The sequence below is a fragment of the Actinia tenebrosa genome, unplaced genomic scaffold (assembly GCF_029948245.1).
Source record: "Actinia tenebrosa isolate PJP-AT-01 unplaced genomic scaffold, QUT_ActTen_1.0 PGA_scaffold12__29_contigs__length_12842862, whole genome shotgun sequence".
Taxonomy (NCBI): domain Eukaryota; kingdom Metazoa; phylum Cnidaria; class Anthozoa; order Actiniaria; family Actiniidae; genus Actinia; species Actinia tenebrosa.
Genome location: NW_028292572.1, coordinates 11,965,440 through 12,103,906, shown reverse-complemented (window position 1 = coordinate 12,103,906; position 138,467 = coordinate 11,965,440). Strand labels below are relative to the sequence as shown.

Below are 138,467 nucleotides of genomic sequence, written 5' to 3'. Positions count from 1 at the left end.
AACTAGACCATGATGCAATATGTTCAGTATCTTAGGAATCTCAAACAACGCCATATCAGGCAAAACTTACAAACGATGGTGTAACCAAGCTAGACCATGATGCACTATGTTCACTATCTCAGGAAAGGTTTTTGTTGATGATGAACACTGTGGATTGCAGGTTAAGCCATGGTATTGGACGGTCAGGTGATATCACAGCTATTCAACCCAAGGCAGCTGGGTCATCGCTACTTATGACTCTAACTAACTCTATGGTTCTTGATCTTATAAAGATGACAGGTGTGTAGCTAGTACAACTATAAATATGTATATAAATATAACACCAGTCAAAAAAATATCCATATGCCATATACCATCCCAGGGGGCGGGTACTCCCCTATATTGGCTATACGGGTACATGTCGCCAAACAGGGTATGGTTTTCAACGATTCTACTCTGGAACAGGGTATATAAAATCGTGCTCGCTCTGGGACAGGGTATATAAATCATGCTCTCTCCTCTCTGGAACAGGGTATCCATTATTGCAATACCGGAACAGGGTAGGATTTTCAGCGATCTTGCTCTGGAACAGGGTATGAATTTCAGGGATTTTACTCTGGAACAGGGTCAGGTTCAGTGGGCTCAGCGGCACATTCCTACCCTAAACGGGCAAGAGTACCCCCCTGGGTATACCATCACTTCCAAAGGGTGGGGAGTGGCTCAGGAGAGTATAGTGTGTATTTACAGAAAATACCCATACCTTTCCGATGGATCAGTCGAATTGGCGTTCCAAACTTTCCATAGGTTTTATATCATTTTCATGCCAAACGTATATTTGCCTTCAAAGGAGTAAAATCAGCAACATCTTGTGCAGTGTTACCCTTAGCAACAGGCATGGGTCTAGTGATGGTTTTACTTACACTTCGGCAACAAAGACCAGAGGCCAAGTATGTGATATGGCCGAGGATTGACCAGAAGTCTTGCTTTAAGAGTATGATAACAGCAGGTATATTATCATAGAACATGTGGGGTTAAATTACCGGCAGTAGATATATAGTTGATTGATCTGGCTAATTTAAGTTAACTTGAGCCAGGGATATCTTAAATTTGGTGCCATGTCCCATGGACTTGGGTCAGCATGACACTAAAATATTTCACCATGGATGTATTTTCCTCCGACCCCCATTATTTTAAACCTTTTCCCTGGCAGATTTAAGTTAATGTGAATCCACTGTATTTAATTCCCCGAAAAAAAAAAATTTTATTGATGGGTTCCAGGACAAAAATTGAAATATCCTAGCGCTAACCCTGGGTGGGTTTCTACGACCTCCCCGTCATGATACAAACATACATGAAATATTGAAATATCCTAGCACAATACCTGGATGGGTTCATACTACCTCTCCCTCATGATACAAACATACATGAAATATTGAAATATCCTAGCACAATACCTGGATGGGTTCATACTACCTCTCCCTCATGATACAAACATACATGAAATATTGAAATATCCTAGCACAATACCTGGATGGGTTCTTACTAACCTCTCCCTCATGATCCAAACATACATGAAATATTGAAATTTCCTAGCACAATACCTGGATGGGTTCTTACTAACCTCTCCCTCATGATACAAACATACATGAAATATTGAAATATCCTAGCACAATACCTGGATGGGTTCTTACTACCTCTCCCTCATGATACAAACATACATGAAATATTGAAATATCCTAGCACAATACCTGGATGGGTTCTTACTACCTCTCCCTCATGATACAAACATACATGAAATATTGAAATATCCTAGCACAATACCTGGATGGGTTCTTACTAACCTCTCCCTCATGATACAAACATACATGAAATATTGAAATATCCTAGCACAATACCTGGATGGGTTCTTACTACCTCTCCCTCATGATACAAACATACATGAAATATTGAAATATCCTAGCACAATACCTGGATGGGTTCTTACTAACCTCTCCCTCATGATACAAACATACATGAAATATTGAAATATCCTAGCACAATACCTGGATGGGTTCTTACTATCTCTCCCTCATGATACAAACATACATGAAATATTGAAATATCCTAGCACAATACCTGGATGGGTTCTTACTAACCTCTCCCTCATATACAAACATACATGCTGCTAACTACATTTCCTACTTCTATTTTCCTCTGTGGTCAGGTTTCATTCCGGTCATTATTGAAAATGTTTTGAATGAAGATGAATTGACAACAGACTTGGCTGCACTGGAAAGAAAAATAAAGGAGTTAGGATGTGAGGCCATAGCTTGTGTCATGACGACAACCAGCTGCTTTGCACCTAGAGTACCAGACAGGTAATGAATTATATATTTTTATTTTTAAAATGACTTACCATAACAGTACTGCATTTATTAACCAGAGATGGTGCATTAATTCTTCAATTCTGGACCCATATTGTACCAAAGAAGACTGTGTATTCCAAAGATTGTCAAATAAACACCTAAAGGATAATATTTTTCCATTTCAGAGCATGTGTTATTCTATTGAGAATAATGAAGAAATAGAAAACGTGCGCGCATACTGTGTGCAGTAATAAAGCACGCGGGGTTGGCAGATCAACACAAGAGAAGTGTTAGAAGAAGCACGATGAGTAGCGGAGTGCTTCTCGACACTTCTCGAGTGTTCTGACAATCCCCAAGTGCTTTATAATTACACACAGCACAGCAAGCAAGTTTTTTATTTCTTTTATAAAATACAAATTAGTGCACAGGCATGCTGTGTGCCCTCATAAAGCATGCAATTCCAACCAATCAGAACGCGAGATTCATAACCATTATTTTATAATAACTTTATAATCTTTATTTGAGCTACATATCCATATTTATTACCAATAATGACAGTGGTCAGAAATGGGGAAAAAGTAAATTGGGATCCAAAACATTGTTTTGGACACAAAATTTTTGAAGCCTTTTTTTAAGCAAGAGTGATTCTTGGCTATGAATTATCATTATATCATGAAAATTGATATTTTAAAGGCTAGAAGAGGTAGCCAAGCTGTGCAAAGAGCAAGATATTCCACATGTCGTCAACAATGCTTATGGTATACAATCCTCAAAATGTATGCATCTTATCCAACAGGTATGATTATGATAGTCAGTTGAGCCTATTGTTCTCTGTACCTGTGGATATATCATCATAATGCATATTATGGATAGCATGGGTGGTTTATGCTGTTAAGCTTTGGTATGCGAGTGGTTTGTTTGATGTGTTTGATGTGTTTTCAGTTCTTTCCTATGCAACAAGGGTTTTTGGCTGGGTCCGTCAAGGTTTCCTCCCTCCGTAAAAATCAACAATTCCAAATTCTAATTCAATCTCAGAATCAATTGAGGGCCATATGTTAGATAACCTTGTGGTTAACATATCTTATTATTATAATGCGCTTGGCATAAATATTTAATAAATATTTTTTGGCAATTTTTTTTATCTTGGTACTACTGGTAATGATGTTGGGACCTGGGAATGCTAATGGGAAGCACAGGTGGCGTAGTGGTGTGAGCGCTCGCCTCTCACCAATGCAACCCGGGTTCGAGTCCCGCTGAGCTCGGTGTCATATGTGAGTAGAGTTGTTTGCTGGTTCTCTCCTGTGCTTCAAGGGTTTTCTGGGTTCCCCGGCTTTCCTCCCTCTGCAAAAATCAACTCCTAAATTCCAATTGGAATGACAGTGGATGAATAGGTACTCTGTAGAAATGCCACTGCTAGATCCCATTTATTTATTTTATTTATTTTTATTATTTATTAATGACTCATTGATCTGTTTTCCTTATTTCATTTCCAGGCATCACGTATTGGTCGTGTAGATGCATTTGTGCAAAGTACAGATAAAAACTTCATGGTTCCTGTAGGAGGAGCTGTCATTGCTGGTTTTGATAAAAGTTTCATCGACAAAGTTTGTGAGAATTATCCAGGTGAGAGATGAGTTGTTGGGCTAGTGATGTGAAGCAATTAATATCCACATATATGCAGTACTTAAGTCACCAGTTATCATCAGCCAAATTAGTTTAAGCCTGGCCATACCTCATTTTTGGCTCAACATTGCTTGTCAAAATGCAAGTTCCAATTCATTCTGTCCAAACGTGGCCCGATACTGAGTGTTATTTTAAGTTTGTATAAAGTTCTATTTGCTAAGTGGCAAAGTGCATGGGAAAGAAAAGATAGAGGAAAGTTTAAAAACATGAAAACTACAAGAATTATTCTTGACATTGTGCTTTTATTTGTCATACTTGACTATAGTCAAAATAAACAAGCGTGTTGTGTCAGTTAATCTTGCTTTTAATCTGTTGCCCCCTCTAGGTCGTGCATCAGCCACACCCTCTATCGACATGTTCATAACACTATTATCTCTTGGAGCAGATGGATATGAAAAGTTATTAAAGGAAAGAAAGGTACTTACTAATCATTCCTAAAATAAAGATTTTTCTGTCCTAAAATCATATTCTCCTAATCTTAAAGATTTTTGGGGGGTTTCAGGCGAGGGATTAGTTATGAGAAGTAAAACTGTGATTCGTTTGTTCATTTGTTTATTTCCTTTTTTCCAGGAAGTATTTTCCTACCTATCTGAAGGATTATCAAAAGTGGCTGGTCAACATAGTGAAAGATTATTGAAAACTAAACATAATCCAATCTCGTTAGGTATGTCCACATTATTATCATCTTCATCAATGATCATCATTACCATCATCTTCATCATCATTACCATTATCCTCACACCACTGCCACCATTGTCATATCACCACTATCATCATCATCATCAGCATCTCTCTTATCCATCATTATCATCATCATCATCAGTATCATCATCAGCATCATCATCAGTATCTCTCTCATCCATCATTATCATCATCATCGTCAGTATCATCATCAGTATCATCATCAGCATCTCTCTCATCCATCATTATCATCATCATCAATGTCAGCATCAGCATCTCTCTCATTATCATCAGTCATCATTATCATAATTATCACCATCATCAATATCATCATGATCATCATAATTACCATCAGTTATCATCTTCACTTCAATCACCATACTAATCTTTATCACTTCATGCTATTACTTACAATTAATAGCCTATTAATAGTTATCCATGATATTTATAGCAATATCCCTGAGTCATACTAGTACATACAGCAGTATAGTTGAAGATTCACGTGGCACTACACAACTTGGTTCCATGCTATTCACAAGATGTGTTTCAGGAGCAAGGTACATATTGTGATATTTCATATATATTATTATTATTACATTCTTATTGACGTAGCAAAGCCTGGTGGACTTACTCATGAAATTGGGTGTTGTCCACAGGGTCGTTGCTCCTGGAACAACCAAAGTTATCAATGGTTATGAGTTTCCTAACTGGGGTTCACATTCCAATGAGTACCCCTGTGCTTACATGACGGCTGCTGGTGCTATTGGGATGACCAAGGATGATGTGGACACATTCCTTAAACGACTTGATAAGTGTTTGCAGAAATGCAATGCTAGGACTGGGAACCCTGTGGTAGATCCTGAGTTGCAGGAGAAAGAGGATCCTAACAAAACCAAACCTGTGCAAGAAACTGTTGTTAACAGATGATATTATATATCGACTTAGAATAATCCATAACAACTCAACTTAAATCGACAATTGTTTAAATAAAGAACTAGGATGATTAAAAAAACTCTGAGTGCAATCGCACCTTTGCTTTTGCAGCTCCTAAACTATGGAAGGTATTACCATCAGCACTTTGTAAAGTGTACAGTCTCAGATGAATAAACTGTTAAACCTAATAATTTAAAAGTAGTAATATGTGTAGACGTATACAAAAAAAAAAGATCTTAAATATTGAACTATTAAGTGTGTATAGTATAATGTAAAGACATGACCCTACCTAGGTAACAGAAGTGTGCACAGCTGGCTTCGTGTATCATGAGTCTTGATTTGTCTGTGAGCCCATGTGATTAAAATGTCATCATGAGTAGCTTTGCCTGTTGTTTGAGGCTTTCTTCACCACAATGGTATGTTCATTTGCTTCGCAAAAAACAACACCCATGTTTCAAAAATTGTCATAAAAACATCTGCTTAAACTTAAATAACTCGGGATATGCAATCTACGAGTTAAAATAGTTTAATTAAATTTATCAGAGACCTGTTATAACATGTTATATCGGGCGGGTTTTAATTAGAGACGATTGGAAAGTGTGAACAAATGTTTACTTTCTGAAACTGACTTGTCGTCATGCAACCGATGTATCAACTTTAAACATTTCTACATAATAATAAATTTAAAAAAGATAAGAAATAAGATAAAAATGAAAAGTGGCACCAAGTGATAACATTCTACAATCATGGATTTTTTCGAAGTTTTCACTGGTTCCTAGTGTTATGAGAGAGAAAATGATTATTTTTACAGACTTATTAAGCTAGACATCAGTTTTCTAATTACCATTGCAGTATCGTATGAAAATAAGATAACCATCGATTTATAGCTATATAAAAATATCGATATAAGTATAGTTAATGGAGTGGAATGGTTAGGAAACCTATTCTATGTTTTCGTTCGTCTTTATCCATTGTTATATGACGAACAGTGAAGGAAAAGTTTCTCCATTTGTCCACAGTATTAGGGAATAGAAAAGTTTTTTAAATAAATAAAATGAAAATAAGTTTTCTAATTACCATTGCAGTATCGTATGAAAATAAGATAACCATCAATTTATAGCTATATAAAAATATCGATATAAGTATAGTTAATGGAGCGGAATGGTTAGGAAACCTATTCTATGTTTTTGTTCGTCTTTATCCATTGTCATATGACGAACAGTGAAGGAAAAGTTTCTCCATTTGTCCACAGTATTAGGGAATAGAAAAGTTTTTTACCCTTAAAAGTCGTTCTAAAATATGTATTATTTGTTAATTAATCCTATATGATTAATATTATTATTTATTGAAAATGAAATTGCCCTTTTTAATGCTTTCTAAGGCCCCGTCCACACCATGCCGGATAAATTTGAATCCGAATTGTTATTTACTCGGTTAGGCCTACCGTCCACACTAGTCCGGGCGAATCCGGAACAATTCTTCACCGAAAACTATTTTTTTCGAATACGGTCTCCAGAGTGGAACAATTTGAAGTCGCCGGCTATTAGTGTGGACGAAGAACATTTCGTATCCGAAATTTTTCGACTACGATGACGTCATGATTGTCATGGGAACATGGCGGGAAGGCTAAGAATTCACCGCAGGCTCGATTCCAGGTTCGATGCACATGCTCAGATGTGCAATGAAGCGTTTTTGCCGCCTCTGATCGTCGGACTAGTGTGGACGCGAAACATTTTATCCGTTTTCATGTGTGGACGGAAAAATTTTTTTTAGTTTCGGTGTGAAAGTTGCGGATCCAAATTCATCCGGCATAGTGTGGACGGGGCCTTATTTATCATCTAGTAAGTTAACTGTATCTGCGCGGAAACATTTATTCGCATGGTTTTTGTATATGGAATAAAAGTTTTTACTTTCAAAGTATTCATACATGAAAATAATAAGGAAATGAGCATTTTCAGCCATACTTGCTTTGGTTCATTGTGCACTGTCAGTAACACGTGATGGTACGATTCAACATCAAAGGCAAAACAATAGCTTTGTTCTATGGAGTTTCCAAACCATTCCACTCCATTAACTATGATATTAGATTTCAGTAAGGCTACCATCACGCACAAGTTTAGATAATGGTATGCATTGAATTCACAAGTAAACACCTTAGCTCCTCCCATTACCTCTGGTTACGCCCTACACACTTTTTACCCCTTTGCTCAGTTATTTTAGCACTATTCTTTTAAATCTTATGATAGGAATATTCGTCATAGCCTTTTCTATACATTTACAATATATTCATATATTAACTTTAGTTTAAACTATGTTTAATTCCAAGATTTTCACTCGTATTACTCCGGTTATTAAGATATCACGCTCAAGAATTTACTTATTCCTCTAGCCAATCATGATTCAACGATATTATTATTTTGATTAGAGACTGACACATGTCATAAAACTATCATAAATAATGCTCATGTAATTAGTTCGACACACAGAGAAAATAGAGTAGAATAAAGATCCCGGAGCTCGTACCGAGAGCCCTCGTCCCATAACACTAGTTCTTTTCCTTGCATTGTTTGCGGGAAAACACGGTTTGTTTACTCGCAGGCCTTTCATTTGTCAGTTGTGTCACGCTTGTGTTCGTTCATGCTGGCGTCAGACCCCTCAAATAAAACTAACCAATCAGATTATCACGCTCCTACTGAATCGGTGCTCTAATACATGATGGGCTGGCTTAAAATATTGAACAAATATTATAAACTAGACAGCGAAGATTGAAGCCATGATTCTTTTCTTTCTTGTCTGTCTTTTCGTGCTTGCTTCAGGCGAACCAGAAAGAGATGCCTTTCTCTATGGAAAGTTCCCCAAAGATTTTTTATTTGGAGCTTCGACAGCTGCTTTCCAGATCGAAGGAGGATGGAACGCTGATGGGAAAGGACTGAGTATTTACGATGTGTTGACTCATCAAAGGCCTTTCCTCTTTAAAAACCAGAATGCTGATGTTGCTGCTGATAGCTACCACAAGTACAAGGAAGACGTGAAAATCCTCAAGGACTATGGAGCTAAAGCATACCGTTTTTCTATCTCGTGGAGCCGAGTGCTTCCTAATGGAACTGCTGACAAGATAAACCAACCAGGAATTGACTACTACAACAAGCTTCTCGATGAGCTAAAAGCGAACAACATCGAGCCTCTCGTTACTCTCTACCACTGGGATCTTCCTTTCGAGTTTTATGACATCGGTGGCTGGCTGAACGAGTCCATGGTGGGATATTTCAACGACTATGCCAAAGTGTGTTTCAAGTACTTTGGTTCAAAGGTAAAAAAGTGGATAACCATTAATGAGCCATTGGTGATAATGGAACGACATCCATTCTACATGAAAGGCGTTATAAACAATAAAACTGAGCAGTCCATCCTGCAGTACCGAACCATGCATAACCTGATCCTCGCGCACGCCACGGCATACAGGACGTATGCTAAAGAGTTCAAGCCGAGTCAAGATGGAGAGATTTCACTTGCACTAAGCAGTGCCTGGGGAGAGCCTAAAACAAGCAGTAAACCAGATACTGATGCAGCAGAAAGATACATGCAGTTTAACCTTGGTATATTTGCTCACCCGATTTATGTAGACGGCGATTATCCTACAGTTGTGAAGGAATATGTAGCCAAGAAAAGCGCCGCTGGTGGAATACCAAATCGCTTCCCAAGCTTCACTGCCGAGCAGAAAGAAATGGTTAAAGGAAGTGCAGATTTCTTTGGTGTAAATCACTACGACTCATTGCTAATCGAATACCTTGATTTCAATGCTAGAAATGCGACACCCCAAGAGTTCCGCAAGGATGGGAACTTCAACACCAGCACCAATAGCTCATGGGAAGTCACGGGGGTGTACGATTTCAAGGTAGTCCCCTGGGGAATGCGCCGGCTTCTTGCTTTTATCAAGAGGAACTACAAGAACCCAGCGGTCTATGTCACCGAAAATGGCTGCATGGTTCCTGGAGAGTACACCATGACACTAGAAGAACGCCTTAACGATGATTTCAGGATAAGCTTCTATCGACGGTACATCAACGAAGCTCTGAAGGCTCATCTCAAGGATGGGGTCAATTTGAAAGGATACATGGCTTGGACGCTGATGGATAACTTCGAGTGGGCGGAAGGTTACCATGCAACGTTTGGACTTCACTCTATTAATTACTCAGAACCGGAACGCACTCGTGTGCCCAAGAAGTCGGTGTCGTTCTTCAAGACTCTGATTGAGGATAATGGTTTTGTATCTGCGTCAGGTGGCATGGCAGTCAGGTCTACTGGGCTCGGCTTTGCTGCTGGATGTTTGCTCACAGTTCTCACATTGAAATATGTAGCTTAGAAGGGACACTTTCACATCAAACTTAGCCATGAACATTGAAAAGCTGAATAAGATTCTAGTAGAATTTTTATAGTGTTTGTTAAGTTTTATAATTTATAGTTTTTTTAAGTACATGAAATCTAGGCACTAGACAGCCTATAAAAGATGCAATTTTGGTCAAGATCCTAGTAGAGTTTTTGTAGTGTGTGTTCAGTTACATAATTTATAATTTTGTTTAAGTACATGCAATCTAGGCACTATGTCATAAAAATAAAGGTTTCAGAAACCAAATGATTGATTAGATGAATAAAGAAATCAATGTGAATAAATGTCTGTGCTCTTGAACATCCAGTTTTTTGTGTCGTGGAAAAATGAGAAATACTATCCTTTCTATACTATGGAACTTTGTTCTGAAGGTAACAATTAATAGCCTGCAATAGATAGTGTGTTCCTCGTTCGATGATCGAATTGGAATTTAGAAGAGTTGACTGGTATTTGCAGAGGGAGGAATACAGAAGACGTGACAAGGGTCTGTCATGCAACTTTTTCCTCCCAACGTTCGTGGGGAGGTAAACGTTGCGTGACAGATCCTAAGAAACTATCCGTGATTGTAGGCAATTTCCATTGCGTTTGAGATGTCTTTAGCAAACACTGCCATATGATTTATCATAAATCAAACGTTAAAATACAAATGAGCCCTTCCACAATACTTTCAGTACTGATTCTACATGAAGTAAATAGTTGAATGGTAAAATATTTATTGATTTGAGTGATGCGTTTCTAAGTTGTGAAGGTTTATACTTCCAATATGCTAATAAGTGTGACGTCTATTAAGGCTTAATTAAATATACAAAATCGAACTGGTTCATAGCAGTATCTAAAAAGCATCATTATTTTACTCATGGTTTACATGAAAGCTATTTTAGATTTGTATTTTCAAAATGGCCAGCATTTAGTATTACTAGTTACAACAAAAACACTCAAATACCTTATACCTGACGTCACACTTATTAGCATATTGGAAGTATAAACCTTCATAACTTAGAGACGCATCACTCAAATCAAGAAATATTTTACACCAATCAACTATTTACTTTATGCAAAACCAGTACTGAAAGTATTGTCGAAGGGTTCATTTGCACTTTAATAAATAAATAGTTATTATAAATGAACTGAAATTGCAAGCTCCGACTAAGATGTTGCTGACTTGATTACCACTACTTAAATAAGGCTTAAACCAGAAACACTAGTATTTGATCTTGTTTGTTTTATACTAATAAATCAATACAAGCCTGTCACGGCTTGTTCACAGTCTAAAAGCAAGTGGTACCCATTTAGGAACCAGTTTCTTCCCCCCGCCCTTTTCATGCGAGACGCCACCAAATCGTGGGTTGGCAGATAAGGAGGTTCGCCTCCTGTTCCACCTTGATGACAAAGATGAAAATCTTCCCGACATCACTTGTTGATGTATAGGAGCAATAGATCCTTTCTGGTAAACATATCCAGACTTGGTTCTTCTTTGTCCTGATTGGTTGGGCAAAAGCAACTTTAAAGGATTTAGACTGACGTCAGCTGCTTTGGGACGCGAGCGCGCTTTTTCTGTGCCTAGTGGATGTTTTGGCGGGAAAACATCCGGTAGTTGCTTTGTTTGTCCGTGGTAATGCAGTCCATGCAAAGGAGCATTCATTGGATTATCTTGTTTTGCTGCTTCAAGGCTGATATGTCGGGATATCATTTTATGCGCGGAACGACCTACCTCTTTAGTAGGACATTCTTCATCGATGAATCTCATGGATTTTTCGAAAGACTGTTTTTTCAATGCCTCTAGTTCTAGCACTCTCTTTGCAAGCTTCTGTTGATCTCTTTCTTTAAAGTGTAACCAGGTTTTGAGCTGCCTGTCAATATCTTGGACGTACTTCACATGTATGTGTCCCAGGTACAGATTAGATGCGTATAGATTACCAACCGTCCATCGTGATCGAAGAATATACGCCTCGTAGTGAGCATCAGCACATGGTGAACGTAGTTTACGTTTGTGTAGAGTAGCGTCGGCAAGTTCTCTTTCCTTGTTGGATTCCTCTCTTGGTTCTTTCGACATTTTGATTCAGTAAAATGATCAGTTTTATCATCTATATATTTTCAGTTTTTGGTTCGTGTTTCAGCTAGAAGTTGTCCTAACGATGGTCGCAACTCTTATTTCTCTTTGTCTTCAATACTAGATCTCACAGCTTTTTGGCTTTTTTGCGTGCCTTCCAACAAAGCATCAGCTCCAACTATTTTTGGCTCTCGTCTGATCTTGAAAGCAGGCTGAGATAAATACTAAAATTAATTCTTTACACTTCCCGAAGGCTTTGACAGCGAGAGAACAAAAGAAGCAACTGTAACTGATTCCTTCCTTCCTTCCTGCTCTTGATACTTTGCGACAGTGTTTTCTGCAGTAAAGTGAGACGGAAGTTCTTGGCTTTCACTCGGTGTGCAAGCAATATTGACTCAAGGGATTAATTTTAAATAGCAAAAATCCTCGTACAATTCACTATCTACTAGTAAGCTAATACTCCGTGAAAGTAGACCATATGGGCGAACTGCTATTGGCTTCTTACCCGCGTTCATTTGCTTGCTAAGCGATCGTAGTAAGGACGATTTGTCAAAAGTTCAATGTCATTTTAATCCGGCTCACGGCATCATGCTATTAACCTTAAAGTAAGCTTACAAGAGCTTTGTAACTGAATTCCAGCTATTTGGAGACAGAGAAAATATTGTATCTTATTGTTCCAACACAGTCATTATCTCCAGGAAGCCTTAATAATGTATTGATATAGTTTTAAAATCTACAGCCTAAGATAAGAAAGGTTTTGGTAATTACGAAAAGAGTTTTTTCCACCTGATAGTGTTCAGTTTTTTTGGCTGAAAGTTTATTCAAGTTGTTTATCTCGCACTCCTAAAAAGCGTGTTATTGGCATACCTAAAATTCATGGATTACTTAAGATTCTGGTTGCATCTTAAGTCCTTATTAGGGCGATACTTTATGTTAAACCCGTAGGTAAACAGAAAATCTGTTTTATTGAATAGCAAAGTTTGTTTTTCGGAACTTGGCATACAACAAAAGAGGCACTTAGCAGTCGATTCACTTTGGTTTCCTAGAAAAATACATGAACTCAAGGAGGTGGTTAACTCAGGGACGCGACTTACTGGAGAAAAACACTGTTCTATAAAAATAAGTTTATGAGGTAATATCCACCATAAACGAATTTTCTTTTTGCTTGGATAGTCTTTACAACATTTTTGTTCCATATTGATGATATTGAACCTGATAATAACAATACTTTTCACAAGTTAGACATTAAAAAAATATTTTAACCAATACTTATATATTTTTCAACGAAAAGCACCAAAAAAGAACTTTCTTCTCGCTGTACTGAGTTGGCCATTTGGGGAATCTTTTTGATTGGTTTAGAAGGACCAATAACATCGCAGTCGGCGTTCAATTTACGCTTCTGATTGGACCCGACTATGTTGAAAATTTTACATCAACTAATCCGATTGGTTTAGACGGACCAATGACATCACACTGTTGTTAACCCTTCTGATTAGTTTCGACTATGTGGAACATTTTACATCAACTAATCTGATTGGTTTAGACGAACCAATGACATCACAGTCGTTAACCCTTCTGATTAGTTTCGACTATGTGGAACATTTTACATCAACTAATCTGAATGGTTTATACCAATGACATCACAGTCGTTAAATTAACCCTTCTGATTAGTTTCGACTATGTGGAACACTTTACATCAATGAATCTGATTGGTTCAAATCGGCGGTAATGCTCTTCCTTGTGGCATGAAGGTCTTTGGAACCCATTTTGTTTGTGTTGGAGAACGTGGTTCGTTTTCACTTGTATCTCTTCTCCGCTCAAGATCTATCTGCCTGTCGAGTTCTTCAGCGCTCGGTAATGAGCCCCTCCGTCGTTCAGGGTTAAACCCAACGGGAGCTGACAGCAGATTCTGTTTTACCTTTTGTTCTCCTGGCATTTTTGTAATGAATGCTGAATCATCATCGTCGTCTGATAAGTTCTCATTCGAGCTCGAGTTAGACTTGGGTTTGATGGCTGGGAGGATAACTTTGTTCTTCTTGCCACATGTAGAATCTAACCTCGAGAGATCTTCACATGATTTGGATAACGATATTGAATCATTCTGATTCACACTTAAACGTGACAAGTCACTAAGGTTTTGTGATGATTTCGATAATTGAGAAGATCGACTCAAAGACTGATCGAGAGGATTGAGAAAGGCCGACTTCGGTCGTTGTGGAGTCGGCCGATTTCGCATTTGGTTCGGCATTGCCGACGTAGAGTGCGGTCGGATCCGACCACCACGCTTGACCTTGGCATCCATATACTGTTTCATTTTTTCGTCCAAAATCTGGTCCTGTTTTTCCTGTAGTTTTTGCATTCTTTTAGCCATTTCTTTTTGTTCTTTTGTCATTGAAGTCAAGGCAACCATCTTCTGTCTATTCAGGTCTTTCACTTCTTTGGCGTGTTTCTGACTCCAGTAGATGTTGGATGCGTAAAGATTCTCTATCGCTGATCGTGACTGGAGTAAAAAAGACTCGTAGAATGCGTGTTCAATGGGAGATCTCTCGCGCTCTGTGACGTCTTCTTTGGAGAGTTTTTCCCGAGGGATGTGGAGGCCAGAATCGTGTTCATTTTGAGACATCTTGTACTCAGTGCGGCGCTGAAAGAATAAATAGGACATGAGACAAAACAAACGTGTCGCCAAGGTGTCATGGATAGACAAAAGGACTAACGTGAACGCATTCCATTGTAACTAAACAGGGCACATCTCTTGGAACTCTCTATTAATTAGTTTTAAAAACTACCATAAATATCATAAAGTACAAATTTCTTTCCTTTAAATGAATGGATAAATGGTTAAAAGAAATTGAAAAGAGCTTATGTAAGAGTATGAGAATTAAAGGCTAGGATTGCTATAAACTTAAGTCTATGGATTCGAGCGGCGTGTTTAACTTGACTCACATTTGCCTACTGCCAGCAATTTAAAGATTACAGCTTAATGAGCTGTGATAACTTGTATACAAGCCGATCAGAGGGACTGTAATCTGCACTGTTAACAAGAGATCCCATTGTCGCCCCGATATGCCCGACACTAAGCGAACCTCGTGCGACTTGCCATCCATACAGAGTTAGTTTTCTACTACGTATACAAATCCATGGGCTTTCCGTACTCAGCTTTCTATCTACTTGATATTGCACAGTTTGCCTTCTTTAATCATTCCTTTTCGTTTTTACCAACATAAGAGACTTCAGTCAAAAATATGCTAAAAGTGACAGGACTTACCAGTTGCAGCACGATTCTGTTTTACAATATGATTTCTTCTTGAAAAAAAAAACTTGCTTTTTTGACTAGAGCAATCACTGACGGCTTTTCTTGGTCTACCAGTTTCCTATAGCCGCGTGGAGTTTGGGACATTCGTAAACGTGATGCAACAGGAGAATAAAGTATGATAAACTACTCCCCGAGCAGGTATTATATCTGTGCACTCACTTTGAACAGTGGACTTGACAGCACAAGAGATGTTTACTTTTGTCTTTTGTTTTTATAATTTGTTGTAAATTAACACTCAAAGTCTTGCTGTCGGTGGAAGTCACACATACCAGACAAGCCAATAAGAACAGTAGGTACGTAGGTAAATCGAGTAGACTGTGAGTGTCACGGAAATACGGGAAAGTAATATCAAACAGTGCAGTGCCTGTACGTACTAAAGTGTTTAAGAGCTGATTTTTGTTCAACTGTAACGACACACGGCACGGTTACGGTTCCCTAGATGACGGCATACAACCGTTGAACCAATCAAAGCACACAATGAATATAATTATTTTTAAAAATGAGTAACAGAGTTGCATTTGTTAATTGATGTGAACGACACACACACTAGGGACCACGGCCGCGGGCAACCGAGCGCAATCACAGCGCTCAATCAGAACACAACTCTACTGGAACTCTATACCGTCATGGTATCATCAGTCCATACCTCAGCATACTGTAGCTGATACATGGATTATGGAAAGATACGTATCATTTGTTTTCCAACCAGAATTTCGATCCGGTTTTACCGTCGCGTAAATGGTAAGATCCCTATGTGTCTTATGCATTTTTTTTTTTTTTTTTTTTTTCATAAAAACGCTTGTCCGACTACCAAAAGAAGACTGATATCATCCTCGCGATTGGACCTCATTCAGCTCCATAATCCTATGCAGCATCATGTCGGTATTACTCTTCTTTGAACGAACCAATCGCTATAAACGACGGTCAAAATTCTCGTCAAATCAATTCCTAATTTTAAAGCTTTCAAGTTATTTTCTTTTTCATTCGAATGGATTGAATCTATCAGTTTTTCTCTGTAATCACAGAGTGGTACAATCACGAACGGAACCCACAGTAGGTAGGTGAAAGCCCAAGATCGAATTGGAATTTAGAAGTTGGTTTTTGCGGAGGGAGGAAAACCGGAGAACCCGGAAAACCCTCGAAGCACAGGAGAGAACCAACAAACAAACTCAACTCACATACAACACCGAGCTCGTAGGGACTCGAACCCGGGTCGCATTGGTGAGAGGCGAGCACTCTCACCGCTACGCCACCCATGTTTAAATTTTGCCATGAAAAACGCGCCACATGTACCAAATTAATTTTCAATTTCATTCGTACCCATGTCACTGGCTGCGCGCGCTTAGTTCTAATTAGAAATCAATGACATCATAGTACAGCCTACTCCTTGGCCATATAAAATTCGATTCTAATTGGTCTGATTGGAACGAGCATTTCTCGCATATTATTTCACATCTGTCAGCTGGAAAACAGTTATTCCATTCTTCTCTCTGATTCACATTTATCCACAACGAACGAAAATGGATGAAAACTTAAGGTATGGTTAGTTTGCTTCGTAGATGGATTGACCTTAGTTCCCTGTGTTTGGACATCACAACAAATGAAGAAAAAAGAAACCAAAGCAGATCAATTCCTTTAACCTGATTTACTTCAAAAACCGATAAAATCCTACATTGGTTTCGTCCGATTTTTTTTTGTACTTTTTTGCGCCACACCCAACACTGTTGCATTCGCGTGGACATTTCCGATATCGTCCATTCTTGACCTGAAAAACGACTGCCCTTGAGTTAAAAAACTATCGCTTTTTTATTGATGGAAAACCGTTAGACAATCCTTAGTTGGACATGACTTGAAGTTACTTCATTGTCGTTTCAGGTTTCCAAGTAAACTGCTCCAAGAAGTGTGTAACATCAAGCCATTAACCTCAAACACACTTAGTATCTCAGACTTTCGACTGCTTCTGATCGGTGAGGTTGGATCAGGCAAATCAAGCTTTTTCAACACCATCAACTCGATCTTCCGTGGTTATGTTACTAGTCAGGCTGTGACTGGTCATAATGCTGATCATAGTGTTACTACCATGGTAAGTGTTACCCTTTTTTGTTGCTACGACGAACGACTAAAGTCCGAAACGTTTACTTGTGATATTAGACACATTCACCCACGCAGTACTAACTAGTTCAGTACCGTTACTCATTGTCAGTTCCTAAAACGTAGTATATGATACATTTGAGAGAGAAAACTAAGACCAGTGAGTTTCATATAACAAGTTCCTAAAAAAAATTATTTATTTCAATCCTATTTGTAGTTTCGCACGTATGACGTTATGTCGTCACCGCTTGGTAAACCATTCAAATGGAAGATCTGCGACACTGCTGGACTCCTGCCCAAGGATGGATTGACTGTAGCAGAGCTGCTCTATTTGGTGGACGGCAACATTCCTAACAGATTTAGGGTAAGTTAGCATTTAGCTCCTAAAAGACGGGCTCCTTGGGAGGTTCGAATTTAGCGGGCAAAATTGCGCAAACTGGCAATGGCAGTTCATCAGTTCACATTAGTCGATAGAGAGAACAACCTCATACAAGCTAATGATTTCAATGTTCGATTTCTGTCTCCAGTTTAATCCTTACGAGCGCATCACTCCTGATAGTCCAGGATTTATCGAGTCACCCAGTCATTCCCAGAGGGCTCACTGCGTTACTTTAGTCATCGATTCATCAACTGTGGATAAAATGCCAGAATCGATGTGGCAGAAATACCAGCTACTGCAAGACGCACTCAACGCTAGACGTAAGTATCACAAAAAGGTTGAAATCCCCCTATCAGCGACATATATAACACACAGAAGTTTTTGAGATAAGAATATTTTGAGAACTGGTGAGTTTACTTCGGTAGAAATTATATCACCTCAAATCCATGAATTGATTTTTGGTCAAATGTTCTGAGACTCCGATCATGAACAACGAAGAACTCTAAACTGAAATACACTATGAATGCTCTTTAATGTTCTTTTGAATAATCTTTTTGTTGTGTTTTAGGAATCCCGTTAGTCGTACTGTTGACCAAAATAGACCTGGCCTGCACTCAGACTCGTGAAAACTTACTCCATGTCTTCCACAGCCAGCGAATACAAAACACAGTGCGCATGATCAGCAAGAAGTTCCAGGGCTTGCCAACCAATAAGATCTTTCCAATCAAGAATTACGAATGGGAGACCGATCTTAATACGCATGTCAACAGTTTATCACTGCTGGCCTTGAGACAGATGCTTCGTTTTGCGCAGGACCACATTGAAGAGAAGGCCGATCAATTTGACCCTGGTGTTATAAGAAAATATCTGAACTTCCGTCAGCCCTTCTTTATTATATTTGTTGTTGTTTTGTTTGTTCTTATCCTGGTCTTATTCTTTTTCTCTGATAAAGTCATGGAAATGTTGGCTTTCTCAGGATCTGGTTCCCATGAAGGCGAGGAGAACGATGATTACGAATAAGATTATATCGACAGTTTAATTTTCCGTTAAAAAACCTCGAGTGAAAAATACCTTGAAAAAATATGAATCAGTTTGCAATTACAGTTTTAAAAAAAATGTGAAACTCATTACGAAACCTTCTAGAGAACTTTCCTTATTTTTAACGATATTAAATCAGTTTAAATCTTTTTTCAATACGAAACTGGAACGTATAGTAATGACAATAAAGATAGAATACTGAAGTCTTGGAATGAAAATACATTGGTTTGAAAATGACTAATTTTTTTTTTGTTTTTTTTTTTGTTTTTTTTGTTTGTTTCTTTGTTTGTTTTTGTTTTGTTTTGTTTTGATTTTTGATTTTTTTTTTTTTTGATTTTTTTTCCTCTTTTGTTTTGTTTTGTTTTGTTTTTTGTTTGTTTGTTTGTTTGTTTGTTTTTTGTTTGTTTTGTTTTTTGTTTTTTTGTTTTTTTGTTTTTTTGTTTTTTTGTTTTTTTTGTTAATGAGATATATATATCTCAATGCATGCTTTTCTATTGCCGGAGCAATAATAGAAAAGAAGTTGGTTATGCCATGCGCATCAAATAATATAATAAATACAATGATGATAAATTATTTTTCAAACGTTGCATATTTTATCTCAATATTCTATCATCAAATATATGAACAAGAAGCTTGTTATTCGATGATGAAAATGATAAGTAAAAGAAGTGACGCTTTTTAATGGGTTAATCAGTCAAGAACAGTCTTCTAGAGGAATGTAAATAATAATAAGGCACACGCACATGACATGCAGTCGCAGAAGATGGTCATAAATTGGCACGGCACGGTACAGTGTATGAAAACAAAGCGAAGTATTTGTATGACATGCGTGACGTGACGTGACGTGACCGGTGACCGTGACGTAACTTTTTCCGAGCATTCTCATTGGCCGAGCAGTCATATCATGCGCACCAGCTCTGAAAGTGCCGTGTGAAGTACTGTTTCAAAGTCATTGCATTTGCTAAGTTATGCGCTTTTTCAGACTCAGAAAAATTCGTGACCATTAAGATTAATTGATTTCATTATCCCGGGGATAATTAGCAATAAATGACGTCAAAATTTAATTAATCTTAATTAGAGTTACTCACTATTCTAACTGGTCTGATTAGAGCAAGCAAGGATTCATCTCTGGTGGTATATCGATCAATTCCCGGGAGAATTCCGGTTATCGAAAGTACCCTAGCTACTCTGATAACATCCACTGGATATCTGAAATGGATGATAATTTGAGGTAATGAAAAAGCTGCGCTGACAAAGCGACAATGCGACAATTACTTCTCGCGCCTCGATCCGGTCAATTTTGGATGATTCTCATTTTAGCTTCATCAATCAAATTCTTTTTCAGCGAAAAGGCGCAGTTCGTCTCAAGTAACCAATCAGCATATAGCATGTAGTTCGGATGATTTCATTGGCTGCGCAATAAAAGTTTCCTCCTTCAATAGAGAACGTCTTTGTTTTGTTAAACTTTTTGGGCATCTCAATCTGATAATCTAATTCAAATTAGAAAACAAATCATCTAGATTTCATGCAGAATAACCTTTGAGTTCATTCTTAGTCAGGGCGCGCCGGCATAACTCTCGCATTTTGAGTAGAAAAGTTAGCGTGTAAGGCTTTGCAGAGGGATGATAGCCAAAGAAATACCCTCGAATCGAGGGAGAGACCTAACAGGAATGTAGTAGAATGTTGCTGATTTTAATCAACTTTTTTATCTCATTTATCATTTTGGTTGGCACAGGTTATCGACTAAGCTCGTGGAGGAAGTGACCAACATCAAGCCATTAACCTCAAAAAGTCTTGATATCTCAGAGTTTCGACTGCTTCTGATCGGCCAGGTTGGATCAGGCAAATCAAGCTTCTTCAACACCATCAACTCGATCTTCCGTGGTTATGTTACCAGTCATGCTATTACTGGTCATAATGCTGCCCACAGTGTGACTACCATGGTGGGTAATTAGGAGTAAAACAAATGTCGAGACCTTTTTCATTCGACCCTATGATCGTAAGAACGATACTCTTAGTTTGAGTTACATACGTATTAAATTTAGGGTGAACATCATTAGTAAAGAACGAAATAAAGAAATAATAGTCAAGAGAATGAGATACGTCCCAAGCAAGAGTCTCTCTCACAAAACCTTCCTTCAAATCTTCATCGATACTTTGAAAGAACATCTGGGCTAATCGAGGCCACGGTCAACTCACTAATCGAATTGCAGTTTACCGCGTTAGGTTTTTCGGAGGGATGAAAACTGGAGAAAACCCTCTAACAAACTCTAGTCACATGTGTTATAGTCGTCGCATTTTCTTTCTTGATTTAACTCGGCACTTTTCTATGCAAATGATCAAAGAACCTTAGAACACTGTATAAAAACATTGTTTTTTTCTCAAACCAGTTCCGCACTTATGACATCACGTCAACACCATATGGAAAACCCTTCAAGTGGAAAATCTGCGATACTGCTGGATTACAGGAAAAGGATGGATTGACTGTAGCGGAGCTTCTCTATCTGGTAGACGGCAACATCCCTAACAGATTCAAGGTAAGTTATTGTAGGATGTGCAACAAGCTGGCTGCCCCGCCGGGGGATGGCTAGCTCCTGTAGTTCGTCTTTAACCCTATCTAAGGGCTCTACATGTGGGATATGGTCTCACTCGACGATCAGTTTAAATATGACTAATTTTATCAGGTATATTCATTATGGACCGTATAAATCAGTTCCTCATATCTGGAGTAGATATGACTCCTCAACTTGAGCGTAATTTTCTTAAACGTCTTGCCAGTATTGATTATTCGAGTTTATAATCTCTGGGCCGATTTTCGCATACTATATATTTATCAAAATTCATTCCGTCTCCAGTTCAATCCTTACGAGCGCATCACTCCTGATAGTCCAGGGTTTATTGAATCACCCAGTTATTCCCAGAGGGCTCACTGCGTTGCCATAGTGATGGATTCCTCTACTGTTGATAACTTGACTGAAGAAATGTGGCAAAAATACCAAATGCTACAGGACGCACTCAATGCTAGACGTAAGTATCACCAATCAGCTGCTGATTCTATGTTATTCTCCACCAATCAGCTATTGATTCAATGGTGTTCTCCACCAATCAGCAGCTGATTCAATGGTGTTCTCCACCAATCAGCAGCTGATTCAATGGTGTTCTCCACCAATCAGCAGCTGACTCAATGGTGTTCTCCACCAATCAGCAGCTGACTCAATGGTGTTCTCCACCAATCAGCAGCTGATTCAATGGTGTTCTCCACCAATCAGCAGCTGACTCAATGGTGTTCTCCACCAATCAGCAGCTGACTCAATGGTGTTCTCCACCAATCAGCAGCTGATTCAATGGTGTTCTCCCCTAATCAACTGCTGACTTGACAGCAGCAGCTGACTTAGAATCTAAACTACGTACGTACTTTATTCTAGGAATCCCGTTAGTAGTACTGTTTACCAAGATAGACCTGGCCTGTACTCAGACTCGTGAAAACCTACTCCATGTCTTCCACAGCCAGCGAATCCAAAACAAAGTGCGCATGATCAGCAAGAACCTTCGTAGCCTACCAACCAATAAGATCTTTCCAATCAAAAACTACGAATGGGAGACCGAGCTCAATCCACACGTGAACAGTCTATCACTGCTGGCCTTAAGACAGATGCTTCGCTTCGCTCAGAACTACGTCGAAGAAAAATCTGATCAAATTTATGAGATGGGTACCCTTTGGAGTCGACGTACCGCGCATGAATGGGTTCTCATCTTAATTGTGTTCCTAACTGCCTTCTTTTTGTTCGTGTATTTTACACTTGGTGAATTCATGTTTGTATCGATCGATTCAGGAGAAGCGTTCACTAATTCCGAAGAGGCAGAGTTTCTTATTTGAAGAAAGATACCACGGAAAGATGCTTGGCCTTGATGGTTTTCTTACTAGTGCAGTATCTACTAATAAGGCAGGATTTATGGCTGGAAAAAAAACACGATTAAATTCTTCAGCTCTCCTTGCAGTACCTTATCTTCAATCAATAACTCTTTAACTAATGTGTCGAAAAACGTTTAGCGTTCCACAAGTGGTAACACTAATCGGGAACATCTGAGTCATCCAGTGATTGGTTGGCTCCTAAGCCCTCTACTCAGATGGTAGATTTTCTGGTACCAAAATAAAACTGTTCATGAGGATTTGTTTCTGGTGAAAAACGCTTTGGAAGATTTCACTGAACTAAAGAAATTACTCACTAAGTCGTAAAATATTACCGTATTGAGTCGCTAGAAGGAAACGGCGCTTGAAATCATGAAATGGAGCGACCTCTTCTCATCACGGATTGATTATGAGGTAACGGGGGCAGAGGTAATAACATAGTATCCACAATACTATGAGATGAGGGCTGCTACAAGAACTATCTTGGAACTGATGCTGAATAAATCCAAAAAAATAGAAAAACATCAATAAAATATTCACCAAAAACGAATATAGATCTCTTTAATTTATTTTATTTCCAATGGCTGTAAATCACAGCGCAGAAAGACTTCCAATGTATACCGGATTTCCTGAAACCAGAGCGTAAATTTAAATGAAAATTACTCATGAACGCGGTTGCGCGTAAGTTGCACCGTCACCGGGCCTTCAGGAAAAGCGCAAATTCTATAGATTTAAAATTTCATCCAACATTTCGAAAAAATAATGCAAAAAAATATATTCTTTAAAGAAATGGAAAGAAACAAAATCTTCTTTGCTCGAGTTTAATCGTTTTAGTTTGAACAAGAAACTTCTCCTGACTGTCGTTACCGGGCCCCGCTCGTCTGCATCCCAGCCACAATCGATAGTGGAACGCCTGGTGGAAATTAGTCGTAATCACGGATTCGGAAGCCATGTCTTTTTGCTCTTGGTCAGCCAGCGAAAGATACAAAGATCACTTTGAAGCAGGTATGAAACACAGAAAAACAAAAACATAAATGAAATTTTTTTCCTACATAAAAAGTGTTGCATTGTGTGACGGGTTATTGTTGCGATAGTTTGATACGTTCGTTCTGATAGCTTGTGAAACTTACACTATTTAAAAAATATAACTCTAATAATTGATCTCAAAAAGTGTATATTAAATTTTTGACGAGAAAACACTCAGTCCCCCACAATTTCAATCGGCCTCAGATTTCTGATTTCAGATATCCAACCGACAACGTTTTTTGAAATAGGTGTATACACATGGCTATTATAGGAAATATCTTCAACATATATCCTTGCTTCATCCTCCAGATATGTACCTTGTGTCAATGAGGGAGGTGTATCAATCTTATCAGTGGCAGACTTAAGGGTGGATGCAGGGTGCCAGTGACCCTCCCTTTCCACCTCAGAATTAACTGGTTACAGTATGAACATATATCATATTTTTTAATTGCTAAAATGGTGCATCTTCTTGATTTTGTGACCCCCCTTCTCAAAATCATAGATCTGCTATTCCTATAGACTAGCTCAGCTTCTAATATTGATATACATACTACGTCTCTAAAAGAGCTGTATTGGCCCCATATTTACTACTGCAGTACTGATTACATATACTTGCTTCACACATTTCGATTATCACTCTGATGAAGGCAAGGGCAGATGCAGGGGGGCAAAGGGGGACTGAAGCCACCTTCCGCAGAAAAAAACAAAGCAAAACAAAACTGAAGAATTAGATGCATTTTTATTGTTTTCCATTGTGTTGACGGAAGAAACTCGATTAGCCCCCCCCCCCCTAAACTCAATTAGCCCCCCTAAAGTTATGGCTGGATCTGCTCTTGGAAGGCTATCACTTGTTATAGCTATCCGTAATCTTACATTTTTAAATATTGAAATATCATGTCTAAATGCAAAAGCCTCAAACATACAACTAAAGCAGTACTTCGTAAAGCTAATGTAATGACAAAGAGCATTTGTGATACAGCAACAATAACCAAGTTTATTGAGGTGCTAACTGCTAAAATTAACTAGAAGTCGTTTGATTATTATCAATGAAATTTCTTCCAATCCTACAGGAATCTATGTGTGTGCAAAGTGTGGCAACCAACTGTTTCATGCTAAAGCAAAATATGCTCACCACACTCCATGGCCTGCCTTTTCAGAAACAATAAATAGTAGCAGTGTTGCTAAAGAAGTAGAAACTGAGCCTCAAAGCTCGTCAGATGCAAAAGCACTAAAGGTACCAATAGTTAATCACTCAATATGTAAGAAAAAATTGTTTAAGAGGAAACATAACAAGCCACAAGCCCTGCATGTTTAGAATATTCCTGGGGGATTAAGAGAGAAGTGTGAAGCTTTTGTTTTATAGCCAGCAGGACTCCTAACTGGAAAGACCGCTTTATAATGAAACGTGTTGATCAAATCAACTCGCTTGTCATTCTGTGGTTATTACCATGGTAACATAGGGATCCTGGTGTTTGCAATAAAATTGGGCTAGCGGCTTGTTATGATATTCAATGTCTTCATTGTTTCAAAAAAATCTTTCTTGATGAACAATCTTGTACCTAGAACCATGCATGATAATGTGCATAGCTAACTCATGGGTTGAATAACTGGCAAAGAAACATAAAAAACCTTGAATCAAGGGAGACTTATTAGACTTATTAGGCTGTTTAAGGTAAAGCAGCATTTCATCATATTAATTTCTGTATCTCATAACTTTCTTTTATTTAAGGTCTTTTGTGGAAAGTGTCGAGCTGCACTAGGCCATGAATTTTTGAAGGATGGACCAAACGAAAGCTCAAGATTCTGAATATACTCAGACACACTGCAGTTTGTTGCAGCCAAACAAACTGCTGAACAAAGCAGCGTGTCTTACAAGCCAGTGACAGAAGAATCTTAATATTTGAATACATAATGTATCTTATGTCAATACGTAGATATCTGTTTAATGTTAGAATACAAGTTCTAGCTAGGTAGAAAAATAGTTGACTGAAGACTTTACCTGTTTCTTGGTCCATAGATTTTATGAAGTTTCCAGCCAGCAGCCATATTATGTGGAAGGTTGTTAACTGAAAGTGGTTCTATGGTAAAAAAGAATAAAATACCTATTTGTGAGACAGACTCCAGATGGCTTTGATGTGAATAGACCTGTGTACATTAGGAGTTAATGAACTCTTATTTCAGACTATGTGTCAATAAGATTATTTGTTTAAATAGACCATCTTGGCTTGGGTGTAATGTTGTCCCATTTCATTCCCTTGAGAATGAGATTCTTTGTTTGATTTGTATCCATATTCATGTGTCTTCTCTCGTGCAACTGAGGGCAACCATTAAACAAAGAAAGGATACTCTAGGGAATGACACATGGTCTGAAATTGGACAACATTACTTCCAAGCCTAGGAGGTCTATTGTATCCATATTCATGTTTCTTCTCGTGTGCAACTGTTAAACAAAGAAATGATACTCTAGAGAATCATACATGTTCTGTAATGGGAAAGCATTTATGCCCGAGCTAGAAAGGGTCTATTACTAGGGGAAAGGAAGGGAATGAGACTAATACAATAATTGGTATGACATTTGCAAGGTGCCTGCCACATTTTTTCCCCTAGAATGAAATCCAAAATAGGCTAACTAATTTTAGGGATAGCAAATAACTTACAAATCAAAAGCATTTAAAAATTAATAAGCTACAAGAATAATGGTCTTAATACTTTTAAAGATAAGGGAATTAGCTATACTCACTTCCACAACAGTGACTGGTCTGTTCCCCCCTCCATTATCCTGAAAGCAGAGGAATTTTTTAAAACCTTCTCCCATCTCCCAAAAAAATGATTTTAAACTACTTACCAACCATTCTTGAAGAACAGGAGTTTGAGGAACATGGAACAATATGCATATTCATACGAAACTGTCTTCCCGTACGTACACGTGGAACTACTTTATATGCTTTACGAATTTTCGCGCCAAAATTTAAAAGGGCGCATACAGCCGTCGAACGACACACACAAAGCGCCTGGCTAATGAGACAGACATAAGTAAAATTATGTCAATATCTAAGAGTGGTTCAAAAAACAGCTCATAAGTAATGAGGAATTTTGGCTCTTTTGCTTTAGCTATTTTTTGGCGACTGTTTTAAATATTAGTAAAAGATTTTTTTGCGCGGAAATAGATCACGTGACCGGATGAGGATATGATGTGGTCAGCGGATATATGAACAAAACTAATGGAGCCGGACTGCGGAAGGATGTAAAATAGTTGAAAAAAATCCATATTTGCTCATCATTTACTTGATTATATGATTAATACAGTGGATAAAAAGTATCATTCCACCACCTTTGTCGACTTGGGCAAACATCTGAAACAAGAGACAATGAAAGATGCTCAAAAAAGGGATTTTGTTATTCAGAGTTGGACTATTTACTGTACGTTCGTTGGCGTACAACAAAGCAAATTCCAGGGCGATTGTTCTGGATGCGGCCTTCAAGCCTGTGTTCTGGGTAGTGGATAAGCTTGTTAGCGTTTTAGGACCGGTAAGTATGGAGAACGGTTCAATTTTTTAAAAATGTATCATAAAAAAATATATGTTTATTTATGGGATCCCTGTGGTTGAATTTTGCTAATTGGGATGAGCAAAACAAAATAAATGAGAAATCTAAAATGAGAAATGAATGGATAAAAAGCATTAAAAAGATCTTTCCTCGACAAATATTTCATATTCTTTAGTTGCATATGTAATTTATCATGAAAATACTTATTCTTGTTTTTGTATTTTTTTCCAGGCTTTTGTTCTTCTTGTGGTTGGCCTTATTTCAACTGTTGTTATTATTTATTACACATCAATATTACCAACAATCCTTGAGGAACACATTCTGTGGATTGTCATTCATATTGTTGTGGCACACTGGCTCTTGTTGAATATTTCTTTTCATTATTTTAAATCTGTTTTTACCAGCCCAGGCCATCCACCAAAGGTAATGTATATTCATACACATTGGTTTAAACATTAGTATTTTCTGCACCAATCATGCACTTTGAATCTTTTGATTTTAAGTGCCATTAAAGTGCTTAATCCTTTGTAGTATCTACAAATTTGTGCCGCAGACGTCTGGCAAGGCAGGCTAACAAATATGATTTTTGATTTAGGAGGAAAAACTGCCTGGCAATGTTAGAGATTTCCTAATTTGTAGAATATGTGAGTATGTTAATGAAAATATATCCATCTGCCTCTGTCAGATAAATTAGGGATAAGTTACTAATGGACAGAGGAGATAAAGAATGCTCTATTGACCTCCTTAAAAACATCTTTGCAATCAGCATTAAATATTGATCTTAGTCTAAGCTTTTATCTCATGAACGTATATAAGACTAAATGTTTCAATCTTGACATGCTTTGTTCTCATTGTTACCATCCCAAGGTTTGCATCCCAAGCCACAAAGGACTCATCATTGTTCCATATGTAAAAAGTAAGAAGTGCATGTGTTTCTATGTAAATCCTGTTTTTTTTTTTTTACCCATTAAACCTGCATGATTGTCATTGTTCAACCTGACTTAGTCCTTACTCAATTGCAGGTGCATCTTAAAGATGGATCATCATTGCCGTATCCTTATCTTTATATAGTTTGTTATAAATGTTAAATTTATGAAATATCTCATTTTAATCATCCATGGTGTAAAATTCATAGCATCACTTTTTCCTCAACCTACATGACAGCTTGGATAAATAACTGTGTAGGCCATTTTAATCATCGTTACTTCATTCTTTTCTGTATCTACATGTGTCTTGGGTCATTCTATGTTGCTGTTTGTTCATGGGAATTATTCATGGAGCATTTCTTTGATGACAAGGCAAGTATACGTTAAGTAATATGTAGTTGGTTTTTGTGTCACAAATGTTTTGGGGGAGGGGAATGGAGGGGGTTATTTGATGAGGTTACTAGAAGGGACCTCCCTTGGAAAATCATGAAAACACCTTTGTACATACTACAGATCACAGAGGGAATATGACAGAGAACTAAAGAAATAGAATATACTAACATGAACTTAAACATTCCACAGAAAACTGAAAAAGATAAATCAACAGAAACTCAAATGCAAGAAAAGGTAATTATTATAATAAAATCTTACAAAACTGGACGTCACAGAAAAAAGAGAAAAGGGAGGCCCCTTGCTCCTCAGTTAGCAAGGGGATCTATCTTATTTAGGGGTTTAATGTTTTACCATTTTACATTCCTCGACTTTCCCCAGCCCTCAATGTTATTTTATTCTAGTATTGACAAGTCTTAAAACTCCAGTGTTTAGCCTCACTTCTGAAGTTGGTAAACAAAACCAGGAATTAGAATAACAAAACAAGTAACTCCTGGATTCAAGGCTAAGCCCGCCTCCACTGGAGGTTTAAGAGTTGTCAACCCTTTGAAATTTTCTTTGAAGCAAGGTTAACAGGAAAATACAATATTGAAAATAATTTGTGATATTTTTTCAGTATTTTCATGTTAACTTTGCACCAAAGATAATTTTGAGAAGGGTCTGAATTAAAACTTTTTTTTTTGTTCTTTTAGATTGCCGTCATGTTTGGAAGATACAGGAGTTATTCTGACTTTGAACACAACAGCATCATATTTGTATTCATGCTGTGTTCAGCTGTGTCGTTAGCGCTAGGTTTCCTTACAGCTTGGCATGTCTTGCTGATTGTCAAGGGTGAAACGTCAATAGAGTTGCACATCAATAAGTCCAATAGGATCGCATTTCGAAAGAAAGGATATGTGAGTATATTATAATATATATGTGTATATTGTAAGCATTGTTGACATATATGTTCACGACATAATTACTTTTTATCACACATAATTAACACTGTAATTTACTTACACAAACACCTGCATCAGGGCTAATTATAACGGTTACTCAATAGCTGGACATGATGTCTAGCAAAGACTAATCAACATGTGATCAGTCAATGTGACTGATCAAGAGGACTGGCCTAAGAGGCCTTTGGCCAAAGAAGTGCCAATTTTGGCTAGCATTGTCTTTTGACCAGCTGTAGCTTTTAACCCCAAGGAATGAGACATTAAAAAAACTACGCAATTTGGTTGGATGACTAGAATCACACAGAGTAATTTTCATCCAGGCCCTTTCTAGATTGAATTAGAATTTAGAAGTTGATTTTTGTGGGGGAGGAAAACTGGAGAACCCGGAGAAAACCCCTCCATGGCATGGGGGAGAACCAACAAACACTGTACTCACATACGATGAGTCTGAGGATTGAACCCCGGTTGCATTGGTGAGAGGTGAGCACTCTCACCATTATGCCACCCATGCTTCCCAACATAGATTTTGTAGCATGTTCTGAAGAGTTTCCCTCTGCTCAATTTTTTTTTCTTCTATAAATGATGGAGTTTTTATTTTAAATATTTCTCTAGGTGTATACAAATCCATATGATTATGGACGATGGGAGAACTGGAAGCTGCTGTTAGGAATTGTCAACGGCAGGTATGAAGCAAGGAATGACTGTCAATCAAACTACAATGGTTTACTAAAAAAATATAATTTTAACTCTAGGTCCTGGGCAAGTGTACTGTGGCCTTCATCACATCACCCATATGGTGATGGTCTAACATGGAAACCACCACAAAAATCGTTCAAGATTTCAGGAAGAAGAAATTTTTTACCCGTATGAGTGTACTAGCAGTTAGAGTAGAATAGGAAATGCTTTATTTGTATTATTGATATTTTTATCAAAAAATAGAATTATGAAATCAAGATGATTGAGTAGAACACTAGACAATAATTGTACATTGTAAGAATATTTAACATAGACCACTTTTTAAATTTTTCTGTATATTAAGAATAATAGGATATGAAAGAAAAAAATTATCGTTGGAATTTGGATTATTTCTTTCATGTTTTCCTTTCAGCAATGCATGCATTCAAACTACCCTGTAATTGTTCAAACTACCCTGTAATTGTGAGACAAAACTATAGCAGAAGCATATTATGCAATATGTACAAAAGGAATGCAGTAAACAAAAAGAAAAACTAAATTTCTATTGCTATTTATTTAGTCTATGTTTTCCCATTTTATTACGGTTTCCTTATCTAAGGCTTTTATATACTTATTTCAATAAAGTTAGTCACCTGAAAAGCTATAAAGCTGAGGCCGACAAGGATTATGGGAAGATACATTTTACATGTTTCAACCGCTTGATAACTGTTGATGGGCTTGCACATCTTTTACCAGTAACAGTCTCACCTCTCCTGAGCATCCTCAAGCTCAGTACAGTTTGTATCAAAAAAGCTTTACTTGTTTGAAATGAATTGTTTCCCATGATCCTCAGTGATCTCAGCTTTCTAGGTTTTTGTTGACTAACTTCATTGAAATAAATATATCAATATTTGATTGCAAAATATTATATAGCCACTATCGTTTGTCATTATCATCAGCTCCCAGTGGTTATTTTCTAAGGCCGAATGTCAGTCATATTTATTTATTCAGCTATCACTCGTTTTACCATTTCCAAAGCCATTTCTCCAGCATCAGCAGGAACCATATGACCAGCCTTAAGAATGTAATACAGCTCTAAATTAGCATATTTCTTTAGAAAAGCACCAGTGTTTTTTGTTTTGACACCAGAAGGAGGGTACAGTGGTACTCTAGGAGATTTTAGAAACTCTGGTAAAAATGACCAATCCAGTTTCTTGATCCACTCTTCAGCTCCGGGTGTGTCACAAATCATATCCAACTGTCCTTGGTAAATTACAACCTGTAACCCACCAGAAAGTAGCAAAGCAACATCTTGGATAACTGGCTTCATAAAGTCAATACTTTGATAAATGAAGACCTCACCAGATTGGCCCCCCCAGGTGACGTTAGGTGGTATTATACCAAGCTTCTTTCTGATTGGCCCATTCATTAGGTCTGATAGAGACTCTGTATAAAGTCTGCCGACGTGCGTAGCATATAATCTATCAAGGTTTCTATCACCAAGAGACTGGAGCATCATGGCAAATGGAGGAGCATTATGAAGGAGAATGTTATAGACATCTACATTATCAGTGGTTTTTGCTATCATGCCTTCGGTCTGACTCCACAAATTTGTTGCTTCTTGGTATTGCTTCATTGCCACTGCTTTTGCAGTGGCATTTGCCAATGCATTCACTTTTGCAAGACTATCCTCATCCAGTAAGGAAACAGAGTACAAATAAGGACCCCAAGTAAGAACTGAGTCAATGGGGGAAATCCAGGAATCTCCAAGAGCTACTCCTTTAAAATCACACTTAATTTCTCTTGCAATAATAGCTTTGTACAAAGTGACACCAAAAGCAGAAGTCATTTTTCCACCGTATGACTCACAGAAGATATAAAATGGTACATTTTGAAACACAGGCATTGTATCGAGGAAAGACTTGAACATGGTCAACAGATCATCTGCTATACCTGTGAAAATAGCATGAACAATAAGAAGGGAGTAGTCAGATAAATAGGTAAAAAAGAGGGGGTCGGGCTCTTCAAATTTTCTGGAGACAATGGGTGGTGGGTGCCTGCTAGATTGTACCCCAGTTATTCACTTGGCGAAAACTCTCAACAGTCTTACCACTAGTCAATATAAAATATTAATAATAATAATAATAAATAATAATAACCACAGCAATAATAATTAAAATTAATATAAGCCCAATTCATTTGGTTGCAATGTCTTCCCATTTCAGATGCTTGACTATCAAGAGTAAACAATGAGATCATACTCGAGAGAATGATGTGATTTGAAATGCGGAAAAAATGGATAAGCAGTATCCCTCCCTGCCATAACAAACATTACAGTAGAAACTAAATATATTCAGGTTTAAATCTTACATGGGTTTAAAAAAAGCGGAATTGAAAGTGCGTACAATACGCATATACTTTAAAATGTATTTCACCGAGAGTTCATATTTTAGTCAGGTGATTGTCCCATGACTTCACTTCATGACAATAATCCTTTTCGAAAAAAGAATTATATCCTGAATTACAAATTCGAATAAGTTTTTAATTTCTTTTCAGATAAGAAATAAATAATACTCGATTTTTTTCTCATAAGCTTTTCTACGCTCATACAATCTCATTATGATTGTTACAGTAATACTACTAGCAGACTGTACCTGAAACGTTTGTGGTGTAAGCACTTTTGTCGGTCACGTAACTGAAGCCACTACCCACAGGATTATCAACGAAGAGAACGTTAGCTACACTAGTCCAACTAGTGTTCCTTGGTTTTAAGTTTACATCTAGTGGGCCTAGTTCTTCAAAGTTTCCATAGCCTGTAGAAGACCCACCAGGACCTCCCTGAAGCCACATGATTAAGGGTTTAGTTGCTCGTTGTGATGGATCGCCTTCAGCACCGTAGAGCCACCAAAACATAAATGCATTGTCCCTGACTTTAACGTAGTTCCACTTTTCATCTGGTATGTCTGCCTTGAAGCGCTTAGCTTGAGTACTGGTAAGACAAATAGCACTAAGTACTACAAATATGAAGGATAAAGTTAAGACAGACGCCATGATGCATTTGTCTTCGTGACTGGAAAGTGCCTTATCCACAGGAAACCCAACAACACCACACCTATCACGTGATGGGGTGCAACCAAACTGATAGCTTGAAGATAGGGTGTGGCTTGCTAGTCATGTAATCAATCTCTTGGGCAAGTCTTTTTCAACTCCCCCTTATTTTAAACTGAACTGAAAACTCAGCTAATTTATTTAAACTGGCTTAGAATTCGTAACATATTTGTAATTTGCAATCTTTTTTTCTCTTACTTATTTTCTTATTTTCAGGTCTTAGAACAGAACTGTATAAGCACTTTACAAATATGTTATCATTCTCATTCTCATTTGCCACACCTTGCTGTTAGAGATGCTTGTAGAAAGCTTGTTCAATATCATTTCATGACTAATAAAAGATTTGTGCCTGGAACATTCACCCAACTCCATCAAGTTGATCTGAACCCTGAAACAACTGCTTAGCTAATCTAGGTCAGGGAACAGTTAACTCACAGATCGCAATGTAGGATACAAGTCATCAAGGGACGGAAACTGGAAAACCTTTATAAAAACCATTGAATGAAGATAGAGAATATAAACAAAACTGTTTACATGTGACATCATTGAAGTCCTAGCCTGCACAGTACCCCTTAATGAGCGTTGGGTTGGGTATCGGAGGGGGAATCTGAATCCTAACTCCACAATTACTGGGGGCCACTCTGCAGGCTATTAAAGTCCAGGAATCTAATTATTGCTAAAAGTATACTCGTAGCACAAGTAGTACCAATCAGAAATAATTCTTATGTTTTTTTACAAAGTTATCAGAAGAAAATTTTAAAACTAGGTAATCTAAATTTACAGTCAAACTTAGAAGAAAACCTTAAAAATTATTAATGGCTTTTGCAACATGTGGTACAAAACGGCAGAATGATTCCTATAATGTATCCATTAGTATTGAATTAAATCTTGCACATGATTGGTCAGAACAAAATAAACATTCCAGACATGTCAGTGTTCACAGTTTTCTTAGTTTGACTGTAATTAAAATCTGTAATGATGGTTTTAACAATTTTCTTGTACAATATCCTATTATTTTGTCAATATTCCAAAAGTTATTTTTATAGATAAATATAGGTATTTGATGGCAAAGTTTGTTTTTTTGAGTTTAGTTTGTTAAATAAGCAAGTGCTTCAACAACATCTCCTTTATGTTCTCTCAGGGTTCTCTCTGCTACAGATCGAGGAATTTCCATCTCATCAACCTTAAATCAAACAGAAATTAAAATAGAATAACATATTTGCAGAGTAAACTACCCTTGTTCCTACAGACAAACTGGTGTCTCAGAATAAGCATATTAACCCATATTGGTGTAGATGTTTTTAAAAAAATCAGAATTCACTTACAATTAGGTCTACATCGTCTTTCTTGATAACAACTCTAGCTAATTCCTTTTCTCTGAAACAACAAGAAGAAAAATCAATACTTAGGAGGGTAGTGAGTGCCCAACTAACAGTGACCCTCTCCATAAGAATCTTAAAATATAAATAATGGAAGGAACATTACTACAGCAAAGGCCAATTTCAATAAAATTATACCTATGATATATACTAGTTACACAATGGTCTTGTGTGGCATATCATGGAATTCCCACAACACTCTATTGTATTTTCTAGTATACACAGGAGCCGAGCAAGTTTGCTAAGAAAATACAAGTTACAAGTAGGATATTCCAAGGTGTGCCATGAGACTAGAAAGCATTGTATAGCTATTTTTTACACACCATTGAAAATACACACACACTGGGTGCAGTGGGCATTGCAGACCACTGTGGGACTGTTTTAAGGGACGATATAATATGTCCCCTTAAACAGTCCCATGATGCACTGCAATGCTAATTCATCAAGTTTTTTCCTCGACCTCTCTATGCCTAATACATTACAGATGCTATACAAACAGGTTTACACATATATACCTTAAGGCTTGGTCAGCTTTTTCCTTTTGATGCCTTCCTTCAACTAAATTTAATGCCTATAAAAGATAAGGTTATAAGTTATAATCATTACAAAACAAGCTTATCACTAACTACGCTATACGTATCCTGATGACCACGTTCTGGCCGTATCTGGGGTCTTAGAGATTTGAAGACTAACCTTGTTTTGCTGAGGTTAAAAAATAGGGATAATATTTTGAGACATATAAAGTAATACTTACGGTTCCTATATCTGCCTGTATTTCAGTTTCTTCAGCATAATCTGTCACTCTTTCGAGATCTGCCGAAGTTTGTAAATCGTGTCTTTTATGAGCAGGTTCCACCATCTTGAATTTGATTGACCGAGCGGTAAAAAAGGAGAATTGGAATCTAGATTGGTACTGAGGCCACTGGGCCGCGCCGGAGACATTGCGCAGTCCCACCCTCCCCTCCCCTAAAAAGTGAAGGTATGTTGGTCATTAATCAGTAATACCTCATCACCTTCTGCTTGTCTCTGATTGGTAAGACAACGTAGTGTGAACGGATAGACTATGACATCGCAGATTTTCAGTTCGTAATCTTTTGGGTATCATTTTTCAATTCCCTATATCGTATGTTGCGTTGTGTGGTGAGTGATTACTTTTGTTTGTCATTTCTTCTCGGCTTAATTCCATCTCTTCCCATCCTTCCCGAGCCCCATTCTCACACCCTGCACCCTTCAATCGGAATGGGACTTACCTATCCGACGTCGAAAACGCCTTTTATGCCTCTTACTAAACCCGTTATTGACCATAGATTATTATTGTGATCCAATTAATGTGCCCTAAAAACTGGACCAACACTAACAACGTAATGTTGACCGGATGCCGTCAGTGATGCAAGTCGTAGCCTGCGTGCAGCCCGACTTTAACTCTGGTTAAGGAACACGAGGGTTTGTGTTTAGCTGCACGCGTAACTCTTTGGTTCGAGTCCGTCACGCTCCGCAACCAATAATGTTTAACCTTTGATGAAAACATTAAAATTCCCCCGTAAGACGGAAATATTACGCGCCAATTTACCCCGTTTTTATCTCAAATGCTATCAATCTCGCAGACACTAATGGATGAAAATGCAAAGGTATCATTTTACTCATCCTCGGCTCCACACAACAAAATATTATGCATTTACGAGCAGAAGCTAAGATTCAGAATCATTCGATAATGATCAGGAGTACATTCATGACATTATTGCAATCGGAAGAAAAACTCATTTTGCTATTTTTTTCATTTTTTTCAATTAAAATTTCCATTGAATAATTGACTTGCTGGGCCGTGCCCGTGGGCTCGGGTCATGACGTCATATCCCTTCAAGATGGCCACCCCACGAACAGGAAATAAAATCAATCCAGTACAGAAAAAATACGCACCAAAACATGGCCTCTGTTTGAAAGGCAAACAAAACAAACGAGCTAAAATGGAGGGTAAAGAAACCATGAAGTGGGATGCTTCTGCTTTGAAGGTTAGTTCAATGATCAGCGACAGCAATGAAAGGAATATTTTGGCGGGAGGACAAACGTTATTGAGATAAATGTACAGTTCGCCATGTTGGCCAACGAATGGCTACGCTTGGCGGGTCTCCCAAGACTTCTCTCATTATTTTACACCCCTAAATTTATACGTTCTGTACCTTAATATACATAGAAGCAGTACAAATACATGCGTAAAGTATATTTTAACAAGCTGTCGAAAATATAATAGCGATAAGCTCAGTAAATACAATCTGGTTCTGTTCGCGTGAGTTGGATGGACATGACCGATCCAGTGAAAAATTTTTGTTTAAAAATATACCACTTGATTTTGTAAAAAATGTGTTTCAACATGTATCGAGGTTAATTCCTTTGTTTCTTTTATCTTTATTCTGATAAATAATTCGATAGATAACATAAACAGATCTCGTGGATTCGAGGCAACAAATGTTGTCTTCAATAAAAAAAGTGAAAGCCTTTTCTTTCGTTTTAAGATTCTTTGTTTCGTCGTATCGTAATCTTGTTTTTTATTAATAGGTCATCAGTGTCAAATTTTTCACTTTTCGTCCTAGTACTAAGCTTTCTTAATTAAAACCTCAAAATCAAACCCATATTTATACTTGATTATTGGATATCTTGCCGTGAATATCTCAGGAATGACTCACTTACATTGTTATCTTTCCATAAACAAAAAGCATAACTTATATTTTTATTCTATTATAAAGCCTAATTCCTGGGTGTCAAACCTTTAGATTTTTACGGAACGACAAGCTCATCTTTTATAATCCCGGATTTGAAAGGCAGAAAGAAAGAAAACCTACATTTTTGCCATTAAATAAACACAGTTTTATTTCCTACATTACGAGTTTACCGTCTTAATTTTCTCCTAGAAATAACTACAAGATCTTAGCCTCATAATTTCTGTAATTATTATTTATCTAAACTAAAATAAAGGTTAATTATCCTGTGAAGAAACGTTTTACATTCTAATCCACATTATTTCCAAGTACATAAATTGCCTTCATTAATATTTCATCTGCCATGTGTACAGTGATTGTACAAGCGTCATTTTATATTGATTTTTCCATTTTGTAAAACTACACTTCAAGGGCTTAAAATCTTTCGCTTTTGTCTTGATTGCCAAAGTTTTGACAGGATCTTAATCGTTTGGCAGAAATATCAAGGTGTAATGTAAGGGGATAAAAGATGTCATAGTGGAAGCCCTACAAACACTTTATGTATAGGGTGTACCACTCTTTTACATAAACATGTATTACAAGAGGTCGTTTCCGGTTTTATTTTTCGCCACTGACCTAATATGGATAAATTACCGCTACTTCCTGTTTAGGGATTCCACAGTTTGAAACCAATAAAAAGAAAAAAATAATAAAAAACATAAAATTGTAATGAAGAAATTCCTCCTAAAGTTTAAAAATCAATGCATTATAAATTACTTTATGCTATTTTACTTTATGCTAGTTTCTTCTGAATTCCTAGAGCAAGTAAGTAAAATGAAAAAAAATATGAACATCAAATTCCCACTTAATTTGTAAAATGGAATTTGGATGGTTAAATAATCCAAATAAGTCATATTTTAGTTTTAATTTGTCATGTTTATATTAACTCAGGATTGATTTTACATAAAGCCTAATTACCTTGAATATTCTCTTTTGTCAAAAAAAGAAATGAGCCAAAAAAAATCAGAGAAGTGCTTTCAAAACAATATGTTTTATGAATAATGGAAAAAAATCCAACTGTGAGTGTGTTATCAGTAATATCTTCAAATCCTTGTACTGTAATTTGGGAACAAACATATCTGATTTGTCTGAGCACATTGAAGTGAAAAGATTTTCCTCTCTGTTACATAGTTCATAGTTCATGTTAAACCTTTCCTTTATAATATAAAAATCATTTTGTATAGCTTTGTTCCCTATACCGTCCTACATATAGGAGGCATCACTATAACTAAACCTTCTAAAGAACTCCATTAGAGGTGACAACAAAGACTGAGCACCAGCTTGTGAACAAGCAGTGTGTATATTCAGTTTTTGTACAACTTTTTGCCAATGGATAGGTCTTAGAGTTGTTACATCATATCAAATTACGGCAGTCACTATGCTGGCTTGCTCTGTGATTGGATTACTCTCATCAAAGAGAAAAAAAGCAAAGAAAATTGAAGATGAGTATGTGGCTGTTGACAGTGAACCAACAAAAACAGTCTTCAAGGTACTTGAGTTTGAACAGTATTACACTTATTACTTAAAAGCATTGTGAATTTCTGTCAATGTACATATATATTTATCGATATACTAAGTCATCTAATGGTTACTTTCACTGTCAAGTTAATATAGATCAGTACACACACATCCTATTAATCCACTTCCACCAATTCCTAAAATGCAATATAAAAAGGTGTGATAATCTGTACTAAATATCCCAAACTCTTCCTCTTCATTATTTCATGATTTCCCCCCTGCTTTATCAAGAAGATAAGAAGAAGGCTGATTTTTCATCTTTAATCTATTGTAAATTACAGGCAAACCCTTCAATACTATATCAAGGTTAAATCTTTGTTAAATTATATCTGTTGTCAAGATTTCTCCTTCTGTTCTGTAGTGTTTTTCACAGTTTTTTGTTCATGATAACTAAATTTCTTTATTATGATAATTTCTCTCAAAAATGCTTCAAGAAGTTCTTAAGAGATTTATACTGTATTCATACTACTAAAACTTTTTAAGAAACAAGATACCCCTTCATGATCATAAGGTGTACAGTTAGTAGAAGATAAGAGTTTTGATTCAACAGGTTTTAGTTGGCCATCTGTTACATGAGGTGACTCTAGTACTTATTAGTTTTACATCCCAAATAAGGGTTTATTTTGATTTCAAGGTTCTATAAACACAAAGAAAGCCAATATACATTTTGTTGAACAATACCACAACGCAAGGTGTTAATTATTCATGTATTCTCTAGACGTTTAAACTTTAATTGAAACATGTTTTGATTATTTCTAGAGTTGTAGGTAATGAATTCTTTATACTATTATCATTATTGACAGAGGTGTGCAGTGCAATAGTAGAGGTATATCTCCGTAAATAGAATTAACCAGATTTTGATAGATTTTCCCACAGTGCCCTATTTTATGATAACATTAAAACTATGCACTCATTCATTAAAAGTACAGCTATCCAAAAGTGTTTAAGTTGACAGAAAGGCATATTTTTAGAACCCCAGTCTTTAGATATCTCATTCTGTAATATCATCATACTTACAGTAGTTCATAGCGAAGTTCTAATGTGATGAACTTGTCCTTTATTTGATTGTTGCACTTTTTACTCCCTCTACTTATTCTTTCATTAATTCCTCCCTCCCTTCCTTTCTTCCATCCTTTATTTTATCCCTCCCTTCCTTCCTTCCTTTTATTCTCAAAAATAGTTTGAACAGTTTCCCATAATGCAGTTGACATGCACCAAACATAAAAATCAACCAAAAACAATATAATATTTTACAGGAATTAGATGACTCTGAAATACAAAAGAAGATAGATTATGAAGTACGCATGCGGGATGGAACCATGCGATTGCTGTCAGCATCACATGAGGAGGCACAAGCCCTTGAAGCATCTAAAAACCTGCACACTATAAACTCAAGAATATTAGCTTTGATGAGCTTATTACAAAGGCACAGAGCAAAGTCAGTAAACAGGAGAGTTAGACTAAGAGAACCAAGGTATAATTATGATAATACTGGTATATTTGAATGAAAGATAGATGCCTCCTCAAATATCATTATCTTTTAATGTAACTATTATTTTAAAGATACTGATAGTTGAGGAGGCAGCTATCTTCCATTTAAAATAGATAATGGCAGCCAATTCAAGACGACCAGAACAATACAATCATTTTACATGAAAAATAATTCAATTGCCAACAAAAAAGGGATGGACCCATACTTAATAAAATGTATTAATTGCGTCAGTGCTTTCATGTACAGAAGTGTGTCTAGTAATTTTTTTGAAGTTCATTATTTTAGTAGCAGATAATGCAGTGACTTTATTATATATTTGTTGACAGTTTGGAAACGGACAGAGATGAAGCAGATGGTGTGAAAGAACCTTGTAAAGCTAAGGTTTCATTATCAGGTAATTATTATTACCTATCATTTGTAGTAATATTTAAGTTTATTCAATTATTGTTAGAGTGTAAATTGTTGTGATTTTGTAACTATTGCTTTTAATTCATTTTTAATCTTATTAGATATTAGAATTCCTTTAATGTGGACACAAGATGACCACCAGAAAGCCAAGACAGGTAAATGTTACCATATGAATGTTATTGATAATTCCATTCATCACATCACATCACATCCATCTATCCTTTCCCACTCATCCATCCATCCTTCATTTAAGGCCTCTATCATTCTCATTTCATCCCATCTCACTTATCAATCCATCTATTGCATTCATCTATTCCATTCTACCCATCCATTCACACTTGACCATGAAAAAATAGATTTTACATCATTTGATGTATGTTTATGTTTTCTCCAGAACAACACATATATTATGTGTTCTGTCTGCTGAAGATGGACGGGCAAGTACTAGACACATCAATGGTAGAAACAGATGAATCTGAAACAGATGTCACCTTTGATGACATAATAGTCTTGTAAGTAACAATTCTATAATTGGGAACCAACAGTAGTTCCACAGAGTGGCTTTTCTTACATTGGATTTCAAATAAAATTTAGAAGTTGGTTTTCTCAAAGCACAGAAGAGAACTAACAAGTAACAATACTCACATACAATGCAGAGTCTAGGGATTGAACCCAAGTAACCTATAAAGAGGCAAGCGCTCTCACTGCTATCAATTCTTGCGTCCTTTCCGACTCTACTCCATTTTATTCCATTGCCTATTGCATTACACTTCTACTAGTAGGGGTCAAAACATGTAATTGGAGTGAAAGGTTGGATAAGGCTTGGAGGGGTAATGGGATGGGAGGGGTATAAACAGGTTTTGAGAACTACCTATACTCAGTGTAGAATTCTTCATTTTTTCTGTGTTGCAGTGAAAATGTCAGCTCAGACTTCAAACTTGACCTGGAGATTTACTACACAGTGTCATCAGATAGTGCAGCTAATAGAAATTCCCATGCAAGGAGGCAAGTGAAATGGACATCATCATCAAGAGAAGCTATGAAATTCGTCCTGGCAGGACACACCCACCTCAATGTTGATCACCTTGACGACAAAATCAAAACATATGACCTTAAGACTGGTAAGTGTTAGAACCTTTAATCTAAACTTGAACATTTGAAAACATTTCTTTTGTTTGACTTGATGGATTCTGGTAAAATATAAATAAGATAAATTAACTTTGTTTATAGAGGATGACACTTGACAGTAATTCAGCTGATAAACTCATGATCGTTTTTTAACGTCTCTAGTTAATTAGGGAGGGGACCACCATTAACGTGGTCATCCGAGCCATGTGAAGGTCTTACCATTTGCAGAGGAGTTTCATGGCGTTTACTGTTATTATCAATTCCCAAGCATGTGAAAGTATCACTATCTATCTTCATGGCTCAATTGCTAATTTGCATCATTCATTTTCTGTTGCTAGGCCTTGTTGGTGCCAGTTTCTCAGCCTCAACTGTATCAACAGAAGAAGTTCACGCACCTGAGCTGGCTCTATGGGGGCAGGTGTGTTGCCGACTTGCCGCACGGCCTGATAGCATTGGAGAGGATAACATGAAGGGGTTCTTAGATGTACAGGTACATAATATAATATAATACATACATTCTAAAACTATCAGAATAGCATGGCTGTTGAAAGAAGGGAAAGAAAAATGAGAGGGAGAAATAAAGAAAGAGAAAACATTTATGTTGTCTGGACATTTTGGTTGCTAGTATATTGTCTTGTGTATAATTAATATTATAATATTGTACTTTTACCTTATACTGACTGCAATGTACTTTTTTCAGTGCTTAAATAATGGTCGCAACACCTGGTCAAGAATGTGGTGTGTCCTGCGACAATCTTCTATTGCCTGCTGGGAGAATGAAGCAGATGAACAAACTAGTCCACCCAAAGAAACGATTGAAATTAAAATGGTGGGTGCATCTTCTGATATTAATGGACGAAGCATCTCATGTGGGGCAGTTTGATGAGTCTTTCATTCAATGGTTTTTCTTCATGTTCTGTAGTTAATCTCCCACCGCAAAACCAACACTCTAGATTCAAGTTTAATGTATGAGTTAGCCATGCCCTGACTTAGATCAGCCCCAAGAGGTTGTTTTGGGGTTCAATCTGTGTGTTAGCCATGCCCTTACTTAGATCAGCCCCAGATGTTGTTTCAAGGTTCAATCTGTGAGTTAGCCATGCCCTGACTTAGATCAGCCCAGAGGTTGTTTCAGGGTTTGATAAGGTGAGTTAGCCATGCCCTGACTTAGATCAGCCCAGAGGTTGTTTCAGGGTTTAATCTGTGAGTTAGCCTTGCCCTGACTTAGATCAGCCCAGAAGTTGTTTCAGGGTTCCATCTGTGATTTAGCGTTCCAGAAACTAAACTGAATCTTCTTTTTTTGTTGCAGAATATGGAGTTGAAGGACTCCCTAACACCAACACTCAAAGACAAGCACATTATTATTCTTACCAGTGCTTCACATGAAAAAGAACCAGTTTTATCAGCAGCGACACAAGATGATTTCATCAAATGGAAGATGGCTTTAGAACAAGCAATACATAATGTTACAGCGTGGAAAAAGGCTTGTAAAACTGAAATGAAAATTGAAAACCCTTCATCTCGCAAGGTGTTCTTACCACCCAAGAAATTGTACGATGCTGTGGAAGTAACTCTCTCCCCATTGGGTAGGTGGTTTGTATTATTTTATTGTTGGAAATCAATTAATGGGATGGTAATAGGAATATTGAAATTGGAAATGAATAGTGAATAATGAATTAGGATAATTGGATGGATGGATTAATGAATAAATGGATGGCAAATATGAACAAGTGAATGGAAGAATTCATGAATAGATTAAAAAATGAATGAGACAGAGTGAATGGATAGATGAAAGAAGGAATGAATGAGAGAATTGGTAAAAAATTAATAAATGAATAAATGGATAAAATGAGAAAGAAAGTGAGAATAAATGAGTGAATGAACAGATGGATGAATGAGAGTGAGTAAAAGATGAGAAAATGGACAAATAATGAATGACCTGCTTTGATAACTGTCAATGAACGAATGAGTTAGGAGTAAAATATGAGAAAGTAAAAATCTCTCAAATCTATCATAATATTATCTTAAAAAACCTCTCACTTATCAAATTACCTCAATTCTGTCTGTCCACTATACGCATTATCTGTTCGCATTACCATTACAATTACTCTTACAAGCCTATTTTATAATATATTGAGTTTCTTAGCTGCTTGGTAAAATAGTAACAGCTGTCTTGTGGTTTTCTTAGATTGACGTAGAGTTGTCTGATGACTGGTCAGTTTGTAAGTCTGCTCTTTTTGTCACTTCATCCAGTCATCAGTCATCCTCGGGAACCCAGGGGTAAAGTTCTGTCGCTCATTTCTCGCTCCCAGAAAAAAAACACCTATGGGTACAAAATCTGTTAGGGCTTGTTCTGGAAGTCCAAATTCAAAATAACACTGTCACATGTTTTTTGGCATATACTTCATGCTTGTTGGTCAAACCAATCAGAAAAGAGATTAAGTCAGACTTCCAAAACAATTTCTAACAGACTTCGTGCCCAGGGGTATTCTTTCTGGAGGCAAAAAAAGGAGAGACAGAATTTTACCCCTTGGCTCCCGAGGATGGTCATAAGTTTACATTCATCAACTGTCATTGCAATACTGTTGCATCACACACACACATGCAAAAATAGACCATCACATATACCCATTCATAACTATCTTTAGATAAGCATTCTTTCCTCTATTCTTCCATTCTGCCCTCTTGGGACTTATTTGTATTATTTGTGGGCATTGTAGCATAGCAACAAGTACTCACAGAACTAGTAAATAGGAAAGTATGACCCCAGTGGTTACTCAGTTTTATATAACATACAAATTAGAATCTCTAGTGAGTGGAGGGGGTGGTGGTGGGGGGGGGGGGGGGGGGGGGGACGAGAATAAGGGCACTTCCCATCAGGTCTAAACTACCAGTCCAAGCAGCCAGTTCTCAAATGGTATGCATCAGTTGTTTAGAATTGGTTAGCCAAGGTCTTAAAACTAATAAGAACTAACATGAAAACTGACCACTTGGACTGGTCAGTTTGACTTCATGGAAAGTGCCCTAAGATTCACATTTGATATGCATCTAGGGTTAACTGATACATAACAAAGAAATGATACTCAAGGGAATGACTTGTGTTTCGACATGGGTAAATAATCAGATGGGTAAACTACCCCAACCCCTACCCCTTCCCACCAACACCCATCCTCTGTCCCATTATCACCCTCTAGGCTCCGAGTCCTCTCCACCCATTCATCCACCCATTCATCCACCCATTCACTTTCCCTTCTACTTTCTTAACCAGACTCTCGACTCCTTTGATATCATTGAGACAAGTTATTTAAATATTGTTATTGTTTCAACCAGCTGAAGTTGACCCTAACATCCCAGTCAGACCACAGCCTGAGCTTGCATCAGCAGACACTGACATGTCCGATGTTAAATGTACCTATGACATCTGGCAACGACGAAAACCTGAGAACAGCAGTTTTAGAAACGGTGAAAATGGTTCAAACGCACACAACTTCGAATCAACAATTTAATCTCTAAGTTACTCGTTATTTCAGTGATTCTGAATTGTAGTTAGGCGATGTAAATATCTATCAAAGTAAGCCAAGAGGGTAGCCTAAGTTGCTGAAGTTTCTTCTCGTTAGCAACGCTATTTCATCCGAATACAAAATAGATCTAGCGCTTTGTAGCTCTTCCCGTGAGCCAAGCAGAGGAATGTTTAAACATTGAATTTTCTGGAACCTTTCTATTGTTTGAAGTTTTAATGTATGACATTTGAGTTCCACAATGTTCGCTTTTAACACAGGACATGACATTGCGTTGCTAACAACAAAAGATACTTCAAAATAAAGCCCATTGATTTAAAATATAACTGATATAACTAGCTAAGAGTGGTTTTAGATTTTGCTGCTGAATTTCAAATCTGTTCTGGGAAAGTATTTTTTAAAGTTTAAAAATGAAATTAAGCATCTGATTTCGTGCAAGTGAATTCATAATGTTGTTGGAAGTTTGAAAATGTCGTACAAAAGCTGTGACGTTGTTTGCGTTCGGCGAGCGGTTTGATCGACGAATAACACCTTTCTGATCAACAATCTTAAACTTTACTTTAACCTTTTCTTGTTTACATCGATTTACATTGATCAACAATAAAAAAAGGGATCCCAAATTGGAATCAAAGGGATCATAAAGGATCATAAAGGGTCATAAAAGATCATAAAGGGTTCGACCATTTGCCCGCCAACCTCCCTTGTCTCCGCTCTCGACCATGTGCTCCTATCCCATAATTTCACTCCACAGGTAACCCATTAACATGGCTCCCCAAAAATAAACATATTTTTTACAACAATAACAACAATGTTAATTTTTTATCAGTTCTTCATGGCTCCTCGTCGGGGATTCCCGGTTCTTCCTGTTCAGCTTCTAGGAGGAGGACCAACTTAGCAATTGGTCGATCCAGCGTTGAACCCTTGGAAGTACGAACCGTTACTGATCTGACGAAACCTTGATCATCCGAATGTGTAGTTATCACTTTAGCTAAAGGCCACTGACTTCGGGATGTGTCGCTGTCCTTTACTAGTACTATGTCTCCACTAACAAAGTTACGTCTCTTCCGTTGCCACTTGGGTCTTGCTTGTATGTTCTGCAGGTATTCTGTTTTCCATCTGCTCCAGAATTGATCCGTCAGATGTTGCACTCGTCGCCACCTCTTTCTGCAATACATATCCTCTGTTTGGAACTTGCCGGGTGGTGGCAAGACAATCTTTGACTTTCCGGTTAACAGCATACTTGGAGACAGCGGTATTGGAGACAGTGGATCGTTGATCGTGTCTACGGTGAGGGGACGACTATTTATAACTGCTTCAGCTTCACGAATAGATGTAGTAAGTGATTCTTCATCGAGTCTTGATCCATGTTCCTTCATCAGGGCTGCTAAGATGTTCCGAACTGACCGAATTTGTCTTTCCCAAGCTCCACCGAAATGACTGGCAGTGGGAGGGTTCTTGATCCAATCAATATCATTCTTTAGGAGTTCAGATTTAATCTTGTCGTCATCCATTTCGTCGATCGCTTTTTTCAACTCGTTCTCTGCTCCAACAAGATTGGTTCCTTGATCACTGTACAACTGTCTGATAGGACCTCTTCTTGCGACAAATCGGCGCAGCGCTTGTATAAAAGAATCTGCATCCAACGAATGGGCTACTTCAATGTGTACTGCTCTACTGGATAGGCACGTAAATAATGCTCCATATCTCTTTACTTCTTTGCGTCCGATCTTGATATACCACGGCCCAAAATAATCCACGGCAGAATTAGTAAATGGTGGTGCGGCTTGCAGACGTGCATCAGGTAGGTCTGCCATCTTCTGCTCACCTACATTTCCGCGTAGGAAGCGACATCTCACACATTTGGCAAGCAAACTTCTAATCGCGTGGCCGCCACTGACAACCCAGTATCCGTTTGCACGTAGTTCGTTTAATGTGATGCCTCTTCCACTATGCTGTGTTCCTTCGTGATAATGGCGAATAATCAACGTTGTAACATGTCCCGACTTTGGGAGTATGATAGGATTTCTTATAGCATCATCTACTGCCGCTCTTCTGAGTCGCCCACCGACTCTGAGTATTCCGTTGGAATCCAAGTAGGGGTCTAACTTGTAGAGTGTACTAGACCTCATGACTGACTTCTTATCTTTGTCCAGTTTTCGACTTTCGCCTTTCGCTCGCGTTTCTATGTCCTTTAGCAATGATATGTCCTTTTCAAAGGCACTTGCTTGCGTAAGCTTGATAATTTCCGTTTCGGCTTGCTTCAAATCGCTCACTGTGACAGGACTACAACTCTGTTGGCGGTCTTCCTTTATGATGTTCTTTAACTGTTGTTTATACTTTAGGCACCAGGCCACTACTGCTCTTGCTCTTGTCCACTTTGAGAATCTTTCTAGACGCTGTAGCACATTGCTCCTTTCTTGAACACGGTTAGCATGCACTATGACTTTCTTGACTTCTGGATTGTCATCATCCAGCTGGAGTTTACATGATGGCTGTTGAGGCCATTGTTCTTGTGACTGCCAAAGGAACTCCGGTCCACGAATCCATTTTGACTGCTCGACAAATTTTCTTGGCATCAGTCCTCTCGAACCTTCATCTGCTGGGTTCGAGGCAGACTCAACAAATCTCCAGCTGCCTGGGGACGTGAGATCTCTGATAATCTGCACCCGATTTGCTACATATACATGAAAACGTCGCGCTTCGTTACTTATGAAGCTCAACACTACTTGACTATCAGACCAGTAGAACTCTTCGAGACTTTCGTATTCTAGTTCTTTCTTTAGTGCATCAGCTACCTTTACTGATGTTGTGGCTGCTGCCAGCTCTAGCCTTGGGATGCTTACAGCTTTCTTTGGTGACACTCGTGCCTTGCCTGCCACGAGTGCACAGTGTATCTTGTTGTGTTCATCCACTAATCTTATGTATGAACACTGTCCATAACCTTTCGTTGACGCATCCGACAGGCTGTGGAGCTGTGCCGAGACGACTTTACCGAAATCTGGAGCCTTAAAGCATCTTGGTATGTTGAGCTGATCAAGACATGCAAGCTGACCTCTCCATTTGTTCCAACGCGTTTGGATGTCTTCGGGTACTGGTTCATCCCAGCTACATTCTTGACAAATGTCTTGAAGGATCTGCTTTCCGATTAGCACAACGGGGGCTATAAACCCCAGTGGGTCGTAAATTGAACTCAGAGTAGATAAGATACCTCTTCTTGTACAAGGTTGATTCTTTAGTTCAATTCTAAACTTGAAGGTATCCGACTCTATGCACCAGTGTAGGCCTAACGCTCTTTCTATCGGGAGCCTTTCTCGACAGAGGTCTAGATCCTTGACGTTGTCCGCTCGGTGTTCTTTTGGCACTGATTCTAAGACTTTGCGACTATTGCTTACGAACTTAGTGAGATTAAATCCGCCTCTTGCGCACAGTGCCTTGACATCTTGCAACAACTTGATTGCCTTTTCCTCGTTTTCAACTGACTTCAAGGCATCGTCGACGTAAAAGTTCTTTCTTAGGGTGTCTACTGCCTCTTTTCCGAATTCTCTCGCATTATCTTCTGCTGTGCGTCTCAATGCGAAGTTGGAACAACCCGGTGATGAGACACCGCCAAAAAGGTGGACTGTCATATAGTATTCTTCTGGTCGATTGTTGAGATTCCCGTCAGGCCACCACATGAAACGCAGGAAATCTCGATCTTGATCGTTGACTCTGACTTGGTAGAACATTTTCTCTATATCACCCATAAACGCGATCTTCTCCATTCTGAACCTCGTCAGCACACCTATCATCTGATTCGTCAAGTTTGGACCTTGCAACAGATTGTCGTTTATGGATTCCCCTTGGTATTTGGCGGAACAATCAAATACCACACGAATCTTCTGTGGTTTCTGTGGGTGATATATCCCGTGATGGGGTATATACCAAACCTTGCCAACAGGAGTCTTTAATCTTTCAGGTGCAACCTTGACTGCATGTCCCTTGTCTATGAGGTTTGACATGAACGCTGTATAATCATCATGATACCTTTTATCTGTCAGTAGTCTCTTCTTTAGACTGTTCAAACGTTGCAACGCTTGCTCACGATTATTTGGAAGTTGAACGTTCTCACTCGTGAATGGGAGGGGCATTTCATAGTGATTGTCCTCACAGAGTCTAATTCCTTCTTCTGCCATCTTGATGAATCTGCGATCTTCCTGTGACATGCCTGTTCCACTTTCTCTTTCTGAGAAATCTACTTCGAACATTCGTGATACTGCTTGAAGGGTTATCAATTCCTTGGATGCTCTTTCTATGGTTATGTAGCCTCTCTCCGCAATAGAATCATCAGCTTCCTTTACTTGTATTCTATTACAATTGACTGAGGCCTTACCCCTGCTGCACACCGGACCGTTCACGTACCAACCTAGCAGAGACCGTACAGCGTAAGGACCGTCTTCATTTCCATGTATTACTTCTCTTGGCCGTACTGCGCTTGGGCAATTTAGTCCGATAAGGAGACCTACTTCTAGGTTTTCCATATAAGCAGGTATAAGTTCTGTCATGTTTAGCAGATGAGGCCATTCGTAGCCAATTTCCGGTCTTGGAATTTCTGCTCGATCTACAGGAATCTCCTTTCGAACGTAAGTTCTCGGTAAGCTTGCCTCTGCATCTCTTTGCGTGAAGTGAACTGCCACGAGGCCGTCTACAGCTTTCGTTTCAATCTCTTGACTACCATGTAGGGTGCCCAACAGTATGGTGGTTTCACTTCCAACCATGCCTAACTTCTGTAACGTCTCCGCCTTGACAAAGGTGCCGCCACTAGCATTATCGAGAAGAGCATAAACTTGAATTCTCTTATCAGGATTGTTCCTGTGATATAGCCACACTGGTACTATGCCCATACTCACTGGAATGTCACCTGCTTCCGTTACCTCACAGATTGCGGTACACGCGTTATTGACTTTGCCTTCAGTCTTGGGTTCGTTGCTCTGTGATGACACTTCGCTGCTCTTACTATCTTTATCGCCTTCACTGCCTTTGACACTCGTGTTCTTGGAAGATCCTTGAAGTGATGGTTTCCAATCGTAATCATGTAATGAAGTGGGATGCTTCCTGTTGCAGACCTTGCACGATCTCTTTCGTTTACAGTACTTCGAGGTGTGTCCATTGTTGTAGCAACCGTAACACAAGTTCTTTTCTTTGATAAAGTTCCTTCTGTCAACTAGACATTTTGCCTTGAATGCTGGACATTCATCTATGTCATGTAAGCTGGAACAAAACAAACAACTACTACCAGTGTTCATTACTTTAGCACTGTTGTCAACTAAAGATACGTTTGTAGCGAAACTTGAACCTTTACTTCTTTGAATCTTTCTTCCACCAATGGTTGGCCTTTCCCTTCGCGGTTCCTGCACTTTAACGGTATCCTCTGAGTAGATAGGATCTGTGGCTAGATCGGCTTGTTCGGCTACAAATTCCACGAAGTCTGCAAATTCGGCTATCCTTGACTGTGCATTGGCTATTCTGTTGGACTTTTCACACCACTTTACACGAAGATACCTTGGTAACTTCTCCCACAACTGACGCAGGACATGGGTTGTGTTTAGATCACTCATGTAGGCAATGCCTATCATTGCATTTCGTGCTTGTTCTAATGCAATAGAAAATTGCTGTAAACTAGCCCCGTCATTTGGTTTTACTGCAGGCCAATTGCAAAGCTTTGCAATGTATGCACTTGCTATCTTGAAAGGACTTCCAAAGTGTTTCTTTAGTAATTGCTTGGCTACCTTGTACGAGTCTTCTGACTTGATTTGCATGCATCCCTTTATTAGCTCTTTAGCCTTACCATCTGTATACTGTTCCAAAAAGTATAAGCATTCAATGGGGCTCTCTACCTTTGATTCTATTAGTGTTCCAAAGGCTCTAATAAATGCTGGATATTCCATTACATCCCCTGCGAATATGGGTGGCTTGTGTGAGGGTAACTGACTTCTGGTTTGATGCTTCACAATTAGTTCTGATAACTCATTCTGCTTTCTTTGTACTTCAATGAAGCTCTCTTGGGCGCTTTCATAAGCTTTGTGATCAAAATTGTCAGCTGTTTGTACTACTGCTGGGGTGCTCGTCCACCCTTTCATTGTGTGAGGGGGTCTGGGGACCCACCCTGAGGCTGGTGGATGCAAAGCTGAGCCTTCACTCAATTGATGTGCTACTATTGGGGTAACAATTGACGATGTGACATTAGCTACAAATGGTGCAGGGTTATTCTGCGATTCGCCAGATATTATTTGACTTGTATTGTTATTCCCGGCCAAAGAACTTGAGGAGGATGTGACAGTGCGTGGCATTTCTTTAGTTGCTATGGCAGCTGAGGAGATTTCAGCTGGATTGTCATTCTTGTAGCACTCATTCCTACCCTCACTTCTCACATGTTCATTCTCGTACTCTTCATAGATTCTTTCTTCTGTCTTAGCCTCTGCTAGCTCTTGCTTTAGCTGGAGCTCCTCAGTCGCTATTTGCAAAGCTTGTTTTTCCTTTAGGAAAGCTGCCTTAATTTCTAACGCTGCTGCTTTAGCTTTAGCTTCAATCAACTTTGCTCTGGTCGCTGAGGAAGCGCGAGAACCTTGAGAAATTTGAGACTGTGTTTCGACAAAATTTGCATATTTCTCTTTCACACTGTTTTGGAAATCTACAACGCTTTGCTTGAAATGAAATATTTCCTTATCATGAATACCATGCCATTCTTGGGCCAAATCAATGCCATGTTCGTCTTCTAATATCTCAATATAACGTTCGTGGACTTCTTGAAACTTAATAACTAGCTGGTCAAAATATCCCATCTCTATTTGTACGATTCTTTCGTTTTCAAGGTTAGATAACAATGGCTTGATTTTGTTCATCTGTCTGGTAATATTCGACAACGCGTACTTACGATTCTCCTTGCGTTTTTGTGTCTCAAATTCTTTACCTTTAGCTGTCGGAATCCTTTCTCTGGCACCAGTACAATTTTCTGCAGTCAAATCGCCTTCCTTTTTACCCATTGAACCGTTGAAATCCATTTCGTTGTTGTTCTCCGGGTGCTGTAGCGGCGAAATGACGACTGGCGAATTCGACATAAATTCGGTTGGAAGCGTTGGAATATTAACTGCTAAACTATTCATTAGACCAAGAAGACCAAATTCTTGAAATTCGTTCTCTATATTATCCATTTCTGCTGTCCATCGGTTGATCCTTCGCTTGGAGGCTGAACTCTCTGGTCGAACTGTGACGTTGTTTGCGTTCGGCGAGCGGTTTGATCGACGAATAACACCTTTCTGATCAACAATCTTAAACTTTACTTTAACCTTTTCTTGTTTACATCGATTTACATTGATCAACAATAAAAAAAGGGATCCCAAATTGGAATCAAAGGGATCATAAAGGATCATAAAGGGTCATAAAAGATCATAAAGGGTTCGACCATTTGCCCGCCAACCTCCCTTGTCTCCGCTCTCGACCATGTGCTCCTATCCCATAATTTCACTCCACAGGTAACCCATTAACAAAAGCTCAGCGGTGTTGGATGAGATCACTTAGGTTTGTTTGGTTTGGTTACAATGAAAGCTTTTTAAAACCATGCAAAAAAAGGGAGTATATTCAACAATAGCAGTAAGCAGGCCTAATAAAGTAAATGCAAACTAAGACCACTTAATTGGTCAACTAAAGTACTTCTTTCTTGAAGTTTCAAAGTTTAAGATTTATACATTTTTCATTCTACGTTTAAAATTTTAGGATAAAATGCGACGATTGAAAGAATTCTAGTTTTTCTTTCTGTTAAAGAAATTTTTTCATTTTGTGATTTTTTTGTTAACGTTGTCGTTCGCATTATATTTAACATTTTATCGAAATTTTAAGTCAAATATACAAATATTCATCTTCGAAATTGTTGGAAATTCATTTTTCTGTGTAAGTATTTGTCGTTAGTTCTTGCACATTCAAAAACTCCGATAACTTAGAAAAGAGAAACAAATCATTGGTCGTAAAACTCCGATTTTAGACCACTGCCACTTGTTACCTGATGTTTCGAAGAGGTTGTTCAAATGAGGCGGTGTTGAAGAAAGGCTTCGTGACCATACTCCTAGGGAGGACTGAAACTAAAAGACCCTATAAAACAAGGGTCGTTCTGCCGTCATGTGAACGGCTTCCAAGCCGAAAATAGCTGGCTATTCATGAGATGATTGAGTTAAGCTTACTCTTGACAAAAAGAGTAACCTTTCGTTTCTTTTACAGAGCTTGCTTTTAAAGATTAGTTTAGCCAAAGTAGACGTTAAATTCACCAATAGATAGATACATCGATATATAGGCGTATAATAGATAGATACATAGATGTATAGGCGTATAATAGCAGAGCAAACGTTAGAAAGTACAAGTCCTAATTTATTCAAATAAGTAAAATATTAAAATAAAAATGAGAATGGTAGAATGTTGTGAAGTGAATGGGATTGGGAACAATGAGATGATCTTGAGGGAAGGTTTGGCCTGGGGATAAACATGTCTTCGGCCGTGGTTGTTGGGGGAACAACGACATAATATTTAGGGATGGGTTGGAGGGGATGTGGTTGTTGTAAGGGGAACAACGACATAATATTTAGGGATGGGTTGGAGGGGATGTGGTTGTTGTTGGGGGAACGACATAATATTTAGGGATGGGTTGGAGGGGATGTGGTTGTCGTTAGGGGAAGAACGACATAATATTTAGGAATGGATGAGAGGGGATAAACGTGTCTAGGGATGTGGTTGTCGTTAGGGGAACAACGACATAATATTTAGGTAGGGGGAAAGGATGAATGTTTCTCGCAGCGTAATTGTTTAAAGTAATAAATAGCTTTCTTTACGATGTAATTGGCAACCATTAAACGTTACTATTACACTGCTTTATATCCTAATATTTTATCGCAAGGAAGGACGATCGTTATATGTCAGTACCTTTTTCTCCTTTCCTCGTTCAATTTTTTCTTTTTACCGAGAAAAATCATCGATGTTGAGTAACTATACTACATTAATCTAAACACTATTTTTGTTATGTAAATACAAGATCGGTAGTGACGTCAGTTATTTTTTCATAGTATTGATATCCAAACGTTAATTTTTTTATTCGCTATTTTGAATTTTTTAACTTTATCATGAAATAAATCAGTCAAAAAAAAAAAAATTGTGACGATTCTGTCGGGCCAAAAATTAATAAATGTATGGCAAGAATCGATGGCATTAAATTGGACCAAAGGTGTATAATATTAAGATATCGGCCAGGATTGGACAACTTTAGTATTCAGTTAACTTCATTTAAGTTTGCTTTCTTAAAGTTATTAAATATTAAAGAGAGGAGACTTGACAGCAACCTTGGTAGCTCGGTTGTTAAGAACACTTAGTTGAGCGGGAAGTACAGGTGTAAGAGAAGTGAGTGTTCCTTCATTCTCGAACATCACGATGAAAAACATCTTAATAGCTGTAATCCTGGCTCTACAAGGATTTCTATCGGTCAAGGTAGGTCACTCTTATATTTTTCTTTTACTTTAAAAAATCTTTCTGAATGGCGAATAATAAGGGTTACGCACAGATCTCGAAGTGACAGCGAGTTGAGTTTTCATAACTAAATTTCCTACTCTTTCTTATCAAAAAGATAAAAACTGCTTATCTTAACCACGAAAATAAGGAACTTGGTATTTTAAAGATGCAATTTTATCCGTTGTCCTTTGATATATTTTTTCTGAAAGTTAATTGGAAGGTATTTTCAAAAGTTTTCGAAAGGCTTATCAATTATGCGCGCCAAACAAGATGGGAGGAATTTTATGTTTCTATAGGAGGAAAACTCGAATAAAGAATCGAAAACCGCATCAAAAAATTAAAAGAAATAAAAGTAACAAAAATTTCAAACTCGGGAATGCGATTAGCGTTTATTATCTTATTTTTTTTCTTTGATTTTTTTCCGTTTTGTGTTAAAGATAATCAGTTAAGTCTTCCAAAAAAGCTATTGAATTTATGTCGACACTAATCAACGCATTTTTTTTTTTTTTTTTTTTTCAATCCATGAAAAGATCCAAAAAAAACTTTCTCATAAAGTCTTTGTGACATTCATATTTGATGAAAACTAAGTAACACCACGGCTTACTTCATTAGCAATTTCGAGATGGTTCGTTGTAAACTTTTTCAAGCTGACAAATATTTTTAAAAAACTCTTTTTTTCAGCGAGTTCGTTTCTTTTTGACGCATCCTTATTCCTTTGGTACTACTTTGAGTACACATTTCGTGTCATCACTTTGTAGCTTTATAGCTAAAATCTCTCTCCGTGTGGGGCCTCGCTTTGTTGGGCGCCTTAAAAACCCTCAGAGTTAAGTCAGTCAAATTTATTTAATCCAAATTTGGAATTTTTTTTTTCTTTTCTTTCTTTCTTTCTTTCTTTTTTTTTTTTTTTCTTCTTTTTTACTTGAACGTAAAGAAACTAATGGCATCTTCAGAGTAGTAATTTCTTTTAGATTTCATGATTCGTTTTTCGTGGATAGTTTTAGTATTGAGTTAAATTTTTTAATTCCTTTTTATTATTATTATTATTATTATTTTCGATTTTTCGGGGTTCGTAGCTGTTGGTCTATCGCTATGACGGTCAATATTTCAATATTCATTCTTTTATTTGTGTATATTAAGTTATTTTGCTTTAGAATCTATTAAAATAGAGAATTGTGATGTCCCTAGATGACTTCCCTTGTATATATTGTTCTTGGAGTGAACAATAAGAAAAACTATGGTTAAATAATAATAGAAAAAAGCAGAGAATAGAATAACTAGACAAGTTCAAAAATAACAACGTGAAAGGAGGATGTAAAAGTAGGATGGGAGGGAGAGGGAGACTTACCTCCTGAGGTGGCCAATACCTGGTTGAAGGAAATGAGACAGGTGCTGAAAAGACGAGATAGTGGCTTGGAGTTGTCAATTCGCTATCGAAGGATTTTTTCCAGCTGTTTGTTCAGATGTTATTTTCTTCATATTCTAATTGAATCCCAGGTCTACGGTTTCCAATTCAATTTGCTCAAGACCAGTGATTGGCAGTACCCTGGACGATGCCTGGACTTGTCGCTCCAGATGACACTAACATCGGATACTCCTATCAAAATCAGTGTCAAGTCGCCGTTCAATCAATCTGCTGCTTTCCTGAAGATCAAAGAAACAACCTTGAAATCATCGACTTGTGGTCAGTTTACTGGGAGTTCTAACGCTGTGTTGGGTTCAAGAGTCAATAACCCTGATATCAATGATGAAGCTACTATTGACCTTGGGAACGTTGCTGTACCAAGTACATGTGATATGGCTATTGGGGTCAAGGTAGGTCAGTTGCTCAGTCAGTCAGTCATTCTGTCTGTCTGTCTGTCTATGTCTGTCTGTGTCTGTCTGTCTGTGTCTGTCTGTTTGTGTCTGTCTGTCTGTGTCTGTCCATCCGCCTGTCCATTCAGTCAGGCCGTCTGTACATACTGCACTGCCTGTCAATCAATGTCCGTTACCATTGACAACGAGTGGGTGACCGGGCAGTAATTAGCCAAACGGGACAGGGTAAAGGGACGTAGACTAAGACACCACTCACCCGATCTCTTCCTGTATCATTATATAGTTTCAGTTACTAGATCATCCCAGTTTCACTCATGGTCAGTCAGTATGGGTTAGTATCGGTACAGAGTATGCTAACCAGTCCATCTTCGCAGCCCAGCAGGCCATACGTACCATGAACATCGCTGTACCACAGCCTGTCCTCCATGTCAGTGTGTCATCTCCAGGTGCTGATGTGATGGATGCCGGGTAAGCCAGTGTTAATGTTAGCAACTAGTTGAAGATAATCGCCTTACAGTCACACTATAAACAGCAGATTCACCAATTGGCAATGGGTTAATTCCAGTCCCGCTCTTTCAAACTTGACTCAACCTGATATTCTCATTCACCTTGAAAAGCTCTTGATCCAAAGGGTCAAATTTTCATCTTATTCCCCAAATCCATAGTTCTCTGTCATCATTATTCAATCTTTTCATTAAATGTGGTTCAAGGTCTCCAATGATCCTGCAAGTGAGAGCCTATCACGACTGCGCAAAGACATCCGCTCACGTGGAAAAATCAAGAATCATTATCGAACCTCCAAAGAACGTACAGTATTCGTCATTCCAGAAAAACACGGGATCCGTTGATGTCACCAAAACTGCTTCATCAGGCTCGGAGCTCATCTTTGAGGTCAGTAACGATGTTGAACAAATCTTTTACCCGGACAACCAGCTTTGAAAGACATGCTTGAAGTGGTCACGGTTCTGCAAGCTACATTAATATTGTCTAAGACACAAAGTGAACGTGTAGACAGTTTCATAGTCTTTCATTGTCTTTATCCCCGGGAGATCCACGCTTCAACCCCATTTATCTCGGTCTACCGGGTCGTGTTCTCCAGTTGATAGCTGACCCCTATATAGGAGTATAATAATCGACGACAACCACCCTATCAGACGTACAGAAAGATAACCCTTAAAGCAACAGTCTACAACACTGATAGCAAATCCTTCTTCATTGTTTTTTGTTTCAGACTGGCGCAATAAACTTTACACAGGAGATCAATTTTAACCTGACAGTCACGCTGGACACTTCTCAGCCAAAAACAGGACGAGAACTGCAGTACGTGACATTCTATGTTGATGTATCTGCAAATGGATCTTCTCCACTCTGTACCAGCCCCAACAAGGAATTCAGTGAAACCAGCTCCTTGACAACCACAAGCGTCATCTACAGACCTTGTACGTCAGTCATTGTTACTATGGTAACCTTTATGTCATTTGGTTTTGCTATGACGACCCGTAATTATGTCATGTGTTACGTAATGGTTATGTTACGCCATGTGCTACCCCTAATGGTAATACCCCCTAGGTCTTTTGTGGTTACTATTGCAAGCTATGTTTACGATATATTTATCATTATCATTTATCAATATATTTATTGCTTGTTACTATAGTAACTCATGCATACCATGTAGCATCATTTACTATTGCTATAGAAACCAATTGTAAATTATCCTTGAAGTTTGCATAGCTGTAAAACTTTTTGCGCAAAAGATGGTCCGTCATTTTGTATTTTCATGTTATATGGCTTACGTGGATAGATATATTTTCATATTTTTTATTCTGTTTGTTTGTAGTTTCTACCTGTGATAGTGCTATTGGCCTTACTGGTGGCGCATTTTCTGCTTCATCATATTCTGCTGGCAACGAACCACACCACGCCAAACTCAATGGCCCTGGAGCGTGGAAGCCAAGCAACGCTTTCAAGTAAGCAAGTACCACAGTGTCAACATATAGGGGTTTCACGACCACCATGTTGGAGGACAGGAACAATACGATATTTCTAAATGACAAGAGATTTCATTTCCCAAAGGAGAAAAATTCTATTGCATACTTTGTCCTAAAACATGGTTGCCGCGCGCAAGAAACCACACTATAATGTCATGGGCGAGTAAGCGTCCTGTCTAACGTACTACTTTACCTTGTTACTTGCTCACAGGAAAGATCGCAGACAGTACTTGCAGGCCAATTTTACTTCAAGGCTCCAAATTCGCCGACTCGTGACAAAGGGACTATGTGACGTGTTTGGTAATAGCACAGATGCTTTTGTCAAGGCCTTCAAACTGTACTACAGCGAGAACGGTGCTTTCTGGAATGCTGTCAAAGAAGGAAGCAAAGTGAAGGTCAGCTGAAAACATTTTAGTCAGACCATTGGTGTCTTAAAATTAAAATTGGTGGTCACACACACACAGACAGAGATAAGTGCTCCATTTTAAAGTCATTTTAAGATAAAGGCCACGTGTCTCGAGAAATCCAAAAAGCTTAGGAGAATGATACCCGGCTCTTTTATTATATCGGAGCACATCCACTTACCAACTTAGCTGTTTTCTCCATTGCGCATGTGTGAGTATAGTTGTCTGCTGGCTCCCTCTGATCAAAATCAGCGGCACAAATAAATCATTGAAAATTATAGCCAAACAAATTAAAGCAATATCTAGTGATAGCCAATGCGAGTGGTTTCATTTTATATTACAGGTATTCTCAGCCAACAAGGGGTGCGAGAAGTCAACCATTGTTCCCTTACCGTTCGATGTCGAGGCCAAGTACCTTCGTTTGGTTCCTGTGGACTTTGAGAACGAGATTGCACTGAAGCTGGAGGTCTATGGTTGTGTTGCTACCTCGTCTGCACCCGCTGGTAAGACACAAGTACTTTCCTAATAGCTAATATATATATCATGCATGGGTAGTGAAGAATCTGTCTGTCTTCTACAGTATTATAATCGCGCAACCACCAGTACAGCAGTGGCGCAGCTCAACGGGATCGAACTGAAAGCATGTGAAGGCGCCCCTGGCAGCCGCTATACAGTCCATATATATGACCATTCTAGACACATTGGTTTTTAACAGTGTCGCTGATTTCTTTTCTAGTGCCCACAGACATTCCAAATCGCTCTCTGATCCCGCGGCTTAACGACATCTTCGTCTGCAACACTGGGATGGACAGGTATAGTACGAAGCATAGGCACGAGTCATGTGATCGCCTACGTCATGTTGGAGTACTAGAGTATTACATTTGCCCTCCAATATGGCGCATGTTAATCAATCACGTTACACGTCTGGATTATCTCAATATGACGTCATTTGTTTTCAAAACAGGAAAACTGTCGAGTCGAGCTGCCACTACTCAAGCGATGGCCTGTCATGGAAAGGTAATGATACGTTACTTGGTCACATGACCTACATTGTCCAATAAAAAGCCTACTCTACATCGCATTTTTTTTCCCCACAGCTCTTCATTTCTCCATCAAGCACATCTCCCACTACGACCCCACGACTGACAGTCTGTACGGCGTCGGAGGAAGCGATGGAAAACTCAAATTTCGCAGCGGTACAGACATCAACAAGGCGTGGGATGTGATAAGCAGCGAAGAATTCACGTCTAAGAAAGCTGTGAGTGGGGCAGTAATGGCTGTATCTGCTGACCACCTTGTTGTGACAGACACCACGACCTCAACTCCCCTGACAGCAGACAGGCTGGCCGCCAACGCTGGAGGAATCACCTGGGGATGTAAGAATTATTCAAAATGATTTGATTTGTAAACGTTTGGGTAAATTTTGGCAGATAGATTGGACCGCAGGGAGCCATTCACTTTTATCTAAATTGGGCCCCCTGTGGATTGGACTGCGGGACTATTTGTCTATATGTTGGGATCAATAAACGTCATTTCCAGTCTCGTGTGGATTTTGTACCAGCTCATTGGCAAGTTTGCAATAGAAATGAAGTCGGTAGTTGAAATTGGGATACCAATCAATTAGACTAACCCCTTGTTCGCGTTAACTGTATCTTGAAACACGTGCTCTTCTTTGCTTTTTCTCCACTATCGACCAATCAGATCCAATCAAATCCCCGAGCCTTTGATTGGCTCGCTGAACAGAGCTAGATGTTGAACATCTTTTGCTAGTTTGGTACGCCGCTCTATTGGTGCATGGCCCTCAGATAATAGTTACGCAATCAATAGGCTATAACTATATGCAGCATTTGCGCTTTGGAAATTAGTTTTTAGGCCTCAAAACTGATTTTCCAAAGATCGGGTAAAAGAGAAATTGCTTGGTTTAAGTGCTTTCCTGTTCATTGACGGAATCACAAGTTCAATCTGGTTGTCAGCACATAATGGTCAGTCAGTGTTCGACCACCATTCCAGGCAGATAGTGGCATTTACCAACTGATTGAAACCCTGGAATAGATTCCTTGCAGAACGTCGGAATGCAGCTCAATTTGGAGAACATAACAATAGGTTTCCAATCCTCGTTTTTTCCAATCCATGTTGTCCTTCAAATTGATCTGCTTTGACGTCACATGCAATAGGTCTAGCGCGTCGAAAATCCATGATTTTCTGCTGACAGGGTTTTCCTCTTGATTTTAGGGACTGCACATGGAGTGCATTCTTCAAATGATGGCGGAACAAACTGGAACCAGAGAGTCTCTTGGTCTTGCAAAGGTAAGAGCATTCTTGTCCTCGGTAATTGTTGTACCAGTCAGATTTTTTGTTGCACTTCCAATGAGTAAGAGTCTAGATTTCTTTTAACTTTTATATCTTTTTTTTGTTTCAGATTTGGCTCCATAGTCCAATCCAAGCTCCAATCCAAGTCCTATCTACACCACGACTGAACATTAATATTATAAGATTCTGCGAGACAGCGGAATGCTGCATGAAAATACACTTTGCCGAAAACTCTTACTTATACTTTATTAGGTGGGGGAGGGGGAAGGGAATTAGGTAAGAAAAGTAAAATCTATCTTGGTCTGTAACCACTGAGTGAATATAACAACAAACAGTAGCCATGTTGGAGGATGCACCTTGTACGCCAACATGGCCACCCATGTGGCGACGTCATGTTAAACGTCATAACCAAGAATCGATAGCAATGCACCAAAGGAACCCCGGACGTTGAGAGAGTTATTAAATAGCACAATTTGCATCTTGGGAGTTGTAGTACTCTAGTAAGCGTAGCGTGGATGAAAGTTTTGAACTGTTTCTCTCGAAACTGAAAATATTTTTATTTGTTTCGTCATTTTAATTTTAAAACGTTTACCTTTAGATTTCATGAATTTATAAAAGATTTGATATACACTGTGTGGTTACCATTGGTTACCATTATTATTTCCTAGACCCAACTTGACGCGGCCTCGTTAACAGGCCTGGAACCCTAGCACTAGTAGCTGTAGGATAGATAAAAGGTCACGTAGAATAGTGTGTTTCATTGGGTCAAGGTTACAAATCTAGCACATGTTGAATAAGTGCACAAACTGAATTAATTCTCTAAGGATGGTCTATAAACCTCCTCTGCTTGGGCGCATTTTTTTTTCCATTTCAGACCAAGTGTCATTCCCTAGAGCATCATTTCTTTGTTCAATGGTTGCGTTCGGTTGCACGTGAGAAGACACATGAATATGGATACAACTCAACCAAAGAATCTTGCTTTCAAGGGAATAACACGTGGTCTGAAATGGGAAAACATTACGCCCTAGCCGAGGAGGTCTATTGAGCTGCACCATTTATTGTCCCCTCACCTCCCACTGCGGGGAAAGAAGGAGTAATTTGCATAAGCTAGTAGAGTCTATTCCTGATATTGTGTCACTAGCTGGTTTGAAGTTTATGAAATACTAGAGATCCTAGCTGATTAGAAGTACTAATAAAAGAAAGTCCCCAGCATGAGATGTTTTTACTCTGGATACTGGTCTATGAGGGAAAGAGATGGAGAGAGAAAGGATGGAAAATGAAAGGCAAGGGAAAGGAAAGGAAAAGAAACTAAAAATAAAGATTGGGGGGAAAGAAAGGAATGAAAGGGAAGTGGAAAATGGACGAAGGATAAATATGCTGAATCCCACAAAGGGGACCAACTAAATCAAGGGAATAACATAGTGAGCGCTCTAACTACTAACTACACAAACCATCAAATCCTAGATGAATTATTAAGATAACTATTAGAATACATCTTGAAATGCAACCCACCACGAGATGTTAATACGTGTGATGACTGATCACGTGACTGATCACGTGGTCTGTCGCGTGATCGACACGTGACCTTACGCGTGATTTTACTCAAGATGGTGCAGTGTGTGTGTGTGTTACCATGTGAGTTAGTGCGGGTAGGTTGGTGAAGTATATATATGTTGTGAGTTACATTAATTTTCTAGATTTACCTATTTAAGAAACTGCTTCAATTTATAGATTAATATAGATTTACCTATTTAAAAAACTGCAGCAATACAAACTAAGACAGCGGTGGTCAAAAGCAATAAATGAACATGTAGTCCTTGAGAATGATCTAAAAATGCAATAGATAATATCAGGAACAAATAAACTATTAATTTATAAACTTGTGAAAAAAATATTGCTTCACAGCGCCATCTTGAAAGGCAGCCGTGCCTTTACATCAAAATGAGACAAACGGCGTTGTCATGGCTACTGCTGCTGCTGTCGTCAAGTAGATACCTATTTTCGTCCCCCTTACGACACTCAACAGTTATAGGTCTTCACAACAGAATGAAATAAAAAAAGGCGCCGTGTTGGGTTGCAGCATTTGCTTAATATATCAACATGGCGGACGTTACGCGTTTGTTTTGTGTTTCAAGATGAGAATTCGTTGAATTTTAAAAGAGAATTCTACAAGAAAGGTTAAGAAATACTTACTGCATCGACTATCAGGCATGTAGGGTTTTAGTTTCTCTGGATTGTTCCTAACAGTCGTATCAAATGCAGTGTTTGCTTGATCATCACCTGACAATAAACCAAAATAATGCGTCCATCAGGAATGTAGATGTGAGGTAACGTATTACACCCGATATATCAAATATTTTCGGCTGTCTCTCAAAAACACTTTGTGATTGGATGGCTTGCTTTTTCTCGCTTATTGATTGGTTCAGACTGGAAGCCATTTCAGTGTTATATTACCATACCCCTCTTTAAAAAATGTTTGTGATTGGATGGTTTGGTTTGTCTCGTTTTTTGATTGGTTCAGAATGGAAGCCATTTCAGTGTTATATTACCATACCTTTCTCTCAAAAATGTTTGTAATTGGATAGTTTGGCTTTTCTCGCTTTTTGATTGGTTCAGAATGGAAGCCATTTTTAAAAGTGTTATAACAATAAATATTATTTAGGTGTTATAGTACCATACCCTTCGGATTGGATTGGATGTTTCATATTCTATGCTATGAAGTGCACATTGGTCTCACCACGCATACGAAATTCTCTCTATTTATTTAAACAAAAGACGTTTCCTTTCGCAAATGGTATAAGCCACGTCCCTGCCCTAAAAAAAGGATATACATTCCACTAGACAAGAAAAAAATCAAAAAGAAAAAATCACAAATATTTAATGGCTTTCTTACCAAAGATGCCAAACGAAATTCGCGAACACTTTGATGAGCTAGATACTTTGAGGTCAGCGGTATACTTGACGTAGAATATTCTCCACTTATCCGCCTTAAGGACTGACGCCATTTTGGTGATGAAGTCGGCTCTAGAAAAACAGCGTAGAGTATTAATATAGTCCTGAATATTATTAATTAAGCGTCAATTTTGATTTTTTGTCTTTAATTGACAAAAATAGCCTGTATGTAGGCTTATGTATAAGCTACGCACACACGATTAATGCAATCGATGTTGCGAGCTATATCACTCGACGCAAATCGTTGCACGCAATAATGCTGGAGTAGGAAACGATCCTACTTTAGCAGCATATAAGGTAGCTGTACCGTATTTTACCGTTATCGTGACTAGTTGTGATTGGATGAACCAAACAGCAACAAAACTCACATGCTGCAAGTCAGTACCGTACATTTCCCACTCTTACGATAACCAATTTTATCTCAATTTTACGGCATGTCGTACCGTGTACGTGCTGTAAATCAGTACCATATGTTCAACCATTCTTATGTTTTTAGCATACCGTACCGTGTAGGTGCTGAAAGTCAATACTGCACGTTTCCTTATACGAAAGCCATTCTATTGTTGTAAGTGTCGCGTCTCTCACTCACCGTGAAAAAGGGTCTGCGGGTTTGAGAATGTTCAAAGTCTTCTCCTTGAATAGGGTAGTATTTGGATTGATATCAGCACATCCCTGACGTGGCGCACCTTTGTGTGCTGAGTGAACCACGAAACCACGACCAGCAACTGAAAACAAACAAGTGGATTTCCAGTAAGGAAAGAAAAGTATGGTCAAATATTCAGTCTTATTTGCAGACGTTCGTGATTCTGAGTGACCGTACCGTGTAAGTGATTCTGAGTGACCGTACCGTGTAAGTGATTCTGAGTGACCGTACCGTGTAAGTGATTCTGAGTGACCGTACCGTGTAAGTGATTCTGAGTGACCGTACCGTGTAAGTGATTCTGAGTGACCGTACCGTGTAAGTGATTCTGAGTGACCGTACCGTGTAAGTGATTCTGGGTGACCGTACCGTGTAAGTGATTCTGAGTGACCGTACCGTGTAAGTGATTCTGAGTGACCGTACCGTGTAAGTGATTCTGAGTGACCGTACCGTGTAAGTGATTCTGGGTGACCGTACCGTGTAAGTGATTCTGAGTGACCGTACCGTGTAAGTGATTCTGGGTGACCGTACCGTGTAAGTGATTCTGGGTGACCGTACCGTGTAAGTGATTCTGAGTGACCGTACCGTGTAAGTGATTCTGAGTGACCGTACCGTGTAAGTGATTCTGAGTGACCGTACCGTACCGTGTAAGTGATTCTGAGTGACCGTACCGTGTAAGTGATTCTGAGTGACCGTACCGTGTAAGTGATTCTGAGTGACCGTACCGTGTAAGTGATTCTGAGTGACCGTACCGTGTAAGTGATTCTGAGTGACCGTACCGTGTAAGTGATTCTGAGTGACCGTACCGTGTAAGTGATTCTGAGTGACCGTACCGTGTAAGTGATTCTGAGTGACCGTACCGTGTAAGTGATTCTGAGTGACCGTACCGTGTAAGTGATTCTGAGTGACCGTACCGTGTAAGTGATTCTGAGTGACCGTACCGTGTAAGTGATTCTGAGTGACCGTACCGTGTAAGTGACTCTGAGTGACCGTACCGTGTAAGTGATTCTTAGTGACCGTAATCAAGACTAGTGACTCGCTTCAGTTACCTGAATGTTCACCAAACAAAGGCGTGTCCACATCTGTATAGAAACGCGGGCCAGAACCAAGATTGTAAGTCGCAGTCTTAGCCGACGTGTCTCCGAGTTCACAACGAAGAGGATTGTTCGACGTACAGGTTGTCTTGTAGTTCCCCTAAACACAAAAACAATGAATAAACTTGTGTTTCCACGTTAGACAGAAATGTATGGATGGGATCCCTGTGTTATTCATTCGACGTCACTTACCTCTACGAAAACACTAAATGGATTGTAATGAGGTCCAAGGCTTTCACATCTGCCGTCATTCATGGCTTTGTTCATGTCATCACCCACTGCATTATCATGCACGTGCCAATTATGGTCATAAGACTGAAATATCAAGATTGAAAGTTGAATACACCTCTTAGCCTTTGGCGTTAGGTTTTCCCATTTCAGACAATGTGTCATTCCCTAGAGTATAATTCCTTTATTTAACGGATGTTCAAGAGAAGACAAATGAATATGGAAGCACGGGTGGCTTCAGTAGCAATGAGAGCGCTCGCCTCTCACCAATGCGACCCGGGTTCGAGTCCCGCTGAGCTTGGTGTCGTATGTGAGTAGTCGTTTGTTGGTTCTCTCCTGTGCTTTTTCTCCATCTGCGTTCTCCGTTTTTCCTCCCTCTCAAAATCAAATCAACTGATAAATTATAATTGGAATCCAGTGGAAGAAGAGCCACTCTGCTGAATCCACTGTTAATCCCATTCTGATTTGTCGAATCTTTTCACTGACAGCCATGTTGGATGACAACATGATTGCTTGAAGTGAATTTTATCGTTCTTGTCATCCAATATGGCTGCCATCTATTTTGCTAGTTGTGAATGCGCTGCGTTTACGTATCAACCTTTGCCGTTCCACCAACGCCATCTTCTTTAGTCTTATTACTATTCAGTGTTTTACCTGTTTTCCATTGACATGTTTTAAGTCGAGGTAGAAAGTGGTATCGAACGGGGCAGCATTGTTATCGATACTCCTGTAGTGCGTCTGTAATCAAGGAGAAATAATGTTAGCCTTCAGAGGTAATGAAAACCGATAAAAAAATTGATGTATAAGGACAGGCATTCACCAAACAAAATTGAAAGGACAATAAGTTTTGAATTATAAAGAGGATTCATTTATAAATAAAAAGTACAGAATTATTAATACTGCATTAAATTAAGTTATGTTCATGACTATGACCGCCACCCGGTTAGCTCAGTTGGTAAGAGCGTCGGTCTGTTGTGCGGGAGGTCGTTGTTCAAGCCTCGGCCGGACCAACACTCAGGGTCTTAAAATAACTGAGGAGAAGGTGCTGCCTTTGTAATTACATCTGCAAATGGTTAGACTTTCGCGTGGCTTGGATGACCACGTTAATGGCGGTCCCGTCCCTAATTAACTAGAGACGTTAACAGAGGACCACAAGTTTATCAGTTGAATTACTGTCAAGTGTTATCCTCTATAAACAAAGTTAATTTATTATTTATTTATTTTTTTGATATAATACTATTACTCTAACCAATATGTACTTACCATAACTATATCTCCTAGAATGTCAGGCCCAGTAAAGTGGCTCCGTGTTTCCATCTTTACAACATCATCCAAGTCCAGATCGATATTCCTGCATACCCACCTCTTATTACCGTCTTTCTTAAGCTTGTGAATGACAATTGAGCGACCCACTATGCTGTTATTACCGAACAAGGGCAGATTATAATCAGTGTAGCTGCCATCATGATCATTTTTGTTCAAGAATGTGCCGTATTTTGCAGATAGATCACCGATTTCGTACTCATCAAACGTACCTTGAAAAAATAACAGATCTTGATATGTGAAAACTGACCTTTCATGTCGTATTCCACAACAAAACTAACAAAGCAAAATAAATGAAAAAGGCATACACTAACTTTATATACATAAAGCAAATGAACCAAAATAAACAACACAAACCAACGAAGCAAAAAATCAAAATCAAACGAAACGAAACACTTGAAATACGACAAAAAGAAACGAGATCAAAGAAAAATGAAACAGAAAAAAAACTTGTATATAAAACGAATGTATATGAACGTAAAAGAAAATATAAAAAGATGAACAGATGAACAGATAAAAACTAGTGGTTACAATTTCGACAGCATGGGTGTGTTGGATACAGTGTGAATTAGAAGGAAACCATCGTGTAAAAAAAAGTTTTTTAACAATATTGACGTTGGCCCTTCATCGGAGTAAAATGAAGACTGAGGAATTTTTAAAATCATAATGAATCGAAATTGACCTCTTCGTGGTGAAGTTCTGTAACCACTACACGCTCTATAGAGACTTTGCACCATCACGTGATGGCAGCCATGACACGAGGCACAACAATACAGTCTTTCCCCCCTGGGAAACTGAATTTTTTCGCGTTTTGTCAATTAGCACACGACAAACAATAACGAAGGTGTACGTTGATCCTTCTTGCACGAGTGGGGAGGGAATCAATAAAATTAGGAGAGAGTTGAATTCATTCTCATGTAAAGCAGTTTCAATTGTTCCTGCCTCCTGTCATGGCTGCCAACACGTGATGGTGCAAAGCCTCTTGAATCAGTGCGTTTTGAAGTTTCATTTTCGATTTTTATTTATACTATACCACTCTGAGGTATAGGGGAGCCTTTCAACTCTAGCTCCCAATTCAAGGCAAATAATAAGTGTACTCACCTGAAGCGGGGCTAGAACTTGCAACGACCCCATAAGGATTGAGATGATCTCCAGCATTTGCACTACTACACGCTTGTGCATTATCAGTAATGCCCTTGTAACTGGGGTTCGGATATTCATGGACGTGGTAGCCTTCTGCTTTGTTACCTAGCTTGTTGATATTAATCTTAACATTCGTGGGATCGAAAGGAGAAGTCTGCGAGAACTCAAACGTGCCAGTTACACCATCTGTATCTTCACGCGTAAAAACAGCTTTGGCTTTCTTTGGCAATAACTTTAAAATATTTGTACAGGCTATTGGTTTGCTTGGGTTGTCGACAGAATACAACAGTAGGGAGTGACCGATTACTGTATTAGCACCATTAACAGCTAGATTGGCGACATTCACGGCTATTTGGGTACTTGAGCGTCCAGATGTAGCTTCTTTAACGTTGAATACACCTAATTCAGTCTGTAAGTCCGGGTTTAAAACTGCTCCCGCGTTTGCACATTGGTCAGAAGTCATTCTCTTGCCTACACGATTAACGTGGAGTTTCAAGAAATATTTCTGCGAGATCGTGGCGTCACTAACATAAAATAAATTGACAGTGACCAAGGTATTGATCATTGAACCTTCCTCTTTGAAATGCACCGTTCCAGCGACAGGACCTTTGAAATAAGCTACAGCATAAAAAGCTTGCTCGGTGCTAGTGATAATCGCACACGCTTTAGGAACATGGGATGTGGTTGTAAAGAGCAGTGTTCGACCATAGATGCTGTTTTTACCACTTAGAGGAAGATTTTGGTATTTGAAGGACGATTTTGAGTTTGCTGCTTCAAATGCTATAGATTTTGCGGTCAAGTCTCCAACAGCGCAGTTTTGTTGGTTCATATTTGTACAGGCAGACGTTGTGTTCCAACTAGTAGGATCAAATATTTGTCCAACAGCATTTAAATTACAACTTGAGCTTGCACCTCCTTGATAGATCATCGGTATTTCATGGACACGTAAGTTAAGTAGTTCCGTCAAACCGTCCAGGTCTAGTTTCATTGTTGTTTCGGCTAAGGGGTCAGATGTCTGTGTAAAGGTAACAGTTCCTTTGATCTTAGACATGCTGACAGTTGCCTTGAGTTCTCTAGCTGAGCCTGGAAGCAGGCATACTAACACACCTGACAAAATACAATATTAGTGTAAAAATATGGCTTTTAAAGATATCTTTTTCTTACAATCCACCACCCCTCCCATCACCCCTGCCTTACTTGTCATCTCCAAACCTACCCTACATTTCCCCTCTCCCTTCCCTGTCATCTCAAAGAGTTTGTATGGAAGAAAATTGGAATTTTGGGGGGTGGAGGGGGAAGGTGGTCCTTACAAAAATTCCTCTGTGGGGGGGGGGGGGGGGGGGGAGGTTGTTGATAATTTCTAGAACTACACAATATTAACTTAAATATCACAAGACATGTTAGTGTGATTTGTGTTTATGTGATTTTTGATGTAAGATAAACATTTTTTGGTGAAATTACATAGAAATATTTAAGTATTGTTAACAATATGAGCAGTCGTGTCGTATCAGATTTATATCACATATGTCAACATTATAAACTACTTATTTAACCTAGTGTAGATGTATAAAGCATTTTCCCATGACATCACAGTGGCCATATTGGCATACCAAAACAATACATTTTGTATCCTCTGGGGATAGAACTCTATTTTTTATGCAAAAACTGTGCAGAAAGTTTCTATTGTTTGGTACACCAATATGCATGGCTGCCTTCTCATGTGAGTGAAAAGGCTTTATATTAAACATCATTTATCAAACTCATTAATAATTCATGAGGAAAACACAACAGAAATCACGACCGTGAAGAGTGTCGTAAATCTGATACAAAACTGTGTTCATTTGCATAAACTTGAAGTTGGATTTTCTTGGCCAAATTCACTTTAATTTTGAAAATTTTAGCGAAACACAAAGGAACTAACCTAGACTTTTGATAAGTAATATACAGTATTCGTGTCCATGTTGTATCAAATATACAAACTCTCGGCTATGCCTCGTGGTCATATATCCGATACAACACGGCCACTCATACTTTATATATTACAAAACATATATTATATGTGTTCAGAGTTAAAAGAGGGTTCTCCTCTATTAACTCTGATATGTTCTACTATAAACATTTTGAAGATTGACTTCAATTTAACCAAAGATTTGATGTTATTTCCATGCAATGAAAGTTATGGAGCTATTATTTCTATTGTGTTTTCATTTATTAATATTTATTTCAATGAAACTATAGTATATAACTATATAATATCTGGATAATATATCTGAGGTAGTGCAACTTGGATCCTAAAAAGATAACTAATCTCATGCCACAAGGAAGGAAGCTTTTTTTTTTGCTTCTTCATTAATCATTGATTTAACCAATACTCTAATATGTTATATAATAGGTATTAAACCCTTCTCAATAATGCATGGCTTACTTCATTATATAATTATCTATTGTTTTTGTATTGTATTTCGTACATAAACTTAATGAAATCTAAACTAAAACCAAACAGATAAATCTAAAATGAATATCTAAGCAAACACTGTCATAATTTTACAAGAAAACGTAAAGTTAGAGTACAAAAGATACGATTAAAATTCTGCATATTAAACGGTGTTGAGTGGTCGTGAAGTCAATCTTAGGATAAGCTCATTTATAGAGCTTCTTGATAAAAAAAAATACAGCGAACTAAGCTGAATATGATTTACCAGTGAGACTTAGGAGTCCAGCAGCGGCGAAATTCATAACTTTGCAGCAGTTTTAAAAGTAATTTAAGGACGAATTGTATTCTTATTTGGAGGAGAGTAACACAATAGCATTCAGCTGTAAATACTTATCACGTGATCCTGCCAAAACATGAAACCCGTGCTCATCCGTGCCTACATTGGTGAAACTTTTAAAAAATATTAATAATTTGTTTTCAATTTTAAAATGACTTAAATTAGAGGGTAACGATAAATCTAAAGAACAAGCTAAAAATTGTGCTAAATATTAATCGTTTTAAAAAATGAATTTCTAGTGGGGGAGGGGTGGGAGGGGGAATTGTTTACGTAATTAACTAACAGTCAAATCAAGCAAGCAGCAGGCAAAGTACGTTCGCAATGTTTATTTATTCAATAAATTTATACAAAAGCAAACTGAAAAAACTTGTACTTTTTTAAAGCGTACAGTTCTATAATCCTTCTATGCAAAAACTAAGTCAGCGCTGTATTTTTTGTGTCAGATCAGGGTTAGATATATAGACCTGGACTTCCCAGCCACACATCACTCTTAGCTGTGCTATGACTTGTTTATTGACAATGAAAGCCAACCTCTGTTGGTTCTTGTGCTTGTCAGCCTTTTTAAATAATACTTAATATGTTTTCTTTGTCCGTATTTGTTGGCACTTTTCTTTACAATAACATGTCAGATATTCAGTGTACACATAAATAACAACATGACATTAATACTACATACACACAACCTGAATTTCTTGTTAAAAAAAGATTGCCGTTAACCAAAAAAAAACACACACACACAACTTGCGCAAGAGCGTATGTTACAAGCACAGACAGCTCGTGGTATTACACCACAACCTCTACGTATTCTTGTATATAAAAAATATTAAACTTTTCACAAAAATTATATTTTTAAAAATGAAATTAGAATATTAATTTTTATCTTTTTACACACATGAAGTTCAGTCTTCCATTTCCAGGAAAGCAAGGTATTACGATTAGTTTATCGGTGAGCGTCCACATGTGTGCTTGTTATTCGTTTTTATCCTTTTCACCGTTATTTTCCACAGAGTCTTCTTGACCTGGATCTCCGATTTTTTCATTTTCGTTCTTCTTCTCTAGCGAATCTTCATGGTCTAGTTCTACAGTAGAGAATGATAGTTCTGGAATCACTTCGTAGCTGGGTTTATCCCATTCCTGTCGCTTATCTGTTATAAATATACAAAATAGACTCGTGCAACAAATGTAGATCATCAGTGTTATCCAAAACACTGTCTTCCATTCTTGCGCCGTCTGGAATCCAAGAGAAATATAACGGGATAAGATAATTTATAAAACGTTAGAAAAAGCTTAGTTTCACTTTCAGTAATTATCAGTAGTATTAGTTCAGAGAAGCTTATGATTTTAGGGATACTTATATGAAATGTAAAACTCTCGCATGGTTTCTTCGGTTTGACGAGCGAGCGCAGAATAAAAAGCATGGTTCCGACAACTCGCCGAACATGCGCAGTATTAAAAACATGGTTTTGTAAATTTACCGAGATTGCACAGTATGAATAACACGATTCCGAAGTTTAATGAGAGTGCGCAGTATGGTTCTTTCAGTTCACCGAGCGTGCGCAGTATTGACACAAGGTTCCGACGTTTTACCGAGAGTGCGCAGTATAATCAATATCAATCTCGTACCCAGAGCCTGCGTTTCTTCTGGCCTGCGGCGAAGAACGAGGGTTCTGGCATAATCTACTTTTTGAGACCAGGATTTCTTGGACTTCCGGTATAACAGCGCATGCGTTCAAATACTTGCCAAAAATTAAAAATATTTTTTCCCCCCAATTTTTAATTCGTGCTATAATTTTTAATTTGATTTTGAGTTCGATTTAATTTTTACTTCGCTTATTTTGATCGTTTATATCTCACTTTCCGAAAATTGCGCACTGCGCCAAAATATGGATTATGCCAGAGCCCTAGTTCTTCGCCGCAGGCCAGAAGAAACGAAGCCTCTGGGTACGAGATTAAATCAATATGGCTCCAACAGCTCAACGAGCGTGCGCAGTCTGTAAAACATAGTTCCGACTGTTCACCGAGCGTGCGCAGTATTGACAACACGTATTCGACATTTCACCGGGCGTGCGCAGTATTAACAACACGTATTCGACAGTTCACCGAGCGCGCGCAATATTGACAACACGTATTCGATAATTTAGCGAGGGTGCAATAATTATATATAAGGCGGACGAACCTTTCCTCTAGTAAGGAATCCCACCATCATTGGTGTGATGAATCCTGTAGTTCCACCAACAGTGTTACATAAACCCATGATAATTGAGGCATTACGTGGAGCGATGTCTAGCATGTTGACATGAAAACCTGCATACGTCAGGCCTGATGCGAAACCAGCCAGGGCGATGTAAAATACTATCAGAGTAGAGTCTTTAGTATAGCCGGCGAGTAGGAGGTAAATACAAGTAGTAGCACCTAAGTGGGATCAAAAATATTTAATCGGAGACTTTTAGAATGGGGGATTGAAATAGTACGACATTGAGCCATGCTGAATGGGTCTATTGCTGCTTATGCAATGCTCAAGGTAATGGTCATATGGTCTGAAATATAACAGCATTGAACGAAGCTGAATGGGTCTATTGCTTATACAATACTCAAGGGAATAGTCATGTGGTCTGAAATGGGACAACGTTAAGCCAAGCTGAGCCCATACAATGCTCATTGGAAATAATCATTGGTTTTATTCTTACCTAAAGTAAAGAACAATCTCCTTGCACCTAATATACTCAAAAATCCACGACGCAACAGAAAGTCCGATAAGAAGCCACCAAAAGGACATGAGAAGCTTTTGAACAGGAACGGTACGGCTGCCACGAAACCCATCTAAGAATCAATGGTTTGACAAATTAGTGACCTGGCCTCAAAGTGGATCACGTGATACAAGTATAACGTACCTGTTGTAAGTCAAAGTGTACGATGTCAAGTAAGTATAACGGCATGCAGATCAGAAGCACGTATAATCCCCAGTCAGCAGCGAAAGCAGCAGCAGTTATGGCCCATACTCGATGTGATGTCAGAAGCTTTCTCCATGGTATTTCGCCTTTTGACTGAAAAAATAACAACGAATGGAATATCAGACATGGGGTACTGCAGGATTAATACTGGTATGGCATAACTGTTCAGACTCTAGACTAACAAATCATTATTAGTATAACCTAATGCTGTTTATTGACATGGTGGTAAAGTGATGGCAGCCATGACAGGAGGCACAACAATCATATATAGCCTTTTCCCCTGATTTACTGAATTCTTTCTTATGTAAATCAGATTGAACCAGATTCAAGTGTTCCTGCCTCCTGTCCATGGCTGCCATCACGTGATGGTGCAAAGCCTCTATTTAAAAAGGCGCCCTTCGTACTGGTATCACGTGATCCGAACGTGCGGTTGTCAGCGGCAATTTACGATGGAATCAGCCATTTAGTGTGCACGTGATATACACCGACTGAACTCACTATATAAGGTCATATAACACAGGCTACCTACGCACACGCACCTCCTCTCCGCTGACTGCAGTCTGTTCGATGTATTCTTTTTCTTTTACCGAGATCGTTGGGTGTTCACTTGGCGTCTCGTATACCAAAAATAACCATAATGTATACCAGAGCATTCCTGACAGACCTAAAGGAGAGCCAATAATAAAATATGGTTATTTACCGCGACTGTGAAGTGGACTCAGTCTTGATCTCCCATCGTTTAGCCCTGCATGCTAAATTATAATTCAATCTGCTGCATGTGAGTTAGCCGTGCCCTGACATTCATCACATTGATGACACTTTTGCTTAAATATAGCAGTAAGAAAAGCTTCAATCAAGTTAGAAAAATGATATTTTGCTTGTATTTAGGAAGCTAATTAAACAAATCAACTAAATTATTTGTCCAAAAAACAGTCGATTTGTAACGGAATCCAAGAACAATGTCCGAACTATTCGATAACCGTAACACATGTACAATCCAATATAATTCATAACACGCGATGTCTAGTAATACCTGAAGATGAAGCCACAAACTTCTAAAACCAATGAAAGTAATTTTGAATAAACGCGCGTAAGTGATTGTCTAATTTAAAGTAGTCAGTAGAAATAATACTAGTAATTATACAGCTTCTCATTAATCCCATATAGGTAATTGTCCAATTATTTTCTTAATTGGACAGGTCTTGTTGATATGGGATTAATTAGGCAGCTATATAATTAATAGGTGATGGGATTTCATGCTCCCCAATCAAGAAATAATTAGACTCGAAAAATTCCTCTAACTGCCAAATTGGACTCAGCCTACGACCTCATCCAATTTTGTCAGTCCTCAGAATTTTCCTCGTCCAATTAAGAAGCATGGAGTCCTATTACATATACTAATAGTAATATTAACATAATACTGTAGGTAATATAATCTCTACCAAAACAATAAAAGACCAATGGCCATCCACCATCATAGCCCGTCATGGTTAATAATCCTGTGATCGGCATCGTAGCAACGCTACCAATTGTACATCCTGCAACACTAATGGTCAGCAGTGTTGCACGTTCTGATGATGGCGCCCATTTACTCCAAATGGCGTGGTTACATGGAAACATTACTCCCTGGAATAATTGGAATAAAATGATGAACAAATAAATGCAAGCAGGCAAGCAGGCAAGCAGGCAAGCAGGCAAGCAGGCAAGCAGGCAAGCAGGCAAGCAGGCAAGCAGGCAAGCAGGCAAGCAGGCAAGCAGGCAAGCAGGCAAGCAGGCAAGCAGGCAAGCAGATGGATGGATGGATGAATGGATGGATGGATGGATGGATGGATGGATGGATGGGTGGGTGGGTGGGTGGATGGATGGATGGATGGATGGATGGATGGGTGGGTGGGTGGGTGGGTGGGTGGATGGATGGATGGATGGATGGATGGTAGCAGTAATCTTCTTTATCAATCTTACCAAGACAAGTCCTTCTATTATTCGTATCACTACCAACAGATAAACACTACATCTCGTTACCATGGGCGTGAGCAAGGTGAGGAAAGATGCCGTGAATAACGACAGGCCGTAAAGACGAGTCGCTCCCAGCTTGATCGCCAGACCTCCTCCTACTATTTGGAGTGCGATGTAACCATAGTAGAAAGAGCCAAGCACGACACCTGTGAAGTGTTAAAAACAACTGTAGTTTTTATATAAAATCTTATGATTCTACTCATGTTCTAAAAATCTAATGGACACTTCTCAAAAGTATCGTGGATGCAAGGCTAAAATGAAGATACCAAAGAAATCAGACTTTTTACAAAAATTATAAAATAAAGAAATGAAATACCTTGTAATCTCGAACTCCATTTAAATTCAGCTTCCTTGAAAAAAAAAAGTATTTTAAAAATACAATCTTGCGAATGGAAAATCTTGTATATCTTACCGCAGTGGTCACCCATCCAGGTCTTCACCCCGAAGGCCGGGCATGACTCAATGTCACGAAAGTCCAGGTTTTTCCCACTGGACCACGGTTTTACAGAATTTGCACAACAATAGCCATGAAAACAATGCACCATATAGACTAGGTTTATTTTTCAACTTCAAAACAATGCACCTAGTGCGTGGCAGAGATGCAAGGGATTAGCCGATATGGTCTGGGGGCCGGCTGGTCTCTCCCCTGATACTTCGGCTAGAACATTTTCTTGCGTAATTCGTACACCCAAGGGCAGAAGGATTTAATCGCCGTCAGGTCCGAAGTCCATACGCCGCCTCAGCTCTGCGGATGTCTCGGGGGTATGGCACACAGTGGTAGGTGCAGGTTTATTTTGCATATTGACTCGGCGGATGTGGGTTCGAATCCCGTCGTATCCACATAAGTCTTTTTCTCCAGTTTTTTCCCCCACAATATTTAAAGTATTTAGTTTATTAGTCGAACATTCCATGGGCCTTCCACAACCAACCGAAGATAAAGAAGCCGTCGTATTTAGATCAAAACGAGAACGAATTGGCATTTTCATCTCTTTTTAGTGAATACAATTTTTGTCAATGCGTGGTAGAGTATATACCATACATCCATGAAAAAGTTAACTAACAAAATTCTACAAATTAGTGCAAAGTTTACGGTCTAAGGTCTACGGTCTACTGAGGTCTACTGAACTTACTAATTTGTGCAAATTTGTACATTTTTTCACAAAGTTTTTCAAGGATAATCATATGTTATTTTTTGTTCAGTTGACCTTAGTCTAACTGGGATTAGGGAAAATGATTCACTAGCATAATATTGCTCCAGAAAAAAAACTGTGGTAAATTGAACAGTCCGTATTAATGTCATAAATCAATTAAAACAGTTTTCTAAAACAAAAAAAGGAGCCAGTGACGAAAAAATCGAAAATAAACCGCACGGTATCTATTTGGATTTATTTTAGCAGGAAATCAAAACAAAAAAAAAACAACAAAAAGACTGATATTACTTTTACTGACTTCTTGCGATTGAATTACAATCTTACGCGTGTTTATTCAAAATTATTTCCATTGGTTCTAAAAAATTTAACGGTTTCATCTTGAGAGTATTAGTATATTACAGAGTGAAAGATATGCCTAAAATATGATGGCAAATATTTCACGGGTTTGATTTTTCGTTACGGGGGTTTAACTTAAACAAACCACCTGTCTAAACCTGCTTAATCTAAAGTGACCTTACGTACCTCTTCAACCTCATGTCCGTTGAGCAAAATCGTGTGATTCTTAGCCATCGCTCCGATCGCCACATTTAAGTTGACTCTCAATGCATACATGTTAAAGAAACCTAGAAAGATCAAACCTGAGAGGATGTATCGCTTTGGGATCCAAGATTCCTTTTCCATTTTTCACTCTGTACACGTGAAGATCTCAGTTCATGAAGATCGATTAGTACTTGCTCGTCTAGCTTCACGAGTGTTTATAATAGTAGTTACATACTATACAGGTGGTTAAGTGGGCCATTATCATTTTCATTGGTAACGAAAATTAAACATACAAGATAAAAAATACAAACAAAAAAATCAATACAAAATATAAGAAAGTATGGCATTTTGTGCTTGAATCAGTAACACTTATAAATAAACTGCATAGCGCGCGATCGACTATATATGGTACGACTGAGGTAACGTCTTATCGACAGAGGATACCTTCATTGTCATGACAAAGAAATTTTGAGCGTCGTTCACGAGAGCTTGAGTGAAAAGTTAAACTATAACAAGCCTCAAGAATTTTGAAAATTCAAGTACTGTCATACTTACAAACTACAGAACTTCCCATTTCGTGGATAAATTGCATGCAGTTCTAAGCTAATCATACATAGATACTGACTTTGGCAAAGAGCAGGTATTTGCAGCGGGCGTTCTGACACAGAACTTGATCACATGAACAGACGATTCAAATGAGTACGACTAAATAATCCTTCATAATGAAAAATATCCTTTTAAAAATCAATTAAAGCAATGACAATTTCATCTAAATTTAAAATATTTTATTTACCGATGCCATATTCTTGTTAAGTTTGATTTTATCGTACCAGGATTTAACTTTATTATTTTTTATCTTTTTAACTACGGATTTTAAGCTTTTTATTAGTATTTCTTCCTTGGTTTTTGTCAGTCTTGGCCCCTTCAACACATCTTTGTTTCATTTATCACCGTTATTTGCTTTTTTTTTTTTTTTTCCTGGTGCTAGAAAGGGTGGTCATTCCCGACGCAGAACGTTTGGTTAGTTACAGTATTGCAGTTTCCTTGGTTTTTATGTGACGTCACGGCCGCCATGTTGGTTGAGTAAAATTCAAAGATGGCGGCCGCTTTCTTGTGGCGGAACTTTTCACGCAAATGATTGCAAACCATCTAAAAAGTCATTGTTTTTACTGCGGAACGTTTTCACAGGTGACCATATTGAAGAATTCTCTCCTGAATGAAGGGTTTAGAATGCCATAAATCAAAGGGTTGATTGCACTAGATGTGTACGCTAGATACATGTAAACAAGATATACACGACGGTCAAACCAATTCTCTTGCATTACGTCTAGCATATCAATCAAGAAACATGGAATCCAACAGATGAAAAATCCGAGTACAGTACCGAAGAGTGTACGAGTGATGGCGATTTTTGAACGACTAAGTGCCGACTCTTGCCGAAGAGCAGCATCGGGTTGTCCTGTTGAACTCTTGATTCTCATGCGAATCTGTTTTGTGTGTTGGCGAAGCTTACGAAAGACTTTGTAGTAACAAACTATTATTAAGATAGCTGGAAGGACGACGAAGAAAACGCTGGCAAGCATGGTGTAGATAAGCTGATAAAGATCAGAATCTCCGAGCTGGACACATATTATTTTGCCACGATGAAAACCAAACTCCCATGTGGGACTTGTAAAATGCATTGAGGCCACTAATGCGATAGATATTACACATGCGCAGACGATCATACATATGGTTGACCAGCGCTTGAAGATCTTTTCACATCTTAAGGGCTTTATGATCTTGTAATAACGGTTTACCGCTGTTAAAGCCATGATCTGTAGTGACACGAATGCTAGGAAGAAGACCATTACTCCCTGTATCGCACACATAATATCACCGTATACCCACTCTCCATGTGTTAGTGCGCCCACTGATAACGGCATAGGAAAGATCGCCATCACAATGTCTGATAATGAAAGTGCGATGATAAGGGTATTGGTGACGTTGCGCAGAGCGGGATTCTTGACGAACGCCAAGACTACTAGTATATTACCAACCAGGGCTACGATGTTGATAAGAATGAGTATTGATGACTCCAAGGCTACCTCCACGACTGACCGTGAGATAAACTGTCTTTCCATCAATATCTGAGTTGGATGTTTGACGGTGATATTCATTATCGAGGTGTGTCCGCTAGGAGATCTGTCTATGTTCAACGGAAAGTACGATGCTTTTAAAGTTTAAACTCTTTTAATGCAAACTTGATTTAACAATGGCTTCGGGGTATTGGTGTACTTAAATTAAGGTTTTTTTTCCTGTTTTCTTCAACTGTATTTCACTCTCTTTTCTTTACCTGTTAAGATACAGAAGAAAATCTATTGTGAGAATATGTATCTTTACAGCGCAACACATAAATAAAACGTCCAAAGCTTATTTATGAAAGCTTTTAGCCGAGCGAAGAGTTATATTAAATACCAAACAAATGAAATTCATATTCAACATAAATAAAAAAATATCAGTAGTGGTTTCTTTCAGTACCAAGAATTAACTCAGATTAAAAGATTTGATTGCTAAGAGAGGCGGTGAAAAGCTGAATTCAGAAAGAATCAGAGAAAGACGAAGAATGAATTAAATTCAAGGAAATGGAATATAAGACCGTACAGCTGACTTCACTTATAGCCTATTCCGAAACGCATTTACGAACGGCTGGTCTTGATTAATCGAAGCTTTGCTGGTTGGAGCCTATTTTCGCTAAAATAATTAAAAAAGGGTTAAATTGAAAGAAAATAAAACCTTCCTCACAGGTAAAATAAATAAAATAGCGGAAGTGATTGAGATGAAAACGCGCTTACATTTTTTATATACCTATACAAGAACTAGTTTCTGTAGTACTAATAGTCCAGCTGCTAACGTCAAAAAAAAAGGTCGAATTGTTCACTTTGATGATAAAAGCATGAAACTTGGCATGATTGCTAACCTCCCTGGGACAAACATTTTTTGATATGGGGCCAAGCGAAATTCACTTGGGGACAGCAGGAATGGGCATGCCCGGAATTTCCGACATGGAAACGAGGCTACAACATAAAAACACCCTAAAATACGACAGTTTTGAGATACTTCCACCACTAAACATCGAATTTGTATCAAGTGAGCAATTTCACTTGCTTTGAGTTGAATAATCACGATCACGTGATCGTTTAAAAAAAAATCGACTTTAGCTTGGGATCCCTGTGTCGAAAAATCAAAAAGTTCCTATTTTTGTGGCTTCTTGAGTAAGATATATAACTATAATATTTTCTGCTAATCATATAAATCGGTTTGATAAAGTATCAATTTGAAAAAGGCCTTTGTATCTTCATATTACGTATAATATGCAAATTGTTGCCCAGTCTCAACTCGGTTTTCAAGATGGCAGCCTCCAGGGATACTTACAGCTACTGCAGGTAAGAATATTATTTTGTTTGTCTTGGTTATATCCAATCAATTTTTTCTTTTTCTTTTTTCTATATTTACCTTAGGAATTCATAACCTCTTCAACTCGTTCGTCATTTCTAAATAAAGTATGAGATCGCGCTTAATTATTTGATTGAATCATTAGAACTCGACTGAAATCTATTCGAGATAAAAGCCTGAACTTAGTCGAATGAATTACAATCAAAATAATCAAGATTATCTGCATGTCACCATAACTCTCAACTTGTATTAAGTAAAAGTTAAATAATGGTGTCAAATTAATCATTTTAGTTGAAATCCCCATGGATTGGAGCAAGTGTGTTATTTGCCAGCGGAAAACAAAAGAAGGATTGCAATGTCCGGCAAATACAAAGCGCAAAGATGGGAGTGTTGGCTATACCTCATTTGCGAGTAACATTCTAGAGTTTAAAAGCATTAGTGGTGTTCCTAAATGGTTGAATCTAAGTTTACTTGACGAAGGACTAGGGATAGAAGAAACTCTTAGACAGAGAAATGCATCATGGCATAAGACGTGCCGAGACATTTTTAATAATACGAAACTTGAGCGAGCAAAGAAAAGAAAACTTTCTGGTCAGCCTGATGCTAATGAAGACGATACCCAGATTGAAAGTGACGGGAGCGTTTGCAGTCCACTCACAACAAGAAGATCCAGTGCCACATTGTCTTCCAAAGCCCTCTACTACTACTGTTTTTTCTGTGACAAGGAAGACAATCCCATAAATCTACATTCATTTTCAACATTTGATGTGAACAAAAAGGTTGAGAGTTGTATAGATGCGGTGAATGACAACAAGTTAAAAGCAAAGTTAAATACGTGTGGAGATTTAATGGCAGCTGAGGCCAAATACCACACTAAGTGCTTGGTGAGATTATATAATCGAGCCCGGCAGACAGCAAAAGTACAACTGCAGAATGACGCAGAAAGGCCACCAATAGAATTAGAAGAGCTTGCATATGCAGAACTTTTCGCCTATATCGACGAAAGCCTTGAATCAGAAGACTTGCCTGTATTAAAATTATCTAATTTGGTGAAATACTTCTCGTTAAAGCTGCATGAGCTTGGAGTAAAGTGTGATAATAAAATTAACTCAACTCGACTTAAGGACAGGATCTCGGAAACATTTTCTGACTTGACAGCTCACTACGAGGGAAGAGAAGTACTACTGGTACTGAGGCAACACATTGGAGGAGCTTTGAAGGAGGCAAAAAAGGGAAGTTCAGATGCATGGTACTTGGCCAAAGCAGCACAAATAGTACGAAGAGAAGTTCTTTAAACAGAAAACTCTTTCAATGGCTCATTTTCATCAGGGTGCCAGAATGAAGCTACTCCTGCATCTCTAAAAACCCTAGTCGGTATGATTATGAAAGGCTCTACAGCAAATGTAGATATGGCCGACAGTCAGGCCTGCTTGACAGTGTCTCAGCTCGTCGTATTTAATACCAAATCATGTCCCTGTAATCGAGAAACTACTCATCATGTTCGATGGAGAGAGTGTCCACTGTCTATCTATACAGCTCTGAAAATTCACGGAATGACAAGGGATAAGAGTCTTATAGACACGTTTTATAATCTAGGAATTTGCATTTCGTACGACAGGCTGCTATCTATATCTGCTGACATTTCTAACAGTGTGCTAGAATTGTATGAAAATGAAGGCATTGTTTGCCCACCCAAACTAAGAGAAGGTCTGTTCACAACGGCTGCGACAGATAATATTGACCACAATCCTAGTGCAACGACATCCCGCGATTCCTCTCATGGCACTGCCATTTCATTGACTCAGCATCGTTCTTCAGATAATCTTGGCAATGAAAGACCTACCCCTACCTTTGATCCAAAAAAGAGAAATGATTCTAAAAAGCTTGCTGAGTTACCGAAACTCTACAAAGATGTTTTGCCTGTGTGCCTAAACACCACTGAATATGATGTACCGGAAGTTCATCAGCTATCTCAACTATCTCAATCTGTCGACGCAAATCTTGGCGAAAGAAACATTGAAGAAGAAGATTGGCTTGCCAACGCGAAGGAAATCCTATCGAAGGGCGAGTTGGGGGAAGAGGATTTCATATCCTGGGCAGCATACCGTGCCTCAAAGTCTTCACTTTCAAATCACGAGCCAGCAATCATCTCACTATTACCAATGTTTATGGAAAATGCACATTCCTTTGCGATGATTGTCCATTCTATGAGAGTCATCAAAGGTGCTACACAATTTCTCAACCCTAACCAGATTCCAGTGCTTACTCTTGACCAGCCTCTGTTTGCTTTGGCCAAGCAAATCCAGTGGACCCTTGGTGGTACATATAGCGAGGACAATTTTGTCATCATGTTTGGTGCACTACACATCGAAATGGGAGTATTCAAGATGATTGGAAAATGGCTCGGTGGAAGTGGCTGGACTGAAGCTCTATGCAATGCAAATGTAGCAACCCAGGGAGTGGCGGAGTCCTTCCTAAAGGCTAGCCATTTAACGCGGACCCGGAGAGCGCACCAAGTAACAGCAGTAAGCCTTTATGTGCTCATGCATAATGCATACATCGACCACGCCAAAGATGTTGAAGAACCCAAGCCGTTTTTAGAATGGAAAGAGAGCATGCTAGAATGCCCGCAGTTTTTATACTGGTCCACATTTCTAGATCTAGAACTCCTCTCTTTGAAATTGGTCAGGTCAATAAGAGAAGGTAACTTTTCAATGTTCATCAAGTCTATGAAGGAGATAATACCATGGATGTTTGCTCTTGATCACCCGCATGACTATGCCAGATGGCTATCTGTGCATTATCGTGACATGTGCACCCTACAAGCCAAACACCCAGATGTCTACGCTAACTTTTGCAATGGTTCTTTTGTGGTACATAAGAGCAAAAGGCTGTTTTCGTCCATAGCACTAGACCATGCTCACGAGCAAGAGAATGCCAAAGTCAAAGGAGAAGGAGGTGCCGTGGGTCTGACAGAAAACCCTGCAGCATTGAGAAGATGGATGGTGTCAGGTCCTGAAGTAGCAAGAATGATCGAGGAGTTTGAAGATTTGGCAAATCAAGCTCATGATATCCAACACCATGAACAGCAACCCGGTGTGCAGAGTGCCTTCGCAAAAGATGTCAAAAGTCTCATTGCGTCCCTTGAAGAAATGGGAAATTCCTTTCTTGAAGAAGGGAAAGACCTCATTGCATTACACACAAGGGATATCATGGATTCAGCTGTTGTTGACGCAGTCAAGAGTGTTAAAAAGGTTGGAAAAGAGCAATTCAATTTGTTCTTCCAAGAGCGGCTCGTCGAGAGAAAGAAGCCTATTACTGACCCTATACCAAGAAACAACTTCCATATTTTCTCACCCATTGGCAAGAAAACCACATCAAAAGAAGGCGCTAAATTACAAGTGCTAAAAGAAGACTGCGCACTTTTTTCCAGGTTATACATCTCTTGTCAAAGCCGAGATGGAAATCTTGAAGAGTTCTTCAAGTTCGAAAATCAGCCTTGGCCGCCATCTCTCTCGCAAGTAGGGCAGCTAAGAACAGGACAAAAAGCAGAATTGATAAAGTGTTTGCCGAAACCGACGCCTGAGGTTGCAGGACACCCAAGTGTAGATGCAATTATTCTTGATGGTGCAGTTATTGTCCAAATGCTGCCACCCAAAACCGCAAGCACATTTGACGATTACTTCAATGCGGTATTTGCACCCTATATTCTCAGACAGCTAGAGTCAGTGAAGCGACTTGGCATAGTATGGGATGTGTACCGAGATGACTCTCTGAAAAGATCTACTCGAGAGAAGAGAGGTTATGGTCAACGTAGAAAGGTATGTGCTGCAAAACCATAATCAGTGTACATCGCATATATTTAAGATAGAACATTCGATTAATTTGAGAACATTTCCCCCCTGTAAAACAGGTGCTTCCATCGACAAGAATTCCTCGGGACTGGAAAGGGTTTCTTAGAGTCAATGAAAATAAAGACGAGTTTTTCAAACTCCTTGCTAACAAGGTACAGTGATAATGAATACAAATGCGATAGCAGTGTGCATGGTTGCAAACATTGAATTTTATTTGAAATAATTAATTTTTTGGTCACAACACAACTTAATTTCGAATGTCAACCTACGTTTAACACTAACATCCATTCCATTCATTTCGTTATCAGGTTGTTTCTCTTGACATTCCAGATGGCAAAGAGATCTATTCAACACATGCTGACAGGGTCTTATCTTCAGTTAACAGAATGGATATGAGTCTTCTTCAACCTTGTACCCACGAAGAAGCGGACGCCCGTTTGATGATTCATACACTTGATGCTAATTGTTGTGGCCATCGAAAGATAAAGATTAGAAGTAACGACACAGATGTAGTTGTGCTCGCAATATCAGTTGTAAATTCTCTTCAGGTAGATGGATTATGGATCACCTTTGGTTCAGGAAAGCATCTTTGCAACATTCCTGTGCATTCCATCGCATCTATATTAGGCCCAGGAAAAGCATCAGTATTGCCTATGTTTCACGCCATTACCGGGTGTGATACTGTCTCTTTTTTTGGTGGCCGCGGAAAGAAGACAGCATGGGACGTGTGGAACGTGTTTACAGACCTGACACCAGCTCTGCAAACTCTCAAAGAATCTCCTGAAGATGAAGGATCTATTGCCAAAGTTGAACGTTTTGTCGTTCTTTTGTACGACTGCACCAGTAACATCAAGACAGTTAATCAAGCAAGGCAAGAGTTATTTTCAAAGAAGGCAAGGAACCTCGACAATATCCCTCCCACACAAGCTGCACTGTTACAGCATATCAATAGAGCTATATTTCAAGGAATTCATATTTGGGGCCAGACACTTCTGAAGCAACCAGTTTTACCCAGTCCTTCAGAATGGGGATGGCAGAAAGATGGCAGTTCATGGGCTCCATATTGGACGACTCTTCCTCAAGCAAAGGAAAGTTGCTACGAGCTTATTCGATGCGGATGCAAGACTGCTTGCAAAGGACGGTGTAAGTGTAAAAATGCTAATTTGGTTTGTACAGGCTTATGTGGTTGCGGAGGAAGCTGTACACAGAGAGATGAGTAACCAAGTGGACAGAAATTTCATGAGCAAAGAATTAATGATATTTAATCCTGAAACATTTTAATTATTCATGCAGTATAAATTGTTTTATATATGACTTAAAGTTTTTAGTATTTCCGTTTAATCAAAACAAAGATGATCTCAATTGGTCTAAAAAAGCCACAAAAATAGGAACTTTTTGATTTTTCGACACAGGGATCCCAAGCTAAAGTCGATTTTTTTAAAACGATCACGTGATCGTGATTATTCAACTCAAAGCAAGTGAAATTGCTCACTTGACACAAATTCGATGTTTAGTGGTGGAAGTTTCTCAAAACTGTCGTATTTTAGGGTGTTTTTATGTTGTAGCCTCGTTTCCATGTCGGAAATTCCGGGCATGCCCATTCCTGCTGTCCCCAAGCGAATTTCGCTTGGCCCCATATCAAAAAATGTTTGTCCCAGGGAGGTTAGCAATCATGCCAAGTTTCATGCTTTTATCATTAAAGTGAACAATTTTTGACGTTAACAGCCGGACTATAAACCTGATGCGGGGTTTTGTTCAACGTTTCTTACCGTCCAAACTAGTCGATCGTTCCTATCCCAGCTCAGCTTCATGTGCCATTTAGCCAAATCGATAAATGGGATATAAAATAATGCTAAGTCTTCCTCTTTATATGAATACGTAGGTATTGTTCAACAGTAAATGTGATGTTTGTCAAATTCTCTTCTCCATATTGACATTCATTTTCGAACTATTCTAGAAAGAGATGGTAGGTGAACATCAGTTGTCATTAAAACTCGGTTTGTCTGTGATGACGTCAATCGAGGCCGGTGACGTCATCGTTGATACTAAAAATACACCCTTAGTACTAGTCCAATATCTTTCATGTTTGTTTAGAGAAATGGTGTGCAATACCTAATTCCGCTCTTGTTCAGTGAATAGTGACAAAGTCGCTAACTGATTCAAAGGTTTCTGGTCGATATTCTGCGCAACTGACAGGCAATTTTCGTTTGAGTGATTTTGAGATTACGTCCGTTCAGAATTGATTAAAACTGATGTATTATTTATCGTAAAACTGTGATGGACAACGCCTCCGGTTTTGCTCAAGTGAATTATTAATTATTTAAATAACGTTAAGCCCAAAATAAATAGTCTTCTATGAGTAAGACACAACACAATTCGCAATAATCTCCTCTTCCTAGAACAATATTCTTATGTCATGTGAGTGGAAAAACGTAAAGCATGGTGGCTCTCAACTGGCTTTCGCTCTAAACCAATCAGAAATCATGGATATTCACATTAGCCAATCACAGTAGGAAAGATTTTGAATTGGCTTCCGGTGTAAACCAATCGAACCAAGAAATGCGCGCGCGCACTATACAACACGACGCTAGTTTTGAAATTGAAATTTGCGTTTCGTTTGTATGCCATTTATACGAGACCTGCTTTATTTTAGTGCTTATTATACACGTACCAACGCTGTTTTCAATTTTTGACTTATTTTTCTTTGTCCTTATCTAGTTGTTCATCCATTTTCATTATTAAGTGAATAAGTGATTTTATCCTCAATAAACTAAGATGTTTTACCGCTTTGGGCTCACTAGCTCCACTGCGTGTGTTTCCCGCTTCGCAGTAAGAAAATCAAAATTATGACGTTAAAGGCGAGCGAGCGGCGTTTAATGTCTTCCAATTTATCCCAATCGATGTCCTATCCCCGTAGGATATGAACCAAACAAATCAGCAAGACTTTCATAACGTTCAAATAGTGCACGAATTCTCGTGTTAGGACCTGAATCGTACAACAAGATGTGATGGGTATTCTTGTGTTGATGATTCACAGCGGAAGCTGTATGTGGAATGAACGTGTGGGATGAAAACTCAATCCCGATGTTGGGTAGTTCACAGCCGACGCTTACAATATGTCCAAGCTTATCTTCACTCAATAGAAGATTGTTTGAGTGTATTATATAAACTTGAAATCTGAAGAACTACAAATAAATGAAGAGATAACTAGCTGAAAACTAGTGTGAGCTGCGTCGGTGTTTCTAATGAAACAGTAATGATAAAAAGGTAAATTTTACCTCGTGAAAAGATGAAAAAATGAAAAGACTTACTGACGTTTCGGACGCTAGTCCTTTGCTAGTCTTTCTTTTACTCCGACGAAGGATTAGCGTCCTAAACGTCGTAAGTTTTTTCATTTTTTCATCTTTTCACGGTGTAAAATTTACCCTTTTATCATTACTATTACATATAAATGAGTTACTTTTTGCACTGCGCTCTTCAATAACCAGTAAAAGAAATCTCGAAAAATTGCCGACTCTCGATGTGGAGAAATTACCAAAATATCGGTGTCTGAATGATGACCATGCAGTAACGGCCACATTAGCTACAAGCTGTTTGGGTCGAAAATGATTGTCAATCGAATGAAATGGGTAAACAAGTTCGTTTTAGCACTGTTCTATTTCAAATTAAGATCATTCATTCCGTTTTGAAACCAGCAGCTGTTAATAAGTGAAGACAAACGGTACTAACTCTACTAAGCTTAATATAACGGCGGCTGGATCGATCGTCAAAAGCAAAATACCCCAAGCAACCAGCATAATTAAAGCAGGTTTAGGACGCTGATAATCATTTAGTATTGTCATTTTTTTCCAAATTTCCGGAGTTTCGTTTCATAAAAAACCTATATCAACTGAATTATCTTTATCCCAGTTTCGAAATTCATAAACTTCTAACTTTATTACTTTAATATTTGTCTTGTGCTCTGCTGAACGGTCTCCTGCGGTGTGTGGCCATGAAGGTTATCGATATTTACATGAATGACAATCACACAAGATTTCACAGTACGTACAGTCTAGAAGTACGTGCGCATTTTAAAATCTAGTTCTAACATAATGAATTTTACTTCTTGAAGCTTCAAACGGAATCTACGCGATGGTCAAAAAACGAATTTGCTGTCATTTCTTAAGTCCAGTCAGTCCTATATTGTTTCTTTGTCTTCAGAAAAAACACTCGAGATGATACTGATATAAACTGACATGGATGCGGCAAAAGCAAAGTCTTACTGAAGAAATCATTACGTCCAAAGTAGTTGCTTGAGAAGTTGAAAATTATCTCTTGAAATCACTAGAACTCTAACATCAAAATTGGACTTGAGTTTTACGAGGCAATTCGCCGGATACTTCAGGTATAATAACCAATGATTCCAGAGCTTATTGAGTTGGTTTTTTCAAAATGTCAATGAATGAAGAGCCAAGGTTATGAATTAATAGACTGATAGACTTGCCTTCTCCACCGAACGACGTTGAAGGACTTTACGATTTTCAAATTGAAGCAGGATCAATGTGGTTCTGAAGTCTTAGGAAAAAATATAAAAGCAATTATTAAGCTAACGAAACCCTTACCTCTGATGGATAATATTGAAGTTTCTAGGAAACAGAAAGAAAGATAGATTAAGAAAAATAAAAGCGCACTAGTGTATATATCGTAAATTAAACATCCAACCGGTTTTCGATTTTGATTGGCTGAGACTACGCATGCGCAGTTGGTATTTTCAATTCCAGACATTAGTATGTTTGAACATCTTTGGCTACAAAATGGTCTAGAGTTTAATTAGTTGTGTAGCTATTTTAAAGTTTCCTATTGAACCTTTTAATGGAAAGTATAGCTCTTTGTAAACCCTGGAACAGGTGAAAACACAGCTCACTATATCAAACCTTGACATTACTTTTGATAGATTACTGTTTTTTGTTCGTTTTCTTTCTTTTGTCTTTTTGGATTTCATCTGCCGAACCTTTTCACGCTTGTTAGCAGGGCAGAAACTGCATTACTTGATGAAGTGACGACAAAAAATAAATAAGAATATTAGAATGAAAATAAAGTAAAATAAAATAAATTAGAAAAGAGCGATACGTGTGTCCTTCATTAGTGAAGAGCGTCAAACCCAGACAAACACCAAGACTACTAGGAAGCAAAAAATATCTATCACTCGCCTTAGGGATGAATAATAAATATATGGATATAAGTCAGCTCAGTACAGAATTTTTAAACACTTAAGATTAAATATAGAATATGTAAAAAAGAGAGAAAGAGGACTTGAAATTTTCTTGGAAACATCTGCTCTTCTCTCATAAAAAGATAAGACATCGATGAAATGTAAAAGAGAAACGACGATAAAGAAGATAAAGAACTAAGAAGAGGAAGAAGAAGAATAACAATAACAACGACAAGGACTCGACGACAACCACAAAAACAGCAACTTAATTTCTCAGTACAAAAAAAGCAACACTGAAATAATGAAACACTTTCATTTTGAAATATTATTAAATATATTCGATGAGTTAACTAGTGAGAGAAGGTTTTTCATTTGATGTCACTTCGGAGCAAAGGTGCTAAAAACATATATTTGTTATATAGTTTTCATAAATTAACCGAAACTGATATCAAGCATTTTTCTGCTCACCACACTTGTGTATATCAAATAGCCAATTATTTCAAAACTGTTTTTTACTGAATTAATGCCATCAAACTCCTAGTGTATACACAAAGCGATATAAATCTATATTTATAAAAACCACTAACGCACAGCCAAACTATGTACTAGAGTGCAAATTTTTTAGACTAAAGTTTACGAGCGAAACTGTGATCGAGGTATAATCGTAGGAAAAACACGATAACCAGAAAAATTGTGCTTATATTTGGTAGTTCTTTCGATCAAAAGTGACTCTCACGACCTCTCACAACCTTTGCTGGTAAAATAAGTCAGCTTTTTACACTGAATATATTCGTTATTTATCATTTCCCAATTAGAAATGATGACACAAAACTATTTTGAATTTCTTTTCTTAAAAAGAAATTGTAATATTAGAATGAAAGCTAGTTTTAAATTATTTCTGTTGCCAATATATATATATATATATATATATATATATATATATATTCTATATATATATATTCCGTCCTCCTTGGCCATAAGCCATAAAGTGATTTCGTTAATTAGTGCATTTCGATTATAACGTGAAAAGATAGCGTATAAAGCATAAATAGTATTTTAAATTTTAAGAGAGAATTGTTTTCGTATTCAAGCAGTGAGCGCCAAAAACTATTTTCTTGAAAAAAGGTTGTTGTACAAGGCTAAAATCTTGTTATTCAGATAGTTTAACTTGTTTGGAAGTGTAGATGACCGACGAAAGTGGAATTAAAGTGTTAACCCAAAGCAAAAATTTGAATCGAAAATGAGCCCTTCATTTGCTTATTTCCCATATATTTTCTATAAAAAAAAACCTGACAAAGCAAAATTCCAACACAAATGCAACAAAACGTCTTTGTACGATTGAAAATACCGCTTCAGTCAAACAGGTATTTTATCGTAGTACATCAGTTTCCAACTGTAAAAAAGGTTTTGCGTGTTAACACAAAACGAAAATTGGGATCAAAACTCATACGAGAGTCTAGTTTTTAGCGCTTTTTGCCATTATTGCTCATTATTGAAGAACATTTCCTCTTAATATTAGTTTTTTCATAGCCTTGAAGGGAAGGTTAACTTATGCTACTCATTAGTTTCTTACCTAGTCGTATGGCCACCAAAGGAAAATAACGAACATACCGAGAAACCGAACAAGGAATGCCGGATCAATAAGAACGTATGAGATATTTACTCTTGAAGGTCATAAGATCTAAACTTGACGGTGATTGTTTTTAAAAAGACTTAGTTTATCTTTTGTCGTGGCTGTGTTCTATTCCACTCATAATTGTTTTGTAAATGTGTTTTTTAATTTAAACTCCAGATAAACTAGATTAACCCGTTAATATGAATCTCACCGCTTAAAATAAAGTCAACATTTACTGATGAAATATAGTTTGTTAGTGTGTGGTAAGAATAAATGTCACTACTATAAAAAAAAGGCTTTAAAAAATACGATAGCGATCTTATGAAAAGTAATTTTAACATCGGGGGACTGAAACAAAAAAGGATAAGCTTATCTTTTAATAAATCTTTTTCTCCCTTTTTTGGTGCTGTTTTGACTCATGCTATACTACTGCACATCACAAGCACATTATGCATTGCCACAGGCGGTAATGTAGTATTAATATATATAACATCTGTGTGACGTCTGCATCGTAGTATGCAATAAAAGGCGTTGCCTGTCACGCGTGGGGCATTAATGCCGCCACTAGCCTTGTCGCCTGCGGGCGATGAGATAATGACAAATGTATTAACGTTAACGTTCGTTACGCGTATTTACATTCAATTTTATCGATATTTTGAAACAACCTCTGGGCTGATCTAAGTCAGGGCATGGCTAACTCACAGATAGAACCCTGAAACAACCTATGGGCTGATCTAAGTCAGGACACAGTAACTCACAGATCGAGCCCTGAAACAACCTCTGGGCTGATCTAAGTCAGGACACAGTAACTCACAGATCGAGCCCTGAAACAACCTCTGGGCTGATCTAAGTCAGGACACACTATCTCACAGATCAAACCCTGAAACGACCTCTGGGCTGATTTAAGTCAGGGCATGACTCACTTACAGATCTTAAACCCTGAAACGACCTCTGGGCTGATTTAAGTCAGGGCATGGCTCACTTACAGATCTTAAACCCTGAAACGACCTTTGGGCTAACTCACAGATCGAATTGGAATTTATCAAATAACAGCAAACTCTACTCACATGTGTTACTGAGTCAGGAATTGAACTCGAGACAGATCCAAGAGCGTGGAGGCTAGTGTACTACGACTACTACTACCGCTACACCACCTGGCATGATTATGGCTTACGGAGAAACAAAATCTAGCTGATTATGACTTGATTCGTTCACTCACACCACCGCCAAGTAGTACATACATGTGTACCCTTGACTTGACCGAAAGCCTCTTTGCGTTTTGAATAAACATTAACAAGTCTTTAGATCCAAGATCATTTAAATCTTTACTCAATTTAGGCTGCGTTCATAATTCATGGCAGAGGGGAGCAGGTGAAATCTTTAAATGACAAAAAAATTCTTAAGACACCCCCCCCCTCCCCCCTCGGGCAATCTCTCGTGGCTTCTTATAAAAAATTTTCTTTCCCCCAATTCTCTGAAAAAAATTTTCAAACCCTCCTCATTTTACCGGTAAAAATGTTCCCGATTCCCCCTAAATTTCACCTCTCTTCCCCTCCCCCCCTCCCCCTGCCATACATTATGAACGCAGCCTTATGAGTCAAATTAAAAGCAGTTCTTGTCAAGTTCAAATGCGCATGAACATCTGGTGATCTTTGATGTATTACTAGTTTTAGCGCCAATTAGGCGCGTCATCAAACACTACCCGGCGTTAATAGTAACCTAAGAGTAGAATGTTATTCGAAATTCAGGCTCATAATTATAGAAAAGTTTTGAACGCCCTCTTAACTAAACACACACCTGAAAAAATTGATTCGCTTTGGCTATCGCTACGAGGAGGAGGAGTTTTCTGTGTCGTGCCCTTATCATGGAACTGAATCTTTCTTTACTTAGTGCACTCAGTGAAGTGGCCTAATCAACAGCTTTTAACTAGAGGAAAATAAACTTTGTTCTATAGATTTTATACTAAAAAAAACTCTTAGACATTAAAGCTCGTAGCCCTAGTTGAGGAAAGAGACTCGTAGGGACCATACAACTAACAGAACTGCACAGGAAACTAAAAGATTATGTCTTCGCATTCCGCATTTTTCGTTATCATATTTTTATCCACATTCTTGTTTCGTTAGTAGTAGTTAATATTCATAACCAGTTCAATTTGGTTAAAATCAACAAGAGGTGCTTAGTCCATAAAACCTTTTAAAGTCGTATCGGGTTTCCTCTTTAAGGCTCTTTTAACCGTAAAAGAAAATTGTATATTTGACAATCTATTCGCTTACCGACATGTTCAGTAGGTACTTGAAGGAATATCTTTTCTTCAAGGGACAAATAACTAATTGTTTACCACGCGATATTAAAATGTTACGTTAAAATGTTATCCTAACTAGCTGTACGTGTAATAGGGCCAATGATTAAGCTGCAAGCAGACCGTCTTAACCAAAGTGTTAAAGTCGAGGCACCGGCGAAGGCTTTGATGTGATACGTTATGAAAAGTAGTATAAAAAAGTAACTTGACCGCTATCTGGTCTGCCCGGCAGGAGATGAATCCTACTCAAGTAGACTGAGGCTTTAAGAGGAAATATTAGCTGAATTCTGAACTTGGAAAATCCATGCGTATATATATGAACAGTTAAAATGGATGACGTTAATGAGCTGTAAAAGGCGCCGCCAATAAAAGCTTCTACATTGTAAAAACTGCAGTGGTGAATCTAGGATGTTTTCAAATGGATTGCTATTATCTAGAAAGCCAGTATACAGCTTCCTCTTTAGGATCTTATATTACTTTTTATTTTACTTTTTGAATACTCCTAAGAAGAATGGCACTCTATTCACTGATGATCGCTCACTTCGCTACTTACAAAAATAATATAAATGAACAAACGGGCGAAAAAGATCGAAAGAAAAAATAAGTAAATCAACTAGAAAAACAAACAAACAAACAAATGAGATGGTAAAGTCGAGAAATGAAACCTTGCTTTTCTAGGAGAACTAAACCCTGCTTTTTGAGGAGAACTTGATATTAAATAATAAAATAACTGATCATCAGGTCTATTGCAAAATAAAATAGTAGTTAAGAAATAATAATAAATAATAATAATAATGATAATAATAATAATAATAATAATAATAAAAATAATTGATATTTGTATACAGCTATTTCAAAAAAGGTTGAATACTGAATACTGCATACTGAATAGTGCATTCCAAGACCAAAGTGTATTGTGGGACTCGTTAATTTGAAATAAAAAAGTAAATATACAGCAATTAACTCTCTGGATGTAGTTAGTATATTGTTTCAGATGCAATACACTAAAAATAGAAGAAAAAAATTATTCCTTTTTAAGACAATGTCACTTTGACCCACAATGCACTTCGGTCTTGGAATGCACTATTCAGTATGCAGTATTATAAAACTAAATTATATGTTTATTTTTGTTTTAACGGCATAGAATTGGTTGTTGTTTTTTTTTTTTTCACGGTAGCAAATGTTAAAGCCAGAAAAAGGCAATGAAAACGAAATAAAGCAAAAAGCCAGAAAACTGACGGCAAAAATAAGTCAGTCTAAAACGCTATATCGCGAGCAGGCTATATAAGGTTTAGTGAATAATTGAAATACGACCAGAAAGACTAGTTGAATTTTACCTATGAAAGAAGCAAGCTCTTTTTTTCATCGCTCCAGTAAAGGCCCGTTTACACGGGCGATATTTGCAGTGCGATTGCAGCACGCCAATAGCGGTTATTTGGTTGCCACCTCAAAAAATTCGTGGTCCTTATATAAGAATCGCTACAGACAGCTGGCAAATGGCTCTTTCCATTAATTATATAAGAATCACTACTTTCAATACGGTTTGCAATGACTATTATGTTGACTGAGAGAGTGCAAATAAAATACGACAGCTCTCTTTTTAAATGCTCACATGTATGAAGCTTTTTATTAAAAAACCATACTGGGAAGAGTCAAATATTTGTTCGCCTCCATAACGGCTATGATTGATGGATTTTAGATCAAATGCGGTTGCGGAAACGATTTCGTAAATATCCCGGGATTTTAAACACAGGAAAAATAACTTTGAATTCTTAGTTTTAAGTAAAGGAACGAGAATTTATCGTTATTAAATACAATATTTCTCAAATACAATATTTGATGAATATTTCGTTTCCTATAACTCTTAAATAAATAGATTTTATGATGCAATATCTTTCTAGAATATAGAATACTTCTTCCTAAACGTAGCTCATGTGACATGAAATCTTCTTAATAGTAACTGAACTGAAAGAGTGTGAGTATGGTTAAGAGTATTCACCTAACGAAGTGGAAAACACTAGAAATTTGAGTACCAAAAACCATCACATACTAGACGAGAAAATGAAATAATGTTGACTATTTCAAATAAATCCTATTCAGACCAAAGTGCACTTAGCAAATGAATTATCAAATCAGAAATGAAGCTCCTAATGTTCATGCCTCAGTGTCAAAATTAAAAGCAACCTTTTGGAATAATAAGATTATAGTAATGGAGAGGCATGTTTTTCAATAGTGAATAAGACTTTCTTGTACTAGGTGAATAGTGAAGAAAGAGACGGACCATGCCATGAAGATGAAGTTGATAGTGGGATTTTTAAGTATCGTTAAACCAGTCTTTGCTTCAATGCCGTTCACACAAAGAAAATTTTGTTAGTTTTTTAAAAGGAGATGTTGTTGACAGGAGCCTATCTTTATCGATGTACGAGTGCAGTTATGTTGTAAAGATAACTCACCTTCCTTTGCGGCAGTATTTGGTTCCAACTGCTCTGATGGCAACGAAAAATGGAGAATCCCAGTGTATATAATACAATATAAACTGTTGTCCAGAATGCCAGATTTAACTTCCTTATCACATAAAGTCATCGCATCGGTTGTCCAGAATGTCTGCCGGCTTGTCACGATAAATTACCTAATGACAGAAACTATATATTTATATGACTCTGGCTAAATTCAACGACAGCTATTTAGTTAAATAATAATTAAGCTAGGAGCCTGAATGTCGAAGCTAATTCCTTGGTTTGAGAGGTATGATTAAGAGTGGTCAAACTCGGAGGTTTTGTATACTTACATGGTCAGAAAAGATTGAAAACTTCTAGGAGGAGTTATCTGTCAAAACCCTCGAAATCAGTCACGCTATTCATCGAAGGCAAATCCGTTTTCATGAAGTTCTGCGAGATTTAAATATTTTTTACCTTTTTTAATTTCCTAAACCAACAAAAATCTTTTCAAAACCGTGGCTAAAAAATTTGACTTACTAAAAGTAAAAAATCAAAACCTTGCAATCACGTGTCTTATGGCTTTTCGGTCAGCGGGCTTGCACTGACGACAAAGCATGCGCAGGAAGGCGTAAGCGCTGGAGGACTCTGGGTACATTTTCTTGGAATAAGAAACGAGATCATTGCACAAGGGTCCAGCCCTTTCGCTGTCGATTGTACTGGCCAGGCTCCTGATATTGTCCGAATCCCGTGTGAGGAGACTTTCAGAAACTAGTGGAAATACGAAAATATATATATTAGTAAAATCTCGGTCGATTTTGAAAATGTTGTGTTAGAACCTTGTGCAATAAATTAATCCTTTATAAAACTGGATTATTTTCTACTGACTGTAAACAGATTTACATATACATATACTTCTACAAATCCGGCGTATCTGGAATTAATTCACTGAGAAAAGGGAAAATGGCAAAAAATATAAATTTTTCAACGAGGGGGCGGGAATAATCGAAATTTAAAAATCGTTAAGCTCCAGATTAACTCATCATATACTAACCTATGGTTATCCGCACAGTTTATGTTTTCAGACGGCCAAAGTACAACACTCACCGCATACTAGCGTACCCGACCACTGGCATCACATTTTTTAGCTCACGCGCCGGCGCTAGGAGATATACACAAAAGAGTTCCCAAGTGGGAACTTTGTTAGACCGTCTGGAATGCTGTTACCGACGAAGTCACGCTTTCGTCGCACTTTAATTTATGCTGTATATGGCTACACGTCACTACTGACCATTTCTGCGCCCCCTACTGCAAAAATCTGCTCTCAAATTAGCAACAGTTGATAGAAGTAAACAGGTGAGTCGTATTCCTAAATCAGTCTGAAGAGATTAGAATTTTGGTCGGAATAGTAGTGTTATGCCCTGTTATGTTGACGATTCTTGATTGTATTTATGGATGAAAAAAATCACTGGATAGTCATAGTGATTTTTATAAATGGAGATGATGGATGGAATATTACAATCAGATTCGGCACAGACGGAGCTTAAAATAGTAACCGAAAAGTCGAAATTCTCTTTAGAGAAAGAAATGATGAATAAATTTCTCTTTCATGACTGATCTAAGTCTGATGCCATGTGAAGGATGATGACTCCGTCATAAACGAATTTACTAGTAGAAGTCCTCGAGTTGCAGAGCGCTACACAGCAATGAATTTTATACTTTTCAATGAAACTTGAAATTATATACATGGTACTTTGATCAAGATTGAGGTAGATAGTAAGGAAATATGTTTTTTACCGAACACTAACGTAACATGTTTATAAATTCATGTTCATGAATTGAATATTCATTGATACTATGGAGACATCTAGAACAACATGTTTCATTAATAATGTCGTTGTCCCTGACAACCAATCGAGCGAACATAATTTGCCGATAGTTGCGAAATATGAAATTTTATATGAATTTTAGTTCTATATGAAATGCTTTTTGTTTATAGCCAATCTCGTCCCGCAGCCTGCGTTTCTCCCAGATTCTAGAATTTTGCTCCGCGCATGAGCAGTTAGCGAAAAAGTGAGCCTTAAAATCAGTATCAGTATCAGTGTCATTCCGCTATTTCCAACTATAAGTTGATCAGCAGGGACTATATAGTCTACACAGAGCCAAAGTTCTGATGTAGTAGTCCTTTTAGAACTTTTCTGTCTTGTGTAGATTTCTTAGCTTGGTGTTTATCAACATTAAGTAGTTGACTAATTTTGATCCATGGCCTACATATAATTGCATGCCCAACTAGAATAATGTATTGTCCATAGTTGTCTTTGTAAATATAAAAAATAGATAATGTATATTCTTTTTAAAAATGTCAGACGCAAAAAAAAACGAGGACTACAAAACAACTGCTAATTTTGCTAATTTTTATAGGAAAAATAAGAATTCTTCGGCAATAGCTACGAATCTACAAGGTCTAATGTTTCCCATATTTTCTTTTTCTTTATATATATATTTTTTCCTTGGAAGGAGGGTAAAGCAGGAAGTAAGGTAACAGGTACCGGCTCCATTTTCATGACGATCTTAAGATCAGCGGACTAACAAAATAAGGAGTTAGGCATGCGCAGTAGTGTTGGAACTATGAACTCATGATCGATTCAATCACTTGTAAAAATAGTCAAAGTTTCTGGGATTTGAGCGAATGAAATGACGTGAAAAACTGAACCAAACTTCCCAAACTAGATCTGAGACAAATTGTTTAGATGTCTACGACAGATTCAGGGCGTCAACTGTTGGATTTCGTGTCTGACAGTCGTGTTAATGGCACTGATTCTGTACCTTACCACGTTGATCCTTCCAGTTACAGCACTGCTATAATCAGTGGATCTGGAAAAAAATACGATACGAGGACGTCAGAACAGAGACCTCTACTAGGACGTGGTAGATCTAGGAATATGGAGAGCTGTAGTGACTCTGAATATGGATCAAACACTATCGATGATCCTGAGTTTGCCTCCATTATTCGATCAGTGGAACAAGCCATCGATGCAGGGATTCTCCCTCAACGAATCTACCAAGGATCAAGTGGAAGTTACTTCGTGAAAAATAAAGAAGGAGTGAGTATTATTTCAAATTGAAAAAAATTCCTTATTAAGATGGTTTGATACTCTGGCGCGGTAGGATTTCTCATCTCGATAATGATATACCAATATTCATTAATGATTATTCGTAAAAATCCACGATTTCCTTTATTTACGTAAACTTGTTTTAACTCATCATACTAAGTAATGTTTTCTATTTCGTGATTTCATTATTTTTCTGTATTTTATTTGCGTATTTGTTCTTTATCCCTGAATATTTTGGCCAGAGTCAAGTGTTATTTTGGGAGATTTGTGTTGCATTTATTATTGATTGCCCAGCAGGGTTTGCCAACAAGTGCCAAACAAATGTCGTTGTGCAACAAGCAATATACGAAAGGTCTATAAGCTTATCTTTAAATTACATTATAATTGGTCTTACAAAAAATTTAAAAAAACGATTTAAATTATCCATTTTCAACCATTTGAAATTAGAGGGTTTTATTTGTCACAAATAAAACGTGTGTTAAGTTGTTTTTTATTGTAAATGTTGGAATATTTAAGCTTAACTTTATATGTTTTGATGTACTATGTCTAATTGATTATTTTGTTCATATATGGTTTAATCACTTAAGCAAAAAGAGATTGACTTCACATATTTTTTACAAGTTTCACTTTCACTTTCTTTTTCTCTTCCTCTCTTTTCATTAATATATTCCCCTCTCTCTCGTGGCCCAAAAAAAATAGTAAGAATAATATGTACCAGCTGAGTTGAGTTTCAGAACAAACTCAAGGTTGACCATCCAGAATTGAGTATTCAACATCATATTTTGATTAGCAGTTCCCATGATTCTGCCAAGAGAACCCATGAAATAGGATTTTTTAAATCTTTTGAATTTATCGTAAATGCTACTAGTTGAACTCATGGTGGTATTCTAGAATCTACATTGTACTCAGTTGCCAGGCCCTGCTAGTTCATTGACAACGAAAAAATAGTTCACCAATGATCTCTTTTGGAGATTGCAGTTAACTCAGCTGGTAGAAGTAGACAATTTATATTATTAGAAGGAAAAATTATAATTAAAGTTAAAATTTCAATGATTTTTTGATTATTTAGAAAACTATAGGTGTATTTAAACCAAAAGATGAGGAGCCGTATGGACACCTCAATCCAAAATGGACAAAATGGTGTCACAAAGTGTGCTGTCCTTGCTGTTTTGGTCGTACATGTTTGGTACCAAATCAAGGTTATTTATCGGAAGCAGGAGCCAGCCTTGTAGATACAAAAATAGGACTAAATGTTGTTCCCAGAACCAAGGTAGTGTACTTGTCAGTAGAAGTCTTAACTGTTTTAAAATATTAGTCTCCTAATTGAGCATGGTTTGGTTTTCAGGTTGTTCGACTTGCAAGTAGTACCTTTAACTATACTGCGTTTGATCTCGCCAAAGCCAGATCAAAAAAGTTTGCAACAGAAAGATTTCCTGATACAATTGGAAAGCATGTTAAAGCTGGTCTACCACTAAAGGTTTGTTTGCAGATTTGTAGGGCATAAATTGACTTGTGTGTGGTATACTTCTAATTATTCTGTAGGCATAATGTTTATCTATTTCTTCACATTTCTCATTCTAGAATTAGCAAGATTTCCCATTTTTCATTTCATTCTTCCCATTTATTTATTTTTGTTTAAGGTTTTCCTGCACCAAACATGAATAGAATAGAAATTGTATGATCTTTTCATTACTACTGGGAAGAAAAAAATAATACATATGGGGATTGGCCCACTAAAGGGGAAAATCTTGATAAAATACATGTAAGGTTCATGTTCTGTAATACTATAAGCTCTAGAGCCTTTTCCTCACTAGCACATAAGCATAAGTATAAGCATAAGAGTGTACTTCCTGACTGGGAAATTCAGTACATAAGCACAAGCATAAGAAAAATGGAATGTTTTGATCCTAATGCTTTTGCTTATGTTATGCTTGTGTCACTAGTGAGAGCCAGAGCCATATCTTGTATTTTTTTATCTTGAATAGGTTGGATCTTTTCAACTTTTTGTGGAGGGATATAAAGATGCAGAGTTCCACCTGAGAAGGTTTGAAACCGAACCTCTTCCCACCTCAACAAGATATGACTTTATTGTTCAGTTCCAAAAGATGGTCTGCTTGGATTATATCATTAGAAATACAGGTATTGGCTTGATTAACCCTCTTATGACAGTCATTTTCATGGTTATCTCTCATGGATGCTATGAAATCTTTGAAACAGTAATTTTTGGTGATATTGTTTGTGTTCTCCTATAGATCGTGGGAATGATAACTGGCTTATTAGTTATGAAAACACGCCAGAAGTTGACGAATCTGTTAAGACTGAAGATGGAGTAAGTATTTCCTGTAATTAATCAATGTAATTATAGGAGTCACTTAGGGTTTAACCATCAATTCTTTTTGAACCTAAGTTAAGGCATGGCTAAGATACAGATCAAACTGGAATATAGTTGGTTTGGTATAGTGAACGGAGGAAAAACAGAAAGCCTGAAGAACCCTTGAATCAAGGGAGAGACCCAATAAAATTAATGTTGCTTAGATGCCTGTAAATATACAAACCATTCAATTATACATATTTTTTCTGTATTTCAGTGTTGTTTCTACGTATTGCGGTTTTCTCTTTTTTTCATGTATTTAATAATGCTTTATTACTATTCAACATTATATCACATTATATATATAACTATATAATTCTGCAAACTTGGTAGTTTCGAGCTGCACACTGAAATTTGTTTTTTCTGCTGTCAATCAAAAAATAATAATCAGTCTGCACATTTTATGTCCTTGACTAGCAGCAGTAAAAATCCAACTTCACAACAAGCCATTGAAATGTTTGAGTTTGCAGAATATAGAAAACCACAGTAATTGTGTTTATTCTCTGTATTTCTCATGTCTTTAGGAAGCTGCTTGGGATGTCGTGAATTCACCTAAAATTTTTGTTGCTGCTATTGATAATGGCCTGGCCTTTCCATATAAACACCCTGACTCATGGAGGGCTTGTGAGTGAGACTTCTAGACAACCTCTAGAGTAGCTAAAACTTTCTCTTTCTCCTTCTTTCTTCTTCCCTTTTTCCTTTCCTTTTTCCTTTCCTTTCCTGTCTCTTTTTTTTTTCTTTTTTTCTTTACTGTTTTCTTTTTCTTACTTTTGTTTTTGCTCAGTTTTTTGTTTAAATGTTTTTCTAAAGTGATCAATTGATGGTTTTCAACTATTCCCAAGAGAATTAAATAACAAAAGACACGGCAGCCATGTTGGAGGATATAACAAAAGAATTCATTGACAATTCTTTTGTTAAGTTCCTCCAACATGGCCACCGTGAAAAACCATCAATATACCAGCCATCACAGACAGAATGTTAGTTGTCTCTTTCTGCTACACCTCATGACTGACACACACAAGTCTATTCTTTTAATGTAGTCCATTACTAATACTGAAGAGTGTTTGTATTTTCAGATCCTTTTTACTGGGCATGGCTACCATACGCTAAAGAACCATTCCTTGATGAAGTGTGTGAATTAGTGTTACCCAAATTATCTGATATGAACTTTGTACAAGACTTAACTGATGATTTGTACCACTTGTTTAAGGTATGGGAATAAATGAATTGAAAAAGTAATGTTTGAAGAGAGGTAGGACGGAGAATAAAAGTTGAGTAATCAAACAAATTAATTAATATTCATGAACATCTGAATACTTTAGATTAACGAATGAGAACAATCAAATGAACAACATCTAAGTAGTAGCATTCCTTCAGAATGCATAAAATGAGCAGTTCAATATTTTTAGTGATATTATTGGTTTGTGCGATTGTAGGAAGATAAAGGGTTTGACAGAGGAACTTATGAAAAGCAGCTTGCTGTCTTAAGGGGTCAGGTATGTGCATTTTTCATCCTGGTAAAGCCTTACCTTTTCCATGTTGTAAAAAGACATATTATTCAAGGGATTGAGATGTGGTAAGAAAAAGGGAAGAAGGATGAAGAAAAAGGAATCAAAATATGTAATGAAAAATGTTGTTCATCTTCCTTCCTTCATTCATTCCGTCCGTCTGTCATTCCGTCCGTCCTTCTCTCTTTCTTTTTTTTTTTGTTTTCTTTTTCCCTTTTCTTTTTCCCTTTTCTTTTTCCCTTTTTTTCTCTCTTTCTTTCTCTCTTTCTTTCTCTCTTTCTTACCTTCTTTACTTATATATTTTGTATTCCCTTTTCTAGATTCTAAACCTAAGTCAAGCATTACGGGATAAAAAGTCACCACTCCAGCTGGTACAAATGCCAGTAGTAACAGTAGAAAAAAAGAGGTTTGAAGGAGAAGATCTTCACCGTCATCATAGTGAATCTGCATTCACACAAAGCTTCCAACACAGACCTCCCTTTTTCTCTTGGTGTTGAGTGCCTCGAGAAACTAGACTCACTAATTATAAATCAATTGAAATTATAATGTTGATAAATTTTATAGAATTTTTTTTCCATCTGTTTAAAAAAAAAAATTAAGGTGGCATAATTTCAAAGATTTTTTTCTAGAGGAAATATTGTTATGTTGTGCTAACATAACGCTACCACATTTAGAATGATCAGTTTTTTTGTTTTGGTGTTATAGTCTATTTGAACAATTAGAATATTTCTAAAAGCAGTTAATTGTTATTTGATTTTTTTCTGAAATGAACATTTCAAGTCAAGTGCTACTATACATAGGGGCTGTGGCCCAAAATATCCCATGATGCACTTCGATTCATTGCAGTGAGTAGCTTCGCAAATACAAATTTTTTATCGCAAGGAAAAATTGTGAAATTAAATTAACGTAACTAAAGTCAAAAGTCAATGCACTCGCCTTTATAAAACTATTGTCATAGATTGTACAGCAATAGAGTAGAATAGCTATAACCTATTGGAGAATGTAGGGTTGTGTGTAGTTTCAATGTCAGTGCGACGTGCGAAAACCACAGGAAGCCCAATTCATGTTATCTCCTTCCTCGTTAACGTTAGAGAGAACTGGCCTGGCACTCTAGTTCATAGGATAAACTGTTGCTTAGAAATAGATGATCTTATTCTGAAAAGGATTAAAATATTTTTTTGAAATTAAGAGTATTTATTTAATTTGATATGCTGAATCAATGATCAATACCTTGTCTTGATAAAGTGCATGCATACTCTGGGATTACACCACGTTATGCAATAAAAATGTGAAGATGTTGACAAAGAATACATTTATAGCACAAATACACGCAATAATGCTCGATTCTTGACTTTCACATCCCCATAATCCTTAGCGTCTTTTGGGGGTAACCAGAGGGTAAAAAACCACTTATTTTGCTGAAGGTTGAACAGACAATGTTGAAAATACCTCGTTTGGTATCCAAAGATAAAACGAAGAAGTAAAAAACAGAAAAAGATAGAAGCTCGAAGACGTTTAAGGTAAATTTTAAACGTTTTTTCGTAAATCAATACACTTTCTGTAAGACGAAAACTCTTCATGATCTGTACACGCAAAAATAACTTGGAATAAACTGATAATCAGTATTGTACAGATAAAAGCAGGTATAGTATAAATTCAATTAAGAAACCTTTCAATTTGGGACAGTTTTTTGATTGGTTACCCCCAAAAATGCAAGGCATTATGGGGATGTGAAAGTAGAGAATACAATATTTTTAGCAGAAAACTACCCTTCATTGTTAATTTCTAAATCACCAGTCACTCTACAAAACCTTAAAACCAGTTGGTCTTACTTTGGACTGAAGCATTCACTTATATTCACAGATATTCCATGCTCTTGAGTAGCTCTGCATGGTTAGTGTAAAGCTCACACTTGCATCCCGCGCGAATCTTCTTGGTTGAGGTGGCCCATTCCTCAACATAGATTTCTCTTCCATGTTCAGCACTAAGACCATCATCTTTAACGTAACCCTTACGTTTCAAGGCAGGAAATAGAAGAACCCTCTGTGCACACAAACCAGATGATGCGTAGCATCGGTTATCATGTGCCACTTGTCCTGAAAGGTCTGATATTTCGTGTCCACAAGCCACTTCGTTGATAAACTGGGGCATTTCATCGCCAGCAAGCTGAGTCACCAACCGGCATTCACCGCACAGGTTGATGCGGCGATTCCTCGATCCAGTGATATAGTCTCCTTTTGACCAACAATTATCGACTTTACTTTCACGTTTGACTAGTCTCCTGACAAGGCTCACGTCGTCGTCTTCCAAATCGTTTAGTTTTCTCATCAACTTTTCAAATGGGGCCACTTTCATGCCTTCATCTTGCTTCGCATAATATGGCGTGGAACGCTTTTTGGTGGTCGTGGGAGGCTCAGTGAATCTCGCCGTCGTCGGACTGGCTTTTGTGGTCGGGAGGGTCGTTGGTGGTTGCGTTGGATTGTTTTTGCAATCCGATGGTGCTCGGGTAGCTTTTGGCCCTTCATTAGGTCGCTCTCTTTCAAATGTTCTTGGATCTTTGAATTTATTAGCCCCGGTTTTGTTAATGGCCACATAAAGGGGGTTATACCCGCCAATTTCCTTCACCTTTTCTAGCAATTGATAATCCGTCAGCTGTGCGCAAATTCGTTGCGAGGCTCCAACTGATGAACGAAGTCGTTCTTTTCTAACTTCCTTATTTAAGCAATCTATTCTCACGACCGTGCTACACTGATCTTCGTGCAAGAGTCGGAGGGGACTCGGACGCGGTGCCAAAGATGATGAAATCATTAGAAAAAAGCAAACCCAGCCAATCTGTAAAATCGGAAAATGGTTAAAAAAATAATTGTTTTATGTAATTATGTTGGTATGCCTGTGTTTTTTCTAAATAAGGGGTTGACGCTTTAATTTGAAGCACGTTGTGCAAAGGATTATGGGTAACCAAGATGGCGGGACACTTCACTCCCATAATCCATTGCGCCACCGAGGCATTACCAGTCCACCTCTGGTTAAAATAATATTTAAACAAAACAATATTGTAAACTTTGAAATTGTATTGAAACTCTTCTGACATACAGCCATGATGTTTAAATCAAATTTCTGTTAATCCGATGTTAAAATGCTTTAAAGAAAACTGCTAATTTATTTGATTATGTCAGGATTGATGACTGCCGCTCAGTTGTCATCTATATTGGCTATCGGTAGTCGATGCGCGCACTTTTTGACCAACCCGCAACGGTTCGTTTATTAAGGATCTTGCCAAATAGTTCATTAAAGTCTAAGGAACTTGTTTGAGATAGATGGCTCAGTTTTATTCGTGAAACGACAACTATTCTACTACACTCACTGGTCACTGCATAAAAATGATTAAATGTAAATGCTAAAATTTTATTCCAATTCATGGTTTTAGTTATTGAGATTTTGTACCCTCCCCGGCATCCGGCATTTGTTGATTAAGTTATTCGCAAAATTTGTTATAGAAAAGTATATATGGTAGAACTGTGACTGCAAACTGATTTAAAAACATGATTTGTTCGTAAATTTATCGTACGATGTCTTTCAAATAAATCGTTACACGCGAAAAATGTATGGCAGTCGTAACAACCGGCTTTTTGTGAACTAATCAATATAAAGCCCACGTCACTGAAATTTTAAATACGTTTCGTTAATAAAGCAGTGATATTAAATTAATTGTGAATATTTCGGTGTTTATTAAATTGAAAAACTTACCATTTTGTTTGCGATTTAGCACTCGCAAATGTTACAAGATTTCTTTGAAGAACGACTGAGTTAAAAGTTCAACTGTGCAAGTTTCACTCGTGACTCACTTATTAAAGGCCACCGTGTTGTGCATGAGTATATATGAGCACCGACCTGAATTTTCCGCTTCAGGCTTCAAATAAGAATAGCGGACTTATTTTTAAAACGCTTCATTAAATGAATGATTCATGAGGGTGTTTTTGCCATTATATTCGGTCCAGTTAAGCGAAACTTGGCGACTCTAAGGAGCACTAAAACAAATGACTGGGAAAATACTAAGAATTTAGAAAAAAACATTGAAATTCAGGGTCTTTTTTCTCTATTTTTCACAAGGAGACTAGCGATATACTCATATCAGCTGTGGTCATGAGCCAAAACGATGCACACATCTTCAACTAAGCTCTTACTGGATTAATACAGTATTATATATTTGTGTGTGCGTGTGTGTGTGTTTTAAATAAAATTAAGAATTATGTATAATGCTTTATCACCGTTTAGCGATCGTTGGAGAGTTTATTAAGCGCAAATTTATGTATACACCTAATTAAAAAAACATTGTCATCGTCATATCGCCTTTGGCAATGCACGACGTTTTTGAATTAGGTGTATATTGTTATATATATATGAGAGTAAGTTGATCATATTCAATCGGCGGATATGGTTTAACCTTCACAGTGGCACAGTGATATTGGACGGCTAGACTTAAATAGCGCAGAAAATGTCAAGGATATAGCCATCATAGTTTCACTGTTGACTACCCAATCATTGCTAATGGGCATACTTTTAAAATCCGCTACTGTCTCGCTAATGACGTACTAAATCAAGGATGGTCTCAAGACACTCGAAACTCAAGTGCTACTCTAAATCGAATAATTTAGGGTTTCTTGGCTTAGTTAGGGTTTCTTTGTGTTTTCAAGTTTACACGTGAAAAAAAAAAAAGACTTGAATTCTAGATCATACAGCCATAATCAAAAACTTTATTTGACCCTTACATATATATATATATATATATATTCTATATACAAGCATATCAACAGTTTAAGGTATATCAAAGTATATTAGCCTGCGTTCCATCCGGCCTTTTCTTTCGTGTTTACGAAGAAAATTCCGGATATGACGCAGGCTAAAGTATACTAGAAATTATATATGGAATTAGAGTGAAGGCATATAACCCGTGAAATAAAAAAAATACTAGTTAACGTGTAATAGTCAAATAGACACAAAAGAAGACAATAGAATTAGGGTCTACTAAAGTGTATTAGTCTAATATCTATTTCACGGGTTTAATGACTTCACTCTATCTTTGATATTTTTTTCGAGTTGCCTATCACTAGGACTGATAAAAATATCGAGTCTAGACGGGTTGAGAGGCGAGTACCGCATTCCACATTGCTTAAAACATGGGTTATTTTTGTCGAGTTGCTCTCTTATGTATATCAAATATTTTATAAGAATCAGTAAACAGGAGAAGAAGAAGACTGGAATAAAAGGAGGAGGACGAGGAAGAGAAAGAGACTTTAATGTATTGTTGAGCTAGGCCTGACGTCTTTACGACGGCTCAGCTCTCTCAATGTTTTGGATGGCATGACAATTCTTGCCATCATAGAGCAGTTTTCGCATGACCGTGAAAAGCTAGTTAAGTTCACGGCACGAAAATCAAATACCCGGAACACGGCATAAACACGGTGCGGACACGGTCACGCCAAGATCACGGCACTTTTAGACCAATCATATTGCGCGTGAAAAAATCAGGCAATTAAAATTCTAGAAAGTACGGTCACGGCACGTCACGCTTATGGCACTGAGCTTTTCACAGTCATACGAAAACTGCTCTATAGGTCCTGGCTTATAACGAGGAAACATGTTTCAAGAATCATCAGGAGCGGATCCAGGGGTGGTGAAAGGGGGTATCTAGCCATCACCTTTTTGCTTAAATTTCTCGGTATTATTCTCAGTATGCCTCCCCCTTTTCCTGGCATTCCTGGTACAACCTTTGTAACAGTCACCTCCCTGCTAAAATTCCAGGATCTGCCACTGAACATGTTTTGTCAATCGTTTCTAAACGTGCTAAACTGTCAGAAAACATTGGGAAACAAGTGTAACGTACTGCAGAAATATAGTTGCTTTCAATTCGGAAGCAAAATCACGGTGTCGCGTGTAAGGCGATGTTTCAGAAGTTGCTAAACTGCGAAACATCGAGGACAAATCTAGCCAGGGCTTTAGCCACAGCGAATATATTATACTTTAAAAACCTTCAAATTTTATCTTTACCTTGAAACAACCTCTGGGCTGAATGAAGTTAGGACACGGCTAACTCCCTACATTTTAGCGCAGGTAATTTTGCGAAGCTATATGAAGGCAAACAGTAGAACCCTTCGTATCAAGGGAGAGTTTAATTCAAGCAAGAACATTTGCATTTTATTGCTGTGACTGAAGATTTATAATTGAAGAAGGCAGTGAACGTCGTCACGCCGAATTTCTACCGAGTTACATATTTCAGTATTATAATCATATATGGGAAACTCTAAGGGTTATAGTAAGAATCAATTTTACACTCAAGGTAAAAAATAAAATAAAGATTTGCTTATCTTACCCTGTTATTTTAGTAGCGACGAACATCGTCATGTTCTTGGTTTTCTTCGCTCTCGCCAGTAGACGTCCTCCAAAACACATTTTAAGCCTAAATATTTACTCATATATCAAGTTTATACATTGAAGAACACATAACATCCGACAGCTTTTATACGCAGGCTTTTTAAATTGCAAAAATAAGAGAAGAATCTTTCAAGATCCCCCAAACCTACCTGTTTCCCGCCACGACGTAAGGTTCCGACGCGTGCGCCCGACGGCAACATCGTATGCTAATTACTAAACTTACTTCCGGTAGACCTCATGTCCGAGACGCCTTCCAGTTGTTTATTAACGGTCTCTTTTGATAAGGGACGAAATAAATGACGATGTTTAGTTCCATTATTTCTTAGGCTGAAAAATCCCCAAAATATCTTGGGGGAAATATATGGAAGTCGATTAATAATGGCATAGGCAAAACAAGACTAAACACTTCGTAGATCTTCACATCGTAGCGCAAAAACATACCATATTTTTTTATCTTCTTAGCGAGTTAATAGCAAAAAACGGAGTGCAATTTGTTTATCACAAGTTTGATTTCAGACCAAATCAGATCACTTTTCTTTTCTGATATCTGATTGGTCAAATTCTATTTTTCTGCAATTTCATTGGCTCTTCAAAAGAGTGCGATTTAAAACTCAAAATGGTGCGATTCGTGATTAAATCGCACTGCTGGGAGCCAATCAAATTGTAGAAATCACCAGCGATTTCAAAATGGATGTAATTATATCTAGGACTGTTATGAATTTGTCCTTTTCTGTGAATTTGTGAAATTCATAATATCCATGCATTTTAGCTGCAGAGGTTTTTGCTTTTCTTTTGAGAATGGGACTGACTGGATCTGTTAGGTATAATCTGAGTTTATTCTACGTAATTAACATATCAATAACATCAGTAAAAGCAATTACTAACTTCATAAGTAAATTCTGATTATTATTATCGAAGGAAATTGGATCCATATTCAAATCAATTGTTAAGACTTTAGACGAATACTTTTAAAAGTGAGACCTAACAAATAGTTATGACTGCCTCAGCGGCATGAAGAACCTTCTGTTGACATTTTAGGACATTTTTCTTTGTGTTCTATCGAAGGTGTTGACTTTTCTTAAGGTAACATGATCAAAGAAGAAAAGAAACGTCATGCGAGAATGACTTTGTATTTCTACAGCGATGTTGGTTGAATGCTCATTGCACCTGACAGGTTAAGTAAACAGAGAAGTCACCGCTAACCGTTTTTCCCCAATTTTCACCCAAAGCATACATTCTTCTTTAAGAAAAACGTTTTTTAACGTGTTGTCATCAATTGTTTTCAAACGGTATTTTTACCTGGTTTTATTATTATAATAACAACAGATTTTTGTTCATCAATCAGAACTAGCCTCACTTCAATGGAAAATTGATTACGGAATAGTATCGAAGATGTTTTTGTTCCCCTGATATTTCTTATTTTCATTATCTTCTTTGACAGTATGATTGATGCTTATCAAGGTCAATAATTCGTAATCGGACAAACATGCTGACGGTTCACCAATATTGAAGGCCATTCTTTTGATATTAAACACGGATAGTCCACGGATATTGTGAACACTTCCTTTCGTAATTGGCCAAAACAAAGGTGCTTTAAACTCTTCTAGTTCCGAAAAGCAGAGAAGAGATTTCCGCTCTTTTTAAAAAACAGTAACTTGAATCGAAAGAGAGTAATTTGACACACATCTAGACTGTCTTCTAGCTTACGGATTAGTGTTTCAGTAGCGAAAAACTGCCGATTGGACTGCACATCTTTTAACTCACTGGGTGTCTCAATTTTTGTCGCATAATTCAGTAGTTCTGGCGATAAAGAAGGATTGAAGTTAATACGAGAGGACCAAAATTAAGAAACACCTGCGTCATATAATTTTGCAGTGAGGTTGGTTCGGTTAAGTATTCAGTGAAACTGCGCGCCGAGTTCCTCGCGAACGGAAGAACCGTCATCGAACTTTGAAATATTTCTGAATTTCTTGAATCCTTTGCGCTTGAGTCCTTCACAGATTCAGTTTAGCTACAAGATACGAATCAAGATTTTTAGCACCATGAATGGTACATTCAATTCCACATTGACAAATTTGACAAATGATTGGATACCAACTACTGAGGAAGGATCAGAGACAAGTCAAAAAGCTGCAGGGAGTTCGGCTATGAATTCTTTAAGGACTGCATCATACTGTGTCCTCATCCTGCTGTCTTTGGCTGGAAACTCTTTCGTCATCGCGACGGTTGTCAGAAATACTAACAAACGAATGAGAACAGTTAGCAACATCTTCATCGTCAACCTCAGTATTGCAGATATCTTGGTGACCCTAATCAATATGCCAGGCAAGATTTCTCAGATCTATATCGGGAGGATGTGGTTGTTAGGAAAGTCAACAGGCTTTGAAATATTGTGTAAAATGATGAACTTTCTACCTTTCCTCGCTGTTTTTGTTTCAACGCAGAGTTTTGCAGTTCTAGCGTTGGATCGCTTTGTAGCGGTGTACTTGCCTGTTCGAAAACCTATCACAGCAAAAGTAGCGTACATATTGGTAGCCTTTAACTGGATCTTTGCAATGGCCTTCTTTTATGTTTATTTTCATTCTGCATCCATATGGACTCATGGAGATACATCCTATTGCTACGTCAACGCCAACGTAGTCTTTGGCAGTATGGAAAACTTTAACAAGTTTGTTTGGGTCGAGTTTACAGTGGTTACTATTCTACCTTTAACCATATCTTTCGTCCTCTACACTGCTACGATGATCAAACTGTGGAAACGAAAAATCCCTGGTTCAAATGCCACAGCCAACGCATCGTATTCTGACAGAGTAAATCGTAGAGTGTTGAAAATGTTGATAACAGTTTTCCTGGCATTTTTCTTCTGCTGGCTGCCTACATGGATTTGGATCATTGCTTGTAAAAGAACCGGGAAATCTTCAAATTTACCAGCCCTTTGCTCTGCAAAAAGTCAGTTCTCCATGACCAGGTTTCTTATCGCATATTCCAACAGTGCTATCACACCTTACATCTACCTTATTTTCAGTGAGAACTACCGACAAGGATTCAAGGATATTTTGATTGCTATGGCTTGTTGTTCATCTGTACGTAAAGTCCTTCGACGCAGGAACAGAGTTGAGGTTTTTACACTCAGTCAGTTTACTCAAGGGGATAGGCTTAGAACAAATACTGTTAGTCGACGAATGGAACGTTTGGATTTTACGACAGTAATCTAAACGAGAACACTTGCCTTATATGCAAACCAAAAATGCAAAGACTATTGAAAGTATATGTAGCCTAAAGACACGATTTTTGTTGAGGAATACATAGAAAGTACTTGAGTTTCGTATGATGTAATAAATATCTCATTTCGCCATAGTTGAAACACCCATTTTCTGCGTCCAAAACAGAAGAAGTGTCTAACACAGGCAAATAGGAGCAGTTTCAGTGTTGTATATATATTCTTTTAATAGGTAGTGGCGCGCTACTCTACTGGCTAGGCGCTAATTCTCTTGCGCGTTCATGCTGGACTCGGCAACACACCTGAGTAGAGTATGTTGAGGTCTCTACCTTGATTGAGAAGTTTTCTTTTTACTCTTCTTTCTCTTATTATACAAATAACCTTACACACTAAATCTCAATTTGATGCCGTACCCTGAATTTGATCAGCCCAGAGATTCAATATTTCAATGTTTGCTAAAATTGAATGGGTTTTGAATTAAAAGTTACTGTCAAAATTACGTCCAGAAAATAGACTTTGAAAGGGCTTTAGCATCTCTCTTTTCTGGAGCCGAAATAGCAAAAAACAAAAAAAACAAACAAACAAACAAAAAACAAAAACAAAACAAAACAAAAGAAAAGAAAAGAAAAGAAAAAACAAAACAAAACAAAACAAAAAACAAAAAAAACAAAAACAAAAAAACACATCTATTTAATTTTCCAGTAATTTTTCTTCGCGCAGATGTTTGTATCGGACGTAATTTAGCATCAGAAAACTATAAATTGAATTCAATTTGATAGCCTTTTTTAGACCAAATGTATAGCTCTTGTTTGACTAGTTTGAATTTGAATTCTGTAAATAAAGTGTCCATTTATTCATGATCAGTACTACTTATTCCTCTCTTTTGTGTGAGGCCTATGAGTTTTCTCATGTTCTCTTGTCATCGAAGAGTAAATTATAAGTGAAGCGTCAGTACCGGTTGAATTTAAGAGGGTTTTGACGAGACCGAGTGGAGCCAAGAGGAGATGAGGAAGATCGTTTCGTGTTGGTAAATAATATGGTCATTGTTTTATTGAACATGATGTTCAAACAAAAACGAAAAGAGAAGAGTGCTAATTTTTTATGGTAAGTTTTTTAGTCAATTAGTCAGATGATTAGTATAATTTGAAACTAAGGAAGCGCATTATCAAATAAGATTGAGGAATCTTGGGGTTGGGAGAAAGGATTTGATTGATCAGCTAATTGAGAAGGAGAAGAAGAAAGAAAGAAAGAAGAAAGAAAGAAAGAAAGAAGAAAGAAAGAAAGAAAAAAGAAAGAAAGAAAAAAGAAAGAAAGAAAGAAAGAAAGAAAGAAAGAAAGAAAGAAAGAAAGAAAGAAAGAAAGAAAGAAAGAAAGAAAGAAAGAAAGAAAGAAAGGAAGGAAGCAAGGAAGGAAGGAAGGAAGGAAGAAAGAAAGAAAGAAAAAAAGAAAGAAAAGGAAAATCTTAAAGCTGGTTAACTCGTATACAATATTCCAAACTAACTGACGAATCAGTTTTTACTCTTATGCATAATATCAAGTAACATACATATATAATATCCATACGAAAGTTAATACCAACTTAAGATGTTTTAAGTGTACCTCAAATAGCTCCTAACCCTATTCATTGCTCAGGTGTTAAGCATTTTACTTTTCCTCTCGATAAGAGGCAGTTCACTCAGCGGTGTTTGTATAGTCGTCAGTAAGTGCGTCATCTTGGCTACTACAGCTTCTTTCTGTATTGACAGAATCATTTAGCTTTCCTATCTTGAATGCTGTTTGTACAGACTGTCCCACGCTTGTTCCGTGTTCTGTGAGTGGTCTGATATTTCGGATAAATAATTATTAGAGTTTATTCACATTATGTGCATCAGTTTAAGAAAATTTGCGTGAATTAAACATGGCATTAATTGATAAAGAAACGTTTTATAAAATATTGTAATGATGATTTGTCGGTCTCCACTGATTTCAATTTTTGCTGATATACCCAATTACTCTTACTTTAACAAGAATAAACTTGTTCATGTAAGCGGATATTTACATCTCCTCTCATGTAGCTACAGCGACCGGTCATTTTTGCAGGATGTAGTTTCCATCGATTGTTGCCTTTTTTTTTTTTTTTTTTTTTTGCCAGCTTTTAATACGAATTGGCTCCGTCAACCAAACCAGATGGTTTATAACTGACATCTGACACACTTGAGCACACACAACCCAGCACAAGTTATTTCGATTCTCTCGATTGCGACAAGAAGTTTCAAAATTTTGTTCAATTGTCTCGTAGATTTGCATTACTTTAGGAATACATGTTACTTAGATGACAGTTAAATAATATTATCCCAACTGAGCAAACACATCGGTGACATGCAGTCCTTTCTTTCTATCAGGGTAATTCACCTATTCTTTCATCCAATAGACTTGAGCACACCCATGTGCATGATTTAGAATCGATTGGATCAAAAAATATCAACTGAGTGTTGATTGCACTAAGCTCAGTAAGAACCATAATTTCTGGCCACCGTACTTCAAATACCTACCTTTAATTTTTAAGTTTGTGTCCTAGTAAATACTCGGGAAATGTCATTCTTGAATTCTACAGAAATACAGAACAACAGCTCCACACCAATAAAAACATACTCAAGCTATGAAGGCGATGAAAGTTTAACTTGGAAATTGCTTAAGAGCGTAGCGTTGGGTGTTTTGATTTTGATGTCGCTGGTAGGGAATTCTTTGGTCGTTGGGTCAGTCGTCAGGAACTGTAATAAAAGAATGAGGACAGTAAGCAACCTGCTTATAGTCAACACTAGTCTTTCATATCTTCTCATTACCGTAGTCAACATGCCAGAATTGATCTACCGCATCAATGCGACCAAACCCTTGCTCATCGCTGGAGAGGTTGGCTCCCACCTTTGTAGATTAAAGAACTTTGCTCCATTCTTATCAGTGTCTTTGGCGACCCAGAGTTTTGCAATCCTAGCTGTGGATAGGTTCATAGCAGTATTTTATCCGTTGAGACGAATTAACCATAAAACGGCCTACGTTCTTATTGCATTAACATGGGTTACATCGTTCGCATTTGGTTGGGTTTATATTTATGGAAGTGCCTTGATCACCTTTCCAAAAATTGGCATCGTCTGCGCTATTAACATCAGGAAATCTTTCAACAGTCTCAGAGGTCTTGTCACATATGTTTGGGTCGAGTTTTCCTTCTTCTACATGGTTCCTCTAGTTTTGGCCAGTGGTTTATACACTTCCACAATTATCCGTCTTTGGAGGCCAAAGATCAATCGTAAAACCAGAGGACCTTTTGCAGTTCGTTTTTCAGGACAACACCAACAAGAACGCCATCAAAATGTTGATAACTGTTCTAATCTTGTTTTCGATTGCTTGGCTTCCTCTGTGGGTCTATACCGTGACTTGCCGTGGTAATTTCACGAACTTTCTTGGCCATCCAATCTGTAAATCAGGACTTTTCATTTTCCTGATATATTTTATTGGTTATTCTCAAGGAGCTCTTGCTCCTTTCATCTATCCTATATTTAGTCAGAACTTTAGAATGGGTTTTAAGGATTGTCTCTCATTTCTGAAGCGATGTACGAATCGTCATGTAAATAATGGAGCATCAGTATTGGAAATGAGAACCCTGCCCACAAAAACTGGCCATGGGAAGTGTGACAGCCGTGGGGTGACTAATTTATCAATGGATTTGATGTAACAAAATGAACGTATAATAGATTATATAAAATAAGATATAAACAACAACAGCAACAACAACAAACAAACAAAAACATAAAAAAACAAAAAAGAAAAGAAAAGAAAAAACGAAGAAAATTAAAGAAAGAAAAACGAAAAAATAAGAAGGAAGGAAGGAGGTGGGTTTAGGAAAAAGTGTGCAAAATACCTGATTGTCATTTATTTGAGCATAAGAAAACCTTATCGACTAGAAATGTTTAAATAAAAAAACAAGTACAAAAATAATTAGTCGACGTATTGATTGAATTTCTAACTTACCTCTTAAAACAAACCTAAAACAATAAATCACAAAATGATAATAAGTATAGGTAATAGGACTACATGCTCAGTCCAATTTGGAAATAATTGGATGAAAAAAATTTCGAGGACTGACAAAATTGGAAGAGGCCGATAAGCCGAGTCCAATTTCAATCAATCAATACTGAACTTTATTTATCCTACAAAGATGGATCAGCTGGAGGACTGGAGAGACAACCAGCTGGTATAAACCCATATGTAACAATGTTCAAAACAAAATTCTCTATGTAAAAATACAATATAAATTGCCCTATTTCACTATGACGTCACATCAAAACCATCTATTGTTTAAACGCAAAGGATCATGGTCGTCGGAGGGGGTCAAATCAACGCAAATTCACCGAAAATTGTTCTAAAACCCGTATCAATCCACGAAGAGAAGTAGAATAGACAGCAAACGCTCAGAATATTTTTTAGTACATATTAGCACATATTATATCTGAAAACCAGGCCATTTTAGATTAAACTGTTTCGCTAGGAGCAAATTTTGTTGAATTTTCTATTGGATTTGGCGATTCTATCCCCACATAAACAAGCAGTGACGTCATAGTGAAATAGGATAATTGAGCTTACACTATATATAGAAAGTTTTAAAATATCTAACTTAGCATTAAAACTAATGCTTACAAGCATTGGTATTATTGATACATCTCTTGATAACGATATATATCAAGCAGCAGTAAGGGGGACTTGCGAAATCCAAATCACTAAGCATCGAATTTCACGGGTATTACCTGCGTTTCAGGCCCCTCTAAATGTATGCGTCGGCAGCGGGTATTACCCACGCGACGATTCCCTTACTGCTGCTGTGTTTGCGAAATCTATGATATATATATGCATGAATGTAAAGAGTTCGTTTATGACTTCTGTATAAAGTGCTTGAAACCCAAGTTTGTACCTACTAAGCCAAATAAGTATATTTGTTGTGGTAAGAAAATGCAAATAGAAGACGACACGTCAGCACAGTGTTACGAGTGTGGTAAGAATATTCGTAATGCCGTACCAAATGCTACCAAAGAGCAATATTACGCCAATGGAGGTCGTAAGAAAACACCTTATAAGAGAATAAAATACTTTAGGGACTGGATGAGTCATATCCAGGGTTTACGACCGGTATATTTAGACAACGAAGTAAAGGAGAAAATCATAGACCACTTAGAAGAGCCAACCCCGCAAAGTCTGCGGAAAACGCTAAAAAAATTAAGACTAGGGAAATATTACAAAGCTATTCCCTATCTTTTGTCTGAAATTACCGGTAAGTCTATTCCTGAGGTTTCTGATATGACAAAAGCCGAGTGGATGTTTTGTCGGCTGGATAAGGATATTCCTTATTACCCTGACGTAATCTATGAAATATTTTACAAAATAGACCCCAACCACCCACTGTTAGAAGAGTATATTTTTACCCATTGTTTCGGCAACCATTTTCGGCTACCTTTTCTACTCCCGCACGGGTATTCCTGGTAGGCACATTTTGCGTAGGAAAAGTATTTTTTTGTGTCCACTGCGCTGGCAGCAAGCACCAGAAATGTCCGTAGGGAAGTAGGTGGAGGCGAAATGCCTCTCCATGGTAGCAAGGACCCCAAAACGAGTCCTCGTAGCAAGGGCGCGGCAAGACACCGCTACCTTTTGGAAAATCCATAGTAGTAGCCCAAAACCTTCGACACCCTCTATCTATTTCGTGGTAGTTGCGCCAAAGTGGCTATGTAGCCTGGTATGCAAATTCCTTGCAAAGTCTTTTGCGCTCGGTAGAGACCTTCCAAGATCTCCAAAAGTATTTGTGTAGTTCTTTGTTTTCCTAGCACGTATGCGACCATACCCGCAGCTATGTAGAGATACATGTCTATATCCTATGGACCCACGGAATACCCCTATGGATCCATAGCTATCTAGCTACGAGATACTTTATGTCCGTAGATATATATGGCAACACCCAAAATACTATCCGAGGAAGAAATCGCAGGATTGTTGGAAGATCGAAAGAATGGTATGGGCCTGCAGAAGGTAGCCAAAAAGTACGGCATAGGCATACCAAAGATACGCAGGATAGAGCGAGAGAATGGTCTGGAGGTAGCAATCCCCGAAAAACCACCTACTACAGAAGTAGTATAGGGGATGGGGGTTCCAGCGCAACGACCACCGGAGGATTACCCGTCTAAAGTGAATTCCTCGATTCGTACCGCGATTACCCGCATCCCGTGTCTATGTAGTTAAATATGTTAGTCTATATATGGAGTGCGAAGATTGTAAGAGAACTTTTAAGAAAGAAGTGGACTTGAAGAAGCATTTGAAGATGAAGACGAAATGTATGAGCAGCTATGATTGTGGATGTGGTAAGAAGTTTGAGACTAAGGTTAAATTGTTTTGGCATTGTCAGGATTGTGAGTATGACTACGACGATCTGAAAAGGGTCTGGAATTAGGTATAAGATATTTCCTATTATATAGATGGAATCCCAAAGCAATTTCGAAACGGTGTCAATACCCGGTAACGGTGAGATTGACGTTAGACAGTTTTGGCGTCAGTCGGAAAGGAAGGTCAAGAGAACGCTTCAAAAAGGCATAGAAGAATTAGGAGCCCTGAAAGCGAGTATAATGGTAGAAGTAAGTTTGTCAAAAGATGAGGTAACGACGACAGCAATGCTGCGATCAAAGTCACTGGTTATATTAGAGTCCACGAATCTGGATAGGTCACTCAGCGAAGCCTTAGAAGCAATAATGGAGTCGCTGTCTAACTACACGAAAGAAGGATCAGGTTGGACAGTGGAGGAGGTAGAAGGTATGGAGGTTAGCATGGCAAGGTACGTGCCAATACGAGGAGGAAGTTACGTGCCCCTGCCGGTGTGGGTAGAAATGAAGAAGGCAATCGTTAACGTAAAGAATGACGACAACCGCTGCTTTATGTGGGCAATACGATCCGCACTGTATCCAGTAGATAAGGATCCATGTAGACCAAGCAAGTACCCAACAGATGATTTGGAGTGGGATGGCGTAGAGTTCCCAATGCAGTTGATAGACATACCGATATTCGAGCAGGAAAATGACCTAGCCATTAACGTTTACGGAGTCAGAGACCAAACGATAGTGCCACTAGTGCTGTCAAAGAGTAAAGGAGAACGAATACACCTCTTCTACCACGGCGGGCATTATTCGTGGGTGAAACATGTTAGCACACTATTCTACCTCCTCATTTGCATATTCGAGATCCCGTGAGATAGCGCATGCGTAGTGAAGTTCATCTTGCGTTTGCGTTCAGTGAAGAAAAGTCCACGTTTTGTTTCGGAAAAGATTTTAAGAAGAACCACGATTTTCTTAGAGAAATAGGTGTCTACCGACTTCCATCGTCCCGAGGGAACTCTCAGTTCGTGTTTTGGCAAGAACTTCTGAAGAATGGAGCAAGGCCATGAGGCCAATAAGCGTCAAGGCGAAAGTCTTGCAAAAAGATCAGAAACCACCAGTGGTTTAACCACCATGAAAGAATCCCGAAAGGGAAAGAATACTGTCGAAGAAACTTCCCGAAAGGGAAAAGGGCTCGAAAAAAGTCATAAGACGGGAGAAAATCCCACGAGTCCCAAAGACAAACAGCCAGAAGATGGCCACTCGAAAAGTTTGGCGCCAAAATCAAGCAAAGACCAAACCGAAAATACCTTGCTGGCCGAAGATGTAGATGACATCAAACAACAACTAGCAAACATTACTGGATCTTTAGCTAGCCTTACACCAGTAATTACTGAGATAAAAACAGCCTACGATAATTATAACCAGGCTGTTGATGAGTTGTCAGAAAGTGACAGTGAATCGCCCGCCAACGAAAACAATGGCGGGGAGGAGGAAGGTGAACCTCCCAGGAAAAAACCCAAGAAAGAACTGAATGTGGTTCTCGCCGGCATGGCGAAAGTGGTAAATAAACCACTACACAATGGAGAAGATCTCGACTCGGATTTGGCCGAATTATTGACAGAACTTCTAAGCAAAGGCGCCAGCAAAGACTCGCGCGAAGAGCTGGTGGAGAAATTACCCACGCCAGGAAACTGTCAGCGACTAGAGGTCGTTCGAGTAAACCCTGAGATCTTCAATAGTGTGAGAAAGGAAGTAAAAACAGAGGATGTTATGCTACAAAAAGCACAGAAACCTCTTCTTAAAGGAATAACGGCAGTAGCTAAAGTGCTAAGTGACTTTATGAAAGCTGAAAAAGATAAGAACATTCCAGCCGAAATGGCGGACATGACAACAAACACAATGCAGACTCTTTCAGACAGTCTGTCACTGTTAAGCGATGCTTCGCATGAAATTGACTTGCGAAGAAGAGCTTTGTTCAAATCAGATATGAAATCTGAATATCGTTTGCTGTGTAGCGATCAAAACCCTGTTAAAGATCTGCTATTTGGAACTGAGCTAGGCAAATCAGTAAAGGATTTGACGGAGGCCAGCAAGGTCACATCTAAAATTACCTCGAAACACAATAACTACAAGAGACAGAACTCAAATGGCAGCCAATATGCGAGGTCAGATCAGAGAAGGTTTCCTTTTTTAAGCCGGGGCAGAGGCTCTACTGGAAGGCAAAGAAGCGGATACACAGGGTACCGAAATCAGAAAAACCAATCCCAGTATCAGCCTCGCAAGTGAATTCAAGTTTACATATCTCTATTCCTCTTGTTAAGGTAAGCAACCTTGAGGAAAATGATCATATTGCATTTAAAACAGAGAAATCTGTTCTGCAAAGTGAGAATACACTGACCAAAAACCAAGTTTTGCCAGCTGGCCGTCTTAAATTTCATGAAAATGAATGGAAAAAGCTAACTTCTGACAAAACAATCCTAAATATTGTAACAGGGTACGAAGTTGATTTCATTTCACCACCAGTACAAACAACTCCTTTGAGACAACCAAAACTTCAATCAGTTGAAGAGAAAGCTCTTCATACACTAGTAGATGAGCTATTAGACAAACAAGTCATAGAAAAATGTGAACACGAAAGAGAAGAGTTTATTTCACCAGTGTTTTTACGAACAAAAAAGAATGGAAAATTCAGATTGATATTAAATCTCAAAAAACTGAATAAAAATATTTTACCAGTTCATTTTAAAATGGACACAATACAGTCCTGTATAAATGTAATGGAACGGAATTGTTTCATGGCATCTCTGGACTTAACTGATGCTTATTATTCAGTTTCTATCCACCAAAAATCCCAGAAATACCTAAAATTTCAGGTGGGAAACCAATTATACAAATATATCACACTACCAAATGGTCTTAGCTCTGCACCGAGAATATTTACAAAACTCATGAAGCCAGTGTATTCCACTTTGCGGAGCAGAGGACATATCTCAAGTGGTTACCTAGACGATAGTTTTTTATTGGGAACGTCATATGATCAGTGCATGAATAATATAAATGAAACTTATGATCTGTTTAGAGACCTGGGGTTTCAGGTCTCAGAGGAAAAATCGGTAACCCGACCAACCCAAATTTTAGAGCATTTGGGGTTCATATTAAACTCTATTGACATGACAGTCAGTCTCACACAGGAAAAAATTAAAAATATTAGAGTCCTTGGTAAAACCATTTTGGATAATAAAACATGTACAATAAGAGAAGCAGCTAAACTTATTGGAACTTTAGTTTCTTGTTCTGTTGGAGTGGAATTTGGACCACTTTTCTACAAACAACTTGAAATTGAAAAAATTGAGGAACTCAAAAATAGCAGAGGTGATTTTGAGGCCTTAATACAATTCTCTAACTCAGCTAGAGAAGACATTAAATGGTGGTTAGGAAACCATTACAAATTTACTAAGAAAATTTCCCACAACAACCCAGACTTCACCCTTACCACTGATGCCTCCCTGGAAGGGTGGGGTGCACACCGCCAAGGAAAGGACTGTGCAGGAGGTAGATGGCTTGCACATGAACAAACCAAACATATAAATTGTCTTGAACTTGCAGCTGCTAAATTAGGACTACAGTCTCTGTGTAGCAATGAGAAAAATGTACACATACATTTACAACTAGATAATGTCACAGCAGTAACATTTATTAATAATATGGGTGGAACTCACTCTTTGGCTTGCAACAAAGTAGCTCGTGAAATCTGGTTGTGGTGTATTTCAAAAAATATATGGCTCAGTGCGACACACATTCCCGGAATACAAAATGAAATAGCTGATCGGTTGAGCAGAAAATTTACAGATAGAACAGAATGGCAACTTCATCCCACTGTTTTCAAACAGCTAATAGAACTCTGGGGGAGGCCAGAAATAGACTTATTTGCCTCCCGAAACAATTATCAATTCAAGCCTTTTGTATCATGGCGTGCTGATCCTGAAGCCATGGCAATAGATGCATTTTGTTTAAGTTGGAAAAATAAGTATGTTTATTTATTTCCACCATTCAGCATGTTGACCAAAGTTCTTCAAAAGCTCCAGGAAGACCGAGCTCAAGCCTTGCTGATAGCACCATTGTGGCGGACCCAAGTCTGGTTTCCAAAGATGTTACACATGTTAATCCAGCGACCAGTGTTGCTTCCAAGAGACAAATTTGTGCTACAATTACCACACAACAGAAAACTGATTCACCCATTGTGGCCAAAATTGAAACTGATGGCATGCCTTTTATCAGGGGACGACTCCAACAACAGAACATTTCAGAAAGAGCTTGTGAAATTATCCTCTCGTCATGGCGAACAGGAACAACAAAACAGTACAGAGTTTATTTGGATAAATGGAGGAGATACACAGCAGAAAGAAATCAAGATCCCATTTATCCAACTGTAGCTAATATAATTGAGTTCTTAACACACCTATATGACTCTGGAAGCAGTTACTCAGCAATTAACACTGCCAAATCAGCATTGTCGGCAACTGTTGAGCTTGCCGATAGTACTTCGAGTGTTGGAGAACATCCTCTAATTAGAAGATTTGTCAAAGGAACTTTTCAGACCAGACCACCTCGTCCAAGATATCACTCAACTTGGGATGTCTGCAAGGTGCTAGATTTATTAAAAACATGGAGTCCTGCCTCAAAGTTGGATTTAAAGTTACTCACTCTCAAGCTAGTTATGTTATGTATGTTAGTTACTGGTCAAAGATGCCAATCAGTGCACATGATGGACCTTCAACATGTTTCAAAAGGGAAGTCTTCCTACAAGTTTTTTCTAGATGGACTTATAAAACAATCCAAACCTGGAAAGCAACCACCAATACTGGTGCTTCCTGCTTTCCCTGCAGACAGGAGACTTTGTGTAGTGACTTACCTAAAAGCTTACATAGCTAAAACAGAAACTATCCGAAGGCCACAGAACACAAGGCTCTTTCTCAGTTATAACAAGCCTTTTCAGCCTGTTACCAGAAACACTATTTCTAGATGGGTCAAAACAGTAATGGCACAATCAGGCATAGATGTTAAAACATTCCTACCACATAGCACCAGGTCAGCATCAACCTCGGCTGCTTATCGCAGTGGAGTGCCATTAGAAACAATTATGGAAGCTGCAGGATGGTCATCACAATGTACATTTGCTATTTTTTACAAGAAAGACATTAAACCAGACAATTGTTATGGAAGCTCAGTTTTAAGCTGTGCTTTATAAAGATGACAAAAATGTTCAATTAATTTCATATTAAAATGTTTCCATTTGAGGTTATTGTGTGTTTCCCTACTGAAGGGTACATTGACACGGGCCCACGTAGCTTTGAAGTCTCACGGGATCTCGAATATGCAAATGAGGAGGTAGAATTAAAAAATTAAACGAGGCTTACCTGTAAGGTGAAGTTTGATTGGGATTCTACCTCCTCATTCTTGCATAGAGAGATCACGTGCCCACCCCATTGTCTGGTGTATACCCACCCATTTCTTGGGATAACATGGGCCCGCTTTAAAGGATGAACTTCACTACGCATGCGCTATCTCACGTGATCTCTCTATGCAAGAATGAGGAGGTAGAATCCCAATCAAACTTCACCTTACAGGTAAGCCTCGTTTAATTTTTTAATTTTACAGACACACCAAACACAAAGGCAAGAAATACTTCTGCGACTGTTGTTTGTTATCCTTTACCAGCGTTAAAGCTCTAAAGGATCACGACGAAATATGTCGCGGAGTCGAAGAAGTGGCGCAACGGATCCAGATGTCCACAGATAAGAACCTATCCTACTCAGACCATCAAAAGCAGATGCAGGTGCCTTACGTGATATATGCAGACTTTGAAGCGTTGATAACTAAGGAAGAGCAGAAAAGTGGTGCCACGAATAAGGTGGGATTACACGAGATCTGCTCCTTTGGTTACATAGTAGTCAGATCAGATGGTAAGGCCGACCCTCCTGTGATTTACCGAGGTAAGAACGCAGCTAATGAGTTTCTAGAAGCATTGCGAGAAGAGGAGGAAGAGATAAGAGAACAATTAAGACGCCCAAAGAAGATGGTATTTACCAAAGAGAACCAGGAGGCTTTTACCAAGGCAAAGAAATGCCACATTTGCCAACATACGCTTCTCCAGTTTGGAAGACGAGTCAAGAAAGCGTGGGACGAAGATGGAAAGTATCTAGGAGAAGCTCATTTCAAATGTGGCAGGTATGCAAGGAAGGGGGAAAAGCCCAACAAGCCTTCCACCCACTGCATTCATTGTCATAAAGCATTCGTTGAGGATTTTTATGTGGATAAGGTTAGAGATCACTGCCACATCACGGGTAAATACAGAGGTGCAGCTCATTGGAAATGTAATATAAACTTCAAAGTAGATCCAGAAATGGAAATACCCGTATTCTTTCACAATTTAAGGGGTTACGACAGTCACTTACTCTTACAAGGAACAGACGGCTCCGAAGTAAAGTGCATACCCAACAACAAAGAAAGGTACATGTCCGTAACTGTGGGCAAGCTGAAGTTCTTAGATTCGCAGCAGTTTATGGCGGACTCCTTAGCAAACTTGGTTAAATACAACACGGAGTTCCCCATTTCCAGTCAATACGGCGCGGAAAGGAAAGGAGTCTACCCATACGAATACATGGACTCCTGGGATCGATTCAAAGAACCCCTACCACCCAAAGAGAGATTCTACAGCACCCTAAACGAGTCTGGTATAAAGGATGAGGAGTACCAGCATGCGTTAGATGTGTGGGAAAAGTACTCCTGTGAGAATATGGGAGAATACCACGACATCTACCTACGTTCAGACGTAGTACTGCTCGCAGATGTTTTCCAAAGCTTTCGAAAGATGGCAATGGAATACTACGGGTTGGATCCAGCGAACTTCTACACGGCTCCTGGGCTTAGTTGGAGTGCGCTGCTAAAGAAGACAAACGCGCAACTGGATCTCCTAACGGAATACGACATGTACCGCTTTATGGAAGACGGTATCCGCGGCGGTGTTTGCGGACCCAGCAGACGTTACGCCCGCGCAAACAATCCCCTGGTAGAGCACGACCCGGAGAAGCCAACCACATACATCTTCTACTTAGACGCAAACAACCTCTACGGTTGGGCAATGTCGCAGTACTTACCTGTACGCGACTTCGAATGGGACAACATAAAGCCCATAGAGTTTTACCTAAACGTAGGTAAAGAAGACGACAAAGGTTACGTGCTGGAGGTGGACCTGGAATACCCAGAGCACTTGCACGACGCGCACGATGAGTTCCCATTAGCACCAGAAGCAATAGAAATACCATTTAAGCAGCTGAGTCCGCTGCAGAGGGAAATGTGCCCTGGCTACAAGCCATACAGGAAGCTAACGATGAACCTGATGGACAAGAAGAAGTACGTGGTGCATTACCGCAACCTGCAGTTCTATGTGCGCCACGGCTTACGCGTGAAGAAGATCCACCGCGTTTTGAAGTTCACGCAGGAACCATGGATGCGCTCCTACATTGACTTTAACACACAAAAGCGTACGCAGGCAAAGAATGACTTCGAAAAGAACCTGTTTAAACTAATGAACAATAGCGTATTTGGTAAGACAATGGAGAACATTCGCAAGCGCGTAAGCATAAAGATAGCCAGCACCAGAGAGGAAGCAGAAGCATACGTGTCACAGCCTGGATTCGTTAGATACGTAGAAATGTTAAACTTCTACGTGATTCACATGAAGAAAGCGAATCTATTCCTGAATAAACCCGTATACACGGGGTTTACAGTGTTAGACCTATCAAAGCTGCTCATGTATGAGTTTTACTACGACAAGCTAAAACCGAAATACGGTGATAAGTGCCGCCTTTTATACACCGACACCGATTCCTTGATACTAGAGGTGCAGACGGAAGACATTTACGAAGACTGTGTTCCCGACATCGATGAATACGACACCAGCGATTACCCACGCGACCACTTTCTTTACTCCCCTAAAAACAAGAAAGTAATCGGGAAAATGAAGGATGAGATGAAAGGAAAACCCATCGTGGAATACGTGGGCCTGAAACCCAAGATGTACAGCGTGCTGAAGCTGGACGGTGTAGAAAAGAAAGCCAAAGGCGTAAAAAAGTACGTGGTTAAGAAGGACATTACCCACGATTCCTACTTAAAGGTCCTGCGTACGCGTAAGGAACAGCGACATAAAATGAACAGCCTGCGCAGCTACGGACATCAAATACACAACGTTACACAGGAGAAGGTGTCACTGTCTGCATTTGACGGTAAGAGGTGGATGTGTGATGATGGTATCCATACGATAGCATTCGGACATCACACGATAAGCAGTTCTTCTTTGACGAACCCACGCGTGGGACCATCATGAAGATAATACAAGATGGGCTGACCCTTCTTAGCTATCGCACTTCGGATCTGGTAAGTTTCCAAAGACCAATTAGGATCCGTAGCTCTTTTGGATCCTCCTTCTAATTCACCCGGCTCATAGAGATATCGGACCGTGACATCGCCTAATCTTTTTTCCTGGGGGAAGACCGCCCTCGAACTTCTGACGAAGGACTTGTGTTCCACGTGTTTCTTTTTTATGGCATCCCTGGGTTTTATTCCCGTAGCCCTGGCCGCCTCGTTGTTCAAAGCCGCGACAACCTGGGGGAGCCTCTGAGTCCATTCCCTGTTGCGTTTAGAGGGATCTTCCAGCTCTTTCCAATACTGGTACCCAAAGAGACGCTCAGCCAGGGTCTTATTGAATCTTTCGACGATGCTCTGACCCCTGGGGTACTCTGCTTTGGCTCTCCTAATCTTAGTGTCGTGGTCTTTCAGGGTCTTAGTAACCACGCCCATGAACTCTGTCCCCGCATCCACTTGCAGCAGCTTAGGCCATTTCAAGACGCGCTTATAAATCCTACCTAGGGCTTCTGCAACTTCTCCAGAATCCTTGCTGGTTATGGGTTCGGCGTCCTTGTATCTGCTTGCGATATCAACTACGGTCAAAGCGTACCTATAGGTCTTTCTTCTCACCTTGTCGTGCGGTAAGAAAAGCAAATCCACCTGATGAACTTCATTGGGGGTATTTACGGTGAAGCTGGGCCTGGGAATGTACTTAGGCACGGGAAGATAAACCTGCCAGAGGGTTTGTTTTCTTAACCAGTTCTTAGCCGTTTCTTCTGATACCCTGGCCGCGGTCGCGAGTTTCTTGATGGCCGACGCTCCTCTCCAATAGCCCTCAGGCCCGTAGTAAATCCTTTTGAGTTTGTCCTCTACGCGGCTCATTATATGAATTCCAAAACAAGATTGATCTTTCGCCCGTTAAAATCCACCGTCTTTCCGTCCACTTTAATGGTGATGTTTATGCTTTCTACCAAATTAGACAAGTCATAGCTTAAAGAAATGGGAGTGTATTCTCCTGAGTCAAATGGATTACCTTTGGGCAGAAACTTGGACATAAGAGAAGACTTTTCTCCATTGTTGTAACTATGAACCAAGTCGCAATAGACTTCGTAAGAGGATGCGACTTTCCATTTCACATCATATGTACTGCCGCTATTTATCGTGGTACTAGTAAGGCCCAGGAGTTCTACCAATGAACTGTCCTTTAGATTAGCGCTTCCACTATTTTTCTTGAATTTCATTTCATGGGGTAATCCTGTGGTAAGAGTATATCCATGCTTTGCTAGCTCCTTAGCCAGTGTTATAGGGGTGTAATGGGAATCTGGTATTTTTGGTTTGGTGCCGGAAGTTCCGATGACAAAGCCATTAATTAAATTATACCAAGAATTGTATAAAGAGCAACTAACCAACCGAACCTTACAGGCTTTGATGGGAGGATTCAAATAAGTAGTAAAGTTATTCTTGTCGCTTTCCAAAAAGACGATCATATATTTCAGGAAACACAGTTTCCTTCGTTAGAGCAGATACGCCAAAGCTACGCCTCCTGCCAGCCCTGCGACTCCTACAAAGACCAATTCATTGTCTTTTTGTTTCTTAGAAGGCTGGTAGTAATTCTTAAACTGAGGCTTTCTCAACCCCGCCGATGCCGCGGGGTGTGCTTGCGCATAAAGTTTAAAGGCATAGTCTGTATTTTCGAAGTTCTTGTCTGCCTGCATTTTGTCTTGGTAGTTCTTATCCAACCAATCCCTGTAAGCTTGTCTTTTTTCATTCCAAGCCGCCACATCTCGCTGATATTTCTCCAGCGCTAAGTCGTGTCTCTTCCTCTCAGCAGTTAAATCTCCGCTTTTGTCGCCTCTAACTAATCTATCCAAATACTGACCACCATAATTAGCTCCAGTGAATGCTAAAGCTGCAATAACTCCACCTGCGATTAAACTAGCCATATATATTACACCGTAGGGAGGTACTTTTCCTTCCGTAGGTAATCCTTTACCATGATAGCCCCGCCTACGGCAGCAGTCATCTTAGCAAAATTAGCGAAGCTCTTGCTTGGGTCTTCAGTAAAGTCTTCTTTGAGCACTTTCTTACCTACCCAACCAATACCCGCAACGATGGAAGTAATAATAGCTGCTTCTTCAACAGTTTTCAGCAACGCGGTCGACATTATATTACAAAGCGAGAAGGAAAATCTAGGTCGCCACGGCACGTGGTGATAAATCTACTCCATTTCAGGGATCTTACTTTTTCTAACAGCCGGTTCCACAGGTGCGTGATATGTTGGTGGTTCTACCTTTTTCGTAGCCCGCCATTGTAAGTAGAGGCTGCCTGCTGCTATAGCAACTCCTAACGCGCCAATGACGTACCCAGGATTAATAAAGGATTCTTCTTCTTTCTCTTCCACCTTTTCTCCTTTTTTGGCTTTGTTCTTCCTGTTCATCTCCGCGAGCTTCTTTCCGGCAGCGACTCTGCCTGGAGATTTAGCCTTGGTAATCTTGGTATCTTCTACGGGTGGTTGTTCTTCGGTGCCACTCATCTTATATTAAGGGACTTGAAGGACTTGACAAGTAACTTGGTTACGACTTGAGAACGACTTAATAATGACTTGACTAAGTACTTACGAATGACCTGACTAAGTACTTACGAATGACTTGACTAAGTACTTACGGTGACCTGACTAAGTACTTACGAATGACTTAACTAGGTACTTGAGGCGACTTGATCAGGTACCTCAGCAAGTGTCGCCTGGAAGACCTTTTCAACGTCCCTGTCCTTCTTGAAGTCCTTCCAAGACACCAGTACCTCCTTCAAGTCGACATGCTGAGCTACGTGCAAAGCCACAGAGGCGACTGCCATTAACTTACCGCACTTCAAAGACAACCACCCACAGGTTATCTTAAGTTCTTGCGCGATGACATAGTCCTCGCTTATGTCCTTCCGCAGTTGCTCCACGTCGTCTATGGGCAGCGCAAGTCCAAGCAATTTAGTCGCAAGTCGGATAGCGGAGTCTGCTACGGCGTCCGTGGTCTTACTTGCAAGGGCAGCCTCGTACCTCTTATGGAACTTCTTAACTTCCTCTTCTGACAACTTATTTACCTGCTCATGGGTAAGTTCCTTGCCTATCATTTCTTTGCACTTCCCAGATGACACAAGGATGTTGAGTTGTTCCTTAAGGTTACTTTCGTCTAACTGCGCGGGGACTTCATCTAAGAGTTGCTCAATGTCCATATATGTTAATGGAATACGGAAACCTCAAAGAGAAGATCATCTTGGAATGTTGGTGCGTTTTTAAATGCCGCATGTATTCGTGTAACTGTTCCTTGGATATCTCACCGCCGTAGTCGCTTAAAATGGTTTCCAAATCAGACTTGCTCGGCGTATAAAATACGACAAGTGAACCTATGTTTTCCCTAAAAGGCTTAGAGACACTGGTAAGCTGCTGCGAGAGCAACCAAACGCTGATATTGTCGTGTCTACCGCTGAAGGCGAGCTTAACGAGCTCGGAGGTGCGCTTTTTTACGTCGTCCCCACAGGCAATGTCATCCAGTATGAGTAAAGTCTGTGTATCTTTAGGGAATTGCTTGTGCCAGAACTTCAAATGGCTGGATAACTCGTTAGGGTCTAAGATATCTACGAAGAAGTCGTCGTCTTTCACTCCTATGCCTTCCCAGGTGCGGTTGTTCACGTAGGTGGGGCAGAGCAGCACTATGTAGTCGAAACGGTATCTAAAGGGTCCTAATAGCTGCTCTACCACGAATTGGGTCTTTCCGCAGCCGGTGGGTCCTACTATGAGAGCATTGCAGGGAATATGATTCGGATCCATGATATATACGATGGACCCAGTGGACGCAGTAAGAAGAATTGCCGGCGACGCAAAAGATAAAAGAGACACCATAGAAATGCAAAGGGAGGAGATAGACCGGTTAAAAGAGCGCGTGCAGGAGTTGTACGATGAAATGTGCGGCCTGAAGCGCGCAGAAAGGTTTGGTGCGCTCTTGACGATGGCGGGCTGGGCAAAAGAGTCCATTAAGGACTTTATGCGGTATCCCATATAAGGCTTATTAAATCCTTATTATATATGGAGTGCGTGCACTGCAACAAGGAGTTCAGCTCGAAGCAAATGTTAAAATACCACGTTGAAAAGAAGGTGTGCGCTAAGAAGGCACGCGAAAGACGTTGTAAGGAGTGTAATCGCCTCTTTAGCAGCGCGCAAATGTTGAAATACCACGTAGAAAACCGCGTTTGTCTAAAGAATGTATGTGAGCGATGCGAGGAGGATAAAAACGATGAATGGCACCGACATCGGTGCCGCGGCAATTACGACCTGCTGAGCGTGGCTTGCGAGGAACACGGCGACGTTGCTGCACGATGTTGTCCGCAGGAAACCCAAAGGAAGTTGACGCGCCGGAAGAAGGAAATCGACCAGCGCTTTGCGGAGTTTGACCTCGTAGAAGGCGTAAGGTGGGAAGATAGGGAATATTGGGAGGCAACTTGTGAGCGCTGCGGCTGTCAAAGAAGTGACCAACATATTTGGCAGTGCCTCTACGACGGCCAAGGCGGCTTTAAAGAGTACTTAGATCGCTTTGAGGCCTGGCATGCCAGTAATGAGGCTGCAAGGAAAGCCCGTAGAAGTTAGAAAGGACCTAAGATAGTAAGATAGGTTTGTGCAAAGAGTCTCAAATCCCATTCTTATTTTTATTTATTATTATTAAGAATATTCGATAATAATGAATTAAGGATATTTAATAATAATAAATAAAAATAAGGACCCCTTTTAAAGGTATATGCTAGCCTACTTCGTGGCATTTCTGGGAGGATTCCTGATCGCCCTTTCAATATATGGACTGTATTACGTGCGAACCACCTGCAGATTGCATTGCGACACCCAAACCTAAACCGCGTAAAAAATACACCTGCCTTCATTGCGACAGGGTATTCCCCGAAGGATCCTTTGTGAGGCATTGGTGCTCCGCGGATCCTAAAGCGCAGCGGACTTTAGCAGACGCGCTTAACTACAAAGAGGAGATGGAGTGACTCTTCTTTCAATGTCAAACTTCCATCGGCCATTTACCTTACCATAGCTGCGTAAGTGGGTGAATTCCTCGCCCTGAATTACGTACCGCACGCAATCCGGCGCCCAAAGGGAATATTCCTTGCCTTCTAAGTCTTTGAGGACTAACCGTAAACGGTCGATGTCTTCGAAGACGACGTAATTTTTTATTTCGTATGCTTTACCGCAAATCAGGTCACGCCAGTGTATTTGGTTGACGATCATTATATCTATGAAATATTCTTAAATGCGTTGCCCTTGTCTCCGTAGTCTTGAAGCGTTTGCAGCACCACCGACAGGGAATACGGATACCTTCCGCGTAGTTGCTAAGGGCACGACAGATGACGTCATAATCGTTGCTAACCATGGTCAGGTAACCATTCGCGTCATACTGCGAAATTATCTTGCGTTGGTCTGCGGAGAGTATGCCATTTCCTTTCGGCGTCTTTAATTCGATGCAAAGCCCTTCATACCTTAAATGCGCGTTCAGTATTAAGAGGTCGGGTTGACCCCTTTGATAACCCTTCTGCCAGCATTTTATACGTTTGCTGTCAGAATCCTGCAATTCCCCTAAGCCGGGCGCTATGAGCATCTGTGGGTAGAAGCGGCGTATGTAGTTCACGACTTTCTTATGCAGGTCAAACTCATTTTCCATTTTGAAGACTAACTTGTTAGGACTATCGAACCGCCTTTCTATTTCATACTTACCTGTCTTTCTCAATGCGGGAAGAACGTCCTCGAGGACCCAATCCTGGAATGTCTCTGCCGTTGGCATCTTAGAGCTAAATATTAGTTGATACAACCCAGATTCGGTTACGTACAGGGAATTAGGCTGTGAATACGAGGGGAGGCGATTCACCTCCACTCTAAGTTCGCTAAGCTTTACCTTATACTTTTCGCGAACATGCACCTTAATTGCATCTTTTGGGCGTTCGTAACCCAACGCAGCCGCCACTTCCTTTGCTTTGAAGTATAGTTTATCGCCTTGCACTATGCATTGCAGTTTGGTTTCGTTGTTTTCGAATACGCGAAGCATTATATACCAACGATATTTTTTTATCAAAAGGATGAGCGAGTGGATCAATAGGCAACGCTCTTTAGTTGATTCATTTCCACGCTTAGCTGCGCGTCTGAGACGACGAAGATGTAGCAGTTTATCTTGTCGCTGTCGCCGGCACTGGTGTTTTTGGTGCGCTTGATCTCCAATGTTATGCCATCCTGCGTGTTTACTAAACGTAAACCCTGACCATGTAGGTCTTCATCGTTAATGGTGCGCATATCAATCCACAGCGCATACTTATCCTTAAAGAATTCCTCAGGGTTAATTTGGTCGCCAAACTTGCGCATTGCCTCCCTGTACACGTCTGCGGGCTTTATCCCCTGGGAGTAAACCTTGTTTGGGACTCCGTTGATATTCACGCCGACGTTAGTAATGTTGGGGTTATGAAAGGCTTCGGAGTCGCGCTTACCGGCCTCATAGGGCTTAGCAAACACCAACATTAACCCCGTGAGACTTCTTCGGGGGAGGTTAATGCTTTGGTTGATAACCTCGTCCGTCTTATCCAAGAAGCTAAATGTCTTATACATCACTACGTGGTCGTAAAGGAATGCCTTTCCGGAGCTGTATTCCATGCCAGCGCTACGGGCCAGCTCTTCGTTGTACACGGTTTCGTACTGTAGCTCTAAGTTGGTGATAGAATAAGGATCCACGGCTCCACTGATTGCGCTGTCCATGCCTCCTATGACATTCGTAGTGTCCGCCAAGGTTACTTCAAACTGTAACTCACTTAGCTGCCTGGGGTAGTACACGCCATGACTCGTAATCACTTCGAAATCCAAAGGGATAACGTACTTGCTACCATAGGCGGTCTTTACCCTCGTTGCGTCTGCTACTGCGGTTGCTCCACTGGAGTCCGTAGGCGCGGGGTTAGTATCGCTGCGAAGCTTACGAAGAATAACGCTTCCAATTCCCTGCTCTATCTTTTGTGTACGGTCAAAGGCTGTTAGCCATAAATCTTTGTACGTGGTGTACAGATCGTACCTATTTAAGTCTAAGAGGGATTCCCCGGCAAACTTGATTCTCATCTTAGAGACGAGGTTCCTACCCACGTTATTGACGGTATAGCGCTTGTCCTTGGTGCTTGGTTGTATTGCTAGGTCAAACCTTAAAGCCAAGGTACCGGGAACCAATACTAGGTTATCCGTTAGGCGGGGCACGCATACGTACAGCGTTTCCCCTGGCTTTGCGCTACTGGGGGTAAAGGTGACCCGGTGAAAGGTGCGTTCCGCTTTCAGCCCGCCAACCTGCTTAGGTAATACGTTGGGATTTAACTTTGAGCTTATCATATATAATGGAAGTAGAAGGAACGGATCCAGACTTTGACGTTCTTACCGAAGAAGGTCAAGTTGACATTAACGACGACGAATACGAGTTCCTAATCAAAGACGGTCAAAAGGACACTAAGGGCTTCGTAGACAGGTTTAAACGCAGGTTTGGCCCCCGGGCGGAAAGAGCTTGGCAAAAATTCATAGGCAAGTTTACGACTAAGAATCCAGGCGAACCCATCCCAGTGTTTTTGGAAATGCAAAACCTGGAGCTAAGAACTGAAATGCTAAGGGGGCTTTTAGACGACGTAAGGGAGAAATTTCCAAATGTAGACTTGGCCCGCCTTAATTTCCAAACCGGAGATAAGGGGCAAATTCAAATCCAGTACCAAGGAAGGAATAAGTGGTATGATCTCTACCAAAGGAGAGACTCCAGCAGGCTCACCAGTAATCTCCCAAAAGAAATCAAAAACGCATTAGGAAGACCTAATTTGGTGGAAAGACTAAGAGAAAATGATGAAAACACCAGCGAAGCCTTTGAAAAGTTCAAGACCCTAATGCAGCGGCAACAAAAAGGCGCTGAGGCGATAAGGGAAGTTGAAGAACTAAAGGAGACAATGGAGGAAAGGGAGGCAGATTACATGAGACAAAACCGACTACTCCTTGATGCTCAAAAAAGAGAACTTGACGACAAAAACCAAAGAATGATAGAACTTAGAGAACAAACAGACAAAGCCCTGCGCGATAGGAACCAAGCCCAAAAGGCCTTCGAGCTCGCCCTGCAAGACCTGGACATGAGCAAGGAAGAAGCCAAAAACTTGCAAACCACCATAGCCGGCTCTTTGGAGGAACGGCGGCAGCTGGTTGCCGAAATCAACACTAAAGAGGAGCAAATCCGGCAAAGAGATCAGGCTATCAAAGACCTGAAGGGGCAAATAGAGCGGCAGCGAGAAGTAGTTGCGGACCAGACTCGTCCCGAAGAGGAAAGGGAAGCAGCTCAAAGGGAGTTAGAAACCCTTCAGGAAAGGGTTGCAGAATTACAGGCGCAAAGGGAAGGCTTGGAAAGGGAGTTGGGGCTTACCACCAAGGAAAAGATAAAAAGGGCTCTGGTGAAGTATGGCGTTCCGCTGGCATTTGCGGTCGCTATTTCAAGCGTAGTAGGCGTGATCTTGTCCGCGCTTAAGGCTACAGGCGCGGGCGTAAAGAAATTAGGCAATGGGCTGACGGACTTGGGAAAAAAGATGGCAGCCGGTCTTCCTGGGCTGCTGGGTAGCGTTCTTGGCCTGGCACTTAGGGCCGGCGGAGAACTGTTAAAGCTCGTGGGTAATAACGTTTGGATATTAGTAGTAGCTATCGGGGTGGTACTCCTGAAGAAGATGAAGGGTTGATCTTATCCTTGTGTATTATATCGGGCTTATCGTCGTCGGGTGTCCGAGGCGTCCTCGACTGGGGATAAGTAAAGATAGTATTCGCGCCGCCTTGATAATGTGGAACTAGTGGTATGGCGGTCATAGTAGAAATGGTCTTATGATGCCAGGTCCTGTCGGGGGTGTTAGCGTATCCGTCCGTGCTATTTATGAAAGCATAATAACCAAGATTGCTACTACCGTCATGGTAAATCTGTAACTTAGCATACTTACAATTGACTACCATTTGAAACGTAGCCACGTAAAACGCCTCGGAACTAAATGGATATGGCTGCGCTGAGAAATGAGTAGGACTTCGATTGTTGGTCGATGCCCTATAAGGGGCTAAAGGCTCATCGTTCTCGTCAACCAACCTAAACCCTATGATTCCCGCCCGCCCCGAGTTAACGATAATACTACAAACGATCAACGCAAGACCTCCAACTTCAACCCACATCCCAATATCGAGCCAGGCGTGATCAGTATACCGCTCATCCCTTAAGTAATAAGCGTAATGGGCTTCCTTCCAATGTGGATTCATATACTTCAGCAAACATAGTTTGCTTCTAGAGACTAAGCACCGTAAGAGTGCTTATGGTCTTGTGGTTATAGGTCGTATCCCTTTGATTTTCTATGCTATTTACGCAAACGCTCCCGGTGTCGTCTACGCGTATTTGCAACTTTACCTTCCCATGGCAATCAGCAACCATGTGAAAAGTCCAAGTCGTAAGATTCTCAGCGCTATTCGTTGGCGGCTCTACGGAGAAATGCGCAGGCTCCCTGTTGTTCGTCTTATTTCTCATAGGCTGCAGTACGCCATTCTCATCCAGAAACCTAAAACCAATGTTGGCGTGACTTACTGATCCAAGGCAAATACTACAAAGGATTAACTTCTTCCCTGAGTAGTTCAAATTCACTGACATACCCTCAACGTCCACCCAAGACGCCTGGGTGTATTTTTTCTCGCCTGTGTAAGTCGTATGAACAC

The 138,467-nt window shown here is 38.7% G+C and overlaps 20 protein-coding genes, 1 long non-coding RNA gene and 2 pseudogenes across 29 annotated transcripts in view; 14 read left to right on the top strand and 9 right to left on the bottom strand.

Moving 5' to 3' along the window:
• LOC116295732 (O-phosphoseryl-tRNA(Sec) selenium transferase) overlaps window positions 1–6,000 on the top strand; it is a 6,956-nt gene extending 956 nt beyond the window's left edge. Inside the window, exons 4-12 of the mRNA XM_031703640.2 lie at window positions 161–279; window positions 827–985; window positions 2,183–2,336; window positions 3,018–3,120; window positions 3,818–3,947; window positions 4,333–4,424; window positions 4,578–4,671; window positions 5,140–5,245; window positions 5,345–6,000. Coding sequence (XP_031559500.1) covers window positions 161–279; window positions 827–985; window positions 2,183–2,336; window positions 3,018–3,120; window positions 3,818–3,947; window positions 4,333–4,424; window positions 4,578–4,671; window positions 5,140–5,245; window positions 5,345–5,615 — 1,228 coding nt within the window. The 3' untranslated portion in view covers window positions 5,616–6,000. The remainder of the gene's footprint in view (window positions 1–160; window positions 280–826; window positions 986–2,182; window positions 2,337–3,017; window positions 3,121–3,817; window positions 3,948–4,332; window positions 4,425–4,577; window positions 4,672–5,139; window positions 5,246–5,344) is intronic.
• A 2,347-nt stretch (window positions 6,001–8,347) lies between these two features.
• On the top strand, window positions 8,348–10,308 carry LOC116295731 (myrosinase 1 pseudogene; annotated as a pseudogene).
• Window positions 10,309–13,004: 2,696 nt separating this feature from the next.
• Window positions 13,005–15,628, bottom strand: LOC116295755 (uncharacterized). Its single transcript, XM_031703669.2, has 2 exons — window positions 15,324–15,628; window positions 13,005–14,699 (listed from the first exon to the last, which is right to left on the bottom strand). Exon 2 carries the CDS (start codon window positions 14,679–14,681, stop codon window positions 13,773–13,775), a length of 909 nt encoding a protein of 302 aa, XP_031559529.1. The 5' UTR covers window positions 14,682–14,699; window positions 15,324–15,628; the 3' UTR covers window positions 13,005–13,772.
• Window positions 15,629–16,891: 1,263 nt separating this feature from the next.
• On the top strand, window positions 16,892–18,906 carry LOC116292762 (interferon-induced protein 44-like). Its single transcript, XM_031700113.1, has 5 exons — window positions 16,892–16,908; window positions 17,199–17,454; window positions 17,680–17,826; window positions 17,990–18,161; window positions 18,410–18,906. The coding sequence occupies exons 1-5, from the start codon at window positions 16,892–16,894 to the stop codon at window positions 18,859–18,861; spliced, it is 1,044 nt and encodes a 347-aa protein (XP_031555973.1). The 3' UTR covers window positions 18,862–18,906.
• Window positions 18,907–20,093: 1,187 nt separating this feature from the next.
• On the top strand, window positions 20,094–22,756 carry LOC116295728 (interferon-induced protein 44-like). Its single transcript, XM_031703635.1, has 5 exons — window positions 20,094–20,110; window positions 20,615–20,822; window positions 21,270–21,416; window positions 21,735–21,906; window positions 22,305–22,756. Exons 1-5 carry the CDS (start codon window positions 20,094–20,096, stop codon window positions 22,754–22,756), a joined length of 996 nt encoding a protein of 331 aa, XP_031559495.1.
• Window positions 22,757–23,699: 943 nt separating this feature from the next.
• On the top strand, window positions 23,700–25,927 carry LOC116295724 (methionine-R-sulfoxide reductase B1-A-like). The gene is made up of 3 exons (XM_031703632.2): window positions 23,700–23,794; window positions 24,886–25,049; window positions 25,545–25,927. Exons 1-3 carry the CDS (start codon window positions 23,740–23,742, stop codon window positions 25,710–25,712), a joined length of 387 nt encoding a protein of 128 aa, XP_031559492.1. The 5' UTR covers window positions 23,700–23,739; the 3' UTR covers window positions 25,713–25,927.
• Window positions 25,928–27,028: 1,101 nt separating this feature from the next.
• LOC116295738 (palmitoyltransferase ZDHHC16) lies at window positions 27,029–30,852 on the top strand. 2 transcript variants are annotated; one of them, XM_031703647.1, is made up of 10 exons: window positions 27,029–27,343; window positions 27,593–27,784; window positions 27,957–28,005; window positions 28,229–28,277; window positions 28,384–28,412; window positions 28,526–28,659; window positions 28,870–28,914; window positions 29,370–29,573; window positions 30,231–30,301; window positions 30,371–30,852. In XM_031703647.1, exons 1-10 carry the CDS (start codon window positions 27,191–27,193, stop codon window positions 30,486–30,488), a joined length of 1,044 nt encoding a protein of 347 aa, XP_031559507.1. In that variant the 5' UTR covers window positions 27,029–27,190; the 3' UTR covers window positions 30,489–30,852. The 2 variants fall into 2 exon arrangements, with proteins under 2 accessions (XP_031559507.1, XP_031559506.1); XM_031703646.1 differs by having other exon boundaries at window positions 30,231–30,852.
• Window positions 30,755–33,479, bottom strand: LOC116295736 (retinoid-inducible serine carboxypeptidase). The gene is made up of 2 exons (XM_031703645.2): window positions 32,948–33,479; window positions 30,755–32,246 (listed from the first exon to the last, which is right to left on the bottom strand). Exons 1-2 carry the CDS (start codon window positions 33,342–33,344, stop codon window positions 31,297–31,299), a joined length of 1,347 nt encoding a protein of 448 aa, XP_031559505.1. The 5' UTR covers window positions 33,345–33,479; the 3' UTR covers window positions 30,755–31,296.
• A 391-nt stretch (window positions 33,480–33,870) lies between these two features.
• On the bottom strand, window positions 33,871–36,143 carry LOC116295739 (huntingtin-interacting protein K). The gene is made up of 5 exons (XM_031703648.2): window positions 36,031–36,143; window positions 35,535–35,639; window positions 35,296–35,351; window positions 34,727–34,778; window positions 33,871–34,584 (listed from the first exon to the last, which is right to left on the bottom strand). Exons 2-5 carry the CDS (start codon window positions 35,637–35,639, stop codon window positions 34,489–34,491), a joined length of 309 nt encoding a protein of 102 aa, XP_031559508.1. The 5' UTR covers window positions 36,031–36,143; the 3' UTR covers window positions 33,871–34,488.
• Window positions 36,144–36,642: 499 nt separating this feature from the next.
• Window positions 36,643–46,214, top strand: LOC116295735 (rhotekin-2). Of its 2 annotated transcripts, XM_031703644.2 has the most exons (11): window positions 36,643–36,789; window positions 40,308–40,525; window positions 40,870–40,937; window positions 41,053–41,106; window positions 41,346–41,463; window positions 41,864–42,072; window positions 42,418–42,569; window positions 42,780–42,908; window positions 43,386–43,662; window positions 44,265–44,298; window positions 45,407–45,514. In XM_031703644.2, the coding sequence occupies exons 1-10, from the start codon at window positions 36,643–36,645 to the stop codon at window positions 44,267–44,269; spliced, it is 1,377 nt and encodes a 458-aa protein (XP_031559504.2). In that variant the 3' UTR covers window positions 44,270–44,298; window positions 45,407–45,514. The 2 variants fall into 2 exon arrangements, with proteins under 2 accessions (XP_031559504.2, XP_031559503.2); XM_031703643.2 differs by lacking the exon at window positions 44,265–44,298 and having other exon boundaries at window positions 45,407–46,214.
• LOC116295740 (uncharacterized) lies at window positions 42,202–43,027 on the bottom strand. Its single transcript, XR_004197046.2, has 2 exons — window positions 42,750–43,027; window positions 42,202–42,620 (listed from the first exon to the last, which is right to left on the bottom strand). It is a non-coding gene; the product is annotated as an uncharacterized LOC116295740 (long non-coding RNA).
• A 210-nt stretch (window positions 46,215–46,424) lies between the features above and the next one.
• On the bottom strand, window positions 46,425–53,000 carry LOC148912266 (uncharacterized). Its single transcript, XM_089028010.1, has one exon. It carries the CDS (start codon window positions 52,998–53,000, stop codon window positions 46,425–46,427), a length of 6,576 nt encoding a protein of 2,191 aa, XP_088884136.1.
• A 1,964-nt stretch (window positions 53,001–54,964) lies between these two features.
• On the top strand, window positions 54,965–62,842 carry LOC116295742 (uncharacterized). The gene is made up of 13 exons (XM_031703651.2): window positions 54,965–55,095; window positions 56,611–56,928; window positions 57,212–57,396; window positions 57,639–57,819; window positions 58,160–58,367; window positions 58,766–58,895; window positions 59,128–59,311; window positions 59,664–59,823; window positions 60,057–60,132; window positions 60,285–60,337; window positions 60,418–60,696; window positions 61,553–61,627; window positions 61,740–62,842. The coding sequence occupies exons 1-13, from the start codon at window positions 55,039–55,041 to the stop codon at window positions 61,751–61,753; spliced, it is 1,920 nt and encodes a 639-aa protein (XP_031559511.1). The 5' UTR covers window positions 54,965–55,038; the 3' UTR covers window positions 61,754–62,842.
• On the bottom strand, window positions 62,163–71,816 carry LOC116295741 (uncharacterized). Its single transcript, XM_031703650.2, has 10 exons — window positions 71,710–71,816; window positions 68,969–70,117; window positions 67,808–68,079; window positions 67,199–67,282; window positions 66,509–66,631; window positions 66,272–66,416; window positions 65,172–65,307; window positions 64,524–64,654; window positions 63,824–63,910; window positions 62,163–63,458 (listed from the first exon to the last, which is right to left on the bottom strand). Exons 1-10 carry the CDS (start codon window positions 71,744–71,746, stop codon window positions 63,382–63,384), a joined length of 2,241 nt encoding a protein of 746 aa, XP_031559510.2. The 5' UTR covers window positions 71,747–71,816; the 3' UTR covers window positions 62,163–63,381.
• Window positions 71,817–72,092: 276 nt separating this feature from the next.
• LOC116295729 (vesicular glutamate transporter 3) lies at window positions 72,093–79,258 on the bottom strand. Of its 2 annotated transcripts, XM_089028490.1 has the most exons (9): window positions 78,422–79,258; window positions 77,065–77,098; window positions 76,695–76,894; window positions 76,175–76,358; window positions 75,272–75,396; window positions 74,673–74,825; window positions 74,469–74,601; window positions 73,958–74,193; window positions 72,093–73,011 (listed from the first exon to the last, which is right to left on the bottom strand). In XM_089028490.1, the coding sequence occupies exons 1-9, from the start codon at window positions 78,578–78,580 to the stop codon at window positions 72,751–72,753; spliced, it is 1,485 nt and encodes a 494-aa protein (XP_088884616.1). In that variant the 5' UTR covers window positions 78,581–79,258; the 3' UTR covers window positions 72,093–72,750. The 2 variants fall into 2 exon arrangements, with proteins under 2 accessions (XP_088884616.1, XP_088884615.1); XM_089028489.1 differs by lacking the exon at window positions 78,422–79,258 and having other exon boundaries at window positions 77,065–77,932.
• Window positions 79,259–79,392: 134 nt separating this feature from the next.
• Window positions 79,393–97,681, bottom strand: LOC116295743 (melatonin receptor type 1A-like). Of its 3 annotated transcripts, XM_089028491.1 has the most exons (3): window positions 97,622–97,681; window positions 97,287–97,462; window positions 79,393–80,774 (listed from the first exon to the last, which is right to left on the bottom strand). In XM_089028491.1, exon 3 carries the CDS (start codon window positions 80,596–80,598, stop codon window positions 79,606–79,608), a length of 993 nt encoding a protein of 330 aa, XP_088884617.1. In that variant the 5' UTR covers window positions 80,599–80,774; window positions 97,287–97,462; window positions 97,622–97,681; the 3' UTR covers window positions 79,393–79,605. The 3 variants fall into 3 exon arrangements, with proteins under 3 accessions (XP_088884617.1, XP_088884618.1, XP_031559512.2); XM_089028492.1 differs by lacking the exons at window positions 97,287–97,462; window positions 97,622–97,681 and adding an exon at window positions 90,330–90,383; XM_031703652.2 differs by lacking the exons at window positions 97,287–97,462; window positions 97,622–97,681 and adding an exon at window positions 87,498–87,671.
• On the top strand, window positions 83,251–87,155 carry LOC148912265 (uncharacterized). The gene is made up of 3 exons (XM_089027878.1): window positions 83,251–85,695; window positions 85,788–85,880; window positions 86,037–87,155. The coding sequence occupies exons 1-3, from the start codon at window positions 83,251–83,253 to the stop codon at window positions 86,946–86,948; spliced, it is 3,450 nt and encodes a 1,149-aa protein (XP_088884004.1). The 3' UTR covers window positions 86,949–87,155.
• Window positions 97,682–98,551: 870 nt separating the features above from the next.
• Window positions 98,552–105,444, top strand: LOC116295748 (phosphatidylinositol 4-kinase type 2-beta). Of its 2 annotated transcripts, XM_031703658.2 has the most exons (10): window positions 98,552–98,624; window positions 100,117–100,372; window positions 101,451–101,651; window positions 101,727–101,858; window positions 102,367–102,520; window positions 102,634–102,710; window positions 103,277–103,376; window positions 103,829–103,962; window positions 104,189–104,248; window positions 104,581–105,444. In XM_031703658.2, exons 2-10 carry the CDS (start codon window positions 100,211–100,213, stop codon window positions 104,755–104,757), a joined length of 1,197 nt encoding a protein of 398 aa, XP_031559518.1. In that variant the 5' UTR covers window positions 98,552–98,624; window positions 100,117–100,210; the 3' UTR covers window positions 104,758–105,444. The 2 variants fall into 2 exon arrangements, with proteins under 2 accessions (XP_031559518.1, XP_031559517.1); XM_031703657.2 differs by lacking the exon at window positions 98,552–98,624 and having other exon boundaries at window positions 99,896–100,372.
• LOC116295757 (uncharacterized) lies at window positions 105,179–110,869 on the bottom strand. Of its 3 annotated transcripts, none has more exons than XM_031703672.2 (3): window positions 110,842–110,869; window positions 110,631–110,717; window positions 105,179–107,092 (listed from the first exon to the last, which is right to left on the bottom strand). In XM_031703672.2, the coding sequence occupies exon 3, from the start codon at window positions 107,066–107,068 to the stop codon at window positions 106,118–106,120; it is 951 nt and encodes a 316-aa protein (XP_031559532.2). In that variant the 5' UTR covers window positions 107,069–107,092; window positions 110,631–110,717; window positions 110,842–110,869; the 3' UTR covers window positions 105,179–106,117. The 3 variants fall into 3 exon arrangements, with proteins under 3 accessions (XP_031559532.2, XP_088884323.1, XP_031559530.2); XM_089028197.1 differs by lacking the exons at window positions 110,631–110,717; window positions 110,842–110,869 and adding an exon at window positions 108,008–108,157 and having other exon boundaries at window positions 105,179–105,415; window positions 106,093–107,092; XM_031703670.2 differs by lacking the exons at window positions 110,631–110,717; window positions 110,842–110,869 and adding an exon at window positions 108,008–108,157.
• A 1,364-nt stretch (window positions 110,870–112,233) lies between these two features.
• On the top strand, window positions 112,234–114,493 carry LOC116295749 (substance-P receptor-like). The gene has a single exon (XM_031703659.1). It carries the CDS (start codon window positions 112,735–112,737, stop codon window positions 113,905–113,907), a length of 1,173 nt encoding a protein of 390 aa, XP_031559519.1. The 5' UTR covers window positions 112,234–112,734; the 3' UTR covers window positions 113,908–114,493.
• Window positions 114,494–116,431: 1,938 nt separating this feature from the next.
• On the top strand, window positions 116,432–117,660 carry LOC116295730 (neuropeptide FF receptor 2-like; annotated as a pseudogene).
• Window positions 117,661–121,139: 3,479 nt separating this feature from the next.
• Window positions 121,140–124,488, top strand: LOC148912264 (uncharacterized). The gene is made up of 2 exons (XM_089028175.1): window positions 121,140–122,616; window positions 124,350–124,488. Exon 1 carries the CDS (start codon window positions 121,346–121,348, stop codon window positions 122,579–122,581), a length of 1,236 nt encoding a protein of 411 aa, XP_088884301.1. The 5' UTR covers window positions 121,140–121,345; the 3' UTR covers window positions 122,582–122,616; window positions 124,350–124,488.
• On the top strand, window positions 123,466–125,543 carry LOC148912263 (uncharacterized). Its single transcript, XM_089028009.1, has 2 exons — window positions 123,466–123,945; window positions 124,350–125,543. The coding sequence occupies exons 1-2, from the start codon at window positions 123,466–123,468 to the stop codon at window positions 125,541–125,543; spliced, it is 1,674 nt and encodes a 557-aa protein (XP_088884135.1).
• The last annotated feature ends 12,924 nt before the right edge of the window (window positions 125,544–138,467 follow it).

Coding starts and splice junctions, on each gene's coding strand:
- LOC116295728 (XM_031703635.1), top strand. Junction 20,823..21,269: donor CCCACAGTGTGACTACCATG/GTGGGTAATTAG, acceptor TTCTCAAACCAG/TTCCGCACTTATGACATCAC. Junction 21,417..21,734: donor ACATCCCTAACAGATTCAAG/GTAAGTTATTGT, acceptor TTCCGTCTCCAG/TTCAATCCTTACGAGCGCAT.
- LOC116295741 (XM_031703650.2), bottom strand. CDS start 71,746: ATGAATTTCGCCGCTGCTGGACTCCTAAGTCTCACTG. Junction 65,308..66,271: donor TTTGTTTGGTGAACATTCAG/GTAACTGAAGCG, acceptor GTTTGTTTTCAG/TTGCTGGTCGTGGTTTCGTG. Junction 63,459..63,823: donor CATGCCTGATAGTCGATGCA/GTAAGTATTTCT, acceptor TTGCATTTTTAG/ATCATTCTCAAGGACTACAT.
- LOC148912266 (XM_089028010.1), bottom strand. CDS start 53,000: ATGATCCTTTATGATCCCTTTGATTCCAATTTGGGATCCCTTTTTTTA.
- LOC116295739 (XM_031703648.2), bottom strand. CDS start 35,639: ATGGTGGAACCTGCTCATAAAAGACACGATTTACAAACTTCGGCAGAT. Junction 35,352..35,534: donor TACAGGCAGATATAGGAACC/GTAAGTATTACT, acceptor TATCTTTTATAG/GCATTAAATTTAGTTGAAGG. Junction 34,779..35,295: donor AAAGCTGACCAAGCCTTAAG/GTATATATGTGT, acceptor TTGTTGTTTCAG/AGAAAAGGAATTAGCTAGAG.
- LOC116295738 (XM_031703646.1), top strand. CDS start 27,191: ATGCTCAAAAAAGGGATTTTGTTATTCAGAGTTGGACTATTTACTGTA. Junction 27,785..27,956: donor GCCCAGGCCATCCACCAAAG/GTAATGTATATT, acceptor TTTTTGATTTAG/GAGGAAAAACTGCCTGGCAA. Junction 28,006..28,228: donor TTTCCTAATTTGTAGAATAT/GTGAGTATGTTA, acceptor TACCATCCCAAG/GTTTGCATCCCAAGCCACAA.
- LOC116295755 (XM_031703669.2), bottom strand. CDS start 14,681: ATGTCTCAAAATGAACACGATTCTGGCCTCCACATCCCTCGGGAAAAA.
- LOC148912264 (XM_089028175.1), top strand. CDS start 121,346: ATGGAGCAAGGCCATGAGGCCAATAAGCGTCAAGGCGAAAGTCTTGCA.
- LOC116295743 (XM_089028491.1), bottom strand. CDS start 80,598: ATGAATATCACCGTCAAACATCCAACTCAGATATTGATGGAAAGACAG.
- LOC116295748 (XM_031703657.2), top strand. CDS start 100,019: ATGTCTACGACAGATTCAGGGCGTCAACTGTTGGATTTCGTGTCTGAC. Junction 101,859..102,366: donor AAGCTGGTCTACCACTAAAG/GTTTGTTTGCAG, acceptor TATCTTGAATAG/GTTGGATCTTTTCAACTTTT. Junction 104,249..104,580: donor TTGCTGTCTTAAGGGGTCAG/GTATGTGCATTT, acceptor TCCCTTTTCTAG/ATTCTAAACCTAAGTCAAGC.
- LOC116295729 (XM_089028489.1), bottom strand. CDS start 77,293: ATGGTGCATTGTTTTCATGGCTATTGTTGTGCAAATTCTGTAAAACCG. Junction 76,895..77,064: donor ATGGAGTTCGAGATTACAAG/GTATTTCATTTC, acceptor AACACTTCACAG/GTGTCGTGCTTGGCTCTTTC. Junction 73,012..73,957: donor GATTCCTTACTAGAGGAAAG/GTTCGTCCGCCT, acceptor CTTGGATTCCAG/ACGGCGCAAGAATGGAAGAC.
- LOC116295749 (XM_031703659.1), top strand. CDS start 112,735: ATGAATGGTACATTCAATTCCACATTGACAAATTTGACAAATGATTGG.
- LOC116295742 (XM_031703651.2), top strand. CDS start 55,039: ATGAAAAACATCTTAATAGCTGTAATCCTGGCTCTACAAGGATTTCTA. Junction 59,824..60,056: donor TACCTCGTCTGCACCCGCTG/GTAAGACACAAG, acceptor TTTCTTTTCTAG/TGCCCACAGACATTCCAAAT. Junction 60,338..60,417: donor CGATGGCCTGTCATGGAAAG/GTAATGATACGT, acceptor TTTTCCCCACAG/CTCTTCATTTCTCCATCAAG.
- LOC116292762 (XM_031700113.1), top strand. Junction 17,827..17,989: donor ACATTCCTAACAGATTTAGG/GTAAGTTAGCAT, acceptor TTCTGTCTCCAG/TTTAATCCTTACGAGCGCAT. Junction 18,162..18,409: donor AGACGCACTCAACGCTAGAC/GTAAGTATCACA, acceptor GTTGTGTTTTAG/GAATCCCGTTAGTCGTACTG.
- LOC148912265 (XM_089027878.1), top strand. CDS start 83,251: ATGATTATGAAAGGCTCTACAGCAAATGTAGATATGGCCGACAGTCAG. Junction 85,696..85,787: donor GTTATGGTCAACGTAGAAAG/GTATGTGCTGCA, acceptor CCTGTAAAACAG/GTGCTTCCATCGACAAGAAT. Junction 85,881..86,036: donor TCAAACTCCTTGCTAACAAG/GTACAGTGATAA, acceptor TTTCGTTATCAG/GTTGTTTCTCTTGACATTCC.
- LOC148912263 (XM_089028009.1), top strand. CDS start 123,466: ATGACAGTCAGTCTCACACAGGAAAAAATTAAAAATATTAGAGTCCTT. Junction 123,946..124,349: donor TGTGTAGCAATGAGAAAAAT/GTACACATACAT, acceptor TCCACCATTCAG/CATGTTGACCAAAGTTCTTC.
- LOC116295735 (XM_031703643.2), top strand. CDS start 36,643: ATGGCCACCCCACGAACAGGAAATAAAATCAATCCAGTACAGAAAAAA. Junction 40,526..40,869: donor GTTAGACTAAGAGAACCAAG/GTATAATTATGA, acceptor ATTTGTTGACAG/TTTGGAAACGGACAGAGATG. Junction 42,073..42,417: donor AACATATGACCTTAAGACTG/GTAAGTGTTAGA, acceptor TTCTGTTGCTAG/GCCTTGTTGGTGCCAGTTTC.
- LOC116295736 (XM_031703645.2), bottom strand. CDS start 33,344: ATGGCGTCTGTCTTAACTTTATCCTTCATATTTGTAGTACTTAGTGCT. Junction 32,247..32,947: donor TTACACCACAAACGTTTCAG/GTACAGTCTGCT, acceptor CTATTTTCACAG/GTATAGCAGATGATCTGTTG.